General features: G+C 40.4%; 1 protein-coding gene across 5 annotated transcripts; it reads right to left on the reverse strand.

Moving 5' to 3' along the window:
- Positions 1–59984: 59984 nt before the first annotated feature.
- Positions 59985–108465, reverse strand: LOC132396865 (SWI/SNF-related matrix-associated actin-dependent regulator of chromatin subfamily E member 1-related-like). Of its 5 annotated transcripts, none has more exons than XR_009513154.1 (11): positions 108310–108465; positions 97226–97298; positions 93179–93302; positions 85295–85504; positions 82439–82559; positions 82162–82199; positions 81482–81560; positions 76036–76251; positions 65608–65743; positions 63160–63351; positions 59985–60695 (listed from the first exon to the last, which is right to left on the reverse strand). XR_009513154.1 is itself a non-coding variant. In XM_059974874.1 (11 exons), exons 3-11 carry the CDS (start codon positions 97246–97248, stop codon positions 63339–63341), a joined length of 960 nt encoding a protein of 319 aa, XP_059830857.1. In that variant the 5' UTR covers positions 97249–97298; positions 102595–102701; positions 108310–108465; the 3' UTR covers positions 59985–63338. The 5 variants fall into 5 exon arrangements, 4 of the variants coding, with proteins under 4 accessions (XP_059830857.1, XP_059830858.1, XP_059830856.1 ...); XM_059974874.1 differs by adding an exon at positions 102595–102701 and having other exon boundaries at positions 59985–63351; XM_059974875.1 differs by having other exon boundaries at positions 59985–63351; positions 85295–85501.
- Between the last annotated feature and the right edge of the window lie 35714 nt (positions 108466–144179).

Consider the following 144179-nt stretch of genomic DNA (forward strand, 5'->3'; position numbering starts at 1 on the left):
GTGATAAATAAATAACTCTTTTATAGAAACATAGAATACCTACAGTACAATACAGGCCCTTCAGCCCATAAAAATGTCCTTACCTTAGAAATTACCTAGGGTTTACCCATAACCCTCTATTTTTCTGAGCTCCATTTACCTGTCCAGGAGTCTCTTAAAAGACCTTTTTGTATCTGCCTCCACCACTGCCATTGGCAGCCCATTCCATGCACTCATCACTCTGCATAAAAAAACTTACCCCTGACATCTCCTCTGTACCCACTTCCAAGCACCTTAAAACTGTGCCCTATCGTGCTAACCATTTCAGCCCTGGGAAAAAGTCTCTGACTATCCACATGATCAATGCCTCTCATCATCTTATACACCTCTATCAGGTCACCTCTCATCCTCCGTCACTCCAAGGAAAAAAGGCCGAGTTCACTCAACCTATTCTCATAGGGTATGCTCCCCAATTCCGGCAACATCCTTGTAAATCTCCCCTGTACTCTTCCTATGTTTTCCACATCCTTCCTGTAGTGAGGTGACGAGAATTGAGCACAGTACTCCAAGTGGGGTCTGACCAGGGTCCTGTATAGCTACAATGTTACCTCTCAGCTCCTAAACTCAATCCCACAATTGATGAAGGCCAATGCACCACATGCCTTATTCTGCCAACATCGATGATATTAAGAGAAGCAACAGAAACATTCTTCTCCTTAACTATTCTGATTTTACAAGCTTACTGTATCTTTAGAAGTGGATAATGAGCAATTGGTAATTGGTTTATTATTGTCATATTTACCAAGTTCAAGTGAAAAACGTGGTCTTGTTAGTCATCGAGACAAATCATTTCAACACATCAGTACATTGAAGTAGTAGAAAGGGAAGGCAATACCAGAATGCAGAACGAGTGCAATGGTTACAGAGAAAGTTCAGACTGGATAGACAGTAAGGTGAAAGGGCCATCACTAGGTAAATCAGGAGGTCAAAAGTTCATCATTATCATACAGAAGTCCATTCAATAGTCTTGCAGCAATGGGATAGAAGCTATGCTTGAGCCTGATGCTTCATGTTTTCAAGGTTTTGTTTCTTCTGCCTGATGGAAAGGGAACATGAGAGAAGAGAAAAAGTTCAAGGGTGCGAACAATCTTTATTTCAGCTGTTCCCGATGGAGAAGGATGAAAGAGTAAGCAGAGGGATGGCTGATTTTTATGATGGACGGAGTTGAGGCCACAACTCCCTTCAATTTCTCGGGTAGAGCAGCAGTTTCCATACCAAGCCATGATACCACATCTGGATAAGATGTTTTCTATAGTGCTTTGGTGAAAACTGGTGATTTTCGTAGCCTCCTGAGAAACAAGAGGTTCTATTGGCACGTGGCCAAGTGGTTAAGGCTTTGGGCTGGCGATCTGAAGGTCGTTAGTTCAAGCCTCAGCCGAGGCAGCGTGCGTGTCTTTGAGCAAGGCACTTAACCACACACTGCTCCTGCACGTTTATAGCCCAGTGGCTGCGGTCGGTGCGGTATGGACAAGACAAGATATACATTCTTGGCCACAGCATCAATGTGGGCATGCCTAGACAAGGTTTGGTGATGTTTATACATGGATATTTGAAGCTCCTAGCCATCATCACCTACGTACTGAGAGGGGTATGTAATCCAAACTGCTGGCCAAAGTCAATGACCAGTTCTTGCCATAACGCCATGCCACAAGATTCTCTATCTCCTTTCTGTACTCCGAATCAGAATCAGGTCTATTATCACTGGCATGTACCATGAAATTTGGTAACTTAGCATAATATAGAAGAAAAAAATAATAAATAAATAAGTAAATCAATTACAGTATGTGTATATTGAATAGATCAAAAACTGTTCAAAAAAACAAATAATATATAGAGTATTTAAAAAGTGAGGTAGTGTTCAAGGGTTCAATGTCCATTTAGGAATCGGATGGCAGAGGGGAAGAAGCTGTAGAACTGTACTAACTGTAAAAAGCCAAGCATCCGGTTGCTAAGAGAGATGCTGAGCTTTAATTCTAGGAGTAGGAGAGAAGTACGAACCGTCACTATGAACTTTTGTCTCTTTACCTGTTTGTTTTTATTAATAATAGCTGATGTCTTTTTGCAAGTTATCTTCATAGCATCAACATTGCACTGCAAATTAAAAAAATAAAAATACTAAAATAATTTTTAATGTTTTGAAGACATTTTAACTAATGAAGGCTTGTACATTATCTAACTCTAGAAAATAAAGTTTGCTTTTCCTCCTATAATATACCCAGCACCACAAAATCAGGTAATTACTTCAACCTCCAAACATGGTTACTAACAATGCCATTCAAAACATAATACTGTTTTGAAGAGCATGATGAAAGTTAATTTAGATGACTTAAATAACATCATCTTAGACAAAGGCTTTCAAGCAAGTAGTACAACTTCCAAGAGAGTTGAGAATGAAAATAATCTTTGGTGAAAAATATTGGACTGCAGGGAGAAATTATTTAAGATACCAAGATGGTGAAGAACTCAATATGAAATGTGATCAGAATTTCAATGAAATCAATAAAATCAAAGACCCTCAGGGCTCAGTAGCAGCACACACTAAATGCTGGAGGAATTCAGCGTCCATGGAAATGAATAAACAGTCAATGATTTGGGCAGAGATCCTTCTTCAGGACTGGGAAAAAATAGAAATCAGAGTAAAAAAATGGCGGGGGGGGGGTGGTGGAGGAAGATGTGCAAGGTGGTAGATGATAGGGTAAACGGGGAGAGGGGGATTGGTGAAGTAAAGAGTTGGGAAGTTGATTGGTGAAAGAAATAAAGGACTGGAGAAGGGGAAGTCTGATAGGAGAGGACAGAAGACCATGGAAGAAAGGGAAGGAGGAAGAGCACCAGAGGGAGGTGATAAGAGATAAAAACATAAGAAATACTGTAGGAGCAGGAATAGACTTTCCAGCCCATCAAACCTGCCCCGCCATTCAATAAGATCATGACAGATCTGTCCGTAAACTCAGCTCCATCTACCTGCCTTTTCCCCATAACCCTTAATTCCCTTACTATGTAAAAACCTATCTAACTGTTTCTTCAATATATTTAGTGAAGAAGCTTCAACTGCTTCCCTGGGCAGAAAATTCCACAGATTCACCACTCTCTGGAAAAAAACAGTTTCTCCTCATCTCTGTCCTAAATCTTCTCCCCTGAATCTTGAGGCAATTTTGGAAGGTAAGGAGATAAGGTGAGAGAGGGAAACAACAATGTGAAATGGTAAAGTGGGGGGGGGGGGGTTGGACAATTACCAGAGGTTTGAGAAATCGATGTTAATGCCATCAGACCCAAGGTTACCCAGATAGAATATAAGGTGTTGATCCACCAACCTGAATGTGGTCTCATCACTTTTTCTGGTGGATGGAATATAAAGGTGCTTGGCTGCTTGGCAAAATGGTCTTTCAATTAACGTTGGGTCTCACTGGTATACGGGAGCCATACTGGGAGCACAGATACAGTAGATGATCCCAGCAGCCTCGCAGGTGAAGTGTTGCCTGGCCTGGAAGGACCGTCAGGGCCCTAAATAGTAGTGAGAGAGGAGGTGTAGGGGCTGGTGTGACACTAGTCCTGCTTGCAAGGGTAAGTGCCAGGTGGGAGATCGGTGGGGAGAGATGTGTGGACTTAGGCAGTGATCCCTGCAGAAAGTGGAAGTAGGGAAAGATGTGCTTGGTGGTAGGATCTCATTGGAGATGGCAGAAGTTACAGAGAATTATGATTGGACATGGAAGCTAGTAGGATGGTAGGTGAGGACAAGAGGAACCCTATTCCTGGTGTGGTGGTGGAAGGATAGGGTGAGGGCACTGAATGCTCCATCTTTTCTGCACTATTTTATGATACTATTAAAGTAATTAATTTCATCTTATAGGTCAGCATTGTTTTTCTTCCAAAGCGCAGTGAGTAGCAAGTGAACTTAATAGCCGTCCCATTCCAGTTATTGCAATTCAATGAGGGAATTTCAGTGATGTTCACTTCCTCATCTGCTTTCTGGAAGAGTCACAAACATCTGCCTTAATGTTGAATTCACCATGCACCTCAACGAGGACAAAAACACATCAGTGAACTATTAAGATGTTAATAAATAAAAAGTACAAAATTCCATCCTTCAGTCCGGTGTTCCTCTGAGGATGCCACACATTTGGGACTGTGGCTTTCAGACTCAGTCTGCCAAGTGGATGTGAAAAAATCCCACAGCTCCAGTTGAAGAAATCGGAGCTGTTTTTCTCAATGGCTGGCTGATAACATTACCATGCCATGACAACTTTGCTGCTGGTGGGGTCTTGTTCTGTAATGGGCTGTGTTTTTTTCTCACTTTATTATAGTGACTGCACATTCAAAAGTCTTTATTGGTTGTAAAAGACTGTGGAAGATCCAGAGGTTATGAAAGCTGCTCTATAAACGATTTTTCCCTTCCTTATATGTTTGCTATTGTGAGAATTTCTATTGCATTTAAACAAGAGACTTTTTGCATTGCTATTTTATAGAGAAAAATAGTTATCCATGAGCAATTGCAAGATAATAATATCATTGAAGCCATAAAATGATACTATAAACTTCCCTCAGGAATAATTGTCATTGTAACAGAGTGATGAATATCCTATAGAGTTGCTCAATCATCAACAGGATTTTCCATGTGTGGGGAAGTCATGCTTGGGCAGTTTATATAGACTGGGATAAATATTATGTCTGTCTGCCTGCATACCATGCTCTCTCTACTCACCACTGAAGGATTTGATCTTACTTCTGGCTAAAATTAAGAGCCAGTGCACTTTGTATGGCATTTTTACCCACATAGTGATAACTCCCACTTGGCCCATGGAAATTAATGCAGTTAACATCAGCTTAAAACGGAACTAAACTGAAATAGAATACAGAACATAGAAATCTACAGCACATTACAGGCGCTTTGGCCCACAATGTTGTGCCGACCATGTAACCTACTCTAGAGACCGCCTAGAATCTCCCTAGCACATAGCCCTTTATTTTTCTAAATTCCATGTACCTATCTAAGTGGCTCTTAAAAGACCCGCTTCCACCACCGCTGCCGACAGTGCCCACCACTCTATGTGAAAAACTTACCCTGATATCCCCTCTGTATCTACTTCCAAGCACCTTAAAACCATGAACCCTTGTATTAGCCATTTCAGTCGTGGGAAAAAATCCTCTGGCTATCCACACAATCAATGCCCCTCATTGTCTTGTATGATTTGAAATACTTGCCTCCATCAAGAAAGTTGGATAAGTAATAATTATCGAAATGTTACAGGGTACCTCAATTAAACTATAAGCATTTCACATTGATGAAGAGACCCAGAAATGGAGTCATGACCTGTGTTTGTGAGCTAAGCTTGTTTTCTGTACACCACTGTTATCCAGGATGATACCTCACAGTGATGAAGGTCACACACTATAACTCAGATGTACCATCAACCTGGATGAATATAGTTCTGAGCCAATTACTTAATGTACTATCTAAATCAGAGTTCGGGAGCAGTTTCAGTTTTTTATCCTGTGTGTTGACTGTCACATCTCTTATGTTGTAGCTGCAGCAAGAGAGCAGGAAAATGGTTCTGCCTCACAAAGGGTTAAGATTGAGGAACATGATTAACTGGTATCACTCTTGTCCATTGTGGAGATTAGGGAACGGGTCAGATGTTCACATAATCTGCTCAATGCGGGTTCTGAAGTCCCTTGAGCCGAAAGTTACTTGTAGTCACACTTTATGTTATCAAAAAAATCTGCAGAAGCTGGAATTGTGAAATACTGCAGGAAACACTCAGCAGGCCAGGAAGCATCTGTGGAAAGAGAAACTGGTAAAATTGCAGGTCTCTGACAACTTTTCAATGCTTTGTTGCCACCTTATTAGATGTAGGTATGTGTGATTTTAACTCTTGTTTGAAAGATTAGAAATGAATCATTGAAATTGTATCTGAACTCATAAAGAGAAAAGGCCCCAGAACAATTAATTCTCCCGACAGCTACCCAAAACTACAGAAATAATTGAAAGTCATCTGGAATACATTTCAATCAAATCATGGTCTTCCAATAAATTGTTTGAAGACTGTTTATTTTAATTAAAACACCAGATGGTAACTATATTGGAATACAAGCTTAATAATGAATCTATTTAAATTAATCAATCCAGTCATGCCAGAGAAGGAGTGTAAAGCCAATGATAATAATTAGAGCACCATATGAACTAGGCTTATCTAACATCAGAGTGAGAGTCCACTAGTATTAGTTGAGGATAGAGCATGTTAGTTTACTAATGGCTCCAGATAATACAGCTTCATAAAATATCCACTTAAAAGAAGTGGCCATGGAGAGACTGGTTGCCATCTAACTAAATTCATTGTTTTCTGAAAAAGTCTCAGATGTAATTGAGGGGCTCTCTGACAAATTTACTGGAGTTTATCTCATTAAATATATTTAAGACACAGATAACTTTTTGCATTGTAGGTGAAGTAAGGCTTACGGGAAGAAGACAGACAGGCAGAGCTGAATCTATGGCCAGGTCAGTCGTCCGATAGCCCAGATGGCCGACTTCTGCTTCTCTTTCTAATGTTGTTATGAAAAGAGACCTTTAAATACAGCTACAAATCACCTCAGTAATTTAAAAAATCAGTAATCAAAAAGATTAATATGAAACAAAATCTGACATCTCTTGTTATCACCTTCCCTTTCAATGAAGGCTGGCGATGGCCAAGATAAGTGTGTCATGGCCATGGATGGTACATGTGAAAAGCTGGATATGCACTGCATACATCCCTTTGGCTTAGTACATTACAAATCATCCTCAGACTGAATCACAGGTCCTGCGCCAGAGCAGGAGATCGGGTACGCTTATATCCTGCTGCAGATCTTCCATGCTTGTGAAGAACAACATGGCATTTACTCACATAAAGTAGCCAACCAGCATTGAGTACAGAAATTAGGAGGCATCTGGACAGGTACTTCAAGGTATAGAGGGAGTATATGGAAGTAAAGCAGGCAAGTGGGATCGTTATAAGTGAGCATGATGGTTGGCATAAACGTGGTGGGCCAAAGGCCCCGTAATTATTCTAACTCCTAGCAAATACTGGTTCAATCCAGCCACTTGGGAGACTGACACATTGTTCATTATGAAAGTAAATCTACATTCCAGCAGTGTGTTTTCGGGCCAGTCGAGCAATCTGGCTCTTTGCTCTCTCCGAAAGGATTCCACGAAGCTGCAAGCAATACCTACAGCATGGAGGACAGGAAGTCAGGAGATGTGCGGAAACCCAGGATCAACTCTATCTCTTGCTGATCTCGCTGATTGAAGTGCTGAGGAAGTTTGAAATCGTCGAGGCTTGTGTGGAGGGCATGTGAGTGTTCAGCACATTCTACCAGACTCTCACTTGCTGCTGCCGGGGGAGGGTGTCTGCGTGTCTCTCTCACGTGTTGCTCACTAGGGAGCATCTTTTCGTGATCTCTCTCTCTCCCCGGATTTTGTCAGAGGATAGTGCTAGAGCAAGGTCTAATCGGCACACTCTGGGGCTTGTGGACTCCAATTCACATAAGATGTTGTTCTGGTCGCTCCAATTTTATTGCTAGTTTGGGTGATTTCAAGTTGGGGCAGCCTGCAGATAACAAACACTGAGCGGTGTGTGTGATTTTTTTGCACATGGGGGGCAATTGGGTTTGATTTTTTGTGTGTCTGCCTGTGGGGAAGATGAATCTCAGAGTTGTAAGCTGCATACATAGTTTCTTAGTAAGTGTACCCTGAACCTTTGAATCTTTGATAATGACAAAATTCAGAGCAGGAAACTTCTTTGTCCTCCAGCCATTGCTTCAAAAATCCCATCTTTAAAATAAATACCGCCTCCAATTATTTTATGTGGAAAAATAGGTCCGGAAACTTGTAATGTTATCAGATAGTTGGGTAACACAAGAATGTAGTTTAGTGCTGAGAGAGCCATTGACCTGAAAAATTGGTCTCAATACTTCCAGGGAAAGTACAAAAGACTGTCTCTAAGGAAAATGAGGAAATCACAGTATTTCAGAGGCTGTAAAGTATTTTGAAAAATATTAAACAGGATGTAAAGGTTTCCTTAGGAAAATTCAATGCTCATACCATTGAGTTGTAAGCCACTTAACTGGAATTTGGCAGTTGTTTTTCTCACCTGTGACTGACCTCTCCTTCACAGTGCTGAATGCTGAATGTAAACAGGACTGTGTAGAAATGTTGAAATGACAAGTAACCTGAAGGTCATTATGGTCACTGCAGACAGAGCATGGGTGATCTGCAAAACGGTTAACTGACTTACACTTCGTCTCACTAATATAGAGAAGGCAATTTCGAGACCACTGAGTACAATAAATCAGATTGGAAGAGGTGCACATGAATGTCTGCCTCACCTGGAAGGGCTTTTTAGATCTCTGGGTGATGGAGAGGGAGGAGGTGAAGTGTCAAGTGTTGCATCTCCTACAGTTTCAGGGAAAACATGGCAGCAGATGAGGAGGAGTGTTTGGAAAGCAATGAGCAGACTGGGAATTCACAGGGAGAGTGGTCCCTGTCGGAGGAGGGAAGCTGTCAGAGCTATTGGAAATCATGGAGGATACTTGTTGGATGCAGAACAGAGTGGCAGGAAGGTGAAAACCAACAGACCTCTATCTCTGCCCTGTCTGGAGGCTGGGGTGAAAGCAGATGTGTGGGAAATAAAGGAAGTGCATGTGAGGGCCCCAACTACACAACCAGCTTAATATGAAATTACTTACTGTTATTAATATTAATTGTCTTTTCCAGGAACTGGATTAAGATAGACTAGATTAATTTTGACTTGATCCTCATACTCAATGATGTAGTCAGCTATCCATTCCACTGGGACTAAGTCCAAGAGCAAACCTTCAACATGAAAGGAATAGCCACAGCTCAGTAATTTTGCGACAGGTGTTTTCAAAGTCAGTATTGCTTAAAAATATCTAGTCAAACCAGATGAAAATAAAAACTGAAATTATTATCAGTGTACATATATGTCACCACATACAACCCTGATATTTTTTTCTCTGCAGGCATGCTTAGCAAAATCTATAGAAAAGTAACTGTAAACAGGATCTGTAAACTATAAACATCAGGAACTGGAATAAACTGTGCAAATGCAGCTAATAAATAAATAGCAATAAATAACAAGCATAAAGTAACAAGATAAAAGAGTCCTTAAATGAATACAATTATCCCCTTTTGTTCAAGAGCTTGATAGTTGAGGGGTAGTAACTGTTCTTGAATCTGGCTGTGCGAGCCCTGAGGCACTTGTACCTTCTACCTGATGATAGCAATGAAAAATCAGTATGGTCTGGATGGTGAGGATCTTTGATGATGGATGTTGTTTTTCTGCGGCAATGTTTCAGGTAGATGTGCTCAATGGTTGGGAGGATTTTAACTGTGGTGTACTGGGCTGAATCCACTACCGTTTGTAGGGTTTTCAACTCAAAGGCATTGGTGTTCCCATACCAGGAGTAATGCAGCCAATCAGCACACTTTCCACCACACATCTATGGAAGTTTGCCAAGGTTTCTGATGACATGCCAAATCTCCACAGACTCCTGAAGAAGTAGAGGCACTGCCGTGCTTTCCTCACAATTACATTTACATAATGGGTCCAAGCCAGCGTCTCTGAGATAGGAACTTAAAGTTATTGACCCTCTCCACCTCTGATTCTCCAATGATTACTGGCTCATGGGCCTGTGGTTTTCCTCTCCTGAGGTCTACTATCAGTTTCTTGGTCTTATTGACCTTGAGTGAGAGCTTTTTGTTATTACACTGCTCAGGCAAATTTTTAATCCCTCCTGTATGCTGATTTATCACCACTTTTGATACAGCCCTCAACAGTGGTGACATCAGCAAACTTGTAAATGATGTTGGAGCTGCATTTAGCCACACAGTCATAGGTGGAAAGCAAGTAGAGCAGGGGGCTAAGCACACGTCCCTTTGATGCTCCTGTGCTGATGGAGATCATTGAGGAGATTTTATTGCCAATCCATGACTGGGGTCTGCAAGTAAAGATACCCCAGATCCATATGCACAAGGTGCTATTGAAGCCCAGATTTTGGAGTTTACTGATTAATTTAGAGGGGACGATAGTGTTGAATGCCAAGTTGCAATCGATAAAGAACATCCTGATGGATGCACCTTTGCTGTCCAGATGTTCCAGGGTTGTGTGAAGAGCCGATGTGATGGCATCTGCTGTACACCTGTTGCTTTGGTAGGCAAATTGGTCACCACTCAGATAGGAACTGATATGCTTCAACACCAACCTCTCAAAACACTTTATCACTGTGGATGTAAGGGCCACTGGTTGATAGTCACTTAGACAAGTTAGCATGCTCCTCTTGGACATTGGTACAACTGAAGCCTTCTTGAAGCAGGTGGGTAGCACACACTGCCGGAATGAGAGGTTGAAGATATCCATTAACACACCAGCCAGCTGGTCAGCACAGGTCTTCATTACTTGGCCAGGTACTCTGTCCAGATCGGATGCTTCCCTTGGATTCACTTTCTTAAGGGCAGGCAACCCGCACATCAAGTTCAGATACTGAGACCAAAGGATCATCCAGCGACATGGGGTGCATGATGGTTCCCACCTGTTCCAGTCATCAAAGTGAACACAGAAGGTGCTCTCATCTGGAAGTGAAGGTCTGCTGTCCCCTATTCCACAATGTTTAACTCTGTAGGAAGTTATGACATTCAAACCCTGCCACAGCTCCCGAGCGTCCCTCATTGATTACAGTCTAGTCTGGAATCTCCACCGCCTGAGTTATGGCTTTCTTGAGATGATAACTGCACCTCTTGTAGCATTCTTGATCTCCTGACTTTAATGCCCCTGATCTGGCAAATTCTGTATTTCATTGTTCATCCAGGGCTTCTGATTGGGGCAAGCCCTGAATGATTTTGTGGAGACACACTCATCTACAGCTGTTTTAATAACGTCTGTAATGATCCTAATGTAGTCATTCAGGTCCTCAGGTGAGTTCCTGAACACGGCCCAGTCCACTGACTCAAGGCAATCCTGTAATCGTTCCTCTACCTCCCACAACCATCTCTTAGTTGTCTTCATCTCTGAAGACTTGCTCTTTAGACTGTTTGCAGGTAGTAGGACTACAGCCAACTTGCCAAAATGTGGTCTCGGGAAGGAACAATAGGCATTCCTTATCATAGTGTAGCAGAGGTCTAGCGTGCTGGGCCCTCTGGGTAACAGGTTACATGCTGGTGGTAATTGGGCATTTGTCCTATTTTGGAACTAGTGCTCTAAATCTCCCATAATCACCACCTCTGTAAAATCTTCTTGTTTTTTATATTTTCCACAATTTTAAGTATTTACTAAAAAATATTCCAGGTGCATCATCAGATTAATGCCAGTGGAAAAAAATGTTGCTTACATACTCCAGGATTTGGAATGCAGAAAAAAACACCTGCTTAAGGACTTTGGCAGGTTATCTGACAACAGTAGGATTCATCGCTGCAAAATGCAATTATTTTAATTTCTGCAACTTCCAAGTGACTACAAGCTTCCCACTTATAAAATTTCAAACAACTGCAGAATCTTCAGCAATTCATCAAAAGGGACATGCCAGCAGCAGTTTGTTACTCTCGCAAGATCCATGAATTTTTAAACAAGAAATTTGAATTGCTCGGGGTAATTTAGTGGAAATCAGCAAAGTCATTTAAAAAGCAACACACACAAAACGCTGGAGGAACTCTGCAGGTCAGGAAATGAATAAACAGTTGATGTTTCAAACCAGGATTGGAAAGGAAGGGAGAAGATGCCAGAATAAAAAGGGGGGAGGAGGGAAGGAGGACTAGCTAGAAGGTGATGGATGAAACCAGGTGGATTGGAAAGGCAAAGGATTGGTTGAAAAAGAAATCTGAGAGGAGAGTGGACCATGGGAGAAAGAGAAAAAGGGCACCAGGGGTAGGTGATAGGTGAGGAGTAGAGGAGACTAGAATTAAAATGGTTGGACATCAGGAAATTATGCTTTTGACAATGTGGTCCCCCAATTTGTATTGGGTCTAACCAATATAGAGACGGTCACATTGGGAGCACTCGATACAATAGGTGATCCCAACAGATTCACAAGAAAAGTGTTGCCTCACCAGGAGGGACAGTTTGGGGTCCTGAATAGGGGTAAGGAAGGAGATGAATGGGCAGGTGTAGCATTTCTGTCATGTACGGGGTTATGTGCGAGGAGGGAAATTACTGGGGAGGGACAAGTGGACAAGTGAATCATGGAGGAGGGATCCTGGGGCAGGTATAGATGAGCTTGGCGGTGGGATCAAGTTCTAACCAATAACATTAACACTGTACCAATAAACAATCTGTTAGAGGAACTCAGCAAGTCAAGCAACATCTATGGAGAGAAAGGAATTGTCAATGCTTTGGGTCAAAATCAGACATTAGCATTGGTGCAAGTTTTCAACCCAAAACTTCAACAATTCCTTTCTCTGAAGAGATGATAATCTTCCAGCATCTAACATCTGCAGTCTCCAGTTTCAATTAACTCTGCTCCTCCTCTAAAGATGCTGCCAGAACTGCTGAAAGTTGCCAATATTTAAGTAGAGTGTGCATTTCCTCTGGAGGATAATTTCTTCATCAGTGGATGCAATCAGTATTCCTGGTGTGAATACCGTTCAAAACTGTGCTAATTTCATTAAAGGGATTCTTTTTTGCCAAATTTCTGTTTCCTTTGTGAGTAGAAAGCTCAAGGTAGAAATTTCTTGATAGACCTTTAGACCTACATACACAATGTTCTAAATTTTGAATTAGGCCAAGGAGCTCTTCAATTAATGATCACAGGCACAAAGGATCCTATGCTGTGAATTTTCAATTTCTCTAAGTCATTTGTACATTGACAAACATAAAATTTACCATGTGGGTTAGTGCTATCAAAAAGTGTTCTGGTAGAGAAGTATTTTTGGAAAAATATTAGCATTAGTATATTCCCCAGTGTTGTGCTAAATAAACAGATTTATTAAAATAGATGAAAATGGCTTTAACACAAAAAACTATCACTTTTGATTAGAGTTTTGAGTTTACCAGCTAGAAGTAATCTGATTTAAAATATAGCTTGAGAGATACCAATTCATGATAATTTACCAATTGCATTTCTGTCGTTATTTTGAATAGTAGAACTGTCATGCAATTAGAAACTTCTATAAAATATATATCTGCTGTCCTTTACAGAGTCTGATCCTTGTTACCTGCAGTACTAGGTTATTCTCGCTCTCTTCTCCTCTCCCTTTGTACTTACTCTGTCCTTCGGACAATCTTGTCCCCAACCACAACCCATTCTCTCTTAGTTTCTCCCTCTTCCATTCCTCCCTATCTCTACCTCCCTCACATCCTTTGTCCCTACACCATTCCTCCTACTTTCCCTGTCTACCACCTCAATCCTGATTCTATCTCTCACACACGTAATTTCTGAGATCACAAGATATAGAAGCAAAAGTAGGCTATTCAGCCCGTTGAGACTCCTCCGCCAGTCAATCATGGGCTGATCCAACTCTTCCAGTTATCTCCACTCCCCTGCCTTCTCCCAATTCCTTTGATGCCCTGGCTAATCAAGAACTTATCTATCTCTGCCTTAAATACACCCAATGACTTGCCCTCTACAGCCTCTCATAGCAACAAATTCCACAGATTTACCACCCTCTGACTGGTAATTTCTCTGCATCTCTGTTCTAACTGGAAGTCCTTCAATCCTGAGGTTGTGCCCTCTTGTCCTAGACTCCCCTACCATAGGAAATAACTGCCATATCTAACCTATTCAGGCCTTTTAACATTCAGAATGTTTCTATGAGATCCTCTTCATTCCCCTGATTTCTAGGGAATACAGCCCCAGAGCTGCCAGATGTTCCTCATACTATAACCCTTTCATTCCTGGAATCATTCTTCTGAATCTTCTCTGAACCCTCTCCAATGTCAGTATATCCTTTCTAAAATAAGGAGCACAAAACTGCACACAATACTCCAAGTGTGGACTCACGAGTGCCTTATAGAGCCTCAACATCACATCCCTGTTCTTATATTCTATACCTCGAGAAGTGAATGCCAACGTTGCACTCACTTTCTTCACCACCAACTCAACCTGGAGGTATACTGCAGAAGGATTCCAAGTCCCTTTGCATCTCTGCATTTTGAATTCTCTCCCCATCTAAATAATAGTCTGCCCATTTATTACTTCCACCAAAGTGCATAAGCATACACTTTCCAACATTGCATTTCATTTGCCACTTCTTTGGTCATTCCCCTAACCTATCTAAGTCTCTCTGCACGCTCTCAGTTTCTTCAACACCATCAGTTCCCCCATCTATTTTTGCATCATCGGCAAATTTAGCCACAAATTCATTAATCCCATAATCCAAATCATTGACATACATCATAAAAAGCAGTGATCCCAACACCGACCCCTGTGGAACTCTACTGGTTACTGGCAACCAGCCAGAGTAGGATCCCTTTATTCCCACTTTATTCCTGAACCGTCAATGCTCCACCAATGCTAGTAACTTCCCTGTAATTCCATGGGCTCTTATCTTGCTATGCAGTCTCATGTGCAGCACCTTGTCAAAGGCCTCCTGAAAATGCAAGTACAGCACATCTACTGCATCTCCTTTATGTACCCTGCTTGTAATTTCCTCAAAAAATTGCAATAGGTTAATTAGGCAGGATTCTCCTTTCTGGAAACCATGCAGGCTTTGGCCTATCTTGTCATGTGTCTCCAGGTACGCTGTAATCTCATCCCTTACAATCAATTCCAACAACTTCCCAATCACTGATGTTAGGCTAACAGGTCTAGCGTTTCCTTTCTGCTGTCTCCTGCCCTTCTTAAATAGTGGAGTAACAGTTGCAATTTTCCAGTCATCTGGTACAAAGTGAGGATCTATCGATTCTTGAAAGATCATTGTTAATGCCTCCGCAAGCTCTCCTACTTCCTTCAGAACCCAAGGGTGCATTCCATCATATCCAGGAGATTTATCCACCCTCAGACCATTAAGCTTCCTGAGCACCTTCTCAGTTCTAATTTTCACTTCACATACTTAATTTCCCTGACACTCTTGAATGTCCGGTATACTGCAGATGTCTTCCACAGAAACTCCAGCCATTGCCGCTCTGCTGTCCCTCCTGCTAATGTCCCTTCCCAGTCAACTTTTCCAGTTGCCTTCTTATGCCATTGTAATTTCCTTTATACAACTGAAATACTGACATGTTGTATTTTTGTTTCTCCTTCTCAAATTTTAAAGTGAACACGATCATATTGTGATCACTGTTCCCTAAATGTTCCTTAACCTTAAGCTCTCTTATCACCTCTGGATTATTGCACAACACCCAATCCAGCTGATCCCCTATTGGGCTCAACACAACCTGTTCTAAAAAACCATCCCTTTGACATTCTACAAGTTCTCTCACCTGAGGTCCAGTAATGACCTGATTTTCCCAATCCACTTTCATGTTAAAATCCACAACAATTACCATGACGTTGCCCTTCTGACACGCCTTTTCTATCTCCTGCTTTAATTTGTAATCCACATCTCGGTCGCTGTTTGGAGGCCTGTATACAACTGCCATTAGGGTCCTTTTACCCTTGCCATTTCTTAACTCAACCCATAGAGACTCTGCACCTTCCAATCTTACGCCATCCCCTTCTGATGTTTTAATATTATTTCTTAAACACAGAGCCACACCACCCTTCTGCCTACTAACCTATCTATAGTTCTGATACACTGTATATCCTTGGACATTCAGCTCCCAATGGCAATGAAATAAACATCCTTTAGCCAAGTTTCACAGATGGCCACAACATCATACTTGTCAATCTGCAGCAGAATTTCAACATCATCCATTTTATTTCTTATGCTGAGTGCATTCAAATATAACACTTTCAGTCCAGTATTTGTTGCTTTCTGTTTCAACTGCACCATACCTCCATTGTCCTGGAATTCATCCCACTAGTTATGAGTATGCCTCATCTCCTGCCTGTCCTTTCTATCATCTCTGCTGCAAGCTATATTTGATTTTTTTGTGTTTACCTTTCCTCAGCCCTATTACACCGGTTCCCATTCCCCTGCCAAATTAATTTAAACCCTCCCTAAGAGCTCTATTAAACCATGCCTCACTCCTTCCAAAAAGTTAAGCTGGTGGAGCAACTGGGAGTCCTAGAAGACCATGGTGGACAGAGCACTTGAAAAAGCAGAGACATAGTCTTTGCTTGTCTGAATGATGTAGAAAAGTCCATTTCAGAAGCAATGGAGGAAATAAACATCAACCCATCCCAGATTCCTTATTTGATTACATCCTCCACCATCCTTTCGTACCAAATTCCAACATCTGCAGCCCTTTGTTGCCTCTGCCTACTGATTCTCAGCTTTTTTCATTACAGTAGTGTAGTGGTTAGCAAAACACTTTACAGTACCAGCAACACAGGTTCAATTCCTGCTGCTGCCTGTAAGGAGCTTGTACATTCTCCCCATGGCCTCTTTCACACAATAAGAACAGAAAAAAACTGTCCATTTTAGTGCAAAGTGGTCTGAGTTATAGTTTTTTGGGTTTTGCTGTTTGGTTCAAAAACTGAATGATTGACGGGAAGTAGCTGGTTTTGAACCTGGTGTTGTGAGACTTCAGGCTTCTGGATCTCCTGCTTGATGGTCCTGTGAGAGATGGCATGGTGGGGATCTTTGATGATGGATGTTGCCTCATTGAGGCAGCACCTCCTGTAGATACTGTTAATGATGGGGAGAGATGTGCTTTTAGAGTTACCACAGTTAGAGCCAAGGTCTGTTATCAGCAGTCTTAAACATAGCTGTCTTATACAGCAGCTTAGTGTCTAGTTAGTTCTGTATTTGAGGCAGCAAAGCATCAGTTCCAGGGAAAGAGTCATGGAGGTACTAGTTTGGGGTTGTCTGGACGTCACAGAATACCAGGTGGCAATCTTGACCCAGTCTAATACTTCCTATGGAAACTGCAAATCAACTTTTTCTGATTAAACTGCCTATTAGCTCATTAAATTTTAACATGTTAATTTGTAGCCATGGATTTAATTTGCAGCCCTATTCAATAGCTTTTTTTCTCATATAAAATAAAACAACTTTAGCTTTAAACTTCCTCTTAAAGGCTGTGCACTAAGAATTGAATTTTTGAATGTCTTCAAAGATATACAAGGATAAAATTTGCAGAAAATGCCCCTAATAAATATTAACATCATAGAGCTGTTCAGCATGGAAAAAGGTCCTTTGGCACAGCATGTTAATACTGACCAAGGTGCCTTCCTGCACAAGTCCCACTTGCCTGCAATTGACCTAAATTTTACTTTTTATTAACCTGTGTATCTTAAATGTAATTGTACCTGATGCTACCAGTTTTTTTTAAATCAAAATAAACCTTACTCATAATGAATTATTTGCAAGAGTAAGCCATGCAATGCCTTTTCATACTTAAATGCATAGACAATGCATTAAGTAGTGTTCTATGACATTTCGAAGTTCAAATTTCAAAGTTTAAAGTAAATTTTATGAACAGCCGGAGTGCAGAAGACAACAAACTGTGCAAATGTAAATAAAAATAAATAACGAGAACATGAGATAATGAGATAAAGAGTTCTTAAAATGAGGTAGTTGGTGTGGGAATATTTCTTAAAACCATTAGCACCACTGCTACTCGTGGGATGTATGTAATTGTAGTAATTGGTATCTTTTCTTTCCACTCACTGTCCAGCAGCGGAAGAACCCTATACTATGGTCTTCCTCCACCGAACAATTGTGGTGGCTGCTCCAGACTTCAATGCATCCCATAGCATGTACTGCTGCGCCTGGGATGGGCCAGCCAGCCCCATTCCTCTATGGACATCTTGATGTGCTGACAGGCCAACAAGTTTCAGGCTGACCAAAGGCTGAGATGATGATCTTCCAGCAGCGTTTCAAGTCAAGTCAAGTCACTTTTTGATGTCCATTTGTGTCTGTCACTGGGAACAGACCATAGATCAGAGAGTCCTCTGTCACAACGCAAAGTTTAGTTTTGCCTAGTGAATGAGTGATTAATTACCCAAAAGCAAAATTAGAAATGCCAGAATCATTGGTGGATGCTGCTTTAAGATTCTCTAGTGTTAAAGTGGAATAGAAACCTTTCATACTCATTTTGCTTCTGTGATTCCTTGAAAAGTAGCATTTCATAATGCATGTATTGTACTATTGAATAAATAACAAAGAACTCATTTTGCTCAATGTTACAAGTAAAAGACTGAATATGTCAAGAAATTGTAATTCATGATTCTGGCCTTGATGTTGTACAGAATTTTTGCCAAACTTCAACTTGAAACTTTTAAATTGAAGCCTGTAGAGATTTGGTATTTAAATCTTCTGTATCTAAGGAAATATTTGCATAACTAAACCATAAGAATGTATTATTATTAATATCAATCACTCAAAGAATTAACATGGAAATCACTCACGTTAGAATCAGAATTAAGTTGAAGCTGAAGTTGAAACTTATTGTCATCTGATGGTACATATATTGCAACCAAGTGTAACATTCCTCTGGGCCTCGCTTCCTAAACATATATTACACTCCGAACATAAAACAAAATATTACCATAAATTATGGCATCCATTATTCTTGTGAGACCACGGATCTCTGCCTGGAAAGTCCTCTCCAGGGCACAGGCCTGGGCAACAGCACCACAGTGCGGTATGCCAGCTGCACAGCTGTTGAGCGACAAGACCTGCATCACGTGGTGAAGGCGGCCCAGCAAATTGTCAGGACGGACCTCCCAGAACTGGACACCATCTACTCCAGCAGACTCAGGAGGAAAACAATCAGTATAACCAGAGACACCACACACCCCAGCCACTCCCTGTTTGACCCGCTGCCATCCAGCAAAAGGTTCAGGACACTAAAAACCAGAACAAGTAGACTGAGGAACAGCTTCTACTCCAGAGCTGTGGCCTCCATCACACCACTCCCACAGAACCGTGACTGAAACTGTGAGCACACACAAGGACTCAAATACTTGCACTAACGGCACTTTGTGCATTACTGTAACTTTCTGGTGCTGTTGTAACTTATTTTATGCTTCTTATCTATTTAATACCATTTTTCTATTACTGTCTTGTTTTTATCTACCACTTTGTTTGATTGCCTGAGAGGAAGCCAAAGAGAGTTTCATTGTACCTATGTATAATGACAATAAAGATCATTCAATTCAATTCAAAGTTGTATGGGAGACCGGCAGTTGCCCAAGCAGCAAGTCTCCCCTCTCCACGCCATCGATGTTGTCCAAGGGAAGGGAAAGGGCCAATACAGCTTGGCACCAGTGATGTCGCAGGAATTGCCAGAGCGAGGTTGAAGGTAACGTCGGACTGCCTTAGAGACTCCAGCTCTAGATTTGTCCTCAGGGTTTACTCCTGAAGCCTTTCCCATAAGTGGGTATGGCCGCAAGGCAGCGGAGGTTTAAAATCAGAGTTTTCCCTCGCTTAGATAGACTGGCTTCCCAGGCTGACAAGCTCCATCTACCTATCATAAATATGTTAGTTAAAAATGATTCATAATACATGTAGCTGTCCTAGTAACAAGAACTTGATGGTGGTAAGGTATTCATTAGTCTCACAGACTGAGGGAAGAAGCTGTTACCTAGTCTAGCAGTACTAGGCCTGATGCTCCCTTATGTCCTTCCTGACAGTAGTGGGTCAAAAACATTTTGGGCTTTTTTTTTTAAACTTTTTTTATTGCATTTTTAAATGAAAAAAAAAACATTTTGGGCTGAGTGGTGGGGAATCCTCAATAATGCCTCAGGCCCTTTGTCTACAATGCTCCCAGTAAATGTCACAATGGGAGAGGGGGATGGAGACCCTTGTGATCCTCTTGATGGCTTTTACTATTCTCTGTCAGCTCTTGTGGTCTGCTGCCTTGTAGCTTCTGTACCACACACCGGTGGTGTTCCTGTAGAAAGTTGTTAGAATGGTGGCAGGAAACATTGCATACCTCAATCTCCTCAGCAAGTGAAGATGTCGCTGTGCCTTCCTGATTAATGAGGTGGTGTGGTGGGCCCAGGTTAGATTGTCCATTATGTGCACACCAAGGAACTTTGTTCTCTTCCCTCTTCCCATGACAACCATTGACATGCGAAGGAGAGTGTTCTACCTGTGACTTCCTGACGTCCACAAGCATCTCTTTTGTCTTGTTGATATTGAGACTCAGGTTGACAAGTCTCTCTGAATGCTGACTCATCATTGGTGCTGATGAGGCCAACCAATGTTGTATCATCTACAAACTTGATGATGCAGTTTGAGCTCAATTTTCCATGAATCTGCAGCATGATTAACAATGGACTGAGCATACAAACCCTGTGTGTCACCAGTGCTCAGCGTGATGGAACTTGAGATGTTGCTGCCAACTTCAGACTGACTGGGCATTTGAAGAGCGACCAATCAATAAGAGAGGCAGTACATAAAAAAAGCTTTCAGTCGGGTCCATGTTCAGGATTTAAAAGCAGAGCTTTGCGCCAGTTTTCTCTGCGCTGGACAATCCACGGCAGGGAGTGTGTTAGACAACTACTTTTAATCAGGAGGGTGATCGAGATTTCAAAGGCAGAGTGTGGCAACAATTTATGAAAAAGAGCTTTGATCAATGACCAGTCGGTGTTTGGCATTAACTAACAAGAGCAAATTAAAGGAAGGCACTGGCAAGCAAGGGTTGTCTGACTGGTCAGCTTGTGGCTTCCACAAAGAGAGGCTGCAGTCAGAGAAAGCAAAAGAAAAGCTCTTGGTTAAGTTTTTTTTTCTTTCCCTTCAGTTAGGACAGTAGGATAGTGGAATACTCCTTCTGTGGGATATGGGAAGGCAAGGAGATGTCCAGTGTCCCTGACGACTACAACTACAAAGGTAGATGAACTTGTAGCACAGTTGCATATAGGAATTATGGTGTTGTAGGTATCACAAAATCATGGCTGAAAGAAGACTATTGCTCAGAGCTTAATGTCCAATGATGCACATTGTATCGAAGGAACAGGCAGGAAGACAGAGGGCGTAGTGTTGATCTGTTCGTCAAAAATGAAATCAAATCATAAGAGAGAGATAGCATAGGGTCGGAAGGTGTTGAATCATTGTGGATAGAGCTAAGGAACTGCAAGGGTAAAAGGACCCTGATGGGAGTAATATACAGACACCCAAACAGTAGTAGGAATGTGGTCTACAAATTACAATGGGAGACAGAAAATGCACACCACAAGGACAATATTACAATAGTCACAGGGAATTCCAATACGCAAGCAGATTATAAAAATCAGGTTGGCTCTGGATTCCAGGAGGGTAAATTTCTAAAGTGTCTACAAGATGGCTTTTTAGGGCAGCTTGTGGTTGAGTCCACTAGGGATCGGGTATTCTGGATTAGATGTTGTGCGATGAGCCAGAATTGATTAGAGACCTTAAAGTAATGAACCCTTAGGGGCAAGATATCATAATATGATCAAATTCACCCTGAAATCTGAGCAGGAGAAGCTGAAGTCAGGTGTATCGTTACTGTGATACAGGTAAGGAAATCCATGATCCCATGGCACAGCGGGGTATTGAGGCCAAAGTTTGGAGCTTATTGATTAGTTTTGAGGGGATGAAGGTATTAAATGCTGATCTGTAATTGCTAAAGAACACCCTGATGTATGCATCTTTGCTCTCCAGATGTTACAAAATTGAGTGAAGAGCCAATGAGATGGCATTTGCTGTGGACCTGTTGCTTTAGTGGGCAAATTGGAGTGGATCTAAGTCACCTCTCAGGCAGATGATATGTTTCATCAACAGCTTCTCAAAATATTTCAGCACTATGGATGCAAGTGCATCCGGGTGATAGTCATTGAGGCAAATCACCATGTTCTTCTTGGGTACCAGTGTAACTGAAGCCTGCTTAAAGCAGATGGGTACCACACACTGCTAAAGTGAGAGGTTAAAGATCTCAGTGAACACACCAGCCAGCTGGTCAGCACAGGTCTTCAGTGCAGATTCAGTGAACAGACCAGAACAATTTTTTTTGTCAAGATTTAGCTGCTTCCAGTGTTGTCATCAAATATCAGATAAAGGATCAAGTTGTGTCCAGGTGTTACATATATTATCTTGATCCAACAAATTACATTATTCTATGTTGGTTACAGAAACAGCCTATTGTTAAATTATTTCATTTCTATTAATATTGCTTTTGTTCTTCAATGAATGTCTGAGGAGCCTTATTTAAATTGTAATGTCAATAATATTTAGACTACTAAACACAATAATTTTTTGTAATTGTTGACATCTATGAAAATACCGTAATAGCGATTTTACAACTGGTTCTTCTTCATTGCACACTAGATACTTAGACGATGAAACATACAGTGGGAAATTATTCCAAATGGATTGTCTGATGGTATAACTTAAACATATAAATTAAGTAAAAATTACTGAGACAGCTCCACAACAATCCCGAATTCAGGTTAGCCCTTTCTAATCAAACACTATGCCCAATTGATGGAAAGAAGTTGATATTACTAAGAAAGAAAAATTAATTCGTTAATTTAGGTATCTTCATGGTTGCTTGGTTAGATACCAATTCCCTCTTCCAGTATGGTATCTGATGGGTCATCCTCTAACTCTTTTCACATCAAGTAGTTTGGTTTTGCAGAGTTAAACTTGCTTCCACACTGTTTTCCAATTAGCAGAGCAGAAATATCATATACTAGTCCTCCCTCAATCTAAGCATTACTCAACCTGATCTGCTCTTCCAAACTAAAACCTGGGAGAGGGACTAGTGGTGACTTTTCCATTCTGGGAGCAGAAGCTGCCTGCAGAAAAAGCCCCCTCAGGGGGAACTTTAGAAACAGAGCATCCTTGGCTCCCAAGAAGGTCAAAAAGATCCACTATTCCCAAAAAAACACCCCCAAAATTGACCACCATTTTCTAAACACCTGTGTTACTTCAGATTGGAATAAATTTAACGTGAATGTTTACTTCCCTCCAACATCCTGGATACTTTGTGCTCATTTACATTGTTCTTTTTACCTTCCTTCCAACACACGCAAGTTGTCCGATAGCTGAGGTCCTTCATGAGGGATAATACCAGTCTCTGGGTTCAGCGAGTAAATTAAGTGTGCGGCTGTAGGACCCATTCAGTACATTGGATTAAAGGAGGTCCTTAGTGAGTACATGGAATATATCTGCAAATCTTGGGTTATTAAATTTAATGCCCATCAAATTCAACTTGAAAATTCAGCACTATAAAGACTAAATGAAAAGAAAAAAAATTGAATAATGCCTTTCACATGTTATTCAAAATGTCCAATGACATATTTTTGAAATATAATCAGCGTTTGCACATTAGGATAAAGTAAAAGGATGGAAAGTGCAGGAAAGGTCACTAAAATCCCCGGAATAAAGAACAAGACAAAATGTTAAGAAAGTGATAAGAATTTAATGTCAAGCAACATGGAGACAAAATGTTAAAAAAGAGAGGTGAATACAGGACTGAAGAGGTCATATATGAATGCATCCAGTATACAAAATAAGGTAGATAATCTTGTTGTGCAGTTAGAAATGGCATTGTAGCAACACAACAGCCTAGAAATGCTTTAAAACCAATTTAAAAATTTGTAAGTATGCCTTCATGCACGTATCAAAGGGAAAGTTATCAGTATGTCAATTGTGAAGATTATTCTCAATGCTAATATTAACTACTCTCAGGCCAGGAATAATATTAGCCAAGGGAAACTATAGCTTCTTGTCCTGAAAAATCTATGAGCCTTCAGCAATAAAATCACAAATTAGAGTATTCCTAAGCAATGAACATTCTAGCTCAAAATCTCAGCATAACCTCAATATACCATTACAGGAATAACATTCCATAATTCATTTATGGGTTACAGGAAAGATTAATGTTTGCAGTTCATTCCTAAATTCCTTTGAAGTGACAATATTGAGCTGTCTATTTGAATGGAATTCACTCTTGTGGTGAAGGTAATTCCAAGGCATGTTGAGATTAAATTGGGTTCAAACCCAATATGAGTCTTGGAGCTTAGAAAAATAGAGGGAAATTACCATAGGTAATTTCTAAGGTAAGGACATGATCGGCACAGCTTTGCGGGCCGAAGGGCCTGTACTGTGCTGTAGGTTTTCTATGTTTCTATGTTTAACACAAAGTTGAGGTTGAATGAAGATCACAGCTGGGAGCTTAATATCCAGACATACATGTTATATTGAAAGGACAGGAACATATGTAAAGGGGGTGTGGTGTCTTGGTTGGTAAAATAAATGAAATCAAATCCTTAGATAGAAGTGACATATGATTAGAAGATGAAAAATCCTTGAAGGTATAATTGAGAAACTACAAAGTTAAAAAGACCCTGATGTGACTTATCTATAGGCCTCTGAACAGTAACCAAGATGTGGGGTACAAATTACAACCGGAGATAGCAAAGACATGTAAAACTGGTAATGTTCTGATGGTCATGAGGGATTTCAATGTGCAGGTAGATTGGGAAAATTAAGTTGGTGCTGGATCACAGGAAGAGGCAATTCTATTTTGGCTGTAGTGTAATGAACCAGATTTCATTAGGGAACTTAAAGTAAAGGAAGCAGCGATCATGATAAAATGGAATTTGCCTTGTAGTTTGAGAGGCAGAATCTAAAATTGAATGTCTTGGTATTACAGTTGATTAAAGGTTATTAAGGAGGCATGAGAGAGGAGTTGATGTAAGTTGTTTGGAAAGGAACACTAGCAGAGATGACAGCTGAGCAGCAATGGCTGGAATCTCCAGGAACAACTCAGATAGTGCAGGATAGATATATTCTAAAGACAAATAAGTTTTCTAAAGAGGATAAGGCAACCATGGCTGCCAAGGGAAGTCAAACACAGTATAAATGCAAAAGAGTGGGCATATGATATAGCAAAACTTAGTGGGAAATTAGAGGATGGAGCAGCATTTTAAAAACACAGAAGGGAACTGAAAAAGCAATAAGGAGATAAAAGATGAAATACAAAAGCAAGCTAGCCAATAATATAAAAAGAGATGCCAAAAGTTGTTTCAGATATATATCAGTAAAAGAGAGGTGAGCCTGGATATCAGACCATTGGAAAATGATGCTGGAGAGGTAATAATGGGGAATAAAGAAATGGCGATGAACTGCATCAAGGATTTTGTGTCAGTCTTCACAACAGCATTGCAGAAGTTCAAGAGTATTATGGGTCAGAAGTGAGTTTAGTCACTAAGTGGAAGGTGTTTCAGAAGCTGGAAGGTCTGAAGGTAGATAAGTCTCCTTGACCAGATGGACTACATCCCAGGTTTCTAACAGTGGCAGCTGAAGAGATTGCAGAGGCATTAGTAATGATCTTTCAAAAATCATTAGATTCTGTAATGGTCCCAGAGAACAAGAAAATTGCAAATGTCACTTTACCCTTTAAGAAAGGAGGAACAAAAAAGACAGGAAATTATGAACCCTTTGCAAATACCTGTTTATCTGCATTAATTACTCATAAAAGGTGGTCTGATTTTACAATAATAGACAAACATACGCTGCCTACACTAATAACACACAAACAATTGTACTTCCTGTCAATACTGAGTAAACCATATAAAGAATCAAAGTCCAGGTTCAAAAAAGAACGTGAATCTCTGGGTTACAGCCTTCTACGAAAGTCATTTGGAGTCAGGTGTTCCAATCAATGAGATGAGATTGGAGGTGTGGGTTGTAGAGGTGCTCTGCCCTATAAAAACTACCCACAAAGTCAGGTTACTGACAAGGCCTGCTTTGCTCAAGAAAGATCTGTTTACGTGCATCATGCCTCAACCAAAATAACTTTCAGAGGACTTCAGAAGAAGAATTGTAGAGATACATGAAGCTGGAAAATGCTACATATGATTAGAAGAAACAGAGGAAGATGAAGGATATTCAAGATTCAAAATTTAAGATAGTTTAATGTCATTTCCAATATACAAATGTAAAGGGGAACAAAATAATTTTTACTCCAAATCCGATGCAGAACAAAAAAAAATAAGAAAATGAACACAATAATAAAAAAATTCAATAAATATAAATACTTAAGGTGGATTATATACACAGATTGTATGTTCATGAAGTGACATTAAGCACAGGAATATCTGTACATAAATTGACTGATAGAAATGATAAAATGGTGATGGCTGGGGATGTGGAGCGTTGGGCTGGTGGGTGGAAGAATTGATCATCCTTACTGCTTGAGAAAAGTAATGGTTTTTTAGTCTGGTGGTCCTGACGTGGATGCTACCTAGACTCTTCTCTGATGGGAGTGGATCAAATAGTCCATGAACAGGGTGGATGAGATCCTTTATGGTGTTACTGACCCTTTTCCAGCATCTTTCTACCTATAATGTTTGCCCTTGAGTGTCCAGTGTGGCAGGAATAGAATTTCTGATGGGTGCCATTACCAGCCATTCAAAGCACTTCATGATAACTGGTGTCAGTCCTAATGGGCAGTAATCGTTTTGAGAAACATAGACATAGAAAACCTACAACACAATACAGGCCCTTTGGCCCACAAAGCTGAGCTGAACATGTCCTTACCTTAGAAATTACCCATGGTTACCTGTAGTCCTCTATTTTTCTGAACCCCATGTACCTGTCCGGGAATCTCTTAAAAGACCCTACGTTTTCCGCCTCCACCATGGTCACCGGCAGCCCATTCCACAGACTCACCACTCTCTGCATACAAAACTTACCCGATATCTCCTCTGTACCTACTTCCAAGCACCTTAAAACTGTGCCCTCTTGGGCTAGCCATTTCAGCCCTGGGAAAAAGCCTCTGACTATCCACATGATCAATGCCTCTCATCATTTTATACACCTCTATCAGGTCACCTCTCATCCTTCGTCTCTCCAAGGAAAGAAGGCTGAGTTCACTCAACCTATTCTCATAAGGCGTGCTCCCCAATCCAGGCAACATCCTTGTAAATCTCCTCTGCACCCTTTCTTTTCGTTTCCACATCCTTCCTGTAGTGAGGCGACCTGAACTGAGCACAGTACTCCAAGTGTGGTCTGACCAGGGTCTTTTATAGCTGCAACATTACATCTCAGCTCCTAACCTCAATCCCATGATTGATGAAGGCCAATGCACGGTATGCTTTCTTAACCACAGAGTCAATCTGCACAACAGTTTTGAGTGTCCTATGGACTCAGATCCCAAGGTCCCACTGATCTTCCACACTGCCAAGAGTATTAGCATTAATACTATATTCTGCCATCATATTTGACATACCAAAATGAACCACTTCATACTTATCTGGGTTGAACTTCATCTGCCACATCTCAGCCCAGTTTTATTGATGTCCTGTTGCAACCTCTGACAGCCCTCCACACTACCCACAACACCCCCAACCTTTGTGTCATCAGCAAATTTACTAACCCATCCCTCCACTTCCCCATCCAGGTCATTTATAAAAATCAGGAAGAGCAGTGGTCCCACAACAGATCCCTAAGGCACATCACTGGTCACCGACCTCCGTGAAGAATACATGACCTGTCTACAACCACTCTTTTCCTTCTGTGGGCAAGCCAGTTCTGGATCCACAAAACAATGTTCTCTTGTATCCCATGCCTCCTTACTTTCTCAATAAGCCTTGCATGGGGTACATTATCTAATGCCTTGCTGAAATCCATATACACCTGAACATTTGCCACATTTCTTCCATACATTTCCCTGAGAGCATCTGTTCCCAATTTACGCTTCCAAGTTCCTGCCTGATAGCCTCATATTTCCCCTTGCTCCAATTAAATGCTTTCCTAATTTGTCTGTTCCTATCCCTTTCCAATGCTATGGTAAAGGAAATAGAATTATGATCACTATCTCCAAACTGCTCTCCCACTGAGAGATCTGACAGCTGACCAGGTTCACTTCCCAATACCAGATCAAGTACAACCTCTCCTCTTGTAAGCTTATCTACATATTGTGTCAAGAAACCTTCCTGAACACATCTAACAAACTCCACCCCATCTAAACCCCTTGCTCTAGGGAGATGCCAAACAATATTTGGGAAATTAAAATCTCCTACAACAACAACCCTGTTATTATTACAACTTTGCAGAATCTGTCTCACTATCCGCTCCTCAATGTTCCTGTTACTATTGGGTGGTCTATAAAAATCACCCAGTAGAGATATTGACCCCTTTCTGTTCCTAACCATCCACAGAGACTCTGTAGACAATCCCTCCATGACCTCCTCCTTTTCTGCAGCCCGTGACACTATCCCTGATCAACAGTGCCACGCCCCACTGCTTTTGCCTCCCTCCCTGCCCTTTTTGATACATCTAAAGCCTGGCACTCGAAGTAACCATTCCTGCCCCTGAGCCATCCAAGTCTCTGTAATGGCCACAACAACAAAGCTTCAAGTACTGATCCACCCACAACATCATAGTTCCAAGTACTGATCCAGAAGGTGTAGAATTCTTTGGTAAGGGATAATGGTGGCTGATTTGAAGCACTTGCGGACAGCAACCTGGATATGTGAATTGTTGAAGATGTCTGTGAAGACATCAGTGAGCTGGTGTGCACTCTCTGAATACTCAGCCTGGGATGCTGTCTGGTCCATCCTTTTAAAGGGAGTTGACTCTCTGAGGAGTCCTTCTCACAGCTGCTGCTATCACAGACTGAGGCTGTTCACCTGGGCGAGGGCTTGCTTTCTGAGCTGGTATTGTGTTGCATGCCTCAGAGTGTGTTTAGAGCATCAGGGCAGGAGCTGTCACTGCATCATCAGTAATGTCCTTGACGCCCAGTCACATATGTTCCTGAATTTTTTATTTATAGGGGGTATTTGTTCACCTCATGTCTAAGATGGGGTTTCTCCTGGCAGTTCTGAGAACTGTTCTGTCTTCAGATTTGAAGGAAGCATCACAGCCTCTTAGTGTGGATGCACCTCTGTGTTCAGCCAGGGCTTCAGATTGGATTGTTAGATGACTGTTTTTGAGGTACCAACATCATCTACACACTTACAGATGTAGCCGGTGACAGAAGAGGCATATTCCTCAGTGTCTGTGTCTTCTCCATTTGTGGCAGCCTCCTTATACATCCGCCAGTTAGTCCATTCAAAACAGTCCTAGAGCATAGAGAATGACTCATTAGGCCATAAAGTGATGGTCCTTCTGGCTGGTTTCTCCATTTTCAACAGCATTTGGTGAGCTGGGATTAATATTATGTAAATATAGTCAAAGAGGTCAAGATGAGGGCACGGGATAGCTTTTTAATTACCGCCTCTGTTTGCATAAGTTCCTGTGCAGTAATTCACCGGAACATATTTCCCACTCTGTGTATTTACATATATGCTTAGTAATCAAAATTCTGTTACATCATCCCCATTTTCATTGACCCCAGTAACATTTTTATCCTAATCTAATGATTACCCTATTTATTTTTGCAGTTTTGCGTTTAGTTTTAACTGATTACTTAGAGCACCCTTATATTTTTACATTATGCACATTGCCAACACAGTCCCACAGTCGCTTTCACCTTTCCCTTTCAGTGTACTGCTGCACCTGAACTCCTAAATGCTGTAATCATTTTGTGTGTGTTGCCCTAAACTCTGTATCCACTCAGCTCGCCCCTCTTCTGATTCTACCTTCACACTCCTCTTCTCCTGACAAACAAGTTTAAGCCCTTTTGCATGGTACCAATACTCTCCCCTGGGAGGATTTTTTGTCCCTTTTGTTTCAGGAGCCTCAGAAACTTGATTGCCCACTGTACAGCCTGTGTTCCCCATCTTTGAGAGTCCTCTTATTCTTCCCATTGTAGTCTCCCTTATGTAGGAATAATACACTAGTTTTAGTTCAAACTATTGCATCCTCTACTTTTATGAGAAATTCAATCATAGTATGATCCAAGAGGATCCCAGCTACAAGATCATTAATTTTGCCTGTCTCATTGCACAGGACTAGATCTAAGATAACGTTTTCTTTTGTAGACTCATTAACATGCTGTTCAAAAAAGATATTATAGATGCATTTTATGAAGTCTAGTTCAAGACTGACTAAACCAATTTGATCCATCCAAATTATGTGCAAGTTAATAACCCCATGACAACTGCCATTCCATTCTTACAGCCATCAATTAATAAACTAATATGTCAAAGATTACAGAGGTCCAAAATATAAAACATATATATTTATAATGGGGAGCCTTTATTATTCCAATAAACAGCATGAATTGTTATATAAAACACAGGACACTACAACACCTTATAACCTACTCTATGATCAATCTAACCCTTCTCTTCTATATACCTCTCAATTTTTCTATCACCCATGTGCTTATCTAAGAATTTCCTACATCTCCTTAATATGTCTGCCTCTACCATCACCCTTGGTGGGGTGTTCTGTATATCCACTTCTTCTGTGTAAAATATTATCATTGTCAACATCCCCTTATTTTTGCTATTCCCTCCTTCGGAAAAAGTCTCTGGCTATCCACTCGATCTATGCCTCTTATCATTTTGTACACTTCTGTCAGTTCACCTCCCATCATCTTTTGCTCCAAAAAGAAAAATCCTAGCTTGCTCCACCTTTCCACACAAGACATGCTTTCTAATCCAAGAACCATCCTGACTAATCTCCTCTGCATCCTCTCTAAAGCTTCCACAGAAAAGACATGAGAATTTTTACCGGGACCAGAGTGTCTGAGTTATATGCAACAGGTGGTGAGGTTAGATTTACTGTATATTCCTTGGAACAATGGAGGAGAATAAGGGGCAACTTCATAGAAGCATGAAGTGGTTGGAAACTGTCCTTTCCCCAGGTTAGGGTGATTCAAAGCTAGATAGCATAAACTTAGGGTGAGAGGGGAAAGATTTCATAAGGTTCTGAGGGGCAACTTTGCCACAAATAAGGTGCTGAGTATATGGAGTGAGCCATTAGAGAAAGTGGCTGAGGTGGGCACAATAGTGGCACTTTCAGATAGATACATGGAGGGGTGGGGTCTGGAGGGGCATAGGCTAAAATTGGCACAAAATGGTCAGCATGAACCCAATGGGCCAAAGGGCCTATTTCCATGCCGCATTGTTCTAGCACTCCATGTCTCTATAGGTCACATCAGCTCACTAACACCCTCTTCAGCAAAACCCCAGCTTTACTGGAGATATCAACAACTCATTGGAGAATGATAAAAACTTTTATTCACCGTATTTTTTCAGCTCAGCCCAGGACTGACATGTCTGTTAAACTTGTATTAGCCAAATGACAAAATCTACATTTGCAAAAATCAACATCTTATTGTGGCTGATGTCCTCCTCGTGAGCCTTACAGGTCCAGTCTGTTTCTGATCATAGAAACACTACCTCACTATTCCCTTTCCATTGACTATTTATTTAATTATAACTTATAGCATACTTTTGCACTGTACTGCTGCTGCAAAAATAACCGTTTCACACCACTTAAGACAGTGAGAACGAACCTGATTCTGATTCTATAGGGGTTAGCATTGATCCTAGAAGCCATTAATAATATCAACAGACTTGGTATGAGAAAACATTATATGACTGAAATGGCAGAGCAGTTTTTAGGACATTGAACATTCACACAGAGGCCCAAATTTATCAGCTTAGCAGGTCAGACAGCATGTATGGAGAGGAGAAAAGAGACAACATTTTGGGCTGAGACCCCTCATCAGGATCTTTGATGAAGAGCCTTGATGAAGAGACTCTCCCTGAAACGTCAACTCTATTCCTCTCCATAGATGCTGCCTGACCTTCTGAGTGTTACTCTGGAATTCCAAGATCTGCAGAATCACTGCAGCTGAACAGCGCAAATGCCATGAATTGTTGCCATTTTCTGAACTTGCATTGCTCTATTCTTTTGCTTTCTTTGATTCAATTAGGAAGAAAGTAGATTTCATTGTCCTTTAGAATGGACGATCAACAGTCTACTTCACGTCACAGTGAGTTGCTGCTTGATTGGAGCAGAAGCTGCCTGGAATGATCTGACAACAAAGCAATTCAAGGCAACATCTCTGGTTTCACTTGCGATAAAATTGTGCACAGTTATCTACTGCCTTGGTGTCACAAGCCTGGAACCTCTCAGTTCTACTTTTCCTTTTGTATTGTTTAACACACCACGATCTTACCTGGTGGAGTCAGTTTAATGATAGTGATATTCAGTCCACGGTCTTGTTTTGAGGATGTTTGGCGTGGGGGAGAACTCTCATTCAGAGCACACTTTAGTTATACAGAGTTCACATCTATCCTAGTAATAGTTATTAAGTGTAACCAAGATCAAGAGCTGTTGGTGATACACATGTCGGCTGATTTCAAGCCAGGATCTGCGTAAGCGTTTGGGTATTAGTAAATGTGTGTAGATCACAGACCAAAAGACAGGACATTCCCTCAATTGGATATTATCATGAGAGCATGTTAATGTTCCTTCCCTTTAGTGTACCAGTGTTTCTGTGTGGAGCAGCTTCCATTAGAATGTGCTTTCCCTCATAAAAATAGTGGCATAATCATGGTTACATAGTTACATTAACAACATCAGGAAATTCAGTCTCTCTATTATTAGTTAGCAAATAACTTTCCTGACAAATTTGCACCATGGGTCACAAGGCACAATTAGCTGGGGCCACATAATTAACCACATAATTATATTATCATTCTGCCTCTGGTTTAAGAAATAGAAAGCTGCTTCACCGGGGAAGCAGGACGGATCATTTTTTATTGATGCCCTCAGGAACTAATTCCTGGTTACTCCCATTTGTCTACATGACCTTCTGAAAGACTCTCCTTCACAATATTAAAGCACAGTTGTCAAGAGCAAACAGTATTGTTCTTCGGAGACAAATCTACTCCTGCTCTTTTGGACAATCCACCTTCATCTGCAGAATTAATCATTTTCTGCAAGATTCAGAGAAGCCTAGCCGCCAAGACTGTGATAATATTTAGCATATCTTTATTTTTCCATTTCAGGATTCCTTTCAACACTCTGACCTGGAGTTACACACCGACTTCGGTTCTTTGCGGGTATGGGACCCGCTTTCAGGGTTTCATGACTGGCAGCTTATTCAATATGCCAAGGATGCGGCCTAAGAGATTAGCTCGCCTTTGGAGTTCTGGGATCTCGTGGCTCTGGAGATGGGTGGACCGAAAGTTGGTGTCCTGGCAGGAAATTGGTGTGTTGTGGGAGATGGAAGATATCTGGTTGTGTGTCCAGAGATCCGAGATCTTTGGGCACAGAACATGGAAAAAGCGACACAAGAAGCTTTTAACATCATAGATCATCGAATTGTTTGTTATGCCTCCCTTCTCATTGTGAAATGGAGGCACCTCTTTCTCTCTTATTAGTGAGAGAGAGAGAGCCTGTGGTATGTCGAATACCAGGTGAACGGTTAGTCTTCGGGGTACCACAAGTCTGTGTCTTTGCTGTTGCATTGCTGCATGCTTGAGTGCTCAGTAGTGGGTGCCGACACATTTTATTTTGCTGCTGGGAGGAGGGGGATCGTTGCTTTGCTGCTGCTTACACATGGGAGGGGGGAGCTGGGGTGGCGCATTTGGGGTTCTAACATTTAACTGTCATTCATTCTTTGTGGTCACTTGTCTGTTTTCGTGGATGTGTTGCAAAGAAAAAGCATTTCAGGATGTATATTGTACACATTTCTCTGATATTAAATGTACCTTTGAAACCTTGAAACCCTAATTTGGACAAGTATATTTATTCTTATCATCTTTTAATCTCCTGCATTTAATGTTCTTCAGCTCTGGAATATGGTTGTGATAATATTTGGGTTTCACTATCTTGAGCATTGACTCTTGGTTTGGAAATGCCTCAATTTTAAAAAAAAACGCATACTTATCTTCAAAATCTCCGATGGGATTGCTTCATGGGAATTGCTTCTTGTAATCTCCATAACCCCTTCCAGCAAAACCCCTCTCTAAGATATCCACAGCCTTTCAGTTCTCTCCTCACTTACATTTCCAATTTTCATTGTTTCATCAAAACTGAGCCCTTCGTCCCATCTTCGTCCCTCATGAAGCAGCTTAATCCCACAACCACCATCATTGCTAACGTTGCCCCAGTTCCAAAATAAACATTTAATCAAATTCTTATCCTCACTCTAACGTGCCCTTAAACTCCTTAATATCACCATAATCCTCTGTACAACTGGCCTAACAGGTAATATGAACCCTACTTTGGAAAGCAGTTAGTCTCAAGTGGATCCATGTAAGGCCGTGGCTGAAGTTAAAAAATATTTGGAGGCTTACTCATCTGATATAGGGAAAGTAACCAGATAGATCTATAAAAAAGTGAAGAAATTATTTGTCAATTGGATTCTATCTGATGTACATGATCTCTTTGCATTTTGAAACTGAACGTGAAGATTTTATCAAATCAGAGATTAACTTGAACTGCACATCAACTCTCTAAGTCAGGCAGTTGAAAGAAAGAGTGAGAGAGAGAGCGAGAAAGAGAGAGAGAGACTGTGAGAGAAACAGAGAAAGAAAAAGAGAGACAACGAAAGAGAGAGAGTGAGAGAGAGAGAGACAGTGAGAGACCAAAACACAACCACAACCACCTTGTCCACACTGGTTAAGTATTATGTCATGAACCAATAAACCACTCAAATAATGAGTAACGTTTGATGCTTGAGAATAGATAATTCATAAAGCATATTCACCATATAGTGCATATATCTGAATCTGGGGAGATAGTTCCCAAGAAATAATCTGTGGGTGTACCTTGTGCATTGGTGCCATCTGGTGGTAAAACAGGCCCAACACAGCCAAAAAGAAATCTTGCATAAAGGGGAACTGTTGTTCAAAGTAAATTTATTATCAAAGTACATCTATTTAACCCTGAGGTTCATTTTCTTGCAGGCATATTCAATGAATCCGTAATGGAATCAATGACAGACTGCACTAATTTGGGCATTCAACCAGTGTGCAAAAGACAGCAAACTATGCAAATACCAAAATAAAGCAATAATAATAATTAAATAAACAATGAATATCGAGAACATGAGATGAAGAGTCCTTGAAAGTGAGTCCATAAGTTTTGGGAACATTTCAATGATGGGACAATTGAAGTTGAGTCAAGTTATTCCATTTGGTTCAAGAGCCTGATGGTTGACGGGTAATAACTGCTCCTGAACCTGGTGTTGTGAGTCCTGGGACTCCTGGATCTTCTTCTGGATGGCAGCAGTGAGAAGAGAGTATGATCTGGGTGGTGGGCGTCCCTGATGATGGACACTGCTTTCCTGAGATAACACTTTGTTTAGATGTACTCAATGGTGGCTAGGGCTTCACCTAACTTGAAATTGAACCAGTCAATATTTGAACACATGGCAATATACCCTGCAAACTGAAAAAAAAATACAGCTCCTTTTACTATCATGTTTTTCGTGCAACTTCCTTGGGAAAAAATAAAGCACTCTAGAGAGATGTTCTACTTGAACCAAGAGAATATTTGAATCCAAGTTTGGTGACAGGCAAAGCTAAACCATACAGGTGCCCACTAACTTCTGCCACTAAATCCCATGGCAGAACTATTAGTCACGGCAAAGCAAAGAATGCTGAATGCATCCAGCAGGTGAGACAACATCTGTGGAGAGTGCTTCTAGTTTTCCTTGTTTTTATTCTAGATTTCATGCATCTGAACTTTTTCATTTTCAGTTAATAAAAACAGTTTCTGAAATGTGAATCCACTGATATGAATTGAATGCTGGTGCTCCAAGTGAAGATATTCTAACATCATGGCTTGTGCGGTAGCTGACTATCTTCTACTAGTGATGATTGTTCAGTGTCTAATGATGTCATCAGTTCCAGCTACACTCTGCATTGTTCATCAGTTCCTCCTGCAAGTAAGGGAAGATACCATGGGCATTTGGCAACAAAAAAGGCAAGTAACCTCAACTGGTGGTTGAGGATGTCTAACAACAAGGTAATATGCTTAAATCCGGCAGCACCATTTTCAACATCCCCAACGACAATTGGATATTGTTTGAATTTGTTTCAAGAGATCAATGAGCTGTATTTATACACCTAAAAACAGAAAAATGACAAGTTGACATTTTCTTTAAAATTTATTTTATTTTATGTTCTCTGTTGCCTTGAAAAACTCCAAATTCTGACTCTTACACATCTCTGATGCCTTTGAAACATTGATCATCCATACCTCCATCCAGCTAAACCCAACCTCTACTGTCGTCACCAAGTAACTGGACTCTGCCAGCTCACAATCGCTCCTCAATCACATTTTATTTACTTGTGCACAAGGAGAACAGCCGTGCCCCTGTCACCACACTGGTCTGAAATCTGAACAGAGAAATGCCATTTTGATACAAAATTGATGAGCAGCTACATATATTGACCAATTGGTAACTTGTGTATGTTCAAATATAAACTACAAGCCAATAACTAATGATACTTTGAAGTTATAAAGTAATTGTCCCTTAGTTGGTGTGTGTTCCTTGAATCCTTCTGTTACATCCTCATCTCCTTTCGCTAAGCTAATAGCTCTTCCTGCTGTGCAAAGAGCAGTTAATGCTCTTAAAAGATCTTTTGTCAAAGGCTTTCTTGCTTGGAATGTCTGCACTTTAATGCCAATTTATCCTTCCTGGGTGATTACATTAACCCTTGCCTTGATGCAACCTATACACAACAGTTCCTTTCCTAAGATCACCTCTTCTGCTGTAAATTATTACTTAAAGCTCACCTCTCCGACTAAGCTTTTGGTAACCTAAGTAACTCCATACGCCATTCTGTTTCAAATTTCATTTAATAATACTCCTGAAGAATTCTATAGTCACTTTAATAGCGTAAAGCCATTTAAAAATCAAATCAGGACATTTAGAAATGTTTAAGAAATCAACTAATGTTGACATGGTTTCAAGACAATGAAAATTTGGCCAATTTCTTGGAATTCTAACATAAAATTAAAATTTAAAAAGTTTAAATTAAATTATAAAATAAAATATTAAAACATTGTATAATAAAGTTAAGTATATTTTTTAAAGTATTAAAATAAAATAAGATTTTAACTTTTGAAATAATTTCTGTTGCTGATTAGGTTATTAAGGAACTTAGACTCAAGATAACAGAAATTTTGACTTGAAAATTTCAGTTCAAGTTTGTGGAATGTGTTGAAAAAACTTCCAGGTATTTTTCTCATTTCTAGTTCAAGTTCAAGTTCAAATTTAATTGTAATTTAACTATACACGAATGCCCATGAATCCAGAACAGTGTTACACCAGGGCCAAAGTGCAAAACACAGTACTAGAAGTCACACACAGCACAAGGCACACATAGCACATATAAGGTAGCAAGCATATACACTTGGCCCTCCTTAACCACGTGGATTGGTACCAAGACACCCTGAGAATACCAAAAAACGCGGATGCTCAAGTCCCTTATTTAACCTGACTGAATGTGGTGGTCTTTAGGACCCAGCGGAACCCTGGACTTTATTTAACATCTCAGTGTGGTGGACATTAGGACCCAGCGACGCAGCTCTGAATCCACAGTGTTTCTGTTCTTGAAAATAATCACGATTGAAAATAAAGTGGAAATAATAAAATGATCGGAAAGAGGTGAAACGTCGTTGGTAATTGGAAAAGCGTTAGGCTACAGTCGGTCAACGATCAGAACAATTTTAAAAGATAAAGTGAGAAAGGCCCTGCCTCGATGAAAACTACAATTAGGACTAAGAAACACAGTTGTCTAATTATTTCAATATGTGTGTTTCTTAAATGTTTTATATGCATAGAAAGGTAAAATATATACTATATACTAAGAAAAATGTTTGACTAATTGATGCTAAATAATAGCGCATGTACTTGTTCCAACTTCAAATCCGACTTAAAAACGAACTCAGGAACGGAACTCATACATAACCCAGGGACTGCCTGTACTTTTAAGTCATTTCTAGATTACTTATAACACCTAATACTGTACAATGTAAATGCTATGTAAATAGTTGTTATGCTGTATTGTTTGAGGAATAATGACAAGAAAAAATGGTCTGTACATGCTCAGACAACGAGTGCTGGAGAGAGAACTTCCAGGTTTTCCCGATTCACGGTTAGTTGAATCCATGCATACGGAATCCACGGATAAGGAGGGCTGACTGTACAAGATATCAGTAAAATATAGTCACAGTTAAAAAACATAATCCAAAACCTTGAGTCCATGAAAGCTGCAGCAGTCCACAGAAGAACACAACACAGCTTGTCTTCTGCTGAGTGAACAGTGGGGGTGGCTCCAATTCCAGTTCGGATGCTGCGCCACACTGCCTTCAGTGGAGCACAAAGACTCCTATGTCTCTCTCCTGGCAGCACCTCGGCCGGAGTCCACGCTGTAACCAAGGCCACGCAGGTCCTCTGCTGTTTGCTCCTGCTGCCCACCAATAAATCAGTGAACTAGACTTGCAGTATTCCACATTAACAGTGTCCAACAGGGTTTTGCGATCACAAAATAAAAGCAACTAAGACAATCACTCACTGTTAGACAGCACACCGCCTTTGTGTGCTGACTTTTCTGACCCCTCTCTGATGCAGACAGCAGCATTATGTGCCCCAAGTCGAGCTCCTTCACTTTCTCCACCAATGACCAACTCACTAATGGGATAGACCTGCAGTCCTTTATGTTCTAAATTTCAGCGGGTCTTGTGATCATAAAAAATGTGATTAAGAAGGACAATAGCACTTTTGGTTGACCCAGTAGAAGCTGCAGAGATCAACCACACTGCCATCTTACTGGAAGGTGGCAAATTCAGCAAATAAGTGTCTTAGTTCAAAATCAAATTTGAGAATTTAAAATGCTTCAGACAAGAACAAATAGGATAGAATTATTTTGGATGCATTTATTTGAAGTTTTACTTGGAGGAGTTTGATAATGTATGGACGATCAGAGTGTTAAATCAGGTGTCTGACATATCGGAGTCTTTCCAGAACACATTTGTCAAGCAAGATTTCCCATTAAGGAAGTTACGCTGACTCAGGCCACCAAGTACCCCGAAACCTCCTCCTTAATAATGGTCTCCACATCTTCCCAAGCACTGAAGTCAGGCTAACTGGCTTACAATTTCCATTTTTTTGCCTCCATCCCTTCCTAAAGAGTGAAGCGATATTTGCATTTTTCCAGTCCTCTGGAACCATTCCAGAAAGGAGCGATTCTCAAAAGATCACTACTAATGCCTCCACAATCTGTTCAGCAACCTTTTTCTGAACCCTGGGGTGTAGTTGATCTAGTCAGATTTTTCAGCTTCTCCTTAGTAATAGCAACTACGAACACTTCTGTCCCTTGACACTCTTGAATTTCTGGCATTTGTTGGTGTATTTCTCAAAGACTGATGCAAAATATTTATAGAGTTCATCCTCCATTTCTTTGTTCCCACTACTACCTCTCCAGAATCATTTTCCAGTACTCAGTTATCTACTCTTGCCCCTCCTTTACTCTTCATATATCTTAAAAAAAGATCTGGCATCCACATTTCTCTCATTACTGCTTTTTAGTTGACTTCTGTTAGTTGTTAAAAGCTTCCAAATCCTCTAAATCCTTTTGATTTTATGCCATCTTTATCTTTCCTTGACAGCCTCAGTTGCCTTATCCTCCCTTTAGAATACTTCTTATTTGGGGTTTATCTATCCTACGCCTTCTGAATTGCACCCAGAAACTCCAGCCATTTCTTTTCTGCCATCATCCTTGCTAGTGTCCCCTTCCAATCAACTGGCTAGCAATTCTTTCATGCCTCTGTAGTTCCCTTTATTCCACTGTAGTACTGATACATCTGATTTCAGCTTCTCACTCTCAAACTGCAGGGTAAATTCTATTATATTATTAGCACTTTCTCCCAATGATTCCATTACCTTAAGCTCTCTAATCAAATCTAGTTCATTACACAATGCCAAATCTAGAATTGCCTTTTCCTAGTTGGCTCAGCCACAAGCAGTTCCAAAAAGGTGTACAGCACCAATCTGATATTCCCAATCTACATGCATATTGAAATTCCCTATAACTATTGTAACATTGACCTTTTTACATTCCTTTTCTATCTCCCATTGTAATTGTAACCCACATTCTGACTACATTACAGACATGAGGAACATTTAAGAAACTCTTAGATAGGCACACAGATAAAATAAAAATGGAGGACGATGTGAATGTGAAAGCATGGGTTGATCTTGGAGTAGGTTAAAGGGTTGGTACAACATCATGGGCCAAAGGGCCTGTTCTGTGCAGTACTGTTGTATGTTCCAAGTTCTGTTTGGAAATGCTCACAAGTGGAGAGTCAGCAAAAACAGGTGAGGAACATAGAGTTATCACCACAGAGATCAGAGGAAACTTACTTATGCAGGATTATTCAAAAATGAAATTCTTTGCTTCGGGGGGAGGGGCAACAACAACGTTGGGGGAAAAGTTTGCTCAAGTGTATTGAACAATACTAAGTCAGCTCTGTGATTTCAGCCCTGCTGGGAAAGTGGGATATATGCCCTTTGCCTGTTGCATGAGATAATCCTTGTAAATAAAGAGCAAATTCAAGAGCAAAGACTCTACAACATACAAAATAAAGTGTGCTTGTTCCAGGTAAAGGTCACAATTTTCCCTTTGTCTACATGCAGATTTTATGATTTTTATTTGATTTCTAACATAAAATTTTTGCTTGCAAAATTGAACACAATAATCCCCATTACATTGCAAAGCTGCCCATTGAAAATATGATATAGTGACTAGAACAAAGGTACATAGGATCATACACCAATGGGCTGGAATGTAGTACTTGCTGTACAACTGCTGTGTAAGACATTGGTGAGGCTTAATTCAGAGTATTGTGTGCAGTTTTGGTCACATACCTGCAGGAAAGATATAACTAAGATTGAAAGAGTACAGAGAAAATTTACAAGGATGTTGCTGGGACTGGAGAACCTGAGTCATAAGGAAAGATTGATTAGGTTAGAACTTTATTTCCCAGGACATAGAAGATTGAGGGGAGATTTGATGGAGGTATCGGAAATTTTGAGGAGTAAAGATGGGTCAAATGCAAGCAGGCTTTTTCCACTGAGCATGGGTGAGACTACAACCAAAGGTCATGAGTTAAGGGTGAAAGGTGAAATGTTTAAGGGGAATGTGAGGGGAAGCTTCTTCTCTCAGGGAGTGGTAAGAATGTGGAACAAGCTGCCAGTGCAAGTAGTGATTGCGGTTTTGATTTCAACATTCAAGAGAACTTTGGATATGTCCATGGGTGGGAAGAGTGTGAAGGCTATGGTCCAGATGGTGGTCAATGGGACTAGCTAGCTTAAGTGGTTCAGCATGTACAGGATGGGCCAAAATGCCTGTTTCTGTGCTGTAGATTTCTATGACTTACTGGCTGTATAGCTCCTAAGAAAACCAGCAGTTATCAATAACATAGCGGTCAGCTTGTACTGACCTTCGTCCCCGGACTTTGCACCAAGACGGGCTGGACGCAAAACACCAGTGCATCTAACCACATGATCTGCTGTTGGATCGGCCACCAAATCTGAAGGCAGAACACAAACTAAGCTGCTGAGCTGCTTGTACATACATACTCTCAACTCTACGCAATGAGCATTTGTGTATTCAGTAAAAGCTGATGTATTCAGACGGCAAGCAGAAGTATCTTGTTTACAAAATTTGTCTAATAAATGTTTTATTCTTTTAAAGCATTTTAGTATGTTTTAGGTAAACTGTTAGTTTCCATTTACTTAATTTTAAAAATTATTCTTTTAAACATTTGTTAAATCTCTCTTCTCTTAAGAACAAAAGCAAAGATCCATCCCGTGGTATTAAATGAATTTCGGGGAAGTGAAGGATGCGTTGAAGTGAGTAGTGCTGAACTGTAGTTTTCTAGATGGAAGGACTTTTTATGGGAGTCCATGTCAGCATCACTGCTTATGTTAGGAACTTAAAATAACAAGCACAGTGACAGATTTGGGGAGGGTTTCAATAGTTTGGTAAAACAAGCATTATACACATAAGGAAATTTAGCATGGAAAAGTTTACATGATACATTTTGGCAGAATGAGGAAACACAATGAAACCGTTAGATGCAGTCAGAATTACTGGGGACATATGTAAAAAAAATATATGAAGAACCTTAATACAGCATATTGGATTCTAGTCTTTAGTGAAAACACCAAGTATTAAAAAGAGCCATGATAAAGTTTAATAAATTACTTCATCAACTTTGCCTCCAACTTCCATCCTGCCCTCAAATTTGTCTGGTCCATTTCCAACAGCTGCCCCCTTTTCTCTATCTCTCTGTCTCTATCACTGAGACAGCTTAAATACTGATATCTTTTATAACTACCTGGAAAATGCATCTTCATAGAATTATAGAAATGTACAGCACATTAAAGGCTCTTCGGCCTACAATGTTGTGCCGACCATGTGATCTACTCTAGAAGCTGCCTAGAATTACCCTATCACACAGCCCTCCATTCTTCTAACCTCCATGTACCTATCTAAGAGGCTCTTAAAAGACCCTATTGTATTCGCCTCCACCACTGTCGCTGGCAGTGCATTCCATACATCACCACTTTCTGTGTAAAAAAATTACCCCTGACTTTCCCCTTGTACCTTCTTCCAAGCACCTTAAAACTATGCCCCCTTATGTTAGTCATTTCAGCCCTGGGAGAAAGCCTCTGGCTGTCCACACGATCAGTGACTCCCATTATCTTATACGCTATCAGGTCACCTCTCATCCTCAGTCTCTCTAAGGGGAAAACATCAGTTAACTCAACCTATTCTCACGAGGCATGCTCCCCAATCAAGTTAAGATGTGCCCCATTATAAATATGTAATTCTATGGAACCATTTGTCCATAACTAGAAATATGTAACTCTCTCTACTAAAATTGTAGTTATCACCTGCTGCTATTATTTTGCTGAAGAGTATAAAAACTTAGTATACATTTAGTTCAGAGAGATTCTCCCACGAGGGTTGTCTTGAATGTCTCCTTATGTTGAATACTGACCACTAGCACAGGTGAGCTCATAGAGGACTGGACAGTAGCAATTGATCAAGAAGGGAAATAGGGAAATCAAGGTAATTATAGGCAATTCAGCTTTATGTCAGTGGTAGAGAAACTATTGGAGAATAATATCTATGCCCATTTGGAAAGACATGGCCTGCTTAGGGACAAGTCAGCCTTATAAGAAACATGTGCAGACTGTGGAAAGGGTGCCAAAGACATTCACCAGGATGCTGCCTGGATTAGAAGCTACAAGCTATAAGGAAAAGTTGGAAAAACTTGGGTTCTTCTTCCTAGAGAATCAGAGGCTGAGGAGGAGACAAAAATGGGATAAACAGTCAGAAACTTTTCCCCAGGGTAGAAACCAGCGGACATGTTTTTAAGGTTAAAAGGGGGAAGTTTAAAGGTAACATGAGGGCCATGAATATGAACCAGTGTGCAGTTGCAGGAAATCCAAAGCAACACACACAAAATGCTAGAGGAACTCAGCAGGTCAGCTAGCAGCTAAGGAAATGAATAAACAGTCAACATTGCAGGCCGGAATACTTCTTCCAGACCCCTGGCCCGAAACATCAACTGTTTATTCCTTTCCATAAATGCTGACCGGCCTGCTGAGTTCCTCCAGTATTTTGAGTGTATTTCTGGATTGGGTTTCCTTGCCAAGATTCGAGGAAATGATAAAAACCATATTCATAAAGGTTTTTCCATGGCTAGAGTGGTCATTAGCTTGCACTGATGGCATGGGGGAACAGATTCAAGGATGTGCAAAGAACCTCCTTGAAGAAATACGACATTTCCTGTGATTTCTGGGAGTCTCTGGTCCACAACCACTTAAGGTGGAGGAGTGTTCAGGATGGTATTGAGGAATTTGAGTTCATGCATTGGGAGTGCACAGGTGCCTTAGGTGAGTGACAGTGTTGTATCATCTCACAAACTCTCTGCCGCAAGCTCACCTCATGCACCTCCAGTTCCTTCAGTGGAATAGTTTGCAGTGGCGGTATAGGCCTCATCATTCACAAAACTAGAGTGGAAGCAAGTTATCCTCAACTGCAAAGTACTGCCTAAGGAGAATTACATTTTAAGAATATGCTAACCTGCGAGTGCAACAGCCTTGTAGCACTGCAACATGACATGCATGCATACACTCGCTGGGTTGCTATCAATATCAGTTACAACTGTTAATGTGTGGCCTATGGCAGAGCGAGATACCTCTGAGATTAAATTCTATGTTTCCACATGATATTCAATACACTTCTTGAAAATAATGAATGTTATGACTCTCACCATTACCAATTCAAAACACAGTAAACGTTTTTGCCTTCAGACCACAGAATGTACTTAAAGGAACACATTTTTTAAAATCCTCTTGTTTTTCCATGTCAGCAGATTGAAAGAAAATGCCTGGATTCACATCATATAGTTTGTTGGATCATTAATAAGAATGAAATACAATATTCTGATTTACTAAAGACCTAAATCTCCAGGGATCTTGGCTTGATTGATTGTTTTTAAGGATATCCTGTAGCTGCAAAATTATAGAACAATTTAAAATATTTTGTTACAGCTATATGCCAACTGGTTTATGTTTTCACTCTGCTGGTATCAGAATGCATTCAGACTGTTCATTTACTTCACACTCTCATTCTGAATTTACCTTGTAAATTGTACAAGTAGAAGTACTCAAGAAAACTATTTGCACACCCACCATAATGCCCAGTTTATTAATTTGAAGAAGTATCTAATTTGTTTCTTGTAAATGAAGGCAGAAGGGTGGCCTGCTAAGAGTCTTCAGAGAATGGTATTTGAACTAGGAAGTCGCTGATAATAGGTGTGGGAATTAGATAATGATTTATGCATTTATTCCATGCATGCTAGCCACCCTGCCAAAGCAAAGGCACCTCTTACAGCAGACAAGGTACAAATGAAGGCAGCACATGCTATCACTAGAGTAGGCTTGCTTGCATTTCCTAACCCACAGTGTTCTGGCTATTCTTGGAGTATCTGTTATTGAGATTATGATCAATAGCGAAACCCAAACAATTAAAGATAATAGTATCCATATATTTCTCACTATTTGTCCCTCAGTAATTTCAACAATCATACAGCCTTTGCTCCAACATAACTTTTACCTTTCCCTGCTTCCTTTCAACTCCCCGAGCAGTGCAGTTTAGCCAGTGGAGTGATCAAAAATAAAGCTACTACCAATCAAGCCACCCACTAAATCCAATTCAGCACAGAGGCAGCATCGGTATTAGTGATTCAGATTCCCATTCCCATTCCAACTTGTCGATCCATGGCATCCTCTTGCACGAAGATGAGACTACCCTCAAGGTGGAAGAACAATACATATTCTATCTGGGTACCCTCCAACCTGATGGCATGAACATTATTCCTCCTTTCAGTGAACAAAATTCACCCCCCCCCCCCCATTCCCCAATCTGACCTTTTACTTCTTCTCACCTGCCTATTACTTCCCCTGGATCCCCTCTTTCTTCCTTTTCTACTATTGTCCACTCTCCTCTCCTATCAGATTCTTTCCTCTCCAGCCCTTGACCCTTCCCATACACCTGGGCTCACCAATTACCTTCTAGCTAGCCTCTTTCCACACCCCACACCTTTTAATTCGGGCATCTTCCCCTCTCTTTCTCAATCCTGAAGATGGACCTCAGCCCGAAACAACAACTTTTTTCTCATTTCCTTAGTTGATGCCTGACAGCTAAGTTCCTCCGGTACTTTGTGTGTGTTCCTTTGGATTTCCAGGATCTGCAGATTTTCTCATGTCTGTATTAGTGACTTGCAGCCAAATTAAATAGACAAGGATGGAATGGGAAGACTATGCAAATAAGACAGCAAATTGATTCACAACATTAGAAGACATAAGTAGTCTTATTATTGACCTTCTGGTCAAGATGGCACCGAGCTGCAATTTCCATCAGAGTTTTGGCTTAGATTTAGCTGTTTTTTTTTAAGTTCGGAGGGATGCTTTTATGGATAGAGATGGGAGTTAGGGGTCAAGTCAGGGTTTAGAACAGGGATGTGAGGAGTTAGAGGTCAGGCCAGAGTCTAGACTTCCATTTTATAGTTTATGTTTAAAGGCCAGCAGCAACTAGATAAAGGACATTCATGAACAGATGTTCAACCAGCAAGTGCTATAGATGAAAACCAGTAAGGATGGGGGCTGATGAGCCACCTCCCACCCCAGTTCAACAAATTCCTTGTGGGATTAGCGGGATCAGGACTCCACGCAAACAGGAGGTATGAGAGCCATTGACTCCCTCGGTATGTGAGTCGTCAAGTCTCAAATTCGGGGTTCTGTCTTTGGGGACCCTGCTGTTTGAAGCCTGAATCCAGTGTCCCATTATCATTAAGACCCAAGCTCGAGACCTAGAATTTGGGGTCCTGCCATTGGCGAGTCCTTTGGTAAAAAATGAAGATCAAAACCCAAAGGCCAATCAGAAGTCTGGAAACCCAAAGTCAAGTGTCTGTGAGTCGACTGGAGAACTTGGAGGCTTGATTTCTGCATATCCGCGAGTCCAGTGGAGGCTGGAGGCCTCCTCTCCTGGGGTTTGTGGATCGTCTGTATATGTGATGGCGTAGGTATGTGGATGGGAGAGAAGAAAGGAGTTTGTTTTGCTTTTGCTGTTTTGTTGCTGTTGCTCTGCTGAGCACCGGAATGTGTGGCAAATCTTATGGACATCCATAGGTTGTGTTGTTTATTAAGGCATTTCATTGTATGTTTTGAATTGTATGTGATAAGTAAATGAAATTGAACCTGATCTGAATCTGGTCTCTTCATGTCACATGTACCAGGGTGCGCTGAGATAGTACAAGGTAAATTAATTACAGAATGCAAAACAAAGTGTAACAGTGACGTGGAAAGTGCAATGCCATAGACAATCAGGTGCAAGGTCATAACGAAGAAGTTTGTGAGGTTGAGTCCATTTTATAATACTAGGAAATCACAGAAGCTGTCCTTGAGACTGATGATATGTACTTTCAGGCTTTTGTATCTTCTGCTTTCTGGAGGAGAGAAGAGCGAATGTCTGGGTAGGTGGGATTGTTGATTACACTGGCTATTTTACTGAGGCAACGGGAAGTGTAGACAGAGTCCATGGAGGACAGACCTTTTTCTGTGACGTGCTGTGTCCACAACTCTCGGCAGTTTCCGAAAGCCATGAGCAGAGCAGTTTCCATAAAAGCTGTGAAGCAACTGGATAGGATGCTCTCGACGGTGCATAATAAAAATTGATTGGAGCTAAAAGGGACATACCAAATTTCTTTAGCCTCCTGAGGAAGGTGCTGTGGTGTTTCTCCTAGATGAACCAGGACAGTCTATTGCTGATGATCACTCTTAAGATCCTAATGCTCTCAACCTCAGTACCACTGAGGTTGACAGGAGAATGTGCCATTGACTCCTTCCTGAAGTCAGTGACCAGCTCTTTTGTTTTGCTGAAATTGAGGGAAGAGTTGTTGTCATGACATTGTCTTACTAAGCTCTCTATCTCCTTCCTGTATCCGACTCACGGTTATTTGTGATACAGCCCACTACAGTGGCATCATCTGCAAATTTACAGATGGAGCAAGAGCAGAATCTGCTCATGCAGTCATAAGTGTTCAAGGTGTAGAGGGCTGAGGATGTAACCTTGTGTAACAGCAGTGTTTAGAAGTGTTGCTCCTATCCTTACTGATTATGGTCTGTTGACCTTGAAGCTGAGCAGCAAGTTGTGGAGGGAAGTCTTAACTTCCACATCTCAGAGTTTGGGGAAGAACTTGCTTGGAATTGTAGTATTGAAGGATGTGGTTGAAGAGATTGTGGAGATATTAGTATTAATCTTTCAAGAATCAATGGATTCTGGCATGTTTCTGGAGGACTGGAAAACTACAAATGCCACTCCACTGTTCAAGAAGGGAGAGAAGCAGAAGAGAAGAACTTATAGGCCAGTTAACCTGACCTCAGTGGTTGGGAAGATATTGAAATTGATTGTTAAAGATGTGGCTTTGGGATACCTGGAGATCAGGATAAAATAGGCCGTGGCCAGCATGGTAAGCGAAAATCTTGCCTGACACAACTGTTGGAATTTTTAGACTTTCAAAAGACAAGATGCCAAATGTGAGACTGCTTCACAAGTTAAGAGTCCATGGTATTAACATGGAAAGATACTAGCATGAAAAGAGTAGGAAACAAAGAGACAGGAGGCAGGAGACATAAAGAGCACCTTTTCTGGTTGGCTGCCGGTGATTAGTGGCGTTCCACAGAGGTCTGTGTTGGGACCGCTTCTTTTTACACAATATGTCAATGATTTGGATGATGGAATTGATGGCTTTGTGGCAAAGTTTGTGAACAATATGAAGATAAGTGGAGCAGCAGTTAGTGCTGAGGAGGCAGAGGGTCTACAGAAGGACATAAATAGATTAAAACAAAGGGCAAAGAAGTGGCAGATGGAGTTCAGTGTCACGAAGTGTATGGTCATGCACTTTGGTAGAAGAAATAAAAACATGGACTATTTTCAAAATGGAGAGAGAATTCAAAAATCTGAGGGAGATAGGGATTTAGGATTTCCTAAAGGTATATTTGCAGATTGAGTCAGTGGCAAGGAAGATTAATGTTTTGGCATTTATTTCAAGAGGATTAGAATATAAAAGTAAGGATTTAATGTTAAGGCTTTATAAGTGCTGGGGAGCCTTATTTGGAGTATTGTGAGCAGTTCTGGGACCTTATCTAAAGAGAGGATGTGCTTACATGGAGATGGTTCAAAGGAGGTTCACGAAAATAATTCTGGACTTGAAAGTCTTATCATATGAGGAGCGTTTGATGACTCTAGGCCTGTATTCACCTGGAATTCGGAAGAATGAGGGGGGAATCTCAGTGAAACTATCAAATGTTGAAAGGCCTTGCTAGAGTAGACTTAGAGAGAATGTTTCCTATGGTCGGGGAGTCTAAGACCAGAGGGCACTGCATCAGAATAGAGGGATGTCTATTTAGAACAGAGATGAGGAGAAATTTCTTCAGCCAAAGAGTGAGGAATCTGTGGAAATCATGCCACTGGTGGCTGTGGAGGCCAAGTCATTCAGTATATGGCAGAAGGCAACAGATTGTGGCTGAAAGGAAAATGGATCAGCCATGATGAAATAGCAGAGCAGACTTGACGGATCAAATGGCTTAACCCTACACCCATATCTTATGGTCTTACTGAAGGTCAATAGATAATATATAGTCAATAGATAATAACCTAATTCAGGCAAATTGTTCTTCTTGGTTTTTGGGATGGCTTATATGAGGGGGCATAACTTTAAGGTGTTTGGAGTGATGTCAGAGGTAGTTTTATTTACAGGGAGTGGTAGGTACGTGGAGCAACTGCCAGGGATGGTAGTAGAGGCTGATACATTAAGCACATTAAAGAGACTCTTAGACAGACATGTAGATGAAAGAAAAATTGAAGGCCACGTGGGAGGGAAGGGTTAGATTGATCTTAAAGTGTCAGCTCAACATTGTGGGCGAAAAGGCCTGTACAGGTGTCCCCTGTTTTTCAAGCGCTTGCTCTACATCACCTCACTGTTACAAAAGACCTACATTAGTTACCTGTTTTCGCTAACAGGTGTTTTCACTGTTATGAAAAAAGGCAACGCGTGCCCCGAGCAGCCAAGCTCCTCCCCCGGAACTGCATTCTAGCCAGCATTGCTTGAACACGTGCCTGTGAGCATCTGTACTTCATGTCAATTTATTTTGTTAGCAAGATGAGTTCTAAGGTATCGGAAAAGCATAAAAGAGCATATAAGGGTGTTACACTTAGCATAAAACTAGACATAATTAAGCGTTTCGATCGTGGTGAACAAAGTAAGGATATAGTGAGTTTGGCTAAGGGTTTGTGGAAGTTGATGAAGATGTTGAAGAGGTTTTGGCATCCCATGACCAAGAACTGAGAGATGAAGAGGAAAGGATAACAATTGAAACTGAACACAGTACCCAATGGCCCGAAAGTGAAGTCGCCCAGGAATTGAACGTGAAGTGCTTACGTGAGATTTCCACTGCGATTGACAACGCTGCAATGGTTGCAGAAAAGTACGACTTTAATTTTGAAAGGGGACGTAGGTTTAGGTCATATTTGCAGGATGGTTTGAGTGCTTACAACAAACTGTATGATACAAAAATGCGTGAGGCTAAGCAGTCAAGCATTCTGTTGTTTTTCAAGCCTTCCACATTAGCCACAGCAGACAACGAAACTCAACCTTCGACATCGAGGCAGGCAGACATAGGTGACCTGCCTGCCCTGATGGAAATAAATGACGATGAGATGACATGATACCCCAGTCTCCTCTACTTTCCACCACCCCAACCTCCGACGACTCAGCCTGACACACCATTGTCAGTGTGCTCACTATCTTCCTGATTCCAGTAAGTGAAACTACACTGTACATACATTATTTCTACTTTATACAGGCTGTGTATTTTTATATGTTACTTGGTAGCTTCACAGCTTAAAGGTTACTGTTAAGAGTGCTTCTGCCGGGAGCATTGTGCCGTGTGTTTTTGCCGCGAGTGCTGCCGAGAGCGCTTGCATGAGATGTTCGCTGCGGTGGACAGTGCTGCAATAATTACAGAAAACTATTCCTCCATTATATAAGCTGTGTATTTATCAGATCATTCCTGCTTTTAGTATATGTTACTGTTATTTTAGGTTTTATGGGTTATTTTTTGGGTCTGCGAACGCTCACAAATTTTTCCCATATAAATGGCAATTGCTTCTTCACTTAACGATATTCCAGCTTACAAAACATTTCATAGGAATGCTCTACCTTCGAATAGCGGGGGAAACCGGTACTATGCTATACTGTTCTATGTTGTATAGAGGTCTCTTGAAAGGGTAACGAGAATGCAAAGTAAAAAAAAACTTAGTGTCCAGAGAAAGGGCTGCATTCAATGTTAATGAGCACAGAGGAGTCAGGTCCAACGGACTCTCCAACAAAATCCTGTAAAATGCATTACCACACTAGAAAGCCATATTCACCTGCATGAATTTGGTACTGTAAAATCAGAATAATGAAATACAATCTGAAAGAGGGAACATTCCATCACTTATCTGCACTCTCTTTCTGCATGCGTATTAACATGCAGTTAGAAGACTTACTTCTAAATTGGTATCTTTCTGGTTTATGCAAGTTTATTGCTTCACAGATTTTTTGTTTCAATGTAAGTTCTAAACATTAGTCAATATCTGGTCTGCTTGGTTAATAATTAGTCAAACAGTTACATGCTCATTATTTATGGAAAGGGATTATAAGAGTTGCTGATGATACCGCAGTCACTGGCCAAATCAAAGATGGTGACATATCAGCCTATGGGAGGGAGATTAAAAATCTGTTTGAGTGGTTCCACAACTACCTCTAACACAATGTCAACAAGACAAAGCAGATTATTGAACTTAGGATGAGGAAACCAGAGGCCCATAAGCCAGTCCACATCAGGGTAACAAAGGTGTAGATGGTCAGCAACTTTAAATTCATTGGTGTTATCATTTCAAGGAATCTCTCCTAGGTCCAGCATATAAGGGCCATTACAAAGAAAGCATAGCGGTGATTCCACTTTCTTAGCAGTTTGACTTCCATAGATATACAATGGAGAGTATATTGCCTGGTTACATCATGGCTTGATTTAGAAACACCAATGGCTTTGAACAGAAAAGCCTACAAAAAGTAGTGGATACAGCCCGGTCCATCATCACTGAGAATATTTACATAGAGAAAAAGAAACCTCAGGGTTGTGAGTGGTGACATGTATGTACTTCAATAATAAATTTTACTTTGGACTTTATGCAGTTCTGTCACAGGAAGGCAGCATCCATCATCATGGACCCCTGCCTTTCAGACTATGCTTTCATCTCACTACTGCACCCAGGAAGGAGGCACAGGAGCCTCAAGGTCACAACATCAGTTTCAAGAACAGTTATTAACACTCGACAATCAGATGCTTGAACCAGAAGGGATAACATCACTCAGCCCAATTGCTGATTTATTTTTTTTTATTATTATTTTGCTTGGTTTCTTTTATTTTTTGTTGTTTCAAATGAATCTCAAATGTACATATGCTGACATATATGTACAGTACTTTGATAATAAATTTACTTTGAATGCAGTTTGTTTCTTGGCTTATAATAGAAGCAATTTTTGGTTTGATTAGATACAGTAATATCATGTGTTTTAAATATATAAAGGATGATTTTAATCCAAAATCTGAATAGTTTTATATCATGGCAGACTCATTCTCTTTGTAAGCACTTAATTATTTTGGTGTTTATGGGTTTACCATAATTTAACATCAACTACTAATCACTTTTGATTTTCTCAGGATTGGAGAAAATCACTCCAATTCTTATCGGCAGATAAAATCAGATTCTTTGGACCCTGCAGACAGACAGCAATGAATAAGGTAAAGTGCTCTTGCTACTAAGAATGGGTTGCAGCTGGCTTCTATCTGTAAACAAACAAGCTTTAACTCTGCAAAATACTAACATTGGCTATAAATGCCTACAAATGCGTTCATGTAATACATTTTTCCCTCAGTGTTAATAGATTTTCCCAACCATGAAAACTTATTTTAGAGTTGTTTCAAAGCACTCCAGGAAGTTAGCTGGGCAGGATTCACCCTTCACTAAATGCAGAGTTAATCTCTATGGGTGTAGCACTATAGGAAGTATACTGGTTGTTCCAAGAGATCCAATTGTTTGATGCTCTTGAGACAAGTTCAGCTCTTGCTTTGAAACCCCTAATTGAGATTCACTATTAGGTCAAATTCTGTTCTTACTTTGGATTATTTAATCTCCACCATCCTGCTCATCTCATCTCCCCACCAAACCCTCCACCCCCACCCCCCCACCAACCTGGGCTACTTCTCCCAAAGACTCAAGCCCATGAGGGACACCCCGATGTCCACAATTCTCACCATTCCTTGCCACCTACCTTATCAACCTCAGTCCCCATCCAATATGGCTTGTAGATATGCCCACCTTAACGGTGAACTTTTGTTTTTCCAGACAATGAGACCATTCAGCCCATTGAGTCTGTTCCGTCATTCCAGCATGGCTGATTTACAGTGCCTCTCAACATCATTCCCCTGCACTTTCCATATAACAATTACAGCACAGTAACAGGCCATCTCAGTCCTTCTAGTCCATGCCGAATGCTTACCCTCACCTAGTCCCACTGACCCGCACTCAGCCCATAACCCTCCAATCCTTTCCTGTCCATATACCTATCCAATTTTACTTTAAATTACAATACCAAACCTGCCTCTACCACTTCTACTGGAAGCTCGTACCACACAGCTACCACTCTCTGAGTAAAGAAATTCCCCCTCTTGTTACCCTTAAAATTTTGCCCCCTAACTCTCAACTCATGTTCTCTTGTTTGAATCTCCCCTACTCTCAAAGGAAAAAGCCTATCCACGTCAACTCTATCTATCCCCCTCATAATTTTAAATACCTCTATCAAGTCCTCCCTCAACCTTCTACACTAAAGACCTAACTTGTTCAATCTTTCCCTGTAATTTAGGTGCTGAAACCCAGGTAACATTCTAGAAAATCTTCTCTGTACTCTCTCTATTTTGTTGACATCTTTCCTATAATTCGGTGACCAGAACTGTACACAATGCTCCAAATTCGGCCTTACCAATGCCTTGTACAATTTTAACATTACATCTCAACTCCTATACTCAATGCACTTATTTATAAAGGCCAACATACCAAAAGCTTTCTTCACCACCCTATCCACATGAGATTCCACATTCAGGGAAAGATGCACCATTATCCCTAGATCACTCTATTCTACTGCATTCTTCAATGCGCTACCATTTACCATGTATGTCCTATTTGGATTATTCCTACCAAAATGTAGCACCTTACACTTATCAGCATTAAACTCCATCTGCCATCGTTCAGCCCACTCTTCTAACTGGCTTAAAACTCTGCAAACTTTGAAAACCTACTTGATTATCCAAGTAGTATCATCTGCATACTTACTAATCCAATTTACCACCCCATCATCCAGACATTGGACCCAGTATAGATCCCTGAGGCTCACCACTAGTCACTGGCCTCCAACCTGACAAACAGTTATCCACCACTACTCTCTAGCATCTCCCATCCAGCCACTGTTGAATCCATTTTACTACTTCAATATTGATACCTAACGATTGAACCTTCCTAACTAATCTTCTGTGCAGAACCTTGTCAAAGGCCTTACTGGTCCATATAGACAACATCCACTGCTTTACCCTCGTCAACATTCCTCGTAACCTCTTCAAAAAATGCAGTAAGATTTGTCAAACATGACCTACCACACACAAATCCATGTTGACTGTTCCTAGTCAGACGCTGTTTATCCAGATTATTATATATAGAATCTCCAAGAATACTTTCCATTAGTTTACCCACCGCTGAAGTCAAACTGACAGGCCTATAATTGCTAGGTTTACTCTTAGAACCCTTTTTAAACAATGGAACCACGTGAGCAATACCCCAATCCTCCGGCACCATCCCTGTTTCTAATGACATTTGAAATATTTCTGTCAGAGCCCTTGCTATTTCTACATTAACCTCCCTCATGGTCCTACTGAATATCCTGTCAGGACCCAGAGATTTATCCACTTTTATATTCCTTAAAAGCACCAGTACTTCCTCCTCTTTAATTGTCATAGTTTCCATAACTTCCCTACTTGTTTCCCTTACCTTACACAATTCAATATCCTTCTCCTTAGTGAATACTGAAGAAATTGTTCCAAATCTCCCCCATCTCTTTTGGCTCCACACATAGCTGTCCACTCTGATTCTCTAAGGGACCAATTTTATCCCTCACTATCCTTTTGCTATTAATGTAACTGTAGAAACCCTTCAGATTTATTTTCAGCTTACTTGCAAAAGCAACCTCGTATCTTCTTTTTGCTTTTCTAATTTTTAAGATTCTTCTTACATTATTTATATTCCTCAAGCACCTCATTTACTCCATGTTGCCTATATTTATTGTAGATATCTCTTTTTCCGAATCAAGTTTCCAATATCCCTTGAAAACCATGGCTCTCTCAAACTTTTAACCTTTCCTTTCAACCTAACAGAAACATAAAGATTCTGTACCCTCAAAATTTCACCTTTAAATGACCGCCATTTCTCTATTACATCCTTCCCATAAAACAAATTGTCCCAATCCACTCCTTCTAAATCCTTTCGCATCTTCTCAAAGTTAGCCTTTCTCCAATCAAAAATCTCAACCCTGGGTCCAGTCCTACCTTTCTCCATAATTATATTGAAACTAATGGCATTGTGATCACCGGACCCAAAGTGCTCCCCAACACATACCTCCATCACCTGATCTATCTCATTCCTTAACAGAAGATCGAACACTGCCCCTTCTCTAGTCAGTACCTCTATGTATTGCTGCAAAAAACTATCCTGCACACATTTTACAAACTCCAAACCATCCATCCCTTTTACAGTATGGGCTTCCCAGTCTATGTGTGGAAAATTAAAATCTCCCACAATCACAACCCTGTGCTTACTACAAATATCTGCTATCTCCTTGCAAACTTGCTCCTCCAATTCTCGCTCCCCATTAGGTGGTCTATAATACACCCCTATAAGTGTTACTACACCTTTCTCATTCCTCAATTCCACCCAAATAGCCTCCCTAGGGTTCTAATATATCCTGCCAGAGCACCGCTGTAATATTTCCTCTGACAAGCAACGCAACACCTCCCCTCTTGTCCCTCCGATGCTATCACACCTGAAACAACAAAATCCAGGAATATTTAGTTGCCAATCACACCCCTCCTGCAACCATGTTTCAATAATAGCTATATTATGGCTATAAGTATAATACAATAGCTATAATTCCCTGTAATCTTTAATGCCCTTATCGATCAAAAACCTATCAAACTCTAACTATACCAAATGACATGGTTCCACAGCTATCTGTGGCAACGTATTCCAGATTTGCCAACCCCTGGCTAAGGAAATTCCTCATCTCAGTTCCAAAGGGACATCCTTGTTTTCTGAGGCTGTGCACTCTGGTCCTAGACTCACCTATGACAGGAAACATCCATCTCCACTTCCAATCTGTAGAGTCTTCCCACATTCATTAGTTTTCAATGCGACCCCCCCCCCCCCCCCACCAATTCTTCTAAACTCCAGTGAGTATAGGCCTAGAGCCATCAAATGCTCCTCAAACATTAACCCAGTCATTCCTAGGATTATTCTCCCAAACCTCCTCTGGACCATCTAAAATGCCTGCATATATTTTTTTAGATAAGGAGTTTAAAACAGCTAGGGTACTCCAGTGCTGTCTGACAATGCATTTTAAAATCCCAACGCCATACCCTTGCTTTTATATTCTAGTTCTCTCGAAATAAATGCTAACATTTGCCTTTCTTACCACCAACTAAACCTGCAAGTTGACCTTTAGGGAATCTTGCACAAGGACCCCAAAGTCCCTTTGCACCTCTGATTTCTGAACTCACTCACCAGTTAGAAAAATCTACATCTTTATTCCTTCTACCAAGATGCTTGACCATATTTTAATTCATTCAGAATACCACTGCTAGATATTTACACTGTAAAGCGTGAATTTTGGGTTTATCACATTTACATTTAGCAAATGACTTTGGCTACCAGTCTTCACATCTGAACATATATTGTGGATTTGATTTTAATTCAGCTCTAAACAATAGGTTCACAGATCAGGAAACAAGCACTTAGCTGATTCTGCATATGCATGAGTCCAATCAAAATTCCATTCATGGATGCAACAGCAATTAACACTTGTTTCGGCTGTGATGGTGGGAAGATTGTAAATATGGATCTATTCGAATCAGCCTTAATTTTCTTTAATCTTTAGCACATAAAATGGGTGTAGTGCTTGACCTTTCCAACAAAAGCATCTCCATATGATGTCTGCAGTACCTTATTTTGTCGAGTAAAGAAGCTGCTTTATATCTGTACCTGTATTTCTCTCTGGTGACTTCATTCATGCAACACAATTCACAATCTCCGATTTCACTGCCATCAAACATGTTTTTTTGCTATGTAGCGAAGGTTCCTTTTTGTAATTTCCATACAAAAGAGCAGAGTAAAAATAATGGAACATTCTATCAGCTGCTCTGCTCTCATCCTTTAACTTGGATGCAATGACTTCATGTATCTTTTAGAATTGATTTTAAAGTTATCTTACTTGTTTTTACAGCTCTTAAAGGCCTGTGCCTAGAACACATCACAGGATCACTTCTGCCTCAACATCCTGCTTGAGCTTTCAGGACTTCTTCTGTTAGTCTCTTAAAAGTAAAGTATCTCCCTCAAAAGATAATTGGCAGATCAGCTTTTATGAACTACACTTCTAAACTTTGAATTCAATGCTCCAAACTAACAGGATGCAAACTCAGTCGACACATAAATGCCAGCTCAAAGCCTATTTATTTAATCTTGCTTTTCACTGACATCTTTTCTTTTTTTTTTAATTTTCATATTATTTTTGTTTTATTTTATTTTCATGTTTGCACTTTATCCGTTGTAAAACATTTTGAACCTCATCTTGTGCTCCAGAAATAAGTTATTATTATACACTTCCCAACACTGTATTCCATCTACACTTCTCTGCCCATTCTCCTAATCTGTCTAAATTCCACAGACTTGCTGCTTCCTCAACACTACCTACCCCTCCACCTAACTTTGAGTCATCTGCAAACTTGGCCACAAAACCAACAATTCAGTCATCCAAATCATTGACATATAACATGAAAAGAAGTCGTCCCAACACCAATCCTTGCAGAAAACCACTAGTCACTGGCAGCCAACCAGAAAAGGCCTCATAATTCCCACTCTTTGGCTCTTGCCAGTCAGCCTATCTTCTATCCACGTTTGTATCTTCCCTGTAATACCATTGGCTTTTATCTTGGTTCATTGTTGTTATAGCCAGGTGGGGGTGTTAATGGGGACATGCTCCCACCACCTTATTAAATGCTCCCAATGGTGAGCGCCTCAAATAGCTCTGACAAACAAGTCCAGTTCCTGGCCTTCACATGCAGCTTACCTACTAAGCCCGGCAGAACTGTTTCTACTGACAAGAGGAGCAAAGGTGGGTTACTTTGAAAAGTCCCTTTGGGCAGATGGATCTCTGTCAGCACATACAAACAAGCTGGATGAACTCAGCAGGTCGGGCAGTCAACATTTTGGGCTGAGGCCCTTTGTCAGGGTCGTCAGCTGTGGTTGGCAGCTCATCTAGAAGGAAAACTCTGATCTCAAACCTCTGCTGCCTTGCGGCTATGCCTACTCATGGGGAAGGCTTCAGGAGTAAACCCTGAAGAAAAATCCGGAGCTGGAATCCCTAGGGCAGTCCTATATTGAGTTCAATGCTGGCTGGCAAATCCTGCAACGCTTCTGGTACCAAACTGTATTGGTCTCTGCCGTTCCTTTGGGTTCATCAGACGTGTGGAGAGGGGGAGCTTGCTACATGGGCAACGGCTTGCTCTCAATATCGTACTGCCCAGGCTTGCACAATATCCAGGGTCAACTTTGACTGATGGAGGCCCACACCCTCACTTTCTTGCTAAGCAGCCTGATATGTGGCACCCTGTCAAAGGCCTTCTGAAAATCCAAGTAAATAACATCCACTGGCTCCACTTTGTCTATTCTGCTTTTTATTTCCTTAAAGAATTCCAACAGGTTTGTCAGGCAAGATTGCCCCTTCAGGAAACCATGCAGACTTTGGCCTATTTTGTCACATAGCTCCAAATTCCCTGAAACCACATGCTTTATAATGGTCTCTCAACATCTTCCCAATCATGAAGTCTGGCTAACTGGCCTATAATTTCCTGTATTTTGTCTCCCTCCATTCTTAAAATAATGGAGTGACATTTGCAATTTTCTAGTCCTCCTGAACAATTCCAGAATCTAGTGATTCTTGAAAGACCAATGTTTCTATAATCTCTTTAGCTTTCACTCTTTTAACAACCCTTGTTTGTAGTCCATATGGTCCAGGTGACTGATCTACCTTCTCAACCACCTTCTCCTTAGTATTAGCAATTACACTCACTTCTGCTCCCTGACACAGTCAATCATCTTGAATACTGTTGGTGCCTTTCATAGTTAAGACAGAAGTACTTAATTCAGTTCCTTCGCTATTTCTTCCCCCTCCCCCCCCCCACCGAATCAGTACCTTGCCAGTAGTCTGATATCCACTCTTGCCTCTCTTTTGCTCTTTATATATCTGAAAAACTTTTGGCTTCCTGTCTTATATTATTGGCTATCTTGCCTTCATAGTTCATCTTTTTTATTGAAAAGCTGCTTAAAATAACAAATTTTCATGGTTAAAATTTGATGCCTTCAGAAATTTAGGTCTTTGCTGCTGGAATTTCTCCCAACAGTGGAATAGTTCTCTTTCTGGCTTTATATTTCTTAAGAGCCTGATGCTTAAAAAAAGAGTTCTTTGCAGATTGTGCTTTATGTTTTTTCTTGTGATTCGATTTTCATGGAACAAGGTGGTTCATTATTCTGACATTTTTATGTACATCACTATAGTTGCCTTGTGTTAATTTTGATTGTGTTGCTTTGGCCACATAAAGGGCCCTTCCCAGCAAATCTAGATTGTACTCAAATCCCCGAAGTGCGGCATAATCCCATTAACCTCTGTATCAAAACAAAGTTGATATAAATACAAACAAATTAACAAATGTTCAGGTCAGCATAGAATTAGTCAAAATCATATTAAACCACAGGACAGGTTTGAAGGCCCTAAAGCCTACTTCTCTTCCTATTTTCATACGTATCTCAGCTTTACTTCCCAATAGTATCCTAATCACCAACAGTTTTAATTAGTACCAAAACACGTTGAGACAATCTTAAGATAACAAAGGTATATAAATCTCTTTCAGAAAACATTTATTTCTTTCAATAATTGTTAGAACTCTTTGGCCATGTTTATGATATTTAGTTTACCAAAAGTTCCTTTAAAAATATACAATTAAACGACTATTGAGACAAAACAGTATCAGATGTTTATTGCGTGTTACATATCTAGTTGCTACATTTTATCAACAAACTGATCTACATAATTAAATTAATATACAAAGTTTGCAGATAAAAACAAGTAGATAATTTGAACAATACAAATTTACTGAGGGAAATGAAATTACTTAATGAAATTAATCTAATGCAATACAGACTGAACACAGTACATCAAATCACAAAACTTAATGGCATCCCTACTAAATAGAAATATAACATCATAAATCCTTGAGACGATACAACTGATCCCAAAGATTTCACTGTCATCACAAACATAGTTTTTGCTATGTAGCTAAGGCTTCCTTTTGTCATTTCCATACAAAAGAGCAGTGTAAACATATTGCAACTTTCTATCAGCTGCTCTGCTCTCATCCTTAAACCTAGATGCATCAAAACATTTTCTGGACAATAACTATCATCCTATTAAATCAATACAAGATTTGAAGTTGCATGTGCCCAAATGACTTAGAAATGGACACAAGAAAGATGCTAAAGATTGTCAATAACAGAAAACTACAAGTGTTAGGATACAAAACTAATGACAGAATTTAGATAACATGGGGAAAAATCCAAACAGCAAGGGGCAAATTTTCCTTTTCCACAACTGGGGCTAAATCATTACCTGGATGGTGCGCTTTGAAAAGTGTGCTTCACAAACTATGATACAGCCCATCTGATTTTCTATTTACCTGTAAACAAAAAAGTTCAATGGGGATACTTATGCGCTACACATCACCTATTTTCTTTTACAAATGAATTACATACTGATGATGCTTTATACCCAAGGATAAAAAGGGAAAAATTGTTGTTTCACGAAGTAAATATGAACACTGAAGTAAATTCTAATTCTATGTGAAAAGCCAAAACAGGCAAATGTAATTCTGGGTGCCAGCAAAATGTCAAATAATTTTAATATACAAGGTTGGATGAAGTCATTTTGACCTGACTAGTGCATCAGTTGAAATAATGCATAAATAAATACCTTATTAACAATAGATATTGACCATGGAAGGGAGCAACAGACTACTTCGTTATAACTCCAAAATAATCACCTTCTCTAGGACAGACCAAGTATGGATTTTTAAAGTTTTTTAAAGTTTCAAAGTGATGATTGGTAAATAGTGTTTTTGACAAAACTTGAACATTATTTATTTTATAAAGTGGATTTAAAGCAGGCAATATTAAAAAAGGAAAATAACAATTGTACTGAATTTTTTTTAAAAAAACATGACAATGTAGGTAGTAGAAATGCTATTAGAAGCAAGTACAAAGAGCAGCAAAATGTTTTATGGTTTACCATCGTTTTGTAATTTGTATGATATAATTTTAAACTGATCATGGCAGTATTATACAATACAAATGGTAAAATTTTGCAGCTACATAAATGAATCCAAATTGCAAATGTTCTCTAGAGCAGTAAAATGTAGTGTCAATTACAATTTCATATTAAAATTCAAGAATAGATAAAAGAAAATGATGCAAAATAATTTGCTATCTTCTCCTTATACTCCCTTTACAGAACAGTTCTGTTCTACTTCCACTTAGTTTTAATAATCCACAACACACAAGTGATACCTCACACCACTCATTTTATATCTGACCTACAGCACTCTACCAGAGTTAAGAAATATTTTGCTGTACGAATCCCTGAATAATTACTTTCAATTATTCATCTTAAGAAACTGCCCAATTAGCAATCATTGGAAAGAATCCAATAAGATAATATGCGGATTTTGCTCTTCTACAGATGGCTGTGAAGATTGTTACACAAGCAGTAACAGCTTTTGTTAACATTTCATTGCAACATTTAAGAGCATTCTGTCTTTAGTCTTTCCTCAAGAATGAAATCCCTGTTTTCCTACTTCTGGATGTTATGCGTAGGAGGAGGTCTGGACTTTCTTCAAGGGTTCTGACAAGAAACATCAGTGTTTTATGAGATCCTATTACTTTTCACCACCAAAGCAGTATTTCTGATCCCTAGTCTTTGCTCTTTGATGGATCTGAATGAAATGAGATGCCTTAAAATTAACCTCAATGTCATTGGTCTAGGTAATTATACAGATCAAAAAAATCCATAAAAATATCCTTTAATTTATTTTTTGATGAAATGCATATTCCAGGAGAAAAGCAAATGAAGCTTCAATATATACTGCATATCTTGATTAACAGCAGCAATACTTTTCCAAGATATAACAGGTATTCATGTGGTTTTGAACATTTCCAAGCAGCTGCACACTTGATAACAGCTGTCTGACAATATTCAGTGGGCTTAAACAAATCTCAAATATTCAGGCAGAAATATACATTCCTGTAATGTAATCCTCCCTCTATAACACAATCACTTCCAGGTGTATCAGTTTAAGGAATATAATTTAAGTTGAAACAGTGAAATAATAAGTCTGCCTCTCAGTATGCATGAGTATACATGGTAGCTTCCTATTGATTTAGGACTTATTACTGAAATATGCTAATGACCCCAGTATAGTTAAACCAAGATGCATTTCTTATTACTTCAAGGTAGCAGGGGCCAATAATATTGAGATACTACACCAAACACAACTTCATGTTGTTACCAAAAGACTACATACCATTTCACAAAATAACCTAGAATATGAGGCTTTCTAAACACAATACACAAACGTGTAAACAGCTGCTACTGCACCCAGGAAGAAAACTCAATTCCAGTTCCAAGATAAACACATTTTCCCCCCCAAAAAAATTAAATCTGAAAGAAAATAACCCTGCACATCTCCTAACGAATTGAGTTTGTGATGAATTTCATCTTACCAGGTTTTTTCTCTGAAGCTGACTCCAAGAAGTTAAATCATCATTAGCTTATATTTATTGGCTGTAAGCATGACTACATTGAAGTGGAAATGGCACTGCCTACATCCCTCCCTTCATGGCTGCTTTCAAACCAAACTCTAGCTTCCTTTACTAACATAGTATTTCACATTTGTCTACAAAACATTAATACAAACATAATTTAGTCATAACAAAATGGCAGTAAATTTTACAATGCAGTTTCTAAATCTATGGACTATGCATGCACAAAGACATACTAATTATAAAAGTTAATAAAAACTAGAAAAATCAACTCGGAGGTCACAACCCGCATGATGCCATAGTTGACAAAGAGTTCTATATGCTTACTTTAATCTTGAGTAATGTAGAAATGTAGTTCTCCATAATTGCACCGTACTCCAAAATAAAAGTTCTACCTTCTTCATGGAGTTACTGAAAACATTATAAAGTTTAAAAAGATAAAGAAACTTCAGATGTCAGCTAACATGGATCACTGAACCTTATTCACTGATGAAGTTCCTGGTGTTTTAAGGTCCATCACTAAAATGAAAAAACACAATTTGATCAGATCATTAACATAAAACAAGTTTCTCAATCACTGGTCATTTCTAAGGGTGGTACAAAACCCCAGTGATCTAGTGTGTCAGATGAAGCAAATACCTTAACAGTATTAATACTGTCCTCAGGAAAATTCATATTGTCAGAAAGAAAACAAAGTGAAATAGATTACAAGGTACAAGGAGGTAAAAGGCTTACTCTTAAACAACTAACATTTGCAACACTCTAAATGTTAATCTAACAGTAGTGCTAAATGTTATGGTGATATTGTGGGTAACAAATGTTCTCCAATACATGGGGAGATAGATGAGCTAGTTTCCCTTCAAAAGTACCGTAAATTCCAGTGTACAAGTCGAGAATTTGGCCCTAAATTTTGGTCCTAAAATTAGGGGGCCAGCTTATACAGAGGGTGCCAACCTTGGAAAAACAAATACACGGAGGACAGGTCGTATTTATTGGCTGTTTTTGAGTCAAATTCATTCCAGTGTCGATGCATGAATTCTTTGGGGATGACTGCAGTGTCTGTATTTTCAGCTTTCAATGCTGCTTTTGTGTCACCTGACAAGTGTGCTTTGAACATGTCCCAGACAAGTAGTGACTTTTCCTTCCTGAAACCTTCGAGACATCGATGCCACATCTCTTTAACCCGCTTCCTCCATCCAGCAGCGGTCTTGAATGTAAAAAACACCCTGCGGGAATTTTCTGAGCAATCTTTGTTTTTTGTCTTAACACAAGATCACGTTTATTCATAAATCGTGTGCAGCATCTTCGCATAGCTTTGAAATTTTCACTGACCTCACAGTGTTTTTCCGCCCATATCAACGCTTGAACTCGAATAATTTCTTTGATAACAATGTACCCAGACGATCACTGGTGATTCACCCACTCTAAAACTTTTTCTTCCCGAGTTCTGGCCACTGGCATGTTTTCCCGCAGTTTGCACATTTCATCTCAGCAAGTCCTCTGCCTTTCTCCACTCTCTCACTTGTTTCTAGTTTACACTAAACTTCTTAGCAGCTGCAGAATTATTCATTCCTTTAGCAAAATCAACAGCCTTCAGCTTGAAGCCAGCATCATATTGCATTTGTTTTAATCTTTTGTACATGGTGGTCGCAAACTCAATACAATGTACACGTACTGATCCCGCCACCCAGTGTTATGTTTTAACGAGATTACGATTGGCACTAAATGGTTTCATGGGGATTATATTTCAGAGGATTCTTTACCATTGGGAAACTAATTCAAAACTTTCCTCCCTGATTTATTTATTAAGAATTCACTTATAATGCTGTACAATGTGTAGGCCTATTTTCTTAGCAGGTACTGGTTCACAAAATTTCCATGTTCCGGATCCAGCAGTGGAGTACTGGCATGTGAGATCTTGTGAATCTTTTCTGTTTAAATCAAAACCCTCTACAAAAGGGGTCGACTTATACAAAGGTAACATGAAAAAGTCACTTTTTTAACCTTGAAAATGGAGGTTACCTTATACTCCGGATGGGCTTATACACCGGAATTTACGGTAACTTTTGCAGTAATCTTGTTATTATATTTTTTTTACAACACTACATGACACAAAATAAAAGAGAACTGAAAACATTAATTTAGATCTTACCCATTAGTTAAGAATAAGAGTGAATTAGTGGCCATTTTGAATAAGTTCATGTTATGGTAATATTTTTTTTTACAAAAATCATAATCCAGCACAATTTTTATAATTTCCATTGTTATTTTGTCAACAGCTGCACCTCTACTTTTAAGGCTATTTTTGTTTTAGTACGAAGAAAGTAATGGCAGAAGCATTGTAACTATTCTGAACAAAGATGTAATTTCAGATACTCCATACAGTCTTCCCAATAGAAATTACTATTTATTACATTTCAAATATAAGAAATTTAATATTTGCTAAAAGTGATAAAGAGTTTGTGGTTTTGAGATTTCCGTTGGGCCAATCTGCTGTAGCAATGAACCACTGAATGAAAAGGGTGTTATTTAGTTTTAAAAGGATCAAAAAAGACAAAAAATTCCTCTGTAAATTTCTAATTCTTGATGCTAGAAAATGAGTAAAGTACTCCATTGCTAAAAACTATAAAGAGCACAGAATTTAACATTTAAAAAGAAAGCTTTGTTAAACAAAAAAGTAAAAAATATTACCCTTGCAGAGTCTGTATTCCTCTAAATTAAACAAATATGGACAGCGACCAATATGATTTACTTTCCATGCTTTCACATATTTACCTGCTGTCTAGGCTGCTGACTATCTCCTGGACCTTCTTCACAAGCTTTTCATTCTGCTGAGGATTGTTGTCTATGATACTATGCAGTTTTGTCATATACGAATCAATTGTGTCAACTGTCACACTTTCTCCACTTCCTACAGAGGAAAGAACAAATGACGTCCGGCTACATACTAATAGAAAAGCAAACAAATTTCACTGATTTCCTGAAAAATTATATATATTTGATACAACTTTTTCTCAACATTTCCTAGTCTTCCTCTATATGTATTATTTCGCACAAGGAACATTCCAAAATATAACAATTAGTTTGAAAATTAAGCTGTTGATCATATTTTCTAAAAAGTAAAGCACTTCGAATACGATAACACTTGATAGATGTTTAATATACAATGTATTTGCTGTAACTTATTTGCGCTGTGAACTCTCTTTGATAGATTGTTTACTAACTGCAATTTATCAAAGCAAGGGAAACCAAATTCAAATTAGTCATTAATGGAATATGATCAATATACACAAAATAGACAAAACAGGGCATGGATGTAGTATGTGAAAGTATAAATTTTGAGATAGGTACTCATCTCACAGGATACCCACTTCTGGTTAAACATCTGATCTAATTACTTGGTTATTTGTGGCAATTAGACATTCACTACTCAAAATTTTGGAAGAGAAATAAAACAGAAAATGCTAGGAACACTGGGTATCTGTGAAGAGAAAAACTAATATTTCAGTTTCATCAGAAGTAAGAAAATTTAATAATCTAACAAAGGGGAGGAATGAAATTGAAGAGAATGTTTGTGCGAGGGTAGGTACCAAGAAAGATTGACATTAGGGATGATGGTGTGGTTAAGAGACAGAGATTAATCCTTGTTCACAATTGAACTGCCTGAAGATGCAGATAGGAACAGACATCAAAGCATACAGCACACAAACAGGCTCTTCAGCCCATCAAATCCATGCTGACAATCAAATACACATTTGCCCCAATTCTACACTAAAAATATTTTATTCGTCATCCCAACATATTCCCACCATATACCCCAGATTCTACCACTCATCTAGTGTACTGCATATCACAAGTAGACATCATGAGGTGATAAGGCCACTGAGCCCATTGAGTCTGCTTTGCTATTCCATCATGGCTGGTTTACTATTCCTCTCAATGTCATTCTCCTACCATCATAACCTTTGACACCCTGAATATTCAAGAACCTATTATGCACCACTTTAAATATAGCCAATGACTTGGCATGCACAACCATCAGAGGCAATGAATTCCACAGATTCACTGACTTCTGGCTAAATAAATTCTTCCTCATCTCTGTTCTAAATGGACATCCTTCTATTCTGAGGGTGTGCCCTCAGTTCCTAGACTCACTCACAATAGGGAACATCCTCTCCCCATCCAATCTGTCTAAGCCCTTCTATATTTGATAGTTTTCAATGAGATTCCCCCTCCACTAATTCTTCTGAATTCCAGCAAATACAGGCCCAGAACCAACCACCTCTTATACATTAACCCTTTCATTCCAGAATAATTCTGGTGAATCTCCTCCGGTTATTTCCAATGCCAGCACATCCTTTCTTAAATAAGGGCCCCAGAACTGATCACAATACTCCAAGTGTGGTCTGATCAATACAATGCCTTATAAAACTTCAGCATAACATCCTTGCTCTTATATTCTATTCCTCTCGAAATGAATGCTAACATTGTATTTGCCTTCCTTACCACTGACTCAACCTGCAAGTTAACCTTTAGGAATCCTGCATGAGGACCCCCATGCCCCTTTGGACCTCTGACTTTTTCAAAAAATGTTGCTCCATTTGGAAAATAGTCTACACATTTATTCCTTCTATCAAAGCTTATGACCATACACTTCCCTACACTGTATCCCATTTGCCAATTTTTTGCCTTTTCTCCTAATCCGTCCTCAACTCTGTCCAGACTCTGCTTCCTCAACACTACCTACCCTTCCATCAATTTTTGTATCATCTACAAACTTGGCCACAAAGCTATCAATTCCATCATCCAAATCATTGACATATATCATGAAAAGAAGTCGTCCCAACACTGAATTCTGTCCCAGTCGCCAGCGGCCAACCAGAAAAGGCCCCCTTAATTCCCACTCCTTGCCTCCTGCCAGTCAACCAATCTGCTATCCACACTAGTATCTTTCTTGTAACACAATGGACTCTTATCTTGTCCAGCAGCCTTATGTGCAGCATCTTGTCAAAGGCCTTCTGAAAATCCAAGTAAGCAATATCCACTGACTCTTGTTTCTCTATCGCTATTTCCTCAAAGAATTTCAATCGATTTGTCAGGCAAGACTTCCCCTTTGAGAAACCATGCTGAATTTGGCCTATTTTATCATGTGCCCCCCCCCCCCCATACCCCAAAACATCATCCTTAATAATGGTCTTGAACACCTTCCCAACCACTGAAGTTTGGCTGAGTGACCTATAATTTTCTTCCTTCTGCCTTCCTCCCTTTTTAAAGTGTGGAATGACATCTACAACTTCAGTCTTCCAAAACCATTCCATAATCTAGTGGTTCTTAAAAGATCACTACTAATGCCCCATAAACTCTCCAGTTAACCTCATTCCGAACCCTGGGTGTAGTCTATCTGGTCCAGGTAACTTAACTACTTTCAGACTTTTCAGCTTCCCAAACACTTCCTCCTTAGACCTTCAGCAGCAGCAGAAATGTACACAATCTCCAGCTGTAACCTCATGGTCCAGGAAATCCCTCCTCTACCATTACTGTCAATCCAGGGGATCAACCCTGATTTAAAGTGCATAAAGTTTTAACAAAAAAAAATTCTGGAGGAATTCAGCGAGTCAGCAATCATCTATAGACAGAAATGGAGAGTCACTGTTTCCAGTCAAGACCTTCATTTAAGAACATGTCCATTAATTAAGAACCTGACAATTGCCCAAATTGTAGCCAAGTGCCCTTGATAATGCTACTGAATATCACGGCCAAGTCTGCTTATCACTAGCAATATCCTGAGAGTCAACATTGACCAAAATACAAGTCGATCAACTGCATGACAAATGTTCATCCTCTGGAATTCCAAGAACATTTCATTATCTACCGGCACAAAAGTATGCTAAAGTACCCCTTGCCTGGGTAATGAGTGCAGCTCCACAACACTCAAGATGCATCCAGAAAAAAAAGTTAGCTTAAATGGCACCTTCGAACACTGCACAATCAACTACACAACTAATTACACAATGCTCTGCAAGTACATGTTCTGTGTACTTCGAAAGCTCTTTTGAAACCTGCCTCCTGTCCCTTCCAGGAACAAAGGTAGCAGCTCAACATTGTAAACACCCGAATATGAAAATAGCTCTTAAATACTTTAGGATATCAACACTGGATATCCCTATTCAGCAAATCTGAGGAAATACCTGTATCTAAAGGACTGCATAAGTACAATAATGTACATGAATAATAAAAGTTAGGCATCCTAGCATTACCCAAATTCCAGAACTGAATAAAAAAAAATATCCGGAGATACTCTCATTTCCATTACACAAACTATCTCTTCTGAATTTGTTAGATATGATCTGCCCTTTATAAATTCAAATTCTTTGATTAATTCAAACTTGTCCGAGTGTTGAGTCACTCACTGATCTTCAATTCTACCAGTCATAAATCCATGTTAAATTGAGATGCCCTAGTTACTCACTTTCTATACCCTTACAAAAATAACTGGGACATATATCAACTTTAAAACTCAGTTAATAGATTGGCAACTTTTTCTTTAAAATACTCAATTCAAACCATCCTTGATTCTGGAGACTTGCATATCCGAGTCCCTGACAAAGGCTCTTCAACCTGAAATGTTGGTTCCCACAAACAGGCCTTAAAATGTTGAGGATTTCCAGTATTATCTCAAATCTCATTATTCATATTGGTACCTTCTTTTAAAAAAAATTAAAACACAGCAGGCTTGTCTTTGCATTTAAGTTTTCTTATAAAGGTGGTATTCTGCCCTTTTCATCATTGGGAATAGAGATTTATTAGCTATTAAAAATATAGAAACGTAGTAATTTGCAGCACATTTCAGGCCCTTTGGCCCACAATGTTGCGTAACCATGTAACCCAGTCTGGAAACTGCCTAGAATTACCCTACCACATAGCTCTTTAATTTTTCTAAGCTCGATGTACCTATCTAAAAGTCTCTTGAAAGACCCTATTGTATCTGCCTCTACCACCACCACTGGCAGTACATTCCATGCACCCACCACTCTGTGTGAAAAACTTACCTCCGACATCCTCCTTCTATCGACTTGCAAGCACCTTAAAACTATGCCCCCCACCCCCCAGCCGCCCCACCCCTGTGTTTGCCATTTCAGACCTGGGAACAAGTCATGACTTTAGTGATCCACATTCCCCTTCTTCACCACCAATTTACTTTTCAAAACATATAGAGGATACTGACATTGTTTAGAAATTTCTTATTTCCATATTATCTATTTGGGCTTCTTTTTCTTGTCTATGTACATTGTTGGAGTGAATGTGAAAACCAATCACACTTACAGATGTGAAATTTATTTTCAATTTGTAGCACTGGGTAATTTGTTCAAGTTATTTTTAACATTGGCAAATCAGAAAAATTGAAAAAGGAAACCCACTCATTAAAAAAAACTCTTGCCTACACTTTTGCTTGTTAAATTGTTGAGACACTAATTTAATTAAAATTGTCTCAGAACTGGGCTGAATTACTGATTCATCAGATAATTAAGGTATAACCTCTACTCATTTCTTTAAAAAACCTATTGTTAAACCTAAAGATAGCCAGTGGCAACTTCTACCCAGACAAATTTTGCACTGATCAAAAGAAAATTATTATTAACTTCCTTCATTCTCACACATTCCATTGGAGTTATTAAAATTTCACCACCTTATTTTAAGTCTGCAAATAAAAAAAACTAAAGTAATTCTGTTTTGTTTCTAAGTTATTCTATATCTGTCTCCCTATTAGTAATTGTATCCATCAATTATGTTGCTTTCTTGAATCTAATGACGACAACGATAAACTGAAAAAACCTAAGGGATAATTAAACTAAATGAAAGGTTAAACAAGATAACTGGAACAAGCTGGAAGAGTCAAATGACCTAATTCTGTTCATTTACTTAATTTCAATTATTTATTCCAATAGTATTTTTTAATTTCAGGTAATGGGTATAGTTACTAAAGACAGGTTTTCAAGCACAAGTCATCTTGAATTTAATGATGACCATGTCTCATAAAGCATCAGACTGCTTTCCAAGTTAACAGTATTATATTATGAAATAGGTCCAAATTGCTTAGAGCTTCTCTCAATGAATGTGTGCACAGATCTTACGGCTTTCTGCAATAATTCCCTAAATCTGCTAAGTAAAATTCTCCATTTTCCAAATGCAATTTATTAAACTGCAGCAACACCAGCTTCAATATTACCAAGTCTACAGGATATTGGCAAGGAGTTTAGCTCTTGGAATCAGTTTAAATGTTTTGCAGAAATTAATGAAACCATAAAATAGAGCTGATTACCAACAGCTCAACAGTGAAAGAGGTACTATTGGAGATAGTGGATATAGCGACTGTCATCATCCAAAATTGCTTAGATTCTGGAATGGAAGGTCAAAGACCTAGACTTTGACCCTGCCTCGTGCAGCTGGATCGTGGACTTCTTGTCAGATCGCTGGCAGTTGGTAAAAATGGGCTTCCTCACCTCCACACTGCTGGCTCTCAACACAGGAGCCCCTCAGGGCTATGTACCAAGTCCCCTCCTTTACTCCCTGTGTACCCACAGCTCTAATCTGCTAATTAAATACACTGACGACACTACATTGATTGGCCTAAACTCAAACAATAACAAGGTGGCCTACAGAGAAGAAGTCATCTCTCTGACACAGTGGTGTCAAGAAAATAACCTCTCCCTCAATTTCGCAAGAACAAATGAGCTGGTTGTGGATTACATGAGGAATGGAGACGGACTGACCCCTATTGACATCAATAGATCTGGGGTTGAGAGGGTAAACAGTTTTAAGTTCCTCAGCATCCACATCAGTGAGGACCTCACGTGGTCTGTACACACCAGCTATGTGATGAAAAAGGCACAACGGCGCCTCTTTCACCTCAGTTGGTTGAGCAAGTTTGGTATGGGCCCCCAAATCCTAAGAATTTTCAACAGGGGCAGAATTGAGAGCATCCTGACTGGCTGCATCACTGCCTGGTATGGGGACTGCACCTCCCTTAATCGCAGGACTCTGCAGAGAGTGGTGCGGACAGCCCAGCGCATCTGTAGTTGTGAACTTCCCATGATTCAGGACATTTACAAAGACAAGTGTGAAAAAAAGGGCCCATAGGATCACTGGGGACCCGAGATACCCCAACCATAATCTATTCCAGCTGCTACCATCTGGGAAACGGTACCGCAGCATTAAAGCCAGGACCAACAGGCTCTGGGACAGCTTCTTCCACCAGGCCATCAGACTGATTAACTCATGCTGATTTGAGTGTATTTCTATGTTACATTGACTGTCCTATTTAATATAATTTTTTATATGATTGCACATTTAGACGGAGACGTTAAAAAGATACTTACTCCTCATGTCTGTGAAGGACGTAAGAAATAAAGTCAATTCAATTCAAATGTAACCCCACTATTCAAGAAAGGAATAAAAGGTACTATAGATCAAATCACACAAAATTCTTAAGATGCTGGAATTGAAAAGCAAGACACACAAAATGTTGGAGGGACTCAGCAGGTCAGGCAGCACCAATGGAAATGAATAATCAGTTTCTTGTGATGAGGCTGCCCTCAGGGTGGAGAAGCAACACCTTATATTCCATCTAGGAAGCCTCCAACCTAATGGCATGAATACCGATTTCCTATTCTAGTAAAAATATTCCCCTCCATCTTCTCTATTCTTCTATCCTCCACTCACTCTGGCCTCTTACTGCTTCCCACCTCTTCCTTCCCTTCCTCCTATGGTTCATTCTCCTCTCCGATTAGATTCCTTCCTCTCTAGCCTTATACCTTTTCCACCCATTTGGCTCATATGTAACTTTCCAGCTAGCCTCCTTCCCCTCCCCCCAACTTTCTATTCTGGCCTTCCTTCTCAGTCCTGAAGCAGGGTCTCGGCCCGACACATTGTTTATTCATTTCTATAGAAGCTGCCTGATCTGCTGAGTTCCAATAGCATTTTGTGTGTGTTACTATAGGTAAGTTAGCCTAACATCCATAGTGAGGAAAAATACTGGATTGCATTATTAAGGGAGTAGTGACAAGTACTTGTGTAACAATAGAACTGGGTAAAGTCAACATGAATTAACAAGGTTATTCATGTTTCAAAAATCTAATAAGAGGTTTTAGAGAAAGGGCAAGCCACTGGAATACAGCTGTATTGGGGTTTCAGAAAGACCAGGACAAGGCAGAGCACACAGAATTTTTTGTCCATTAACAATCCTTCATCCATGCCAGTTCATTTCTGGCAGAGACTGAGATTAGTTAATGTACCAAAACATGAGCAGGATTATGTGCCACTTTTTTTGGGAAGGATGGTTTTGACTATTGGGAGTTCCCAGGGGAGAAAGTTGTTCACAATCTTTAAGAGTACTCAAGAAATACAGGAAGAGTTAATAAGCAAGTGAAACATTAGTCATGTTTAAATGGAATGGCTGACCAAGCATGAAGAGCCAAGTTCTTCCTCCTGCTTCTACTATATTTCTTCCTGTATTAAATACAGGAAAATTGTCATTGACACAGGTTTAATTACCATGAAAATCAATTTTACTCTGGTTTCAAGTACATTGATATCTCACTTTAAGGTATTCACTGCTTGTCTAATATTTACTCCCTGTTAAGCTAAAATTTCCTTCATTAGGAACATAAAGAAGATTAAAGGCAACCAGCAAAAATGTTCTCCTGAGATCTTCAGAGTCCAGTGAAGGAGTGGATGCATCTGCTGATATCCCAGATGCCACACTTGGAAATTTACTCACTGAAGCCATGCCAGATTGATAAACACGGTGAGTCCATTGAAACCAATGGCAGAAATCAGCTGCCTAGAGAAAATTTACTTGATTTAGTTAAGTTAGTTCAAATAGTTTAATTGCTTGTTTGTCCATTAATTTAACTAAAACTCTCCTGAAAAAAAAACTTAACTATTTGGACATAAATTTTAATAGACCTGGAATAAATGCAAGCAAGTGTCATATGCACTCTTACTTAAATTGCATGTCTAAATCCAGTGATCCTAGACCTCAGCACTACCAATGAAATTCCTGCTACTGTGGCTGGGTACTAGATATAGCAACAGGAATGGGAGTAGGCAATTTAAATGGTTCAGCATGGACTAGATGGGCCAAAGGGCCTGTTTCTGTGCGTACTTTTCTATGACTCTATGACTAGCATGGAAGAAGCTCTATGCTCTCTTCTCATTGTTACCATCAGGTAGGAGGTACAGAAGCCCGAAGGCACACACTCAGCTATTCAGAAACAGCTTCTTCCCCTCTGCCGATTCCTCAATGGACACTGATCCCATGAACACGACATCACTTTTTTATAATATCTGTTTTTCATTATTTTTAATCTAATACACACTTAATTGGTTTACTTATTTTTTTCTGTGTTATTATGTATTGCATTGAACTGCAGCTGCTAAGTTAACAAATTTCATAACACATGCCCGTAATAATAAACCTGATTCGGATTCTGCTATCCAACACTGTGGTCCCAGCAGAAGAGTGTCCTCAGCAAAGTAGTAAAAAACAGCATGGCTCAAGAACTAGATAACTAACAAATCCTCGACTGTAAAAGATCTGCCCCATTGTTTTTGAATACCACCTGAGCTCAGTTTCCCTGAGAAAAGACAATTTCTTTGTTGTCTCAAGCTAAACCCAATTTGTTCATAATCTGTATAATTTGGAATTAAGTAGAATTTTATAAATGGATTGGTACTCTTATATCCTCTATTAGGGCACATTTACACGTCCTACTGCATATGACCTTCTGTCAGACACCCACCTATGCCCTGGGAATTGAATATTGCGATCCACTCCTGGCCAGACTTCTTTCATCATCTTAAATTCAGTTCATTATTAATTTCACCAAGCCATGGTCATTCACCACACCAGAGCTCACAACCTAGCTGGATCCCCATTATTATGTTCCATTAAAGTGCCTTTTGAGGCTCTTCATTAAAGATGCTATCGAAATACATGCTTTTGCTGTTTCTGCAAGAGCAGCAGCATACTTGCAAAATATTCCTTTGCTTTCAGAAGAGAGCTATATAATATGGAAAATATACAGAGGCATAAGCAAACTATTTCTTTACTTCTTGTTCTACAACATCAAGACCCTCACGTATTAAATTTTGATAATTATCTGAAGCATTCTCTTAGCCTTTTCATTGACTACATGTGAATTTTCATCCTTTTATAGTTAAAGCATAGCTCTGTACTATACAAAATACTTCTGCAATATCTCAATGTGTTGTGTTTAATAATTAATAGATTAGCCTAGTTTACTATTAACTATTCACTTCTTGTTCATTAGAATCAAATTATTAATTCAACATAATGGAAATAAATTGAAAATTCACAGCTATATCCAAAAGAAAAACTTCACATCAAAAGCTTATGCAGAAAAATTTTGCATTAAAAATTATAGTAAAAAGCTGCTATAATACTGAATAATTGTGAGGTGAGCTGAGCTGAGGCGGAGATATGTCTGTTCCAAAGGAGATATTAGATGCTCCTTCCCTCCGCTTGCCTGCAGGCCACCCTTGGGCAAGTTGTAGCATCTGCTTCACCCCCAACAAGGGTTCTGTGAAGACATGGGAGCAGGTGGTGGATGGCCCTATGAGCAGCTGGTGCATATCACAAGTCCTGGTTATGCAACCACAGATGCCAAGCATACAATCTCTGAACAGTATTGATAATGGCTGGGGTCACCCATCTTGTAAAGGCACTGACCAGAAGAAGGCAATGGCAAACCACCCCTGTAGAAAAATTTGCCAAGACAATGATCACCCACATCACATAAGGAATGAATTGTGATGACTGTTTAAATCTGTATCTTAACATTAAAGAAATTGATATATTTCTTTCAAAATACAGTACTAAATTACCTACAGTATCAATCCACAGAAATCATAAAATCTTTTCCTGTTCAAGTTTTGATTTACCACTAGCCACATGAATGACATTCCATGCAATGACTTTGTGTCTTAAGCAAAAGTACGGTGGTTTTCTCTTGTGAAACTGGCATCAATATTTCAGTCCATACACTGTACTAAATCAACCACTGAACTAAACCAACTAACTCATCCAAATAGGTCATAGAATCTTCAGCTTCAAAACATTTTCTGATAGGCTGCAAATGTGTGGTGGATAATTCTTTGGTTACAACAACATTTTCTTCTGACCTGGCAGTGAGACGTCAGTGAAACTAGCTGTTAACATTTGCCGTAAATTGTCAAGATGCTTGTGTAGATTTGCATTTTGGCTTTGTTCTTCAGCCAGTTCCTCCTCCAGTTTCTCTTTAGCACTTCTCATATTGTCAATGTGTTTCTGCAAGACTGCATTCTGCTCTTCATATTCGATATTTGTCTTCCGTAACTTTCTCAACTCTGCTTCTCGAGCTGTAAAACAATTCAAAAAACAGTAAGTTTCATTTGCTTTTCAAGATCTGGTTCCCTTAATATTGAAGAGTCCCATAACACACTGGAACATCTTATATTTGTCCAAATACCTCCACTCTGTCGCAAATGAGAGTGAAACTTTTATTTTTAAGATCAAGAATCATTTAGCATGGAACTCTTAAATGGTCACTAGGCGAAACACAAACACCTAACACCTGCACTTTCAGCATCTTACATTTTTATTTGACGTTAAGATCACAGATAGTTAGATAGTCTTTTGCTGACTTACGTAGGAAAAGTATTAGAAAGTTATGGGAAGCATCATTACCGGATTGATCAGAATCAGGTTTAATATCACTGGCATATGTTGTGAAACTTGCTGTTTTGTGGCAACATTACATAATAATAGAAACTATAAATTACTATAAGCATATATAAAAAAGAAAATTTAATTAAATCATTGACGGTGGCATCATACATCTTGAGCGACGATGGTGTAACATTTTTCTAATGGTTCTTGGGGCTATTTGCACTTCCTGAAGTCCCCACTCTAGAGTGACAGTCTGCAGGTGAAGGAGGAAGTTGCTCAGGGCAATGCAGCTCTGGCTTTTCATCTAGCTTTCTTGATGAGCATCTTGGTCCTTGTTATCTCAGTATGCCGTACAGTCGACCCTCCTTATCCGCAGATTCAACCAACCGCAGATTGGGAAAACCCGTAAGTTCTCTCTCCAGCACTCGTTGTTGGAGCATGTACAGACTATTTTTTCTTGCCATTATTCCCTGAACAATACAGCATAACAACTATTAACATAGCATTTACATTGTATTAGGTATTATAAGTAATCTGGAAATGACTCAAAAGTACAGGTAGTCCCCGGTTATGAACGAGTTCCATTCCTGAGTCCGTCTTCAAGTCGGATTTGAAGTCGGAACAGGTGCATCCAGTATTATTTAGCATCAGTTAGTTAAAACGTTTTTCTTAGTATATAGTACACATTTTACCTTTCAATGAATATGAAACATATCTATTTCAATAATTAAACCACTGCATTGCTTAGTAATAATTGTAGCTTTCTTCAGGGCAGGGCCTTTCACATGCTCCATTAAAATTGTTCCGATCGTTGATCGACTGTAGCCTAACACTTTTCCAATGACTGATGGCATTTCACCTCTTTCCAATCGCTTTATTACTTCCACCCTATTTTCAATCATGATCGTGATTATTTTCGTGAACAGAAACATTGTGGATTCAGAGCTGAACCGCCAGGTCCTAATGTCCACCGCACCGAGACAGGTTAAGTAAGGGACTTGAGCATCCGCGTTTTTTGGTATCCGCGGGGGTTCTCGGAACCAATCCCCCGCAGATATGGAGGGCCAACTGTACTCCGCTTTTGACTGCAGCCCACCATGCTGTCTAGTTTTCAACTGTTTCCTCCCATGTGTTGAGGCTGATGCCTGCCAGCTCCATGTGGCGCATGCAGGTATCCCTGTAGCAGAGGCATGGATTTCCTCGTGGGTGGTACCTCTCACTCAGTTTGTCATGCAGCACGTTCTTGGAAATGAATCCATGGTCCATCTGCTTGGCATGGCCCAACCATCTGAGGCTCCTGGAACTGAGTAGTGCTTGGATGCTGGAGGTATCAATCTGCTGCAGAACCTTTGTGTTGGTGATTCTGTCTGTCCTGTCAGGAGAGGAGCAAAATGTGCCTGAGGCAGCGCAGGTGGAATGAGTTTAGCCTCTTCTCTCGGCTGAAGTACGGTGTCAAGCCTCACTGGTGTAGAGGAATGAGCTGAACACACACACCTGGTACATACTCAGCTTGGTCGTCTGTTGTTCAGTCTGGCCATGATGGCTGCAGCTTTGGCCATCCTGCTGTTCACCTCTGCTTTGAGGGACGGGGAGCTGGTAATGGTCGACCCAAGATAGGTGAAAGAGTCGACTCTGTCAAGAGAGCAACTATCAACGGTGATATTTGGAGGGGATTCTGCACCCTGGGCCATGACATTCATCCTCTTCAGACTGACAGTTAATCTGAACTCCTTGCAGGCACGGGCAAAATGGTTAATCAGTTGTGGGAGTCCACCTTCAGTGTGTGATGCCAATGCTGCATTATGGGCAAACAGCATCGTGTGGATGAGGGCTGTCCTAACTTTGGTCTTGGAGTGCAAGTGAACAATGTTGAACCGCTTGCCATCAGCTCTTGTGCAAAAGTAGATGCCTTCAGTGCAGTCTGCAAAAGCACAGTGAAGGTGCATGGAGAAGAAATCACTTCACCCAGTCTCACCGTCCTTCACACCTAGGAGAAGTCCTAACTCCGCTCAACCTTCATCTTCTTGCAGCACACCAATCTTTAGTTTTGTCAGACATCTTGCAACTCAGCCTCTTCTTTTCTTTAAATTTTTCTTTAATGAGCTTGAATATATTTTCTTGTAGTAACTCCAACATCATTTCACCCGCTCAACATGCTTTCCTAATTTACTTCTTCTCACTGCCATCACCATGAACAGCCATAATATCACTCATCAGGACTAGACTATTCCATCCATTAACTTTCCACCCCGAGGATATACCTTAAATTCCTGTGTATAAGCTGAGAATTCAGCTCTAAAGTTAGGGGGTCAGCTTATACAGAGGGTGCCAACTTTGGGAAAATGAATACATGGAGGACAGGTCATATTTATTGGCTGTTTTTGAGTCAAATTAGTTCCACTGTCGACACATGAATTCTTTGGTATTTAAACTCACATCTAGTGGCTGGAGCCCGGAAATCAATCCACCGGGGATGACTGCAATGTCCGTATTTTCAGCTTTCAATGCTGCTTTTGTCTCACCTGACAAGTGTGCTTTGAACATGTCCCAGACAAGTAGCGACTTTTCTTTCCTGACACTTTCGGGACGTCGATGCCACACCTCTTTAACCCACTTCAAGCAAATGGCTTCGTCCATCCAACAGCGTTCTTGAACGTAAACAACACCCCACGGGAACTTTCTGAGCAATCTTTGTTTTTTGTCTCAACACAATATCACGTCTATTCATAAATTGACAGCACCACCTTTGCGTAGCTTTGAAATTTTTTGCTGACCTCACGGCGTTTTTCGTCCCATTTCAACGCTTGAATTCAAATCATTTCTCTGGTAACAAGGTATCTCGATGAGCGCTGGTGATTCACTTTTTCTTCCAGTTCTGGCCACTGGCATGTTTTTCCGCGGTTTGCACATTTTGTCGTTGGCATTTCCCTCAGCGTGTCCTCGGCCTGTCTCCACTCTCTCTTGTTTACACTAAACTTAGCAGCTGCAGAATTATTCATTCCTTTAGCAAAATCAACAGCCTTCAGCTTGAAGCCAGCATCATATCACATTTGTTTTAATCTTCTGTACATGGTGGTCGCAAGCTCAATACTGAGTACACGTACTGATCCTGCCACCCCGTGTTATGTTTTAACGAGATTACCATGGGCGCTAAATGGTTTCACGGGGGGGGGGGGGTTACATTTCCATATAACCATATAACAATTACAGCACGGAAACAGGCCATCTTGACACCTTCTAGTCTGTGCTGACGATTACACTCACCTAGTCCCACTGGCCCGCACTCAGCCCATAACCGTCCATTCCTTTCCTGTCCATATACCTATCCAATTTTACTTCAAATGACAATACCGAACCTGCCTCTACCACTTCTACTGGAAGCTCATTCCACACAGCTACCACTCTCTGAGTAAAGAAATTCCCCCTCACGTTACTCTTAAACTTTTGCCCCCTAACTCTGAAATCATGTCAGAGGATTCTTTTCCATTGGAAACCTAATCCAAAAATTCTCTCCATGATTTATTTATTAAGAATTTGCTTATAATGCTCTACAGTGTGTAGGCTTGTTTTCTTAGCAAGTACTGGTTCACAAAATTTCCAGGGTCTGGATCTGGCAAAGCTGAGTACCAGCATGTGAGATCTTGTGATCGTTTCTGGTTAAATCAAAAACCTCTACAAAAGGGGTTGGCTTTTCATGTTACAAACTTAACATGAAAAAGTCACTTTTTTAACCTTGAAATTGGGGGTGTCAGATTATACTCCGGATCAGCTAATATCCCAGAATATACAGTAGTTCACCTGCCTTCATCTCCAATTATCATTCAATCCTGCTACAAAGCTGCTTCAATTTTTAAATCAGACAACAGATAATGGAAATAAAGGTTGCAATCAGTAATTCCTAACATTGTTATTATAGCTACAAGGTTTCTTTCTATTTTTGTTATTTATACCATATCAAAGTTTATCTTTCTGATCAGCAAATTAAGTAGCCTTTGTTCACTTTGCCATAAACACTGTGTGATTTTGATAGATGCAGATCAGTGGTTTCTCTGTTTAAGATTCTCTTATGCACATTAATTTTTTACATTCTATATTTCATGCAAATGATCTTCATAAACTACTTCCAGTACAACGGTAATGCTTAATTACTGACAACTTTCCTGAACCATTTGACCCATCTGTTTTGTAATAACAAGATCTCAATTAGTTTTCATGGATGCACAACTTAATAAAAGTATTTAAATTGTGTTTGGTAAATTGGCTTATTATTGATTTAAACCTCTGAAATTACCACCACTGACAGTATCCTCAAAATCATTATGAAGTGTCTTTTAATGGAGCAATAACCTTTTGATATATCAAGGACCTTAAGTAGATCATGCTGTTTTGAATTTCACAATAATAAAAGGCACCTTGCAGACATGTCCTTTGTCATTTAGATTTGTGCATTTCACAAGAACACTATTTCACAAGATAAACAATGAGTTGTACCACAAAATTACATGCAATGACTTCACTGACTTAGTTGATCATAACTCACCTGATCTCTTAGATGTGAATCAGTACTGAAATCCTTCCATTACTTCACCACACATCGCAGATCTCCAATCTCCTCCATATTAAATATGTTTTTCATTTCTCTTCCACAGAACTTAACCTGTTGCATTCCTCCCACTTTCTCTCCAATGTTCACAGCCACTTCAGCCAATCAGATCCCACCAACTCTCCAGCTTCCACTTCTTCTTTAAACACCACTCTTAAAAATGTCACTTTTTGCCCTGGTTCCTTGGCTCAATACCCATTAACTTAAATCCTCATTACATTTTTCAACATCAGAAAATCTATATAAATTCAAAGTTGGTGTTTTGAACCAAGTATTTAATCATAAGTGCACATGATCAAAAATTGTTGATTCCCTACCTTTGTTATGATCAAGAAATTCTTCAGTAAAAATTGGAATATTAAACATAGACATTTTCCCTTGCTGCTCGTTGTTCTTCTGAGAAAATAAAGTGAGCTGAATTAAAGATGTGAGTCATTAAATAAATATTGGATTTTGCTGATTCATACTGCTAAGCAAGACTGACTAAAAGAAGCCTATACCACTTACAGAATTTTTATGCATTATTTTTCTGCATACTTCCAGTGTAACGACACCAGCTAAAAGCAACTTTCAACTGGACATGCACTAGCAATGTACTACTATAGCTACTTCATAGTTAGCTTCATGGCTAATTAGCGAGTCTTTAGACTCACAGAACAATCTAAATGAAACATTACACTTTTGTATATTAGCTGAGACACCTAGACTTGCAGCTGTTTGGACCATTCCCCTCTACCTGATATGAACTTGTGTTACAGAGCCACCTGGTGTCACTTCCCTTCACTGCACTGTCAATTACTGTACATTTCAAGGAAACAGCTGCTGAAAGTGCAATTTGGCTGTAACATAACTTAGCAAATCTCAAGGCAAACTTTATTGCAAACACAGTACACAACTATAATAAAAAAGACTTGTACCTAAAGCTGAACTGCCTTTTTGAAAACAATCCAACTGTGACTTTTAGTATGATACCGAGATGCATTCCAGAAGCTCTTACCTCACCATGCATGCCATTTGACAATGAATGAGCGGTTTCTAAAATAAGGATAAATGATAATTAATTGATAAAAACAAAGTTTTGGAAAAGCATTGATCCATAAAATTTCCACCTGTCTTACTGTACCTTAGATTTATTTTCTTTGCAATCTGACGTGCAATGAAAAGATACAAAATCGGTAAACATCTATTTTTTATCTGCCGCTAAGAATCCAGTTTTTAAACTAAATATTTTTCTGTTAGAATGATATATTAATGATAAGAAAAAGCAGGGCTACCTTTTCTTAGCTTCTTTTCCTGGATGGCAATTTTGCTCATTTTATAAGCTTCAGTTCGCTGGTACTCCTGCAGTTCTTTTATATACTGTTGCTTTGCCCGTTCAGCTTCATCAAGATAGAACTTAAAAATGAATAATACATATTTTTAAGAATTAATGTGGAAGGGGGAGAATCAAAAGTAATTCATTGGTTTGTCATATTGGATATATGACTACAAAGACTAAGAATAATGAATCATGGCTTAAAGTAATAGCTTGGGCTTTGGAATGGACAACAAGCACCATCAGCTTACTGCAAAACTCAGTACAAAAATATTGTAACTACCTTTAGTATTCCTAAGTCTGTATATCCAGAAAAATATTGGAAGGTTTCTTCAGTAAAGTCTTATGCATTGTTGCATTATTCAAATTTAAAAGGGCATCAGAAAAGACTGAGTAGTTAAATTTTGATGGAACTGCTACACTTGAATCTTCTAAACACCCTGAAATGTTCCTGAATGTCTCAGAAAAAAACCCATAACATTTGGCAACACCTAGAAGCCTGAAAAACCCATTTAAAGAAAGCAGGGAACTAGGGTTCTGATAGGCAAGTTTAAAGAGAATTAAGTTTTAAATGAAGCAGTGCCAGAATCCTGGATATGTTCACTGCTAGTAGAGCAACTAAATAATGAGTCATGTACTTGAACTACTATTTCAGAACCAAATTAAAATTCAGCAGCTTGCAATTTACATTTGGGTAATAATTTAGAAAAATGAGGATTATTGCATTGCCATAAAACCGGTTCAATAACATCAGTCTGGGAGAAAATATACTATCCTTACCTAGCCTGACCTAAACATAACTCTAGGCCCATGCCAACTGGGCCAGCTCTTAAATGGCCACTGAAAAGGGAATTTGAATACTGTTACATTCCAGTTAGCAGGTGCATGAGAACACTGCCACTTGCAGATTCTTCTTCCAGTTACATACCACTCTAATATGAAAATAAAACAGCAATCCTTTGTTGCTGTCTCCATTCAACAGCAGTTTGGGAACATCTGCACAAGAGGCCGTGGTTCAACGCCCACCTTTAGGGAAGCAGTTAAGAAAGGGCAATAACTGCTCGTCTTGCAAATGACATTCAAATTCTGAGAAAGTAAATTTAAAAAGGGGTGGGGGGGGTGAATACCAACTAATGGGAGTGGGGCAAGGGGGAGGGGAGGAAAAGGGGAAAAAAAAATCATTGGAAGTTTGAGAAATCGATGCTCATATCAATACATAGGAGGCTACCCAGATGGGAGATGAGGTGTTGCTCTCCAACCAGAGTGACCTCAGTGTGACAGCAGGGGTAGCCAAGGACAGACTTGTCTGAATAGAATAGTGATAGGAATTGAAATGGTTGGCCACCATGTAATCCTGAATTTTGCAGATGGAGAAGCAGTCTCCCAATCTACGTCGAGTCTCACCAATGCACAGGAGGCTACATCGGGAGCAGTGGATACAGTAGACAATTCCAACAGATTTGCAGGTGCAGTGTTGCCTTACCTGAAATCACTGTTTGGAGGTGAGGAAAGAGGTGAATGGGCAGGTTCAGCAATTCTTCCACTTGCCATGTGGAAGATTAGTGTGGAGGGACAAATGGACAAGGGAATCACAGAGGGAGCAATCCCTGCAGAAAGCAGAGAGTGAGAGGGAGGTGAAGATGTATTTGATGGTAGTATCCTATGGAAGATGGCAGATGTTGAACAGAATGATGTGCTCGATGCAGGCTCATGGTATGATAGGTGTGGACAAGAGGAACTCTACCCATTAAGACGGTGGGAAGATGGGGTGAGCACAGATGTCCAGGAAATGTGGACACTTCCTGAGATCCTGAGAGGAGATGCAGATGAGGGCAGCATCAATGATGGAGGAAAAGAATTGCAGTTCTTTGAAGGATACATCTTTACGTTCTGAAAAGGAATGACTCATCCAGGTAACAGATCCGATGAAAACAAAGAAACTGAGAAAAGGGAATGGCATTTTTACAGGAGACAGGGTGGGAAGAGATATAGTCAAGATCACCATGGGAGTCACTGGTTTTATAAAAGATATCAGAAACAGTTTGTCTCCAGAGATGGAAACAGAGAGATCGAAAAGGAGAAGAGAGGTGTCAGAAAAGTTCCAAGTGAACTTAGGGCAAGGTGGAAATTGGAGGCAAATTAGATGAAATTGACAAGCACAGCATGAGTGCACGAAACAGTACTAATGCAGTTGTTAATGTAGTGCATTTGGAGTTGAGGAACGTTATCAAGAATGGCTGGGAACATGGACTGTTCAAGTAGCCAATGAAAAGGCAGGCATAGCTGAAACCCCATGTGGGTGCCTATCAACACACCTTGAGTTTGGAGAAAGTGGGAGGAGTGTGAGGACCAGTTTCGCAGCCAGAGGAGGGTGATAGTGGAGAAAAATTGGTCAGGTTTGTTGTCGAGATAAAAGTGGAGAGCTTTAAGGCCCCCTTGGAGGATAGATGTCCAGGGACTGGACATCCATGGTGAAAATTAGGGAATTAGGGTCAGGGAATTGAAAATCGCTGAGAAGATCGACAGCATGTGAGGTGTCATGACGTAGGTGAGAAGGGACTGAACCAAGGGAACAAAATGGAATCGAGATATGCGGAGGTGAATTGCAGATGAGATTGGAGAAAATCTATCTTTTAAACAACACTAATATGGGTTACTTTATCAGCACATACACTTATTTAGCTGCTACACCACCTTCATTAATCTCTTTAGTTACTTAACAAAATAATTTGCTCAGATTAATCAAAGACCCAGTGCCTTAGCAGTTTTCCATTATTAAAAAAAAAAGCAGATAATACACTGCAAATCACCAAACCTGCTTGTCTTCAAGGGGAAGTTTGCTCCACTCACTGCCCAACGTCTTGGTGATTTCTGGAAAAGGTAAATCTGGTTGCTGTGCCCGTAACTGTTCACGGCGTTCATTCAAGAATCGCATGTAACCTGTCAGTGGAGCTTTGGGACCATTGGGAACATTTTTTTTGCGCTTTTTACCCTTTGGCCAGCCTCTTTTCTTGGTCACATGCTGCTGATAAGAATATAAAAATATTGAACTACTATTATAAAACCTGGAGTAAAATGTCTAGTGTTTTCCTTTTTAAAACATAACACACAGGAACAAAATTAGACCATTCAATCCACCCAGTCTGTTCCACCATTCTATCATGGTAGATTTATTATCCTTTTCAACCCCACTTTCCTTACTTCTCCCCATAACATTTGGCACCCTTACTAATCAAGAACCAAACAATATCCGCTTCAAGTATACCCAACGACTTTGCTTCCTAGCTGTCTGTGACAATGAATTCCAGAGTCACCACACTCTAGCCACAGAAATTCCTCCTCATCTCTGTTCAAAAGGGATGGCCTTCAATTCTGAGGCAGTGCCAGTTAGTACTACACTCTCCCACTATAAGAAACATCCTGTCTGCATCCACTCCATCTAGGCCTTTCAATATTTGATAGGTTTCAATGATATTCCCCTCCCACCCCCAATTCTTCTAAATTCCAGTGAATTCAGACCCAAACCCATCAAATGCTCCTCATACATTAACCCTTTCATTCCTGGAATCATTCTCATGATTCCCATCTCCCACCCTCCATCCTCATCACATCCTACAGGGGTTGTATTGAGAGTATCCTGAGCAGCTGCATCACTGCCTGGTTCGGAAATTGCACCATCTTGGATCGCAAGACCCTGCAGCGGATAGTGAGGTCAGCTGAGAAGATCATCGGGGTCTCTCTTCCCACCATTACGGACACTTACACTACACACTGCATCTGCAAAGCAAACAGCATTATGAAGGACCCCACGCACCCCATATACAAACTCTTCTCCCTCCTGCCGTCTGGGAAAAGGCACCAAAGCATTCAGGCTCCCATGACCAGACTATGTAACAGTTTCTTCCCCCAAGCTATCAGACTCAATACCCAGAGCCTGGATTGACACCTTACTGCCCTATTGTCTTGTTTAATATTTATTGTAATACCTGCTCTGTTTTGTGCACTTTATGCAGTCCTGGGTAGGTCTGTAGTCCAGTGTAGTTTTTTTTTCTGTGTTGTTTTTTTTTATGTAATTCAGACTAGTTTTTGTACTGTGTCATGTAACACCATGGTCCTGGAAAAACACTATCTCATTTTTACTATGTACTGTACCAGCAATTATGTTTGAAATGACAATAAATGTGACTTGACTTGACTTGAATCTCGTCTGGGCCCTCTCCAATGCCAGCACATGCTTTCTTTGATAAGGGTCCAAAACTGCTCACTATATTCCAAATTCAGTCTACTCAGCACCTTATAAAGCCTCCATATTTTGTTATAAAAGCAGTTTCAAACAATTGATCATTGTGAGTTAAAATAAAACATAATTAGGATGTATTTTCAATCTGACTTCAACAAAACATGGTAACTAAGTCAACTGGGATTCTTCATCTTGTCCACATCAGCATTAAGTAATCACTTAAACAATAGCCAACTATCTACACAGTGAAACTCTGAACACTGTTCCGGACTGTTTAGAATTCTAATCTCAGGGCACACCCAAAAAGACCCTCACATTAAAATTTGGGAACCAACAAAACTGAAATTTTCTAAAGTCCACCCACACAAAAGTGAGAACAGTTAAAGAAAGGAAACCTTCATTCCGAAAGCTTCGAAGTGTTATACTGTGAGTAACCATGGGAGTCTGACATTGAGGACTACATTGTTCTGCTTCATGCACTTAGGCTGAGCTTGTCAATTTCACCAACTTTGCCTCTAGTTTCCACCCTGCCCTGAAATTTACTTGAAACATTTCTAACATCTCCCTCTCCTTTCTCAATCCCTCTCTGTCTCCATCTCTGGAGACAACCTGTCTACCGATACCTTTTATAAAACTACTGACTCTCATGGTTACCTTGAGTACACTCTTTAGTACTTTTCCAGTGTTGCATTAAATCTCACTGGGCTGTGTAAATGTTGCACCTTGAGCTACCATCTCAGAAATGAAAACTTCAGGTAAAGAAACTGTTGAACTACATTTGGAAATAATGGAAACTCTGTGCATCATATCACAGCGAACTACAAAAGATTTATTTTACATTGTATAGTCCAAAAATAAAACCTGTTTCATTCTTTAAATGCATCAGTGTATCAAATACACATTATGGCTCAAGTCTCTTATTACGCCAAAGAACTCAAGCCTTTACGGCTGCCCAGATCGTTAAGAAATCAAACGATTATCTGACCCAACCAACTAACACACCTAGGGACAATAGCTTGCCTTGCAAACCGTTCATTCAGATTAAATCATTACAAAGTACATTGAGGCAAAACAAAGTTGAATAATAACAATGCAGAATAACGTGCAACAGTCATACAGAGAAGTGCAGGGCAGGTAAACAAAGTGCAAGAACATAATGAGAAAGATTGAGGTCAAGGGTCTAACTTATCAAACTAGGGAACCACTTAATAGTCTTATAACAGCAAAACTGGCTTTATTTGAAGATTAACTTGAATTTTCTCCATTATTGGGAAGTAAAGTAAATTATATCGGTTAATCCTCCTGAGATTTCTTTCTAAAAAAACAGTGTATGGTGTGGTTAGAAGCTAAAAGAGAAGAGGTTGCCTGTTTTACAGGAACAATAGAGTCAGAGTTGTTCAACAGATAAAAATAAGTTCTTTGCCACACAACATCTATGTAAACCATTTTGCCTGTTTTACTAATCACATCTTCCCACATACCGTCATTCAAATACAAGTCCAGATGTCTCTCAGCTGGTAATACTGTGTCTGCCTCCACCACCTTCTCAGTTTAGTCCAGATACCTATTGCACTTTGTTTTTTATCCCCTTTAAACAACTTCTCTCTCACTTTAACCCTACGTCTTGCAGTTTAAAACACTTCAACCAAGGGAAACTGATGGCCTACTTATCAACCCTAATTCTTCTAGGGTGCATCACAACCTGGTATGTAAGTTGTCTTGTCCAAGACCAGAAGAAGCTGTAAAAGATCGTGAACATAGCCCAGCACATCACACAAACCAATCTTCCATCCTTGGACTCACTTTTCACCGCACGCTGTCAAAACAGTACTGCCAGGATAATCAAGGACAGGACCCACCCAGCTAACACACTTTTTGTCCCTCTTCCCTCCGGGAGAAGGTTCAGGAGCATGAAGATTCGTACGGCCAGATTTGAGAACAGCTTCTTTCCAACTGTGATAAGACTGAACAGATCCTGACCCAGATCTGGGACGTACTTTTCAAATATCTGGACCTGACTTGCACTACATTACTTTCCCTTTTCTATTTTCTAATTATGATTTATAATTTAAATTTTTATTATATTCACTTCGAATTCTACTTCAGGAAGCGCAAAGCGCAGAATCAAATATCACTGTGATGATTGTATGCTATAGTATCAATTGTTTGGTGACAATAAAGTGTAAAGTATATAATGATGCCTTTTATAAGTTTCCATACCTCTGTCACATCATCTCTCAGCTTCCTTCACTTCAGGGAAAGTCAACCTAGCCTATCCCATCTCTCTTTATAACTCAAGCCCTCCGTTCATGCAACAACCTTGTGAATGTTTTCCTGCACTCCCTCCAGTTTAATCCTATCTCCTGAAAGTATATTGACCAGAACTGCACAAAATACTCCTTGGGCAGCTTCACCAATGTTTTATACAACTGGAACATGACATCCCTACCCTTGTACTCAGTGGCATGGCCAATGAAGACAAGCATGCCTTCTTCATCACAGCCTGTGTTCCTATTTTCAGGGAATTATGTAAAGATGCAAGAAGTTTGTGAATTCTTTGCAACTGCCTTGTTTTCTGCATTAATTAGTCATAAAATGTGGTCTGATCGTCATCTAAGTCACAATAATAGATAAACACAATCTGCCTAAACTAATAACACAAACAATTAGGGTACATTAGGGTTAGGGTTAGCATTCATTTTAAGAACACTAGAATTTTAAAGCAAGGATGTAATGCTGAGGATTTAAAAGGCATCAGTCAGACCATACTTAGAATATTATGAGCAACTTTGGGCCTCTTACCTAAGAAATGATCTGCTGGCATTGGAGAGGCTCCAGGAGATTCATGAGAATGATCCCAGGAATGAAAGGGTTAATGTGTGAGGAACGGTTGATGGTTTGGAGACCAGTACTCACCACAGCTTAGAAGAATGGAAATGGGGGGAGTCTCATTGAAAGTGGTCAAATACTGAAAAGGTCTAGATAGGGTAAATTTGGGGAGTGTATTTCCCATAGTGGGGGAGTCTCAGACCAAAGGGCAGCATCAGAATACAAGGACATCCCTTTAGAACAGAAATAAGGAGGAATTTCTTTAGGTAGAGGGTGAAGAACCAGTGGAATTCATTCCTCAACAGCTGTGGAGGTAGTCATTGGGTACGTTTAAAGTGGAGGGTGATTGGTTCTTGATTAGTAGGGGTGCCAAAAGTTTTAGGGAGAAGGCAAGGGAATTGAGTTGAAAGGAATAATATATCAGACAAGTTGGAATGGCTTAATTCTACTCCTACATCTTATGGTCTAACGCGGGCATGGGCAAACTACGGCCCGGGGGCCATATGCAGCCCATTAAGCTTTTTAATCCGGCCCGCAGAACTTGATGAAATTATATTAATAAACCTTGTTAACGTTTTTTCCCCGCAATTCTGGCGTTTTCCCAATAGATGACGCACTCTATATACATTGACCTTTGTTGAGGTGCAGCGTATTACTCCACATTTGCGCTTTACTCTGTGACCTTGTGGCGACCCATTTCTTGGCACATCCGAATCGGCTCACAATTAGCCAGCGTTCCAGCTAAGGGAGATAGCCTGCGGGGATTTGCGAGCACAGAGCTTTGGAGCCTCTGCACCACGGGGGGCAGGTTGAGGGAGGCTTAAAAGTGAGGCTGGGGATTTCGAATAAAGTTTTTTCCTTCGACTGCAGTTACCGACTCCGTGTCGTAATTTTAGCGCTGCGTGTAGCATACCGCTATAACCTCTCACCCCTTCTGTAAAGATGAGTGGAGCTAAGAAAAGAAAAGTGGATAGAGAATGTCGGGTGTTTAATAAGGAGTGGACAACTAAATATCTTTTTACCGAACACCGATCAACTGCTGTATGCCTGTAATGCCAAGAGACTGTGGCGGTTTTTAAAGAATATAATATCCCATGATATTTTATTTTCTCTTATGAGGTGTATTACCAAAACGCTCCATCCATCTGCTCCTGGTCCGGCCCCCCTGTCAAATTTTAGAACCCTTTGTGGCCCACAAGTCAAAAAGTTTGCCCACCCCTGGTCTAACTTCTCAAAATGAATCACTTTGCATTTGTCCAAATTAATTTCCATCTGCTGTTCTCTATCTCACTGTATCCTTAAAACCTTAATCAACTTTCCTAACTACTGAACCTTTAGCACCATCAACTTTGGTGTCATCTTCAAACCTATTAATCATGTCTGCTACGCTCTCATCCAAATCATTAATATTTGTGACAAAGAAGAAAGATTCCAGCACATTGCCTGCAGCACACCAATAATCACAGGCCTCTAACATGAAAAACAACCTTCCACCACCATCTTCTGCTTCCTTCATCAAGTCAATTTGATATAAACTCACTAGCTCACCCTCAATCCCATATGCCCCAACCTTCCTGGTCAATCTATCACACAGAACCTTTCTCGCTTCTAAGATCTATCCACATGACCTCACTGAACGTTCCATCCAGGATATCCTAAATACTGACAGGATGTTCTCCCTAATTGCATTGCAACTCGCTCTCCTCTCCTACTTCCACCTTTTATGCATGAAGCATAAATATCTGGTTCACTGAATTGTTAGTCTTGCCTGTTTCTCAACCATATTTTTATTATAGGTATAATATTATATCCCATGTGCCAATCTATGCTCTGAGTTCATTTAGAAATGCAAAAGACTACAATTGCTGGAATGTAGAGCAAAAGAGAACTGCTGGGGGAACTCAGCAAGTCAAGCACTGTTCAGCAAGGCCCCCTTTTGATTTAACTTTTTCTTCTGCACCCCACCTACTCCATCGTTACCTAGATCCATTACTCACTCAGCTGGTTCCACCTGCCCATCATTCTTATACACCCACCCACCTGGTTTCTTTTCTCTTGGTCTATTCTTACTACCACACCTGGCTCCAACTGCCTATCATCCCTCACCTCACCAGGTTTCTAGTTTACCCCTACCTGAGTAGGCCTAGCAAATCTCCCTACAAGGATATTGGATACCTCCTGCTCAGATCCATCTGTCTCTCTTGTACAGTTCTCCTGTCCCCTAAGATCCCAGTGGTCCAAGCAACTCTTCCCATCTACACAATCTCTTCAGCCACAGATTCATTTGCCTATCTTTCAATTCCATGCTCACTACCACGATGCACAAGGAGTAATTCTCAGATTTCATCCTTAGATGTCCTGCTCTGTAACCTTCTGCCTCACTCTCTATATTCATTTTGCAGAACCTACACTCCCTATGTTGTTAGTAATGATATGGACCACAACCTTCTGCAGAATATCCTGCATTTAGGTCAAAAGATCCCTATAACCCTAGCACCAGGGAGGCAACAGACCACCCTGGAGTCTTGTTAGCAGCCACAGAAACACCTATTTGTGTCCCTGATAAGCTTCCCTATCACTACTGCTCCCCTAGACTTTGACCTACCCTCATGAACTAAAAAAAAGTCATGGTGCCACTGATCTGGCTGCTGCAATTGCTTTCTTCTGAGAAGCCATTCTAGCAGCCCACCCTCCTACCCATTTCCTCACCCCCACCTATCAGTTTCCAAAACAGTATCGCTGCAAAAGAGGGGAATAGTACAAGAGATTCCTTGGCTTCTCCTCCTGGTAGTCACCAAACTACCACCCAAACTTGCAGTGTAATAGTCTTGATTTAACACTCTCTGCTTCCTCATTGAGTCCAAATGTCACTGCAACCAGTCTATGCGATCTAAGAGGAGCTACAGCTAGACATACCTCCTGCAAATGTAATTGCCAGGAACACTTAACTTCTCCTTGATTTCCCACACTTCACAGGGAGCATGCCATTTAACTGTTTGCCATTTCTATCTCTGTGGGTTGTACTGGGTTAAAAAGAAAAAACTTAAGATCAGAGCAGAGCACAAAATAAGTGTGCAGGAAGATTAACTTTCAAACACTAGCAATAATCCAAATAACCCTTTAATTGGATTCTTTATGCCTTCAGAAGCAGTGTATTGGGTAAATGGAGGCAAGTACAAGTACCAACAAATTAGCAAAATGATCACCCGTCAAAAGCAACAAGTCAAGGCAATCAAATGCTCTCATCAAATTGAGACCAGCAAATTCATCAAAAGTGAGAATATTGCTCTATGTAACAGCCATGCATGGGGATAAGTGACAAACATGCAAGATACAGCTGTATACAAAGGAAATGGTCCCAACGTATTCTCCAAGAGCAAAGCAACTCCATTTGCCTACCTGATGCTCAAGAAGTAATGAATCAAAAATAGATGGTTGGTTTGAGCAAAGTGTGTAGACTAGAGTATTTAAAGAATCTACAGAACAGAACTGCCCTGAGCTTTGTGGCTATCAACTAAATGGCATTGGAATTTTTGCCCAAATGAAACTGGAAAGCATTCACTAACAAATCACACCTCTGAGAAGTAAGGATAACATCTGACAAAGTTTCTTGCAGATAATACTACTTACTTCTTCATTTTTCTTCTCAATGGGTTTATCGTTCTTCTGAGATCCATTGTACATATTTTGATCTTTCGATGTCTCACTTCCATCCTGTTTTACTTCGTGTGGTGATCCTGGAGCACCTGAGCATCTACAGAGGTAATATAACAAAAGTATGAAGATTCACATTCAGTATACTAAATGCACTGACACAATAAGAAATAGCTGTATAGTCAAATCTAGACTTTGGTGGTTGTATCAATATAGGAAAAAAATTATAGTTTAAGCAACATTAGGTTAAATCTTCTGTTCCTGATCAATAAAGTGGCCAGACCTACTCCCAAAACCTGGAGAGTTCAGCAAAGGTTAAAGTTTGAAATTTTAATACAAGGTACAATAAATGTGGCCCTTATGACTTTCATTGTGCTAGACTGACAGATCTTCTAGTTTCATAAACAAGAAAGAATCTGCAGGTGCTGGAAATCTGAGCAACACATGCAAAATGCTGGAGTAACTCAGCCAGCCAGCATGCATCTTAGAAAAGAGTACAGCTGACGTTTTGGGCTGAAACCCTTTGGCAGCACTGGAGAAAAAAGCTGAGTAGATTTAAAAGGTGGGGGGGGGGGGGGGGGTGGGGGAGGGAGATACACAAGGTGATTGGTGAAACCTGAAGGGAGAGAGATGAAGTAAAGAGCTGGGAAGTAAACTGGTAAAACAGACAAATTGGTAAAAGGCCATGGAAGAAAGCGGGGAGGAGCACCAGAGGGAGTCAATGGGAAGACAATGAGATAAAGTGAGAGGGAAAAAGGAATGGGAAATGGTGAAGGGGGTGGAATGGAGGGCATTACTGGAACTTCAATAAATCAATGTTCATGCCATCAGGTTGGTGGCCGATGGAGCATAGGTGCTTGGTGAAGCAGTCTCCCAATCTGCATCGGGTCTCACCAAGATATAGGAGGCCACACCAGGAGCATCAAACACTGTATATGACCCCAACAGACTCACAGGTGAAGTATAACCTCACCTGGAAGGACTGTTTGGGGTCCTGAATGGTAGTGAGGGAGGAGGTGTAGGGATAGGTGTAGCACTTGCTTGGCTTGCAAGGATAAGTGCCAAGAGGGAGATTAGTGGGGAGGGACAAATGGACAAGGGAGTAGCGTTGGGAGCAATCCCTGCAGAAAGCAGGGGAACAGAAAGATGTGTTTGGTGGTGGGATCCCACTGGAGATGGCAGAAGTTTTGGAGAATTATGTGCTGGACATGGAGGCTGGTGGGATGGTAGGTGAGGTCAAGAGGAACCCTGTCCCTGGTAGAGTGGCGGAATGATGGAGTAAGAGCAGATGGGCTTGAAATGGAAGAAATGCAGTTGAGGGAAGCAATGATGGTGGAGGAAGGGAAGCCCCTTTCTTTGAAAAAGGAGGACAACTCCTTCATTCTGAAATGAAAAACCTCATCCCGACAGCAGATGCGGTGGAGGCAGAGGAATTGAGAGAAGGGGATGGCATTTTTACAAGTATTTTGCAAAATTTTTATTTTAATTCTACACAACATCAAGGGGCAAAGGGCCTGTTCCAGTGCTGCACTGGTCTATATTCTCTGTATTTCCCTGAATAAAAATTTAAATTCCAACGCTTACAAGTCACTTAGAAAGTTTGATTAATACTACACAAAAGTAATGTTAGTCTATAGTCAATGCATTTGCTGAAAATGTCAGTAGATGGTCTGTCTCCAGAGATGGAGAACAGGGAGCTCGAAAAAAGGGTGATAAGTGTCAGAGATGGAGCAAGTAAGTTTGAGGGCAGGGTGAAAGTTGGAGGAAAATTTGATGAAATTGCAGGAAATAGCGCCATTGCAGTTGTCAATGTAGCAGACAAAATGTTGGGTGTAATCAGCGAAGTCTTAGAAAATGGACTGTTCCAAATAGCCAACAAAAAGGCAGACATAGCTGAGGCCAGTGTGAATGCCCTTGGCCACACCTACTGACTCAGTTATCTTGACTATACCCCTTCTCATCCTGTCACTTGTTAAAATAAATACCACCCCCCCCCCCCACCTTAGTTCGTCCATCTCTGTCACATCTGTTCTCGAGATCAGGCTTTCCATTCTAGAACATCTGAAAAGTCATATATAAAGGGGAACAGGATTTCCCTTGCACTATCATCGAAGCTGCCCTCACACACATCTCCATTTTCCACACATCTGCCCTTACCCCATCCTCCCACTGCTGTAGCAGGGCTAGGGTTCCCATTGTCCTTACCCGCCACCTCATGAGCGCCCATACCCGCCACCTTATGAGCGTCCATACCCAGCACACCATTCTTCATAACTTCCACCATCTCTAACCAGATCTTACTATGAAACACCTTTATTTCCACCTCCTTCTTTCAGAGGGATCATTCTCCACATAACTCCATTGAACACTTGCCCCTCCCCACTGATTTTACACTTACCCCTCCAAGTGTATCAGGTACTATACCTGTCCCTACACCTCCTGCCTCACCACTAATCAGGGCTCCAAACAAACCTTCCAAACAACATTTCACCTGCAAATTGGTTGGAGTCATTTATTTTTCCTCCTCCTAATTGCAGTCCCGATAATGGGTCTCGTCCTGCAACTTTGACTCTTTATTCAGCTCTATAGATGCTGCCTGACTTGCTGAGTTCCTCCAGCATTTCATGTGTGTTGATCAACAAATCAAAAATGGCAGTTTTTGAATTATCAAGTTTATGTTAATTTACTGAAATTTTACTGAAACCAGTGAAGAGATGAATGTACTATTCTAGCAAATGGTCCGATAATTTATATTAAAGCCCAACTTTTGATTAAGATAACAGAAAGTGAAGATGTGCCATTTACAGCACATATCAAAACACCTCAAAGTTTTATCAGTCAAGGTGGCACTAGCAAACAATACATCTTCAAGCACTACCTTCCAGATAACCCAGAAAAACTTCACTTCTTCATCTTCTTTTTATTTTAAATGTATTTCTGGAACTGTTAGAGCCTGTGATTTACAGCTAGGAGATCGATTGAATGATTTCTCGCATTGCTGTATTCAAGAAAATTCCAGAAGGCGATCGGCCTTGAGCCAAAGAAGCTTAGTGGTGCAATCAACTTCATTTCTCATCCATTAAACTGTTGAAGTAGATTGAAACAGAGGTGAATGCAGAAGGCAAGCAAATGCTTAGTGCTGACTACCTGCCTCTTGCTTGCTGCTGTGAAGGATCTTACACTTGCTTGTATGACAGCCTATCACTTGCTGCTCCTAAGGGAAAGTCTCTGTGTTCAAGTGGTCGCTCACTGCCTCAATGCTATCAGAGGATGTTATCAAAGTTCTGTGATTTACGGTTTGGACTGTGGATTCTTTCAGTTATATTTTTTTAACCTATATTCTGCATTTTCACCTTTTCTTTCTTGTTGCCATTTGACAATAAGAAATAGGAGCAGGAGTAGACCATCTGGCCCATCAAGACTGCCATGCCATTCAATAAGATCATGGCTGATCTGGCCATGGACTTATCTCCACATACCTGCAATATCCCCATAACCCTTAATTCCCTTACTATGCAAATTTGGTGTGATTTGTTAGCTTTCATTTGTGCGGGTGTGGGGGTATTGGGGTCTAATGTTCTTGCCGTTTGCAGGATTTATTTTTCTGCGTGGGGGGGGGTTTGATGTCACTGCGCAATTTGTTTTTTGTCTATGTGGGGGTGTTGGTGTTTTTCTTTGAACTGACTTTCATGGTTTTCTTTGTTCTGTGGCTATCTGAGGAGACAAATCTCAGAGTTATAATTGCGTACATACTTTGATAATAAATGAACCTTTGAGCTTTTAAATTGACCACTGTGGAGGAGATTATTAGAGAGGTCACTAAAAACTTGCTCAGAGGAAAACTTTGAAATCTATCTTAAAGATACCCATTCAGAAAACTGGTCTCCTGCAATTTTGCTAAATAAGTCAAACCAGTTGTGCAATCATAGTAAATTAACACAGATATTAACAGCCACATACAACTGATAAACATATGTACTATACATTAGAAATAAGAATTTCCATACTAAAAACTGAACTTACCCAGAGTCTGGAGTACAATCCATCGTTGACAAATGTGCAAATGATGAAGTCAAACAGAGGTTACACAATGTGCCTGGTTAGAGAATTATAAAAGAAGCTGCATTAATACCTGAAAACTACGGTTCTGCACAATTGCAGGTTTGAATCAAATAAAGTCAGGTGCACAAGAACTAATTTTTAGGATCTTATTACAAGTTCTACAAGAGAATCCTTCTATATTATTACATATTTAAATTTGGACTGAATATCTCTCATTATTCACTACCTCTCACTCAGCAAAATTTTAAAAAGTATAATTTAAAAACAATAATACAAGTTTATGCTAGGTAGCTGTGGTAGTGTGTACCATGGGAAGTACGCCAGGGGAACATGGGAAAGTATTCAGGTCCATCTTCCAATGCTGTGGCATTGCAATACATATCTGGTGCATAGCTAGATACAGGAAAACCATTACATTCTCAGTTGCTGCAAGATCAACATCCTATCAAAGACAAAGTTTGAAATAAAGAACAACAATGCAAAATAATTACAAAACAATATTATTCTCCTTTTAAACAATTGTCAAGATAAAGTTTGTGATGTGATGTGCTGGAGCCACAGGTGGTGTACCTGCTGCTGTGCTTCAGGAAGAGCCAGTAGAGGTGTACACAAGGGTGGCAGCCATGGTGTAAAATATGTCCATAAAGTGTACACACTATAACCATACCTAAGTTTACCAGCTGCAGTGGACTCTAAGACCACATCCCAGTTTGCCACTTTGCACACTAATGTCACTTGAATGTGCCTGGGTTGATGTTCACCATAGCTACAGCTGATCGTACCTGCTCCAGTGCCTAATAGGGCAAATACTGGTTGCAACTACCACCATGGACTAATCCCAGTGTATGTAACACCACCATTCCATCATGTTATCCCTCTCAATCCCATTTTCCTGCCCTGATTAATCAAAAACTTATCAACTTCCACTTTAAACATACCCATGACTTGGCCTCCACAGTTGTCTGTGGCAATGATTTCCACAGATTCACCACCCTCTAGCTAAAGAAATTCCTCACCTCTGTTCTAAAAAGATGTCCCTCTATAACGAGGCTGTGTCCTCTGGTCCGAAATGCACCCACTATAGAAAACATCCTCTCAACATCCACTCTATCTCGGCCTTTTCAATATTTCATAGATTTCAATGAGATTCCTCTTCACCCTCCAATTCTTTCAAACTCCAGCAAGTACAGGCCCAGAGCCATTCAAACACTCCTCATACATTAACCCTTTCATCCCCAGAATCATTCTCATGACTTCTTCCAGGCCCTCTCCAAAGGTAACACATCTTTTCTTAGATGAAGGGGCCAAAACTGCTTAATACTCCAAATGTAGTCAGACCAATGCCTTAGAAGGCACTATTTTTATATTCCGGTCCTCTTGAAATGAATGCTAACATTCTACTTGCCTTCCTGTCCACCAACATATTCTGCAAGTTAAACTTTACGGAATCCTGCATGAAGACTCTCAAGTCTCTTTCCACCTTTAATTTTCTCCACAGTTAAAAATAATCTACACCTTTATTCCTTCCATCAAAGTGTATGACAATACACTTCACTATACTATATTGCATCTGCCATACTTCTTTGCCATTCTCCATTTCTCCAAGTCCTTCTGCAGACTCCCTGCTTCCTCAACTCTACCTGCCCCTCCATCCATCAATTCAATCATCCAAATCATTGACATATTGTTGTGGTATATTCTGGAGTTTGGGTATATAGCAAAGCATTAACTTCAGCAACAAATAAGAATTGCAGAGTAAACGTAGCCCCGGACAATAGTTTCCTGGAGCAGTGAACACCGTTAATTGAAAACCAGACAATGCTGATTATATTCATTTTGGATGTCTGGAGTGTGATGACAAAAATGGAGGTATGAAAAGTAGTCCAATCACAGACAAGAGAAAATCTGCAGATGCTGGAAATCCAAGCAACACACACAAACTGCTGGAGGAACTCAGCAGGCCAGGCAGCATCTATGGAAAAGTGTACAATCAGTGTTTCCGGTTCTGATAAAGGGTGTGTTGGTTTGTATAAAAGGTATATGGAATTCAAAGGAGGCATTGTAGATACATTGTAACTATAGAATTGTCCTGCCTCTACCTTTGATCTTTAGCATATAAAATATCATGTTCTATTGGGTCAAACAGGCCTCTTTATCAAAAAGTATCTTATTTCATTGAATGAACACTTCTGTATTCACTAGCTTCAGTGTCTCTCTAGTAATTTTGATCATATTACAACACATGTGAAATGAAGTGCCCCTAACACAAAGCCTGGGGGACACCACTAGTCACAGGCAACCAACCAGAAAAGGCCCCCTTTATTCCTACTCTTTGCCTCTTGCCAGTCAGCCAATCTTCTATCCATATTATTATCATTCCTGTAATACCATGGTTCTCATCTTGTTAAGCATCCTCATACGTGGCACCTTGCCAATGGCCTTCAGAAACCCTTAACCAGGTATACCTACCACACTACATCAATCCCAGAGGTGGGTACGCCCGCAGCAAAGTGCAACCCACCCACTGGTGTCTACAAACTGCTGTGCACTCTACACTACACTGCTGTGTACACACACCACACACCACATTCCCAGGTATACACACCGTAATGTCAAAGTTGAATTTATTGTCATATGCAAGAGTACCAGTATTCATACATGAAATAAAAAACTTACTTGCAGCAGCACAGACACAACGTATCAGAAAAGAAGCATTCGCATAAAAACAAATTATGCACAACTTTTACGAGAAAGATCACAATTAGAACAATACAGTCCATTGTAGTGCAAGGTGATCAAAGTGGTCAGAGGGCTGCTAAACAGTAATGACGCAAACTTTTCCTTCGTTACATCGACGACTGCATTGGCGCTGCCTCCTGCACGCATGCTGAGCTTGCTGACTTCATTAACTTTGCCTCCAACATACACCCTGCCCTCAAATTTACGTAGTCCATTTCCAACACCTCCCTCCCCTTTCTTGATCTTTCTGTCTCCATCTCTAGAGATGGCTTATCTACTGATACCTACTATAAGCCTACAGACTCTCACAGCTACCTGGACTAATCCTCTTCCCACCCTGTATCCTGCAAAGATGCCATCCCCTTCTCGCAATTCCTCCATCTCCGCCATATCTGCTCTCAGGATGAGGCTTTCCATTCCAGGACAAAGGAGATGCCTTCTTTTTTAAAGAAAGGGGCTTCCCTTTCTCCATCATCAACTCTGCTCTCAAACGCATCTCTCCCATTTCCCGCACATCTGCTCCCACCCCATCCGCCCGCCACCCCACTTGGGATAGGGTTCCCCTTGCCCTCACTTGTCACCCCACCAGCCTCTGGGTCCAACATATAATTCTCTGTAACTTCGGCCACCTCCAACGGGATCCCACTACCAAGCACATCTTTCCTTCCCCATCTTTCTGCGTTCCACAGGGATCGCTCCCTACGCAACTCCCTTGTCCATTCGTTTCCCCCAACCATCCCTTCCCACTGATCTCCCTCCTGGCACATCCTTGTAAGTAGAACAAGTGCTACACCTGCCCTTACACTTCCTCCCTCATCACCATTTAGTGCCCCAGACAGTCCTTCCAGGTGAGGCGACACTTCACCTGTGAGTCGGCTGGTGTGGTATACTGCATCCAGTGCTTCTGCTGCGGCCTTTTATATATTAATGAGACCGGATGCAGACTGGGAGACCGTTTCGCTGAACACCTACGCTCTGTCCGCCAAAGCAGGATCTCCCAGTGGCCACACATTTTAATTCCACATCCCATTCCCATTCTGATATGTCTATCCAAGGCCTCCTCTACTGGCAAGATGAAGCCACACTCAGGTTGGAGGAACAACTACTTATATTCCATCTGGGTAGCCTCCAACCTGATGGCATGAACATTGATTTTTCTAACTTCCGTTAATGCCCCTCCTTCCCTCCTTACCCCATCCCTTATTATTTCCCCCCTTTTCTTCTCTCTCTGCCCCTCTCACAATCACTCTCTGCCTGATCTCCATCTCGCTCTGGTGCTCCCCCTCCCCCTTTCTTTCTTCCTAGGCCTCCCGTCCCATGCTCCTTTCCCTTCTCCAGCTCTGTATCCCTTTTGCCAATCACCTTTCCAGCTCTTAGCTTCACCACTCTCCCTCCTGTCTTCTCCTGTCATTTTGGATTTCTCCCTCCCCCTCCTACTTTCAAATCTCTTACTATCTTTTCTTTCAGTTAGTCCTGACGAAGGGTCTTGGCCTGAAACATCAACTGTACTTCTTCCTATAGATGCTGTCTGGCCTGCTGCGTTCCACCAGCATTTTGCGTGTGTTGCTTAAATAGTAATGATTATGGTTTTGTTGGCTGGCTCAAGAACCGAATGATTGAAGGAAGTAGCTGGTGTGGGATTTTTGGCTTCTGCACCTCCTGCCCAATGGTGAGGATCACTGATGATGGATGGTACCTTCTTTATGCTGTGCCTCTGGTATAATGGGCAGACACTTGCTTGTGACCTATCAGGCAGCCTTGCACATTCCGGTGCATTTGAATTGCTTATCAGCTCTTGATGCAACCAGTCAGGATACCTTCAACAGCACACCCATGGAGATTTCAGTAATAAGCCAAACTTCTTCAACCTCCGAAGAAATTAAAGGTGCAGGTGCACTTTCTTTATGATTGCAAGTACATGGATGGCCATCTGATATGCGAATATCCGGGAATTTAAAGCTGCTGTTTCTTTCCACTGTTGATTCCCCAATGTAAACTTGTGCATGCTCACCCTTCTTTCTTCTCCTTCCTGAAGTCAACAATCAGTTCTTTAGGTTGCTGCTGTAGCACCACTCAACCCTATTCCCATCTCGCTCCGGTAAGCTGACTCTACTCCACTTGTGATTCATCCAACAACTGCCCCATCACTGGCAAATTTGAAGACAATATTGTATTTTGTGCAAAGCCAGTCACTGTGTACAGAAAGGACACAGCTTTGAGGTGCTACTGAGCTGATGACAGCAAAGGTACGATGTTATTGCCAACCCTCATGGACTGAGGGCTGCCAATGTGGAAATCAAGTATCCAGTTGCAGATGGAAGTACAGAGACCACGGTCTTGGATGGGATGAATGTATTATACAACAAGCTGTAGATGATGAACAGGAGCCTGACGTATGAGTTTGTGTTCTTTAGATGCCCTAAAGCAGAATAAAGAGCCATAGAAATTTCATCTGCTCCATTCCTGTTGTGGCACTAGGCAAAATGCAGAGGATGCAGATCACCGTGTTCTCCTTGGACACTGATATAATAAATGCCTTTTTGAAGCAGTGAGGAAACTCAGACCACAGAAGCAAGACACTGAATACTTGCATTAATACTCCAGGCAGGTACACCATCTGGACCAGATGCATTTCATGAATTCACCCTCTTGAAAAGCACTTGGACATCAGCCTCAGGGCCTGAAATTATATGGTCATCTGGAAATTTTTAAAGTTCAAAGTAAATTTATTATTAGAATACATAAGTATATACTGTGATATATATATACAGTTGCAAAAAAAGTTTGTGAACCCTTTGCAATTATCTGATTTTCTGCATTAATTACTCATATATCTTATCTTCATCTAAATCACCATAATAGACGAACACAATCTGCTTAAACTAATATCACACAAACAATCGTACTTTACATGTCTTAACCAAATGTATAGTTTAATCATACACATTCCAGACTGGAAAAAGTCTGTGCACCTTTGTATTTAATCACCTCCACCAAAGTTTGCCATAGCTGCTGATCAGATTTGTACAAAGGTGAGGAAGAATTTTAGACCATTACTCCAAACTGTTTCAGTTCAATACTTCTGGGCTACTTTGCATGAACAGGTTTAAGGTCTACACACTGACTTAGCCATTCCAAAACACAATTTTTTTTTCTTTTTAAGCCACTCTGTTGTTAATTTACTCATGTTTCAGATCATTATGATTCAGGTCAGACTACTACCGTGACATTCTCTTGCAAAATATTTTGACACAATTTTGAATTCATTAAGTGATTAAAGCTGTCCTGGGTCTGAGGCAGAAAACAGCCGCAAACCATGATGCTCCTTCCACCATGCTTCACAGTTGAGGTGAAGTTTTGGTGTTGTTGTGTAATGCCCTTTATCCTCCAAACATAGTGGTGTGCATTTCTGCCAAAAAGTTCAACTTTTGTCTCATCTGTCTCACAGAACATTGTCCCAGAAGCACTGTGGAACATCCAGGTGGTCTTTTGCAAACGACAGACATGCAGCAAAGTTTTTATGAACACCACTCTTGTTCAGTGTTCTTCTTACAGTGGGCACATGAACAGAGACTTCAGCAAGTTCCAGTGATTTCTGCAGGACTTTTGCTGTAACCCTTGGGTTATTTTTCACTTCCTTCAGCATTACACATTGTGCTCTTGGTATGATCTTTGCAGGACACCCACTCCTAGGGAGAGTAACAACAGTACTGAATTTCCTCCATTTGGAGACAATTTCCCCTACTGTGGACTGATGAACACTCAGGTCTTTAGAATGATTTTGTAGACTTTTCCAGCTTCATGCATCTCTACAATTCTTCTGAGGTCACCTGAAAGTTGTTTTGATCGAAGCATGCTACACATAAACAGATCTTTCTTGAGAAGTGCAGGCTCTGTCAGTGACCTGACTTTGTCTTTGTTTTTAATATATAGGGCACGGCACCTCTACAACCCACACCTCCAATCTCATCTCATTCATGGAAGACCTGAATCCAAATAACTTTTGTAGAAGGCATAACTTCACATACTTTATTGAGACTATACTCAGTATTGACAAGTAGGACAATTGTTTGTGTATTATTAGTTTAGACAGATTGTGTTTCTCTGTTATTGGGACTTGGAAGGAGATCAGAACACATTTTACAAAAAGGGTACATATATTCATTTTCCTGTGAGCATTCACAGTAAATACAAATAATTAATGAAAAATCACACAAACAACCAATGTGCAAAAGACAACAGATTGTGTAAATACAAAAAGGAAAAGAATAATAATAAATAATAAATATTTAAGAACATAAGTTGTAGAGTCCTTGAAAGTGAGTCCATTGGTTGTGGAATAAGTTCAGTGTTGGGATGAATAAAGTTATCAATTCTGGTTGAAGGGTAATAACTGTTCCTGAACCTGGTGGCATGGCACCTAAAGCTCCTGTACCTTCCTCCTAATGGCAGCAATGAAAAGAGATCATGATCTGGGTGGTGAGTATCCTTGATAATGGATGTTGCCCTCCTGCAACAGCGTTCCTTGTAGAAGTGATCAGTGGTCTACATGGAATGCCATCCACAAGACCATAAGACATAGGAGGAGAATTAGGCCATTCAGCCCATCAAGCCTTCTCAGCAATTTCATCATGGCTGATCCTGGATCCTACTCAACCCCATACAGCTGCCTTCTCTCCAGATCCTTTGATGTTCTGACCAATCAGGAAATGATCAATTTACGCCTTAAATATACCCATGGACTTGGCCCCTACCGCAGTCTGTGGCAAAGCATTTCACAGATTTACTATTCTTTGGCTAAAAAAATTCCTCCTTCCCTCTGTTCTAAAGGGTTGCCCCTCAATTTTGAGGCTGTCTCATCTAGTTCTGGATAGCCCACCATAGGAAACATCCTCTCCACATCCACCTTATTTAGTCCTTTCAAAATTTAGTAGGAACGTTGCAGAAAGGGGGCTCTGTGGGTGTGTCACGGCTCTCCCTATCAGACCTTGCATGACAGGGATTGAGTTCATTTGCAAGTGATGGGCTACTGCCACTTATACCATCCAATCTCACCTTGTAGGAAGTGATATTGTGCATGCCCTGCCACAACTGTCAAGCATCCATGTACAATTTAGTTGGAATGGCCTCTGTGCTCTCAATGGCTTTCCTGGGGCTGTAATGGGACTTCTTACATGAATGGGGTCGCCCCAAATCTTACAGATTACGAATGCCTCGTTCATTCAAGGCATCTGGGTGGGGCAAACTCAGGAAGATTTTGTGGCTACGCACACATCCTATGTCCTTAAGCTGGTGATGACCATTCATTTAGGTCCACTGACAAACCTTGAACCCGGTCAGTCTAAGTAACCCTCCACCTCTGCCATCCCTGTAGTTCTCTTTACTGGTGCCGTGCTCTTTAGACTCTGTGCATACACAGGGCAAGTCGTTGAATTTACCAGACTGGCAGTGACGGATGGATTGGTAGGCATCCCTGATTGTGAGTTAACAGCAATCAAAGTGTTGAGAGGTGATTTGCTGATAGTAGTTAGGGAGAAACTTCTTCAACCTAGTCTGATAGAAATCTCATACCGCAATGCAACCGGTGTCAGAGTACACTCCACCCTTACTGCTTATTCCCTAGTTGTTCAAGTGCCAGCTTGATATACACTCACACAGATTACAAACACACAAAGCACAAACACACTATAAACACAGCATGGCACATACCTTCACACCACAGACACAGCCCAGTGTACACACAAATATACACAGTCAGGTATATGCACACACTACGCACACATATGCCCACAGCCCGGTGAATACACTACATACTGTGGCATACAAAGGTTTCAGCACCCCAATCAAAATTTCTGCTACTGTGAATAGCTAAGCAAGTAAAAGATGACTTGATTTCCAAAAGGCATAAAGTTAAAGATGACACATTTCTTTAATACTTTAAGCAATACTACTTTTTTAAAATTTCCATCTTTTACAGTTTCAAAATAACAGAAGAGGAAAAGGGCCAGAAGTAAAAGTTTGGGTACTCTGCATGGTCAGTACTTAGTATCATCTCCTTTGGCAAGTACCACAGCTTGTAAACACTTTCTGTAGGCAGCTAAGAGTCTTTCAATTCTTGTTTGGGGGATTTTCACCCATTCTTCCTTGCAAAAGGCTTCCAGTTCTGTGAGATTCTTGGGCCATCTTGCATGCACTGCTCTTTTGAGGTCTATCCACAGATTTTTGATGATGTTTAGGTTGGGGGACTGTGAGGGTCATGGCAAAACCTTCAGCTTGCGCCTCCTGAGGTAGTCCATGGTGGATTTTGAGGTGTGTTTAGGCTCATTGTCCTGTTGCAGAAGACATCCTCTTTTCATCTTCATTTTTTTTTTACAGACGGTGTGATGCTTGCTTCCAGAATTTGCTGGAATTTAATTGAATTCATTGTTCCCTCTACCAGTGAAATGTTCCCTGTGCCACTGGCTGCAACACAAGCCCAAAGTATGTTCGATCCACCCCCGTGCTTAACAGTTGGAGAAGTGTTCTTTCCAAGAAATTCTGCACCTTTTTTTCTCCGAACATACCTTTGCTCACTGTGGCCAAAAAGTTCTATTTTAACTTCATCAGTCCACAGGACTTGTTTCCAAAATGCATCAGGCTTGTTTAGATGTTCCTTTGCAAACTTCTGATGCTGAATTTTGTGATGAGGACACAGGAAATGTTTTCTTCGGATGACTCTTCCACGAAGGTCATATTTGTGTAGGTGTCGCTGCACAGTAGAACAGTGCACCACCACTCCAGAGTCTGCTAAATATTCCTGAAGGTCTTTTGCAGTCAAACAGGGGTGTTGATTTACCTTTCTAGCAATCCTATGAGCAGTTCTCTCGGAAAATTTTCTTGGTCTTCCAAACTTCAACTTCACCTCCACTGTTCCTGTTAACTGCCATTTCTTAATTACATTACGAGCTGAGGAAACGGCTACCTGAAAACACTTTGCTATTTTCTTATAGCCTTCTCCTGCTTTGTGGGCATCATTTATTTTAATTTTTAGAGTGTTAAGCAGCTGCTTAGAGGAGCCTATGGCTGCTGATTGTTGGGACAAGGTTTGAGGAGTCAGTGTATTTATAAAGGTTTGACATTTGCATCACCTGGCCTTTCCCAACAATGACTGTAGACAAGCCATAACCCTAACAAGCTAATTAAGGTCTGAGATCTTGGTAAAAGTTATCCGAGAGCTCAAATCTCTTGAAATGTCCAAACTTTTGTGTGGTGCTCCTTTCCATTTTTTCACTCTAAAATTGTAGAAAACAAAAATAATACACTAATCTTGCTAAAAATGTTGAAAAGAATGTTTTATCTTTAATTTTATGACTTTTGGAGATCAGTTCATCTTCTACTCACCTAACTATTCACAGTAACAGAAAGTTTGACCGGGTGCCCAAACTTCTGCATGCCACTCTACATGCACACTACATACACACAATATAAACACATAACTTACACACTACGCACACACAGATTATGCACAAGCACACACACACACACAGCCAGGTGTATACAAACTACACACACTCACTACAAACAGATACACACACAAGCACACACTATATACAGAAAGCCCAGTATACACACAAACACACTACGCATACACACACTGCTCATGCAGCCTGATGTACATATATGCTACACACACTACACAAATTCATGTGCATGTGTGCATACACACAGAACTCAGTGTACATAAACTCACTACACACAGAGCCAAGTCTATATACAGAGAAACTACACACAAACACACATAACACACTCTACACTGACACACATTATACACACTCACATGACAAACACTCTACACACGTGTATACACACACACCTTACACACTAAACACACTATATATACACACACATTACACACAGAACCAGGTGTGTACATACACACTACAGACACTATACACGCACAGTACACACAGCCCTGTGCACACAGAACATACACATTACACAGGCACTGCACTCATAATAAACACACTCACTCACACAGCCCGTTGTACGAATAAACACAGACTAAGACAGTCCTGTGCACACACGTACATCAAACTAGCTACACAGATACACACGCTACACACAGAGCCAAACACAATACACATACTACACACACCTCTACGCAGCCCAGTGTACACACACACAAACACCTCTACACTGCCCAATGTACACACACACGACACACAACCCAGTATATACACACAACACGCTATCAGCAGCCCGGTGTACGTACACACACAGCCCGGTGTACACACGCAGACCACCACACAGCCCAGCCACGGATGTACCTGTTGCTGCGCTGTTTGATCACGGCGCTCCCACGTGCTCAGCTCGCCTTGCCTACCCGTCCGGAGGCCGCTCTCCCTCTGCCGTGATCCCACTCCAGTCCGCAGAGCTCTTCCCGTCCACATTCAACCGTAAACCCACACACTTCCCCGCTTCTACTGCCGGGTTACAGGGAGGCAAGAGGAAGAGGTCACCAGGCATCGGCACCCGGCAGGCGGCTCGGTAGCGCCCCTGCCGGCCGGAGTCGCCGCGTCCAGCCCTTGCCCTGGATGCTGAGCACCGTGTCGTCCGGAGAATGTCCCTGGATTAAAATTCAGCGGTGCAGCGGTATATAACATTTAAATCCTGTTATAATCCGCGCAAAATGCGGAAAACACCGGAGCTTCCGGCAGAATTTGGTGTGAGGGAATCAATTCTGGATCAAGTTAGGTTCAACAAAAGTTTCCAAATGGAAAGCAAGGATTGGGGTTGGGATAAATTAGGGGGAATTTCTCCATAACTTTTATAATTCTCTACCCCAGACTGCTATGGAAGCTCAGTCACTAAACTAATTGAGAACAAATGGATCGATTTCTGGATACAAGGATTAAGTAGAAAAATGGCTCTAAGGTAAAACATATTTAATTGATAACAGGTGGAGCAGGCTCAGATAGGGAAATCCTCTTATTTCTTAAATTCTTGAGAATAGGGAGAGGATTATACAGCACACACACAGGCTTTTCAGTTCTTCAAGTTTATATGAATATCCAGCAGCCAATTGCACAAATCCTACACTATTCCCATTTGATTCTTCATACATTTCCATCAATCTCTCCTACATTCTACCACCCATCTACATACCACAGGGAATCTACTGTGCCATACAACCAAACCACATATCTTTGGGATTTTTGTAGGAAACCAGAGTACCCAAAGGAAATCCAGGCGACTTCATGGATACGTCTGCACTAACAGCTCTAGAGGTTACCATCAAACCTGGGTTGCGGCACCACTATGACTGCTGCTGTATTCTGACAACTACAACTTCCAGCAAGGCTGACACCCAGTTTGCATTTGCTTTCAACACCGTGGAGGAGCAGAGCTCCAAATGTACAGCACATTGAAAGAAGTGTAAGTGAATGGCTGCTTCATTTGGAAGGGCAGTTTGGGCTACAGAGTGGCAGGAAGGGACAGCGTGTTGCATCTCTTGCAGTTGCATGGAAAACTGCTGTAAAAAAAGTGAATGGCTGGTGGAGATGAAGGAGCAGCCACAAAGAAAGTGCTGGAAAGGGAGAGGAAGGTACATCTGGTGGTGGAATCTTATTCAATTACAGTAATTTCAAAGGATTATTCATTAAGTATGGAGGCTGGTGGTATGTGAAGACCTTGAGAATTTTGCCCCGCCATTAGAGAAACCAAATGTCGAGTATGTGATCACTTTACAGGGCACCTGTAGTCAATCAACAGAGGAAACTAGATGCCCTCCACTTCAATTCATCACCCCACATCCATTCAGACTTTATTTATATATTTTAACAATATAGCATGGAGCTGGCCCCTCAAGCCACCCCAACAAACCCAATTAACCCTATCCTAATCACGGAACAATTTGCAATGACCAATTACTTTTGGAGGAACCTGTCTTCAGTCTGTTGCACTATCATAGCAAGGTCAATGCACGCCTGAGCAACAGCACCTCATCTGCCATGCGATTTCAATCCTCCATGCTTTGATAACCCACGTTCACTTTCTTTATCGGAAATGGCTATTTCAGCTCTAAATCATACATCTATAATATTGGATCAGTTCTTTTTACCCTTTCCAATTGCATGCCCTGATTTTTTTTTTATCTCCAACACATTACTTCTTGTAACCCTCCAAATTGCCCTTTATCAACCCATCCCAGTAGAAACCCTGGTCTCAGCCAGATCGGGATGTTTTCTTTTGTCTTGTTAATTTCTCTTTCCAATTTATCTGCAGCTTAGAAATTACTTCTGATGGTGGGGGGGGGGGGGGGGGTGGCGTCTATGAATTTCAACTGACATTAACTCTGTTTCTCTCTCTATAAATGTTGTCTGACCATGGTGAGTGGTTCCAGCATTTTCTTTGTTTCATATTTTCAGGAACTGCAATGTATTTCATTTTGTGGCCTGAAAAGGGTTGTATACAATAGAATATCATTCTGCTTTCAGCTATTACTTTAAAAATATCACATTTTTCGGTTCTGATCCCAGAGATTTTGAACAGTTGATTTTTTCTTTGCAAATTGTTTCATTTTTCAGTATTTTTCACTATCTACTTAAGAAGGTACACAGGATGCTAGCTTTCACTAATCTGGATGTTGAACACAACTTTCCAAGACATTGGTAAGATCTCACACTGTATATAATGCCAGAGAAGGTGGAGAGGATATTCGCCATGATGTTGACTGTGATGGACTGTTTCATTTATGAGAAGAGACTAGAGAGGCTCGGTCTGTTTTCTCCGGAATGAAGCAGATTAGGAGGAGACAGGATTGAGATATATAAAATTATGAGGGAAAGACTGCAGAAAATATTTTCCCATATCAGAGGTAGATAAAGCTAGAAATCATAGATTTAGACAAAGGGTAAGAGATCCAGAAGGGATCTGAGAGACACCTTTTCCACCCACAGAGTGGTGATGACATCAAATACACTTCCTGAAAGAACTGCTGGAGCAGAACCACAACAACATTTAACAAGTATCTAGGTGACCAGTTGGATCCCCTAAGCATAGACAGCTATGATGCCATGTGCTGGAAAATGGTATGTTCCCATTGATTGGTGTGAACTTTAAGGGTCAAATGGCCTGTTTCCATGCTGTATGACTCTGACTGATCACGCCAAACTACAGATGGTAGAATTTTGAAATTCCCTTTTACAAACTACTATTGATTCTAGCCTGCTGTAAAACTGATATTATTTTCTCCACTAGAAAATAGTGGAGAAAGTACTCAAAGGGTATTGGGAAATTCAGCTTTCTGAACTTAAGTCTCCAATTTGCCATTATGTCATTGAATGTTGGAACCACTGAAGGGGGTCACATTCCTGTTGTGTATTAACTATTTTAATAGTACGAGTAATGTTGTAAATCAGAATCAAAAGGAAGGGACATCCATTTCAACAAACATGGCTGAATTGAAGAGATTGATGGAGCATTGTCAGTTCACTGATAGACATAATGGTGCACTCAAAAACTGCTCCTAACTGAAGCACTACTCACATTTAAAAGAGCAGTTGAAATAGCTGTATCAATGGAACCAGCAGACAGAGATGCAATTGAGTTGCAGTCAGGAATGAAAGTGAGTACAGTCAGCCCTCCTTATCCGCGAGTTCCACATCCTCAAATTCAACCAACCGCGAATCGAGAAAACCCGGAAGTGCTCTTCCAGTACTTGTTCAAGCATGTACAGACTTTTTTTCTTGTCATTATTCCCTAAACAATGCAGTATAACTACTATTTTGCATAGTATTTACATTGTATTAGGTATTATAAGTAATCTAGAGATAATTTAAAGTATACGGGAGGATGAGCGTGGGTTATCGTGGATCAGGATTGAAAAAAATCAGAAGTTCTCTTACTAAGTAAGTTGGAACAGGTACATCCAGTATTATTTAGCGTCAGTTAGTCAAACGTTTGTCTTAGTATATAGTATACATTTTACTTTTCTATGCATACAAAACACTTAAGAACGTATGTTTCAGCACCGGACTCGATCCAGTGACAGACCGCCTCCGAGCGCGCTCTCTATCAGTGCCGGGTTGATGTGGAGGATCAAAAACTCAAAACCCCAAAACCCAATAATTAAACCACTGTGTTGCTTAGTAATAATTGTAGTTTTCAATGGGGCAGGGCCTTTCTCACTTTATCCTTTAAAATTGTTCCGATCGTTGATCGACTGTAGCCTAACGCTTTTCCAATGACCGATGGCATTTCGCCTCTTTCCGATCGCTTTATTATTTCCACTTTATTTTCAATCGTGATTGTGATTATTTTTGTGAACAGAAACACTGCAGATTCAAAGCTCCGCCGCCGGGTCCTAACGTCCACCACACTGAGACAGGTTAAATAAGGTCTGAGGTTCAGCTGGGTCCTAAGATCCACCGCATTGAGGCACGTTGAATAAGGGACTTGAGAATCCGCGTTTTTTGGTATCCACGAGGGGTCCCGGAACCAATCCCTCGCGGATAAAGAGGGCCGACTGTATAAACAAAATTGCAGTGCCTAGACAAAAACCAACCCAGCTGAATAAACTGTTTTAATGTTCTGGCAGGGGCTCGCATACATGGCACCAATGCAGATGTAGAGGCAATACTTGCAGAAAATGCAACAAAGTCGGACACATATAAATAGCACTTCAAGCAATCAAAAATAAAAGGACTGCACAGTGGAGAGAAAAAAATTAAAAGGCAATTGACAGTTTTGGAAAGAACACTAATCTGCACACTGTTGGTGAAAAATCTGATAATGCGAGTTATGCAGGACTAGCTAGCCTTGAGATTTACAATGTGAAAAATAACAATTGCCACACAATAGCCAAGCCAACCAATGGCAAATTAAGTAAAATGGAATTGGACACTAGCTCGGCTGTTTCAGTCATTTCACAAAATGAGTTTGAATGACATTTCAAAAATAACAAACTGAAGCCTACAGATATTCAGCCAAGATCTTATACTGGAGAAAAGATAACTCCTGTGGGAATGACATTCGTAAATGTGAAATACAACAACCAGCAAGCCACATTGGGCTTGAATGTGGTAAAAATAACAGGGACAGCATTCTGGGAAAGTGAATGGCTGAGACAACTACAATTTGATTAGAGATCCATCCACCATTCACATGCCACATCCCCTGCGACAGCAATTAAGCAAATTAAGAAATGTACTGGATGATGCCACATCTGCTTTCATGCCAATCACCATGAACCGTTTGCCCACTGGACAAAAAGTGTTGGTGCCAACCTCTGTGCTTCTGGTTGGAAAGCAAATTGGGCCAAGGACCTCAGAGGGATCATGAAAGCAGTGGCTTGACTGCAACAGTTTTTGTAGGCAACATATCTGACGAAACTTCTGATAGATCAATCAGGCAATTACTTGCAAAATGTAGCTTGGTTTTAAGTTGAAAGAGGGTTCAAAGACCTTGAGAAAAGTTGCAAGAATTTGGCTTCTGTGAGCATAAAGAACCAAAATCTACTCTGCATGCTTTAAAGTTATTGCATGAACTTCAACTTAAATACAAAAAGCTGCAGGTAAAAGTAGATGAAAAAAAAACAAAGCCCAGTTGCATGAATCAAAGGTTAAAAAGAAAAGAGTCAATGGAGATATGAAAATATTTGGAACCTGTATACCAAACTGATATAGTAAACTTAGATTAAATGATGTTGAAATTGGTAAGTTATCTGAAACAAATTTTTTGGGAGTGGTAATAAATAATAAATTAAGCTGGAAACCATATATAAATTATGTCAAAGCAAAAATGTCAGAATCTATTGCAATACAAAGCACAAGATTTCTTAAATTGGGAATCTTTGTATACATTATACTGTTCAGTTATAGTCCCATACATGACTTACTGTGTAGATGTGTGGGGAAATACAGGCAAAGCAAATACAAACTCAATTTTTCTACTCCAAATGAAACCCATACAAATTGTAAATAAGGCAAGTTATTATGCATCAACCAATCCACTACTTATTCTTCGAACAAATTAGGTCTCTATTCATTGGAGCGTAGAAGGTTGAGGGGGGATTTGGTCGATGTATTTAAAATTTTGAGAGGGATAGATAGAGTTGACGTGAATAGGTTGTTTCCATTGAGAGTAGGGGAGATTCAAACAAGAGGACATGATTTGAGAGTTAGGGGGCAGAAGTTTAAGGGAAACACGAGGGGGTATTTCTTTACTCAGAGTGATAGCTGTGTGGAATGAGCTTTCTGTAGAAGTAGTAGAGGCCAGTTCAGTTGTGTCATTTAAGGTAAAATTGGATAGGTATATGGACAGGAAAGGAGTGGAGGGTTATGGGCTGAGTGCGGGTAGGTGGGAATAGGTGAGATTAAGAGTTCGGCACGGACTAGGAGGGCTGAGATGGCCTGTTTCCGTGCTGTGATTGTTATATGGTTATATGGCTATTCAACTAAACACTTTAAAATTTAGAGATTTCATAGATTTTAAAATAATACAAATTATGTATAAAGTAAAAACTGAACAGTTAACGCAAAGTATCCAAAAGGTTGTTTAAAATTAGAGAAAGTTGACATGATTTGAAAGCAACATGTATATTTCAAATACAAAGGATAAGAACAAATGTAAAAAAATCATTGTATTTCAATCAGAGGGGTGAATCTATGAAACAGTTGTAGTGAGAATTTAAAAACACGCACCACACTTAACAAGTTTATAAAAACATTGAAAAATAATTTAATGAACAAATATAAAATGCATGATTTTATGTTGAAAGATTATGAAATTTTTGTTTTGATGTGATGATTGACACCAAATATGTTTTTGCATAAGTAAGAGGGGTAGGCATAATAAGCTGTAGCTTCAGCCTACACCCTTCTGGCCTGTTTTAAAGATTATTATTATTTAATTTTGTCTTATGAAATCATTGTTGCAGATGATGTTTTTTGTTATGTTTGTACTCACTGAAATAAAACTTCATTCATTCAGAAAAAACAGTGCATTTGTCAGATGATGTTGTGAATGAGGAAACCAAGAAGAGAGATTAAAGATATTTTTTAAAGTCTCTCCTGAGCCTTTAGGCTCATCAGGCTGGTGCTTATGCTGGTTTCTGTAGCCTGAAGCAACTGAGAGTACAAGACTCCTCTTTAGATAGGACGCTCGTCTATCGCACGGTTAACCCCCAGCAATTTGTTGGTACCCATTTTCAGCTGGGTGGACTGGAGCACTGTGTAGTTAAGTGCCTTGCTCAAGGACACAACATGCTGCCTCGGCTGGGGCTTGAACTCACAACCTTCAGATCACTAGTTCAACGCCTTTACCACTTGGCCACGCGCCACACAGAAGAGAGATCACGTCATAACATGAGCAATAGAAGGATTAGGAAGAGAATACTCTAGTGAACTAAATGTACCTTCCCAAGCCAAAGATACACATCTCAGAAAGTAGAAAAAGAAAGAGGAAGATGGCATAAGTGCTATGGAAATGGAAGAGGAAAAACAAGACCGAATTTCTTGAGAAATTAGCAAATTCAGAGATACTCCCAAGAAACTAGAAGAAGGAAAAGGGTGAGAAAAAGAAAGACAAGAAATTAAAAAGGAGAGAGAGATAGAAAGAAAGAGCATAAGTGAGAAAGAGACAGACTTCAAAGAGAGAAGGAACATGCAAAATAGAAAAAGTAGCATTGCGAGTGTGAGTGGGATGGGGGCTGTGAGTGAGACCGTGATGGGGATTGTGAGAAAACCAAAAATAAGGAAGGGGAATGCGACCAAGAAAGGGATCGAGAGCGGGAGAAAGAGAGTGAAGCGAGCCGGGGACTGAGACAGAAGATAGGATCGAAGTAAGTCCAGAGGAAAAGCCGAGAAAAGGAGAAGAAAGGTTTCCAGCGCTGTCATAACCACTTACTGCAGTCTCAGAGTCAACTCCTACAACCACCATGGAGGAGGGCCCAAAAGCTGAGATTGTTTTCACAGCCACGAGTCTCACCAGCCAAGCAGCATGACCTCCCTTGTCAGGGAAGATGCGATCCCACAAGAGTAAGGAATCCTGCAGTGTAATGACATCTTTAGACCTGAATAGGACAATTTAAAATTTACTCTGCTTCTATATAATGCATTCTATATTGAGTTGTAGTTTATAGCTAAGCAGGAAGGAGTGTTGTGGTATTTAATATTTCAGTCGTATTTGTGTAATATTGTAAATATATTGTTTGATTAACCATTCTTTATTTAAATAATTTATTACCGATTGTATGTCAAAGTAACATAAATGGCATGTCATTACGCTGCCAAATGATATGTGCACACCTAGTGAAAAACAAAGGTAGACATGTTTTATGGACTCTCCGTGTTTTCTTTTCAATTAGTTTATATACTTTCGAGTTACAACACATAACAGTTCATTTTATTTGGTTATTATCATTCATTATCAAACTAATTTCACATTTTGTGTAAGATCCCAAAAAAGTCAGGATTGGACATATAAGAAACTTGGAGTCAGATCGAAGAGCTCCACAATAAAAGTACAGCATGTTAGTGTCTCACAGAATTTGTCTTTGTAGTTTCCTGGAATTTCAGCAGATGGCATCTGATGATTAGCTCTAAAATCTATAAGATAGAAAATCACACTGCTGCTACTCTCATTTGTTTGAAGTATCTTAGATAGAATGTGCGACTGAATATTTGAAGCTTTTTCCTGTCTGCATCCTTACTGTGTGATTGTAGTCAGAGGTATGCAATAGGGTGCAGCTCCCAGTTTCAGTTGCCACCTTTGTTCAGTCAATAGGGAAGATAATTCTGGTTATGTGTAGTGCTGGAATCAATGTCTATCTAGGATCATCGCCTGTTTTTTCATATATCCATTACAGTGTTTCTTTTTCAGACCCAGACTCTGACCCAGTCAAATGTCACTCAGCACAGAGATGTTAATGTGTCTTTCATCTTGTGAAGTCCACAAATTAAAAATAATGCTTAACTGCACCTCTGACTTATTACTTTTAAACATCATATATTGAAGAATATTTTATTTCAAAACATCCAGTGCCATTTCCAGGAAAATGTATTTGGAATATTTGTCTTTGATCTTTGAGTATTCATCTTCACCTCACTGTAGGAGGGTGTTGAGCTGTGTTCCCTCTAAGGTGTGTGTATATGCGCGCACACCTCTTTTGCTACTAGTGCACAAAGGAAATTAAACTGCGCACAAAAGGTTGTCACCCTCTACCTTGTTTGCATATTAAGTATATTTCATTATCATACACCATCACATTTCCTTTTCTGGTTTCTGATGTGGACAGTGTTTGCAACATGGAGTTTGTGATGACTTGTCTGCAGATTTTAGAACTGGCTTATTTATACTGTTTTTATTGAAGAAGTTATTGATGCACTATGTCGAATTCCAAAGAAGCAAAGGGTGTGAAGCACAAAAGAGCTGCTAGTAAAGCAGAATGGTTTAATGAAACAGTAGTAACTGCTACACGAGGTCAAGAACGTGCAGCTATGAGAAATATTTAGGTAGAATATTGAAACTGGTATTACCTGTATGTATTGTAGCTATGCAAAACTTGCTGGAGAATTTGATATTATTACACAGTCATATAGCATATGAGAAAAAAAACTCACTGATGTGTATTATTTTATTTATTTTGAACAATGAGCAACAAACTGGGCTTGGCAGTTTATTAGCCTTAGAATAGCTTCGGGTTTATCCACTTACATATTCAGTGCACATGTTGTTGACGCTGGACAAAAAAAGTTGTGCAGCACAAAATTTTTGCACACTCTGGTCATTACAAATTAGAGGAGGCATTGATGTTGAGATTTTTCTGAGGGTGCCTGGTTTAGAGGGCATGTGCTATCATGAGAGGCTAGATATCCTTGGGTTGTTTAGTTTGGAGTGCCGGAGGCTGAGAGGAGATGTGACAGAGGTTCACAAGATTATGAGAGGCATAGATAGAGTGGATAGAGAGTATCTGTTTCCCAGGGTGAAATGTTTAATATCAGAGGGCATGCATTGATGGTGAGAGGGGCTAGGTTCACGGGGAAATTGAGGGTTAAGTTTTTTACTCAGAGAGTGGTAGAAGTCTGGAATGTGTTGCCCAGTACAGTGTTAGTGGCAAATATGTTAGAGCTTTTAGAGACATTTGGATAGGCACATGAATATAAGGAAGATAGAGGGAAATGGACATGGTGTAGATAGGAGGAATTAGTATTTGGAAGTTTATGACGTTGGTTTGGCACAATGTTGTGGGCCAACAAGCCTGTTCCTGTGCTGTACTGTTCTATGTTATATGTTCCACGTATAGATTTTACAGATGATTTAATTAAGTAAATCATATTTAAATGCTGAATATGTGTCATAGTTATTCCAAAATATTATTGAACAATGGAACAAATTTAAAACAAATTGCAGTGAATTCAGGTTAATTGAGTCTTCGCTTCATCAGGGCCGCCACTTAATTGGGACAACTCTTAATAAACAAAAACCAATCGAGAACATTTCCGGGATTCCCTTAGTTTATTTGGGACTCCATGCTGCATAATTGGGGCAGGAAACTTGTTGGACAGGTTCTAACGATCATCAGTCATGCACACTTGCATGGCCGTTAGATGCTACACTGTGCTTAGAGTGGTTAGTTTATAAATAGCATCAGTTGCATGTGCTGTGTGCATGAAGCAGTGTTTTTTTGTCAGTGATAGATGGTGAGGAATAAGTAATAAGACAATTCAGAACTGTTGCTCACTGTGGTTTCAAGCATTCAGAAATGGCTGGGAATGAAAAAGAAACAGTTCCACTACTTCAACGGTTTAGGATTTAAGAAGAATTTGATGGTATTGACAATGAAGATTTGGAAAATACAATCGTCGATAGCATTGTATGAAGGCAGTCCATTATCAGCACTACGTGTCTGTGCTGATTTTGTTGATTGTATACATTGGATGGATTATATTGGCACCTGGCCTAGTGGGCAAGGCATCGGTCTAGTGATCTGAAGGCCACTGGTTTGAGCCTCAGCTGAGGCAGCATGTTGTGTCCTTGAGCAAGGCACTTAACAACACATTGCTCTGCGATGACACCGGTGCCAAGCTGCTTTGGTCCTAGTGCCCTTCCCTTGGACAACATCGGCAGCGTGGAGAGGAGAAGGCTTACAGCTTGGGCATTTGCCAGTCTCCCATACAGTCCTGCCCAGGCCTGGGCCCTGGAAAGCTTCCAAGGTGCAAATCCATGGTCTCACAAGAATTCCAACGTCAATTATTCTTAGGAACTAATATACAGTTTTATCATACTGTAGTAGTATTGGTATTACAATAGTACTATAGTAATTTATTCTATATTTAATTTAGATATATAATTTGTTCCTCAGTTTGTCTTTTTTATGTTTTTTAACTGTTTCCATGAAACTTCAGTTTGTTTTGTTGCGGAAATGGGCCCCACTCTCAGGGCCTCACGACCAGCTGCTTTTCTATATGCCGAGGAGCGGCCTGGAAGACTGGCATGGCTTCAGGTGCCAGATTTTTGTGGCTCCGTAGGTGGGCAGGTTCAAGGCTGGTGCCGCCCCCTGATGTGTCGTGGGAGTACACAGAAGATCGAGAGCATCCAGCTGGCTGCTGGCTGTGTGCCCGGAGACCCAAGTTCTTTGGGCACAGAGCTCGGAAAAAGCGACGCAACAGACTTTTAGCACCATAAATCAGCGAGTTGTTTGTTATGTCTCCCCTCTCTCTGTGAAATGGGATCACCCCTTTTTCCCTTATTAGGGACAAAGAGAGCCTGTGGTATGTTGAATACTGGGTGGACAAGTAGTCTTTGGGTTAGGGCAAGTCTATATCTTTATTGACGCTTTGCTGCACATTTGAGTGCTCTGTGGGGGGTACAGATGCTTTTTTGCTGTTGGGGGTGGTTGTTGCTTTACTGCTGCTTATGTATGGGGGGAAGCTGGGGGGCTTTGCTGTCTAGCATTTAACGGTCATTTATTCTTTGGGACACCCCTCTGTTTTCGTGGATGTTTATGAAGAAAAAGAATTTCAGCATGTTTGTTGTATACATTTCTCTGACATTAAATGTACCCATTGAAACCCATTGAATTGAGGCAGCAACTTAATTGATCCCAAATGTACAGGTCCCAATGTATCCCAATTAACTGGAATCGACCCTTTGTTTTCCCTGTGTTCTCATTGGCCAATGTGACAGCAGGCCAGCTGGTGTAGCAGCAGGACACCTGGCAGCATCACTTATTAGACTTTGTTCATTTTCTCAAGAAAAGTGCTCACTAAGTTGATACAAGTGCCTGCAAGAAATTGTGTGGAGTGCAGCAGTGGGGCATAGAGGTCTTCGAGCACTGAGTGGACCAATCATCAATCTCATTAGCTAATGAGATTTAAGCACTCCGAATTACAGAATTGAGAGGAAGCACATTCAAATATAGTTCTAAGTTCAAAGTAAATTTATTATTGAAGTACATATATGACACCATATACTATCCTGCGATTCATTTCCTTGTGGACATTCACTGTAAATCCAAAGAAACACAATAGAGTCAAATGAGAAACTGCAAAAGATGGCAAAACAACAAATGTGCAAAAGCCAACAAATTATGCAAATACAAAATAGAAAATAAAAAATAAGTAATAAATATCAAGAACATGAGTTGTAGTGAGACCGTAGGTTGCGGAATTAGTTCAGTGTTGGGGTGAGGGAAGTTATCCACTTTGGTTCAAGAGCCTAATGGTTGAGGGGTACTTACTGTTCCTGAACCTCTTGGTGTGGCACCTGAGGCTCCTGTACTTACTTCCTAATGATTGCATTGAGAAGAGAGCATGGTCTGGGTGGTGTGGGTCCTTAATAATGAATGCTGCTTTTCTGAGACAGTGCTCTTTGTAGATGTGCTTTATCTGTGATAGACTGGACTATATCCACTACTTTTTGTATGCTTTTCAATTCTTAGGTATTGGTGTTTCCATACCACACGGTGATGCAACCAAACTGTATACTTGTTTCTGTGTATATATAGAAGTTTGTCAAAGTTTCAGATGATGCCGAATCTTCGCAGACTTCTGGAAGAGTAGAGGTGCTGCTGTGCCTTCTTTGTAATGGCACATACATGCTGACCCAGGACAGATCCTGTGAAGTGATAACACCGAGGAATCTAAAGTACAGACCCTCTCCATCTCTGATCCCCTGATCAGGACAGGCTCATGGACCTCTGTTTCCTCCTCCTGTAGACAATATCTCTTTGGTTTTGTTGGCATTCAGTGAGAGGTGTTGTGGCACCATTCAGCCAGATTTTCAGTCTTCCTCTTATATGCTGATTCTCCACCACATTTTATATGACTAACAACAGAGGTGTCATCAGCAAACTTACATGTGGCATTGGAGCAGTACTCATCCTCAAAGTCATAAGTATAAAGCGAGTAGAGCAGATAGCTAAGCTCCAATACCATCTGGTGCACCTGTGTTGATGGTCATTGTGGAGGATATTTTGTTGCCATTCCAAACTGACTGGAGTCTGCAAGTGAGGAGGTCAAGCATCCAGTTACATAATGAAGTATTGAGGCCTACGTCTTGGAACGTATGGATTAGTTTTGAGGGGATGATAGTGTTGAATGCAGAGCTGTAGTCAGTGAATAGCATCCTGATGTATTCATCTTCAATGTCCAAAGTGAACAGCCAATGAAATAGCTTCTGCTGTTGACCTGTAGTGATAGTAGGCAAATTGAAGCAGAACACTTCATTCCAGTGGATTAACAGTAAGTACTACTGGATGATAGTCATTCAGGCAGTTTTCCACTTTTTCATAAACACTGGTATGATTGACGCCTGCTTGAAGCCTGGTGGGTAACCTCAGACTGCCAAATGAAAAGTGAAAAGCTCCAGTCAGTTGATTAGCACAGGGTCTCATTATTCGGCCAGGTACACTTTCTGGGCCAGATGCTTTTGGTGGGTTCAACCTCCTGAAAGATGCTCTTACATTGGCATCAGAAACTGAAAATCACAGGGTCGACAGGGCTATGGCAGTTCATGAAGTTACCTCCATGTTCTGTTAGTCAAAGCAAGCATAAAAGGCATCGAGGTCTGCCTCCCACAACTACATCTCCATTGCCCTTACCTTTGCTGGCTTGCTCTTTAGCATCTCCCTGTATGCAGGTAGGAGGAAGACAGCCAATCGATCGGATTTCTCGAAGTGTGATCTAGGGATGGAATGGTAGGCATTCCTGATCATAGTGCAACAGTGGTCAAGTGTGTTAGGATCCCTGGTGCTGCAAGTGATATACTGATGATAATAGGGCGGAGATTTCTTTAAGCAAGCCTGACTGAAGTCGCCGGCAATGACATCAGTGTAGGCTGTTTCTTGTTTGCTAAATGTGGCACTTGAAACATTGAGCTCTTGCTTGACACCTGCCTCTAACAGTATGTAAACTGTGGTCTTGATCACAGAAGAGAAGTGCCTTGTTAAGAAAAATGGTTGGCATTTAATCATTAGATGTTCTGGCTTGGTAGAACAGGAGTGCGACATGATCCCTACATCCAAGCACCATGAAGAGTTTATCATGAAACACAAAACCCCATCACTTGCCTACTCCGAATTTGCAAATCGATCTGTTGGGTGGACCAAAAAGCCTTTGGGCTAGACTGCCATGTCAGGACAGTCTGAAGTGAGCCATGTCTCCTTGAAACAGGGAACATAGCAATCCCTCATTTCCTTTTAATATAGCAATCTTGCCCTTAGGTCCTATATCTTGTTCTCCAGTGACTGTACATTTGCTAACAAGATACTGGGTAGAGTAAGTTTTATCCCAACACTTCAGTCTGGCTTAAAGTCCTCTTCATCATCTTCTCTTCTGGAATACCAGTGCCTGATTGTTATCCTCGTAAAGATGTCCTATCTGCAATTCTGAGAGACAAATTGCTCAAGTCCTTCAGGAGATCATAAAATATTTATTTATACAAGGGGATCCCAAAGTAGGCAATATCACCCTTTTGGGGGCAGTGGGAGTTTCTAAGGGGGCAATAAAGATCAAGGAGGTGGTAGGTGTGCATGCTGTAGCACCTGAATTATTACAAACTTAATTTACAAAATGAATTACTTACTATAAATATTTGATCCTCAGTGCCTCATAGCTGATGACAATGATTACATAATCACCTCATCTCTTGCTAACCCACCATTCTCCTAGACTTTACTCGAAGCACATTATAGCTGTTGAAAAGCAATGTTGTGACACTTATGCATTTTGCATATCATGCAAAATATGAACTGAAGAAACCATGTTATCTGTGGGCCCGTCCCATCCATGAATGCATAGGTATCACAGTAGATGTGAGAGCATATGGGTGGTAGTCATTGCAGCATTGCACCCTGCTCTTCGTGGGCACTGGTATCACTGTCATCCTTTTGAAGTAAGTGAGAACCTCTAACTACATCAGGGAGAGATTAAAGATGCCCTTGAACCCTCCCACCACTTGGTTGGCATAGGTTGTTAGTGCCCTACCAGGTACACTATCAGGGCCTGACACCTTGTGCTGGTTCAGCCTGTTGAAAGATGTTCTGATGTTGGCCTCCAAGACAGAGATCACAGGTCACCAGATGCTGCAGGGATTTGCATAGGTATGATTCTCTTCTCACTTTCAAAGTGTGCATTAAAGAACTCTGTTTTGATTTGGTCTGTGTTGTTTTTATCCTGAATTGTTTTGGATTAGATCTTTCACTCTGGTTTCTGCATTAATAGTGTTGCATCGAAATGAGCTGCAGAGAGTCGTAAACTCAGTCAGCTCCATCTTGGGCTTTAGCCTCCCCAGCATCCAGGCCATCTTCACGGAGCGATGCCTCAAAAAGACAGCATCTATCATTAAAGACCCCCATCATTCAGGACATGCCCTCTTCTTATTACGAACATCAGGAAGGAGATGCAGGAGCCTGAAGGCATACACTTAATGATTCAGGATTAGCTTCTTCCCCTCTGCCATCCGACTTCTGAATGGACATGGAACCCATGTACACTATCTCACTACATCTTTTGCACTACTTATTTAATTTAACACATACATAATTACTTACTGTAATTCAATTTTTATTATTATGTATTGCAATGTACTGCTGCCACAAAACAACAGATTTCACGACGCTCACCGATGATATTAAACCTGATTCTGATTCTAACACAAGCTCTTATGAGCCCCATCCTATCACTTACCACATTTAATCTTTTAGCCATTCATCAACTCTCTACCCCTTTTATTTATTTGTTACCAATTGTATCGGGTTTATTTCTGCCACTTAGCTATGTCCTGTTTTTCATGTAAGTGCTTCTTAGTGCACTCTGTTTGCAGGGTGCAATGCAATTCCCTCCCTGGCCTAGGAACGTTATATGCCCAGTACATAAGCTAATGCAGCTCAAGCAAAAAAGATTTGTACTATCTTAACCTTCATATTTTTCTTTGTGTCAACAACTTTTGCGAATATTTTTAGATGTAGTTTAAATTACCTTTAACTGAGCCTAATGCCATTGCTCTGAAACTAGGTAGGGAAATTAAGCTCACTGAAAAAGTCATGTCTGGAAGGAGTGATATCTGTCTCTCCCTTGTTAGTGAGAGAGAGCCTGTGGGATGTTGAAACTGTTGGAGTGTTAGTTTTTGATGTACTGTAGATCATTTTCTCTCTTTGCTGTTGCTTGCACAGTGGGTAGTGGGAATGCTGCCGCTTCATGCTAGAATAGGTGGAGGAGGGGGATGATTAATGCTGCTTATGTGCGGGACTGAAGGAGGGGGCTTTAGGGTTCCTGCATTTTCTCTGTCTTCCATTCTTTGGGGCTTTTCTTCTGTTTCGTGCATGTCCGCGGAGAGTGAGAATTTCAGGTTGAATATTGTATACATTCTCTGACAATTAATGGAATTGTTGAACAAGTGACAAAGGCATCAAGAGGATTTCAGCCACAACTGATCACGAGGCAAAACAACATTGCCAAGGTGATAACCGGAATTCTGAGTGAATGTTCAGAATTGATATTCAAATCTCTTCTCAGCCTCAAAAATGATACCAATGACCTTATGCATCAACTTATGCTGATAAAACTCTCAGGGGAGATGTAGTCAGCTTCATCAGGCACATGCCAGAATCTCTATTAGTCTACTACATTGTGCGGTAATATTCAGAGTGTATCAGAGAGGGCATTTTCATTCTTATACATAGGTTAACCATATGCTCTCTATTCTTACACTTCTTTCTATTATCGAATCAAGAGACCATGGATGCTGGAAACCTAGAGCTACACTGGAGCAACTCAGGATCAGGCATCATCCCTGGAGGGAAATGGAAGTGACATTTAAGTTCAAAGTAAATTTTAGTATTGAAGTACATATATGTCACCATATACAACCCTGAGATTCAATCTGGATCAAGGCCCTCAGAACTGGAAAGAAGGAAGGGAGATAGGCAGTATTAAAAAATGTGGGCAGGAGGCCGGGCTGGAGCTGGTGGGTGATTGGTGAATCTAGGTGGGGGGAAGATAAGCAAGTGGGAATAAACCAAGAAGCTGGGAGGTGATAGGTGGAAGTAAAATTGGTAGAAAAAGATGGAATCTGATAGAAGGTGATAGCAAATCATGGAATAAAGAGAAGGAGGTGAGGTAAGGAGAAGAACTGGGAGGAATGTATGGATGATGGTCAAGAAGGGCATTGAAAGCAAAAGAGAAGAATATTGGGGCAAGTGGAATAGAGGAAACAAAAAGAGGTATGAGGGGAGTTGTTACTAGAATTTAGAGAAAGTAATGTTCATGGCATCAGGTTGTAGACTGCCAAAGCAGAATATGAATTGTATTCAGAGTCATAAAGTCATAGAGCTCAGAAACAGGCCCTTTGGCCCATCTAGTCCATGCCAAAACCATTTAAACAGCCTACACCCAGAGAGCTGCACTTATCCATACTATCCATTTACCTAAGCAAACTTCTCTTAAATGTTGAAATTGAGCTTGCATGGACCATTTGTGTGGGCAGCTCATTCCACACTCCCACAATCCTCTGCATAAAGATGTTTCCCCTCACGTTCCCCTTAAACTTTTCACCTTTCACCCTTCAGCCTTGACCTCTGGTTGTAGTCCTACTCAACTTCAGTGGAAAAAGCCTGCTTGCATTTACCCTGTGTAACTTCTGGCTTGTCCAGCTCATGTTCATCTAGGGGAGACAGCTTTTGGCCCTGCCAAACTGAGAAATCCCATTTGTGTGGATGTTGTGTAATGTACCACCCAGTTACAAACCCATAATGTAAAATATCAGACAGTACACCATATGCAATTATAATTGAACTTTATGAATCTTAATCTGCATATCGGGTTAGTAATGAAAGTTTAAAAAAGGGCCCATTTCAAGGAAAAGTCTAAAGTGCATGTTGGAGCTCACCCAGTCGTTATTCTTCCACCATCGGTCTCCAAAAGTCACCGACCTTCGGACCCTCAGATCCCAGTCCACTCCATCTGGTGGTCTACCAGCTCTCTCCACACACGTGCTCCCTCTTCATCTCTCCTCGACAAAGACCGTGAAAAACATCCTTCCAGATTCACAAGACAGAGTAACAACCTCTGATTGGCTAACATGCATACCACAGTCCTGTTATCTCCAGCCATAACCCAAACATTGCTGCTACAGAGAAACCGTTACCTCAGCAGTGAACATTACAGAGAAGCCATTACATTGGCAGTGAAACATTACGAAGAAGTCATTACATTAGCAGTGAATCCATACAGCACATTACACCTATCTATACCCCTTAGAATTTTTTATACATCAATCAAATCTCCTCTCAATTTTCTATGTTCTAAAGAATACAGTCCTAACCTATTCAATCTTTCCTTATAACTCAGGTCCTCCAGACCTAGAAACAACTTTGTAAATTTTCTTTGCAGTTCTTCAACCTTGCTTATATCTTTCCTGTAGGTAGGTGACCAAAACTGCACACAATACTCCAAATTAGGCCTCTCCGAACGTGATGCCACTGTCAATGAAGTACGCACCTGTATTCCCAGATACCTTTATTCTACCATACTCTTCAGTTTCCTACCGTTCACTATGTAAGACCTACCCTGGTTGGTCTGAATGAAGAGGAACACTTCACATTTGTCTGTATTAAATTCCATCTGTATTTTTAAGCCTGTTTTTCCAGCTGATGCAGATTTCTCTGCAAGCCATGACACTGTCCACTGTCAAAAACTTTCTGATCCAGTTAACCACATTATCATCCATTCCCTCTAATTTGTACACAACGCTGGAAGAGCTCAGCAGGTCAGTCAGCATCCGTGAGAAAAGAGTAGCCAATGTTTCCGGCCGAGACCCTTCATCAGGACCCTCTAATCTGTGTCTGGCTTCAACATGGCTAAGCAAGAAGCCATGGACAGACATATTGTTGTGGGAATAGGAAATGGAATTGAAAGTCCTGGCCACCAGAAGATCCTGACTGTTCTTCCAGTGCAGCAGAGGTGCTTAATCATGCAATTTCCCAAAATCTGCATCAGATCTAACTAGTTCAAAGGAGGCTGCAATAGGAGCACCAGATGCGATGAATGCAATAAATAAATGGATTCACATGTGAAGTACTACATCACTTGGAAAGGCCCTCAAAGGCATTGGGGGAGGAGCTATAAGGCATAACATTTAACATGGTTGTAAGAACAAGAGCTTGGAGAGGAATCAATGGGGAGGAATGAGCAGAAAAGGGAGTCACAGAGAGAATGGCCCTATTAAAGGTGGTGATGAATCAGCATATAGAAGGGAAGTTGAATATCTGGCTGAGTGGTGCCACAACAACAACTTATTACTTGATGCCACCAAGACCAAGGAGCCGATTATTGACTTCAGGGGGTGGAAACTGGAGGACCGTGAGCCACGTCTCATCAGGGGATCAGAAGTAGAGAGGGCTAGCAACTTTAAATTCCTCAGTGTTATCATTTCAGAGGACCTGTCCTGGGCCCAGCAAGTAAGTACAATCACAAAGAAAGCATGGTGGCACTTCTACTTCTTCAGACGTTTGTGAAGACTCTGCACGATATCTGAAACCTTGACAAACGTTCTACAGGTGTACACTGACAGGCTGCATCATACCCTCGTATGGAATCACCAATGCCCTTGAATAGAAAATCCTACAAAAATAATTAATATGGCATAAACACACAAAAAATATCTGCACACACAAAATGCTGGAGGAATTCTGCAGGCCATACAACTATGGAATAGAGTAAAGAGTTGATGTTTTGGGTCAACACCCCTCACCTAGAATGGTTTCTTCATAATTGCACCTCCTTACAGGGTGCAAGACAGATCCCTCTAGCTCATCCTTCCCCCACTGATCCCTCTCCAAGCTCTTGTCCTTGCAACCGCGTTAAGTGTTACACCTGCCCCTATACCTCCTCCCTCGCTGCTATTCAGTGCCCTATACGGTCCTTCCAAGTGAGATAGTACTTCGCAGGTGGATCCATATTTATTGCATGAATTCCTGATGGCCCGAAATAGCGACTGTTTACTCTTTTCCATAGATGCTGCCTGGTCTGCAGAGATCCTCCAGCATTTTGTGTGGACAAGGTCCAGTCCATCACGGGTGAAGCCCTCCCCACCAGTGAGCACTTCTACATGGAGCGTTCTCGCAGGAAAGAATCATCCATCATCAGGGCTAACCACCATCCAGGTCATGCTCTCTTCTCACTGCTTCTATCAGGAAGAAGGTACAGGAGCCTCAGGACTCACATCACCAGGTTCAGGAATAGTTATTACCTCTCAATCATCAGGCTCTTGAACCAGAGAGGATAACTTCACTCAACTTCACTTGCCCCATCACTGAACAGTTCCCACAACTTATGGACCCACTTTCAAGAACTCTTCATCTCATGTTCTCAATATTTATTGCTCATTCATTTATTGTTATTATTTATTTCTTTGTTTTTGTATTTACAGTTTGTTTTCTTTTACACTCTGGTCATCTACCTTGTTGGTGTGATTTATTCTATTATGGTTATTGCATTTATTGAGTATGCTGTCAAAAAATGAATTTACTTTACTTTTCTGGTTGGCTTTCGGTGACTAATGATGTTCCACAGTGGTCAGTGTTAGGACCGCTTCTTTTTACATTATAAGTCAATGATTTGAATGATGGAATTCATGGTTTTGTGGCCAAGTTTGCAGATTCTACAAAGGTAGGTGTAGGCCCAGGTATTTTTGAGGAAGCAGGGAGTCTGCAGAAGGAGTTAGACAGATTGTGAAAATGGGCAAAGAAGTAGCAGATGAAATATAGTCTCGGGAAATGTACAGTAGAAGGAATAAAGATGTAGACTATTTTCTAAGCGGGAGAAAATTTAGATATCTGAGGTAGGAAGGGACTTGGGAGTTCTTGTGCTGGGTTCCCTAAAGGTTAACTTGCAGCTGAGTCAGTGGTAAGAAGGGTTAATACAATGTTAGCATTCATTTTAGAAGGACTAAAGGCAAGGATGTAATGCTGTGGCTTTATAAGGCATAGGTCAGAGAAAAGATCTAAGAAAAGTTTTTATTTTTATAGATATAGGAGTAGGCCTTTGCAGCCCTTTGGGCTGTGCTGCCCCAGCAACCCCCGACAACCCTGATTTATCTATAACTTAATCACAGGACAAATGACAATGACCAATTAACCTACCTGGTACATCTTTGAACTGTGGGAGGAAACTGGAGCACCTGGGATAACTCACACATTCCATTGGGAGGGTGTACAGAGAACGCTGCAACTGAACTCCGAGCTCAGATACCCTGAGCTGTAATAGTGCTGTGCTAACTGGTGCACTACCTTGGGGCCCCAGTATGTGGCACTGTGCTTGCATTGGAGAGGGTCAGGAAGAGGTTCACAAGAATGGTTTTAGGAATGAAAGTGTTAATGAATAAGGAGTATTAGATGGCTCTGCAATTTAGAAGAATGAGGGGTGATCTCATAGAAACATATCGAATATTGAAAGGCCTCGATAGAGTGGATGTGGAAAGGATGTTTCCTATAGTGAGGAAGTTTAGGACCAGGGATACAGCCTCAGAATAGAGGATGTCCTTTTAGAACAAAGATGAGGAGGAATTTCTTTAGCCAGTGGGTAGTGAATCTGTGGAGGCCAAGTCATTGAGTATATTTAAAGTAGAGGTTGAAAAGTTCTTGATTAATAAGGGTGTCAAAGGTTAGGAAGAGAAGTCAGGAGAATGGGGTTGAGAGGAATAATAAATCAGCCCTGTTGGAATGGCAGAGCAAAACTTATGGCTGAATGGCCTAATTATGCTCCTATGTCTTATGATCATTGGAGAGTGGAGGGGTGGGAAAGGTGTGCCTGGTGGTGAGATCAAGTTAAAGATGGCAGAAGTTGCAGGAATTGGTATGTTGCATATGGAAACTTGTGGAGAGGTAGGTGAGGACAAGGGAGACTCTGTCCCTGGTGGTGAGAGGGTGTGGTGAATTGATGAGGGGAGACAGAGAGGAAATAGAAGAGATGTAGGCGATGGTGGCCTCAATAACAGTGGGGGTGGGGGAGGGTGGTGGGAAACAGACTGTTTTCTGAAAGAAAAGAAGATATCTCAGAATCTGTTAATGCAAAGCCTCATCATGAGAACAGATGTAATGGAGGCAGAGGAACTGAGAGAATGAAATAGTACCCTCACAAGCAACAGGTTGCAAAGAAGTGTTATGAGGTAACAAAGGGTTTGTAGATGTTGGTAGATAACCTGTCTCCCGAAATGGAGACAGGAAAATCAGCAAAGGGGAGAAGGTATCAGAGATAGACCAAATTAATTTGAGGGCAGGGTGGAAGTTGGTAGCAAACTTTTGCAGGAAGTGTCATCAAAATAGTTGTCAGTGTGGTAGGGGAAGAGTTAGGGAGAGTTGCCAGTGTAGATTTAAAACAGGAGCTCCTGATCTTTTTAATGCCATGAACCAATACAATTCCCAGGTGGGGAAACTCTAGTTTATAACAAGTATTGCACCACATAGTCTACGAAAAGGCAGGCAAAACCGGGGTCCACATAAGTGTCCATGGCTTCATCTTTGGTCTGGAGAAAGAAGAAGGAGCTAAAAGAGGTTTGAGGATGAGTACAGTTGGCCCTCATTATCTGCAGGTTCTGCATGCATGGATTCAACCAACCGTGGATCAGGAAAACCCAGAAGCTCTCTCTCCAGCACGTTGTTTGAACATGTACAGACTTTCTTTTCTTGTCATTATTCCCTAAACAATACAGTACAGCAAATATATACATAGCATTTACATTGTATTAGGTGTTATAAGTAATCTAGAGATGATTTAAAGTATACGGGAGGATATGCATAGGTTACTGCAGATCGGGAATTGAAAGAGAAACAGAAGTTCTCTAAGTCAGAAAGGTACATTCGGTACTATTTAGCATCAGTTAGTCAAACATTTGTCTTAGTATATAGTATATATTTTACCTTTCTATGCATATAAAATACTTAAGAAATACATGTATTTCAATAATTAAACCACTGCATTGCCTAGTAATAATTGTAGCTCTCATTAGGGCAGGGCCTTCACAGGCTCCATTATTCTCACGTTATCCTTTAAAATTGTTCCGATCGTTGACTGACTGTGGCCTAACACTTCTCTAGTGACCAATGGTGTTTCACCTCCTTCTGATTGCTCTATTATTTCCACTTTATTTCCAATTGTGATTGTTTTCCAGAACAGAAACACTGTGGGCGGTGGGTCTCGAGCTCTGCCAGGTCCTAAAGTCCACCTCACCGAAACAGGTTAAATAAGGTCTGGACTTGGGCATCTGCATTTTTTGGTATCCGTGGGTGGGGGGGGGGGGGTCCAAGAACCAATTCCCCGTGGATAAGAAGGGCTGACTGTACCAGTTTTGCAACCAGTGGAGTGTAACTAGCTTGGTCTGTTACCCAGAAAAATTAAGCATGTCTCGAGGCCTTCCAAATGGAGGACACGAGTGTGCGGGCACTGGATATCCATGGTTAAAATGAGGTCAGTCCAGAAACTGTAAGTTGTGAAGTATCGTGTATGTAGTTGCATTGGGACAGAACAAAGGATGACAAAATGGAGTCGAGATAGAAAAATGTGAGTTCCATTGGGCAGAAACAATGGGCCAACTGTAGCAATTTGGTTTTTAAATCTTACATAGGAGGTAGAGACTGAGTGCAAACAAGGGGAACAGTGAGTTTGGGGTTTGTAGAGGGGAGATTTCCGGAGGTGATGAGGTTGATAATGGTCTGGGGGACTATTCCCTGATTGTTCTGCATGGGGGCCTAGCCCTCTAATATCATATGTAATTTTATGTCAATTCTTATACCTAATAATCTTATTAGCACAATGTTAACACTGCAATGGTTAAGTTATTCTTGCAATATTGAAACATTTCTAAACATCTTCAAGATTAGCATCTATAAAGCTGCTCTAAATAAGTGTGTTATGCAAGAACCTTTCATCAAAGCAAAACTACAATGATATCTATACAGCCATTTTACTGTGGCAAGTAATTCACACTAACAAAGCCTGGCATTCAGCTGGATATATATTATCATGTTGTTTGCTTCAGCTCTTCAGTCATTTCTTATCTGTATCACCAGAAACGTACATATGTGGGTCTTTCTTCATCTGGTACTTATCAATTTTATCATAACAAGAGTGATGCATTTTTCCTGCTTCTATCTGACCTGTAGTTTCTGAATTAAAGCTGATTCAAGCAGCTAACAATGATCTGCATTGAATACAACTAGAGTTGGACCATTATGGAGGTGAAAAACAAACTCTATCTGTAGCAATTGCATTATGGGGTACCTGTCAAGTGGTGAACTATCAGAAGACTGATATTATACACCTATGACAGCCAAATTGTTTTTAAACAATGAACTACATGGGGAAATAAGATCAAAGGGACATGAGGTTAATCACATGGTTAAAGAGTAGTCAGAATTGAGAAAGAAGAGTAGGGGGATTCAGGGATCATGGGTGGATTATACATGGCAGTGTATGAAGTAGAGTGGGGCCATGAAAACAAGGATGAGAGTGTTATAAACAAGACAAGATCTTAAACCACAGAGTGTTAGGATAATGTTCAAAGTTCACAATATATTTATTGTCAAAGTACATATATGCCACCATATACAACCTTGAGATAATTTTCTTGTGGGCATACAATATATCCATAGAATAAAAATTGTAATGGAATCAAAGAAAGACCACACCAACATGGTCATACAACCAGTAAGCAAAAGACAACAAACTGCACAAACACAAAAGAAAGAAATACTAATAATAAATAAATAAGCAATAAATATCAAGAACAGGAGATGTAGAGTCCTTGGAAGTGAGTCCATAGTTTGTGGGAATATTTCAGTGATGGGGTGAGTGAAGTTATCCCTTCTGATTCAAGGGCCTGATGGCTGAGGGGTAATAACTGTTCCTGAACCTGGTGGCATGAGTTCTGAGGTGGTGGTGGCAGTCCCTGATGATGGATGCTGCTTTCCTGTAGCAGCATTTCGTGTGGATGTGCACAATGGTAGAAGGTGGTTTACCTGTTATAGATGAGGCCCTATCCACTACACTTTGTGGGATTTTCCATTCAAAGGCATTGGTGATTCCATTCCAGGCTGTGATGCAGTCAGTTAATATACTCTACACTACTCATCTATAGAAGTTTGTCCAAGTTTTAGATGTCATGCTGAATCTTCACAAACCCCTAACAAAGTAGAGACTCTGTCATGCATTTACGTGCTGGGCCCAGGACAGGTGGTCTGAAATAATAACATCGAGGAATTTAAGGTTGCGTACCCTCTTCACCTCTGATCCTCCGATGAGGACTGGCTCATAGACCCGCAATTTCCTCCTCCTGCATTCAATAACCAGCTCCCTGGTCTTGCTGACATTGAGGAAGAGGTTGTTGCAATGGCACCACTCAGCCAGATTTTCAATCTCTCTTCTGTGTACTATTTGTCCACCACCTTTGATGAAGGACTCGTCAGCGGTTTTCATCCACAGACTTGAATATGGCGTTTGAGCTGTGCTTAGCCACACAGTCATAAGTATGAGTAAGTTAAGAAGAGGGTTCGGCACACAGCTGTGTACCTGTGTTGATGGAGATCATGGAGGAGATGTTGTTGCCAATTTGAACTGACTGGGGTCTACAAGTGAGAAAATCAATGATCCAATTGCAAAAGGAGGTATTGAGGCCAAGGACTTGGAGCACATTGTTTGGTTTTGAGGGGATAATGGGAATGAGTGCTGAGCTGTAGTCAATAAAGTACATCCTGTTGTACGCACCTTTACTGTTCAGATATTCTAGAGTTGAGTAAAGGGCCAATGAGATGGCATCTGCTGTGGATCCGTTGCTCCAGTAGGCAAATTGGAGTGGATCCAAGTCACTTCTTAGGCAGCAGTTGAAAATTTTCATCACCAACCTCTCAAAACACTTCATCACTGTGGATGCAAATGCTACTGGATAATATTCAGTCACCAGTTCTTGGAGATCATGTGACACTGTCTGGGGTGAAGGGGAATTACTCTGAAGTCCAACTGAAAGTCTACTGCATTGACATCCTACCCAACCTCCTGTACTCGTGGGAAACGTGGACTGTATATGTGAGACATGTGCGTAGACTGAACCACTTCCACTTGCCATGCCTATGGAAGATCATGAAAATCAATCGGCAAGACAGAATTCCTGACATAGAAGTGCTGTCTGCAGTGGATGTGCCCACCATCCACATGTTGCTGATGAAACGTCAGGTCAGGTGGGCAGGCCGTGCTGTCTGGTTGTCAGACAGTTGCATGCCCAGGCAGTTGTTCTTCAGGGAAGCTCTCCCGTGGAAGTCCCCGGAAATGATTCAAGGGCACGCTCAAGTCTGCTTCTTGGAAACGTGCAGTCTTCTCAATAAAGGTGCCACCAAATCTGAAAAGAATCGTATCGCTGAAGCAAAAGGGAAACAACAACAGCAGAAAGAACAAGTAGCAGGCACCGCAACGACAGGATCTTCACTCACTTGCCTCACATGTGGGAGGTACTTCCTAGCCCAGATTGGACAAACCAGTCGCCTCCGGACACACAAATAACAAACACACCCACCCAAGGATGTCAGTGGCCCTCATTGCTCATTATGGACATGCACACGCATCCACGCACACACAGGTACCGGTATAATTGAAGCCTAATTAAAACAGGTGGGTACCTCAGACTGCTAAAGCAAGAGGGTAAGGATTCAGTGAACACTCCAGCCAGTTGATCAGTTACTTGTGTCAAGTTACCAGGAAGGCAGCACAGAAGAAAAAGGTTAGTTGTTGAACAGTAGAACGTGGTGCTACATCTAATAAGGATGCATCTTAAGACCATAAGACATAGGAGCAGAATTAGGCCATTTGGCCCATCGAGTCTGCTCTGCCATTTCATCACAGCTGATCCACTTTCCCTCTCAACCTCATTCTCCTGCCTTCTCCTCGTAACTTTTCACTCCCCGGCTAACCAAGAACCTATCTACCTCCAGCCTAAATACACCCAATGGCCTGGCCTCCACAGCCACCTGTAACAATGAATTCCACAGATTCACCACCCTCAGTCTAAAGAAATTCCTTCTCATCTCAATTCTAAATGGATGACCCTCTATTCTGAGACCGTGCCCTGTGGTCCTAGACACTGTCACTATAGGAAACATCCTCTCCACATCTACTCTGTCACAGCCTTTAAGTATTCGATAGGGATCAATAAGATCCTCCCCTCATTCTTCAAAATTCCAGTGAGTACAGGCCCAGAGCCATCAAACAGTCCTCATATGATAACTCTTTCATTCCCAGATTCATTCTCGTGAACCTCTTCTGTATCTTCTCTACATTCAACATATCCTTTCTTAGATAATGGGCCCAGAACTGTTCACAATACTCCAAGTGAGGATTTACCACTGCCTTATAAAGCTTCACCATTACATTTTGCTTTTATATTCTAGTCCTCTCAAAATGAATGCTAACATTGTATTTGTCTTCTTCACCATTGACTCAACCTGCAACTTAAATTCCATTTATATTTAAAATTAATTATAATTCCAATATCAATTCTACTTTTGAAATGTTGATTATTGTTATTAAATAGTAGGTGTGTTCGAATTGTACAGCAGAGGCGTCAGGCTGACTGGAGTCTTCATCAGTTGACAGCTCTGTAACTCACCAGGACTTAACATTTGCACAGTTCCACAAATGCAAAGCAAAAGTGCTGTAGTTAATCACAAAGTGAATTCAAAAGGAATATTTCTGCCTCTCATTAAGTGATTGAGACTTGTATGAAACAGGATCCCTCAGATAAAACAACATCCATCTAATTGTGATTTGGTGAATTCTGCATAATAATTTCATGCACATTTTGTACTAAATAAACACACCAATGTCAACTCTCAAAAATATTTACTGGAAATATGCAGATTGCTAGTAATGGGAAAAAAAGCAAATTTTGACCCATCAGCCCTAGTTAAGAAGCTCAGTTTCCTTCCACTAACAATTACAGACTATCACACGCACCGATCAGGCTGATTGAACCCAAAATCCAGTAATTTCAACTTCAAACTATTTTCTATTGACACTGATATGTTTCTTTAACCAGTTCAGGCCCCTTCATTTCAAAAAAAATCTGTTAAAGTCACAGAGGGCGTGCAGAGAACATTTGTTAGATTGATCCCATGGATGGGCGTTAAATGTTTATGAGAGATTGTTTTTTTCAGAGAAATTTAAAAGAAATCTATTAATGATTAAAAAGAAACAGTTTCTACCAATATAAAAGTGATACTCAAAGGACATTGACTTAAAATGTTTGTGAAAAAAGTGAAAATGAGATCATAGATTTCTGCATAAATAGATTTCTTCTGCACAACACAGATCAAAGAGTTAGAAGGAGTTGAATAAGTATTTGGAAGAGAAGATTGCAGGCTAATAATGAAAAAGGAGATTACAGCCTTACTAGCTGTAATATTATGATGAATTGGTTCTTTGTGCTTTCATATAGCGGAGCAAATGATCTGCCTGAGATACAGCAACACATAGCAGTTTAATATTTTGTATTGCCTCACTAATATGATTTTCAGCACATAATCATTGTGTACACAAGCCAGAATTATTTAATGTCAAGGAAAAATTAATGATTCTGTTTTCCTTCCAGCAGATGCAGCTGTTTTAAGCTGTCAGTAATTTTATGTTATAGAACTTACCATAGAGGAAAACTAAATCAGATGTAACTTATTAGTGGACATATTTTGCCCCAGGGATATCATTAGCAGCATTGGTCTAATTTATTGAAGCTCCATGACAGTTTTTTTGTGTTTTACATTGCAGTCATTGCCTGAGCTAGAGTAAAACAAAAAACATTTCCATGTACAAATCTGAATGAACACAGGAAGATGAGAGAGAAAATATCATCTTATACAAATGCTGCACGTTCTAGCATATCACCATTTAGTATATTAACATTCTCACCATCTCTCACTGTGACAATGTTTTTCATGAAGAAGCCCCAGGTTTTCTGGCTTGAAAAAAGTCAATTGGCTTTATCTGTCCTTAACCCTACATCCGATGGAGGATGGTTGAGTGCTTGTTCTTGTAAATAGATCAACTATAATCTCACTGAATGGCAGGAACAGTTCAAGGGGCTGATTGGCCTCCTCTGTTTACTGTGTAAACTAAAATCATTGAGGAGATGTGCCTGAGCTGATGGAGAATAAATAACCTAGTAAGGCCTTTCACTGTGTGAGGAAGGATAGTTCATGAAGAGGACAGAAGGTTTATTGAGAGCTTTGATACCACCCAGGATAAGGTATTCAACTATCATAATACACAACAGACATGGACACAAGAGACTGCTGTGCCATTGTATAAAGCCAGGAATGTAGTTATCCCCTTTCCCCATGTGGTCTGTATAACATCCAATAAATACCTATCAGCATCAGCCTTGTGTATGTTAATGGTCGAGCAATCAGTAACTTCTGGGGTAGTGAATTCTGGTGATTTATAACTCACTGAGCCTGGAAATCTCCCTCCATCTGGGTGTATAATAATTATTCCCTTATTCTATCACCATGCTCTGGTTTTCACCACTTCATCATAGCACACCACCTTAATAGGCCTCTTGATAACACTACATCTTTTATGTTGATATTAGTTTTCAATTGTTAAAGTCAAGATTCATTTCTATAATCCTCTCTTGAACAATTAAGGTAATGACATGTTTTTTTCCAGTTTTACTCACTTAGATTTTATGACTATCATTCTTCTGCAACACTGCTTTCTCTCACTGTTTAATTATAGACTAAGTAGTATTATATGGTATCACTGACAATGTCAGAGTTAATATGTGCAAACCAAAGACAAATCATTTATCCCAACTGGACTCTGCAAGCATTTATACCTCATATTTATATAACTTACTGGCACATCTTTCTATTCCCATTGACTTGACTCCCCTGACCCACCAAAAATTATTAGGGTTTCATTTTAAAAGTATTTAAACTATCTGCTTCAAACATTCTTGTAGTGAGGCCAACATTCTGACCACGTATTCCCTCTCCTGAAAACTAAAGGCCACAAATTTATCGATTGCCTGGTAACTGTAATCAGCTACATTCCTTCTAAGTTTGCACACTTATGTTGAGAGCTATCACCAGTTTATTGTGCAAAGGCAACAGCAATGCAAGGTATTCTGAGTTAAAAAGCAAAGTAATATTATATAAATGGAATAACTCTTTAGTGTAGCAATGATTTTGTAGTTACTGAACATTTGAATTATTTGTTATTTGGATATATAAATCCTTGAAAGTATGGCGATGGATTTTGGAGCATAATTATTATAAAACTTTAACACATAATTTCAAAATGTCCTTTCATATTTTCCTGAAGAATGAGAAATAGATGATTTTGTTAAAAAGGCAATGTATCAGGCTGAGCAACATTGGCTCCACTGGCCCAAGAATTCATTGCAGAAATGCAAAAAATGTGAGTTGAAATGGCAGCTGAATTTACAACTGAACTTGAAGCCAACCCAGTGACGTGCTGTTGAAAGGAGCCAAGTGCACCGAGCATCCACCTCTCGTTTTCACACTAGTGATGGCTAATGGTAGCGAAGTAGTTAGTCCGACACTAATGGAATTCAAGATGTTCCAGACTACAGAGTTCAATTCCGGTACCGTTCTGTAAGGAGGTTGTACATCCTCCCCGTGAAATGTGTGGACTTTCTTCAAGTGCTATGGTTTCCTCCCACTGGCCATTGTTGGTTCATTGGTCATTGTAAATTGTCCCATGACTAGGTCAGGATTAATCGGGTTTGTTGGGCGGTGCTGGGGCAGCATGGCTCGAACCTCATGGCTGCACTGTATCGCTAAATAAATAAGTAACAAATAACATAAAGACTCTAAAATCCACGAGTTAAATGGGTTCTGTACCCTGTAGGAAAATATTTTCCTTTAATATTTTACAATATTTTTAATCAGTCTCGTACTGACTAATTATTACATTTTGCAATACAGTCAACTTGAACCATCTCTTATTATCAAAAGGCTTTTAAAACGACAGCATATTAGGACAAGGGCTTTCACCAAACAGCTTCAGAGGGCCTCCTGGTTCTCTAAAACCACCTGCATTTCACAGGGAACCTCTCAGGAGTGCAGGATCCAGCTTTTCAAGGCAGGTCTCAGTCCAAAATGTCGACTGCTTACTCTTCTCCATAGAAACTACCTGACCTGCTGAGTTCCTCCAGCATTTTCTGTGTCAAGCCCCATTTTATAATATATTTGTCTACTCATTTATTAATCTGTTTGACATGCAAGATATACAGATTTTCTACAGTTATTTTTCTAAGTGTCTTTTGAAACAATGTTTGAAATGAAATAGTTTGACTAAGAATAATATTGCTTAACAAAAGATCAAAATTAAAATTTATAACAACGATGTCTTTTTACATCAATGTGTCATTGAAATGACTTTGGTAGTTTCCTAGAACTGTTTTTGCATTATGTACCAACTAAAGCTTAATTATAGACAATGCCTAGAGGTACCTGACCAGAATAAGTAATGTAGGGCAATATGATTTAATTGTGCAGGGAAAAAAATCTGAAGTGGAGAGGACACGCAAACCTAAGACTCAAAAAGCCAAATACATCAGTTTCTGAAAATGTGAAATGAAGGAAGAAAGTCCTGAAAATAATCAGCAGAACAAGCAGCATCCAGGGAGATAAAAATGAACAGTTAGCTTTTCAGAACCTTTCATCAATATTTTTACAATTTATTTGAACACATCATTTGTTTCAAATTGCAAATGCATAATAAAAAAAAACTTAAATCAGGCCACATCTGTGCAGAGCAAAACTGTGTTGACATTTCAGGTCAACAACCCTTCATCAGAATGTACCTTGGAATCTTGTGTTTTTGTGTGTGGCCATAATATTCATGTGGTTGGTCCAATTAAACTTCCAAAGAATTTGATAATGCAAGGTATAGAAACACAAGAAGAGGAGATTGGTTCCTCGATTAATGAGATAGCCATTATCAGCTGGCTCTTGTGTGTGTCACTTGCTACTTGCCAGCTCAGATATTATCCAGGTGTATAATTATATGATTAAAAAATCTAGCCAACAGAGCGCCATTAATTTCCTTTATCCCTCAGTAATTTCCATTTATCTTCTGCAGTATCTCATTGGAAAGCAACACATTGATCCTATTTGCAAGGCTGCTACCCCACTCTGCTCTTTTGTTCTTCATTCATCAAGGATGTTATGCTCAGATTGATCTTCAGAACATGCTGCTGTCAGATTAATTTAGATTGCATTTCCTGAGGCAGCTGGCAGGTGAGAACCGGATGGTTGAAAGATCACAGCTCACTCGATTTCTTTTAAATAATATTTGACATCTGTCAGCAAGAGTCAAATTCAGTGACTCTCAAGACATAGAAATGAACTCTAACATACTGCTGTAATGGGTTATTTAATTGAATTGGCAATGAACATGTCACCTCAGATTATATACCAAGGCACATCATACCTTGAAATATTTAAAAGGGCTTCGCCAAGCCACCCTTTATTGGAGTCTGAAAGAAATTATCACATGATCAAACATATTATTTATTGTTAACAAACATTTGTCCTTTACAAATATTCAAGCATTGTCACCTACTGTATTTAACATCAGAATAGATATGCCTTGCAAGTAATCAAGTGTTATTTATATTTACCAAACTGTTAAAAATCAATATAAAGTACATAAATGTAATTTGTTTTTATTGATTCCAATTAATTCAGGCAGCAATGTCCAATGTATTGTCAACTAAAAGTGCTACAGGACAAACGGAGTACATCAGTTATTGGATGCTGAAAATCAGCTCATTCATAAAATAGATACTTTTTAAGGTCCTGGTGTCACCCCCAGGGCCAGCATTTATTGCCCAGCTGAAATTACTTTTGAGAAGGCAGTGCTGAAATGTCTTCCTGGATGGCTACAGTCCTCTAGTTGAAGTTTCATGCTGTTAGGCAAGGAATTCCAGGATTTAGACCCACATTTCACTTGATTTGCTAATTGATTGTTCCACCTTCATGTCAACATTTAGAACTTCCTACCCAACAACTTATAGACAAATAGATAGACTGGGAATTAATTAGTAAAGAAAAGAGGAGATAATAATACTCTTCCAATTATTTAAATTTAATAATATTAATTATTTTTTATTTCTCATCTTTTTTAATTCACTTTTGTTTTAAAACCTTTTAAATAAGTTTATTTTCAAGGAATACTTTTGTAATTTTTAATTGTTTTTTTTCCTATCTTTGAATGGGACAAATATTTAACACAAGACTCTTAACACCCTTGCTTCCGAGATAGAGCATGCTGCAGGCAGGCCCTCTGCACTTTACTAGAGTAACCTTTCTTTTGTTAATGCTCATACTGAGCCAACAAGGAATTCTGTTTTGTTGTTACTGTAACAGAGAAGCAACTGGAAGGAATATACCTTCACATTAAAGGGAATAAACTGAAGGGATGTGCATTTGAACTCAACAAAGTACGTAAATAATGAAGGAAGCAATCTGAGTGAAAACTAACCAAACAGAATATAATTTGTCAAGAGCCTTTTATAGGAGCTAAAACAGGATGGTCTCAAAGAAATCTTTGAAGGTGTTATGAGTGCCAGATTTCCCATGGCTTGTGATGGTTGAGAACTTGAGAAATCACGTAAAAAGAATTCTGAATACACAGAAGGTACAGAAACATCATTAAAATAAAACTAGGGTGCTTTGAACAAAAATTGGTTCATTGTTACTGATTTCACCAGCAGAAAGTGCGTGAAATGCAAAATGAGCAGCAAAGTGTCACAGTTCAAATTCTTGCATTTTTAATAAGCTGACACAGTCTATTGCAGAAATGCATCTTCAGAACATTTTTTTAAAAAGGCATTGTTTGACTTTGAAGAAGTCACTTAACGTCTATAAATCACTTTTCAGAAGCCACCCAGCCTCTGACCAGTAACACTAGTCTGTATGTGCGTGGTTGGCAAGCCAACTTCTTGAAAATCATGAAGAACAGTTTACATCATCTGTCTATGTTTTTAGAATCTTGCCTGACAGTCTACTTCCACTTATTGGTGGTTACTGTGAACTTGACGAATGTCTAGAATCAGGAACAGATTTACGATTAACGACATGTGAAATTTGTTGTTTATGCAGCAACAGTATAGTTAGTGCAAGACATCAAAAAAATTTGTTAATTACATTAAAAATAAATAAATCGTGCACAAGTGGAACAGCATGGGTTCCTGGACCACACCGAAATCTGAAAATGGAGGGTAAGAAGCTGTTCCAAAAATATTGAGAGTGTGTCTTTGGGCTCAGGCACCTCCTCCCTGATAGCATCACCTTTCGAAGGTGACTCAATGTTGGGAAAGCTTGTTCCTGTGATGGAGCTCGCTGAGCCTACAACCCTCAGCATCACCTTTTGATCTTGTACATTGGAGCCTCCATACTAGGCAGTAACAGCAGCTCTTTCACCTCAGACATTTGAAGAAGTTTGGTATGGGCCCCCAAATCCTAAGAACGGGGACACAATTGAGAGCATCCTGACTGGCTGCATCACTGCCTGGTATGGGAACTGTGCCTCCCTTAATCGCAGGACTCTGCAGAGAGTGGTGTGGACAGCCCAGCACATCTGTAGTTGTGAACTTACCATGAGTCAGGACATTTACAAGGACAGGTGTGTAAAAAGGGTACAAAGGATCATTGGGGACCCAAGTCACCCCAACCACAATTTATTTCAGTTGCTACCATCAGGAAAATGATACCGCAGCATAAAAAGCAAGACCAACAGATTCTGGCACAGCTTCTTCCACCAGGCCATCAGACTGATTAACTCATGCTGATTTGAGTGTATTTTTATGTTCCATTGACTGTTCTATTTATTATAAATTACTATGATTGCACATTGCACAGTTAGACGGAGAAGTAACGTAAAGATTTTTATGCCTCATGTATGTGAAGGATGTAAGAAATAAAGTTAATTCATGTAAGAGATAAAGTCAATTCCATTCAATATTGCAAACAGTCAGAATATTCTCCGCAGCACATCTGAAGAAATTTGCTAGTCTTTGATGACATTCCAAATCTCCTCACACCCTTAGTGAGTTGCTGGCATGCCTTCATCATGATTGCATCAGTATATAGCATCCAGGATAGAGGCTCAGAGACATTGACACCAAGGAACCTGAAGCTGCTCACCTTTTCCTCTGCTGACCCCTCAATGAGGACTGGTGTGTGCTCCCTCAACTTCCCCTCCCTGAAGTCCACAATCAATCCCTTGGTCTTGCTGGCCTTGAGTGCAAGTTGTTGTTGCAACACCACTCAACCAGCCAGTCTAGCTCACACCTCTGTGCCTCCTCACTATCATTTAAGTTTCTGCCAACAACAGCAATGAATTTATAGATGGTGTTGGAGGTCACAGTCATGTTTTACTATACATGTCCATTCCCATGACCAAGCAGCCTCCATCATGTAAGTTCATCTCTATATTTCATTCTTTCACCTGCGTAGCAGTCTAAAACTGATGATATTTGGCTTTTGCCCACTGCTGGCAGTATAAGTAACATTCAAAATACCTTTCTCCTTGCCTCTGGCTACTTGCTGCATGGGTCACTCTTGTTGTCTGAATTCATTATGTTTTACCTGCTTTTGCAAACAGCACAATGTGTCCTGCTTAGTTTT

The sequence above is a fragment of the Hypanus sabinus genome, chromosome 7, assembly GCF_030144855.1.
Source record: "Hypanus sabinus isolate sHypSab1 chromosome 7, sHypSab1.hap1, whole genome shotgun sequence".
Lineage (NCBI taxonomy): Eukaryota > Metazoa > Chordata > Chondrichthyes > Myliobatiformes > Dasyatidae > Hypanus > Hypanus sabinus.

Excerpts from the sequence above, each read along its gene's own strand:
- LOC132396865 (XM_059974873.1), bottom strand. The coding sequence starts at position 97,248 with ATGGATTGTACTCCAGACTCTGG. Across the intron at positions 76,252-81,481 it reads ATTTCTTGATCATAACAAAG|CTCGAGAAGCAGAGTTGAGA; the intron begins GTAGGGAATCAA and ends ATTGTTTTACAG. Across the intron at positions 65,744-76,035 it reads CACTGACGTCTCACTGCCAG|GAAGTGGAGAAAGTGTGACA; the intron begins GTCAGAAGAAAA and ends TTTCCTCTGTAG.